General features: G+C 43.9%; 8 protein-coding genes and 1 long non-coding RNA gene across 18 annotated transcripts; 6 read left to right on the plus strand and 3 right to left on the minus strand.

Annotated features, from left to right (window-relative positions):
- Positions 1-277: 277 nt before the first annotated feature.
- Positions 278-10,664, plus strand: gusb (glucuronidase, beta). The gene is made up of 12 exons (XM_018731103.2): positions 278-539; positions 2,580-2,765; positions 4,167-4,348; positions 4,435-4,577; positions 4,947-5,134; positions 5,217-5,369; positions 5,572-5,750; positions 7,231-7,377; positions 8,107-8,191; positions 8,512-8,688; positions 9,186-9,321; positions 9,584-10,664. Exons 1-12 carry the CDS (start codon positions 321-323, stop codon positions 9,730-9,732), a joined length of 1,944 nt encoding a protein of 647 aa, XP_018586619.1. The 5' UTR covers positions 278-320; the 3' UTR covers positions 9,733-10,664.
- Positions 10,665-11,988: 1,324 nt separating this feature from the next.
- vkorc1l1 (vitamin K epoxide reductase complex, subunit 1-like 1) lies at positions 11,989-21,889 on the minus strand. Its single transcript, XM_018731105.2, has 3 exons — positions 21,458-21,889; positions 18,019-18,128; positions 11,989-14,751 (listed from the first exon to the last, which is right to left on the minus strand). Exons 1-3 carry the CDS (start codon positions 21,646-21,648, stop codon positions 14,525-14,527), a joined length of 528 nt encoding a protein of 175 aa, XP_018586621.1. The 5' UTR covers positions 21,649-21,889; the 3' UTR covers positions 11,989-14,524.
- A 3,092-nt stretch (positions 21,890-24,981) lies between these two features.
- znhit3 (zinc finger, HIT-type containing 3) lies at positions 24,982-26,705 on the plus strand. Of its 2 annotated transcripts, none has more exons than XM_018731356.2 (5): positions 24,982-25,188; positions 25,633-25,664; positions 25,797-25,859; positions 25,948-26,025; positions 26,391-26,705. In XM_018731356.2, exons 1-5 carry the CDS (start codon positions 25,121-25,123, stop codon positions 26,576-26,578), a joined length of 429 nt encoding a protein of 142 aa, XP_018586872.2. In that variant the 5' UTR covers positions 24,982-25,120; the 3' UTR covers positions 26,579-26,705. The 2 variants fall into 2 exon arrangements, with proteins under 2 accessions (XP_018586872.2, XP_018586873.2); XM_018731357.2 differs by having other exon boundaries at positions 25,951-26,025.
- Positions 26,706-26,743: 38 nt separating this feature from the next.
- Positions 26,744-44,342, minus strand: myo19 (myosin XIX). 2 transcript variants are annotated; one of them, XM_018731354.2, is made up of 24 exons: positions 44,056-44,342; positions 40,596-40,743; positions 39,829-39,977; positions 38,731-38,844; positions 38,268-38,400; positions 38,111-38,180; positions 37,850-37,952; positions 37,454-37,550; positions 36,956-37,032; positions 36,759-36,849; positions 36,143-36,311; positions 35,229-35,302; positions 34,989-35,110; positions 34,785-34,898; positions 34,480-34,656; positions 33,293-33,433; positions 33,062-33,169; positions 32,510-32,580; positions 32,259-32,338; positions 31,169-31,329; positions 30,942-31,071; positions 29,713-29,798; positions 29,291-29,611; positions 26,744-28,199 (listed from the first exon to the last, which is right to left on the minus strand). In XM_018731354.2, exons 1-24 carry the CDS (start codon positions 44,203-44,205, stop codon positions 28,086-28,088), a joined length of 3,000 nt encoding a protein of 999 aa, XP_018586870.2. In that variant the 5' UTR covers positions 44,206-44,342; the 3' UTR covers positions 26,744-28,085. The 2 variants fall into 2 exon arrangements, with proteins under 2 accessions (XP_018586870.2, XP_018586871.1); XM_018731355.2 differs by lacking the exons at positions 26,744-28,199; positions 29,291-29,611; positions 29,713-29,798; positions 30,942-31,071 and adding an exon at positions 31,890-31,946 and having other exon boundaries at positions 31,252-31,329.
- Positions 44,343-44,678: 336 nt separating this feature from the next.
- pigw (phosphatidylinositol glycan anchor biosynthesis, class W) lies at positions 44,679-46,972 on the plus strand. 2 transcript variants are annotated; one of them, XM_018731048.2, is made up of 3 exons: positions 44,679-44,910; positions 45,129-45,186; positions 45,383-46,972. In XM_018731048.2, exon 3 carries the CDS (start codon positions 45,390-45,392, stop codon positions 46,884-46,886), a length of 1,497 nt encoding a protein of 498 aa, XP_018586564.1. In that variant the 5' UTR covers positions 44,679-44,910; positions 45,129-45,186; positions 45,383-45,389; the 3' UTR covers positions 46,887-46,972. The 2 variants fall into 2 exon arrangements, with proteins under 2 accessions (XP_018586564.1, XP_018586565.1); XM_018731049.2 differs by lacking the exons at positions 44,679-44,910; positions 45,129-45,186 and adding an exon at positions 44,921-45,053.
- A 1,844-nt stretch (positions 46,973-48,816) lies between these two features.
- ggnbp2 (gametogenetin binding protein 2) lies at positions 48,817-62,863 on the plus strand. 6 transcript variants are annotated; one of them, XM_018731417.2, is made up of 14 exons: positions 48,817-49,177; positions 49,794-49,910; positions 51,592-51,672; positions 52,294-52,547; positions 52,918-53,016; positions 53,861-53,974; positions 54,121-54,330; positions 58,059-58,233; positions 58,962-59,150; positions 59,761-59,908; positions 60,540-60,665; positions 60,823-60,974; positions 61,063-61,314; positions 62,224-62,863. In XM_018731417.2, exons 2-14 carry the CDS (start codon positions 49,818-49,820, stop codon positions 62,428-62,430), a joined length of 2,100 nt encoding a protein of 699 aa, XP_018586933.1. In that variant the 5' UTR covers positions 48,817-49,177; positions 49,794-49,817; the 3' UTR covers positions 62,431-62,863. The 6 variants fall into 6 exon arrangements, with proteins under 6 accessions (XP_018586933.1, XP_018586935.1, XP_018586932.1 ...); XM_018731419.2 differs by having other exon boundaries at positions 49,797-49,910; XM_018731416.2 differs by having other exon boundaries at positions 48,817-49,077.
- A 919-nt stretch (positions 62,864-63,782) lies between these two features.
- Positions 63,783-92,303, plus strand: dhrs11a (dehydrogenase/reductase 11a). Of its 2 annotated transcripts, none has more exons than XM_018731342.2 (7): positions 63,783-64,069; positions 83,290-83,499; positions 86,724-86,818; positions 89,378-89,507; positions 90,463-90,555; positions 91,275-91,340; positions 91,490-92,303. In XM_018731342.2, exons 1-7 carry the CDS (start codon positions 63,938-63,940, stop codon positions 91,529-91,531), a joined length of 768 nt encoding a protein of 255 aa, XP_018586858.2. In that variant the 5' UTR covers positions 63,783-63,937; the 3' UTR covers positions 91,532-92,303. The 2 variants fall into 2 exon arrangements, with proteins under 2 accessions (XP_018586858.2, XP_018586859.2); XM_018731343.2 differs by lacking the exon at positions 63,783-64,069 and adding an exon at positions 81,227-81,396.
- Positions 92,304-93,388: 1,085 nt separating this feature from the next.
- On the minus strand, positions 93,389-99,411 carry LOC108921494 (sodium- and chloride-dependent GABA transporter ine). The gene is made up of 13 exons (XM_018730967.1): positions 99,285-99,411; positions 98,231-98,365; positions 97,919-98,123; positions 97,311-97,443; positions 97,093-97,227; positions 96,911-97,014; positions 95,823-95,947; positions 95,434-95,546; positions 94,623-94,763; positions 94,441-94,540; positions 94,226-94,326; positions 93,962-94,129; positions 93,389-93,852 (listed from the first exon to the last, which is right to left on the minus strand). The coding sequence occupies exons 1-13, from the start codon at positions 99,409-99,411 to the stop codon at positions 93,694-93,696; spliced, it is 1,746 nt and encodes a 581-aa protein (XP_018586483.1). The 3' UTR covers positions 93,389-93,693.
- A 782-nt stretch (positions 99,412-100,193) lies between these two features.
- Positions 100,194-100,916, plus strand: LOC108921598 (uncharacterized). Its single transcript, XR_001965063.1, has 3 exons — positions 100,194-100,410; positions 100,614-100,775; positions 100,861-100,916. It is a non-coding gene; the product is annotated as an uncharacterized LOC108921598 (long non-coding RNA).
- Positions 100,917-104,112: the final 3,196 nt, after the last annotated feature.

The following is a 104,112-nucleotide window of genomic DNA, read 5'->3' on the forward strand; positions in this document are numbered from 1 at the left end:
GCACTCACCCAGCCGCGCCGCTTTTCCCTCTTTTTTTGACACCAGTCAACGGTGACGCACAGTTTATTTCACTTTTTAAAAAAAAATGATAAGTGCGCAGGCGCACCACACTGTTTCACTACGTCAAAAAGGACTAAATTCACAGCCTGCATTCGATGTTCTCCGCACTCCGAACTATACCGGAAGCATCTGCGCGCTGTTTGGTCAGCTGAGCGATCACGTGACCGCCAGCCCCACCTCCCCTCCGGTCATGTGACCGGGTCATGTGACACGGCTTCATTGCCAGTTTCCGCGTGAGCTGTCAGAGCGATCGCGCCACCATGGCTGTCTGCGCTAAGTGGGCGTTAGCGGCCTTTCTGTGCGCTGCCGCCACAGTTCGGGGCGCCTGGGGCGCGCTGAGCGGCGGGATGCTGTATCCCAGGGAGTCCCCGTCGCGGGAAGTAAAGGACCTGAGTGGCTTGTGGAGCTTCAGGGCCGATTTCTCGCCCGGCAGGAACGCGGGCTTCGAGAAGTCGTGGTTCAGCGGGAGACTGTCGGAGGTACAGCTTGGACACATGATCATGATCGCTCATCCACACACACGCGCGCGCGCGTTACCGCAAGGTGTGTTAACTACGAATTAATTGCAAAAATGTGCACATGATATAGGAGCACCGTTTTGTAAAAATACCGCGGACAGCAGCAGGCGAGGTGACGTACTGGTTAGTAGCTTTGCAATCTGTAGATAGGATATTGGTTCGAATCCCCCTCGCACCCTTGATCAAAGACCTTACCTGGAAGGGCACCCCGCTGCTTTTTTTTTTGTGAAACTGATTGTGGAAACCCACTTTCAGACACCTTCCTTCCCATCTACCGTGCCGTGGCACAGCTGTCAGGGTAAGGGTCGCGACCCCACGGGGGACAAGATTGAACCGTACAAGTAGCAAATCGAGGGCCCACCAGGCAGTGTGCTGGTTACAGCTGTTAAGTCACGACCTAAAAGTTTTTTGGGTTGCGGCCCCACTCCTGTTGTCGGAACTGCGATCGAGGGTTTTACCTTTAATTCATACAGAAAGAATACCCTGCTGTATAAATAGATACATCAGTATAAAATTGATCATTTAACATTGCAAGTCACCTTGAACGAAGGTATCGGCTGAATGACGATTAATACTAGTAATTATAATAATAATTATAAAAACTAATCCTTTTTTCTGTAACTCTTTTGTGATGTGTAACTTTCAGAACGCTGATTTCAACATTACCTGCAAAGCACATACTGCCCGTTACACAGGGCCGTGGAGTCGGGACATAAAACCTTTGACTCTGAGTCCCGTAACCCAATAATTGCTTCTGACTCCATTGACCAAAAGTTGCATGTTATTTTGGGGGTATTTTGGGGCTTGACTTGTCTGGCGAGCTACTGCCTTTGGATCCAAAGGTTGCAGGTTTGATCCCCAATTCTGGCTGTAATACCCTTAAGCAAGGTACTTGCCCTAAATTGCTCCTCTAACACTACTCAGCAGTCTAAATGGGTACATAATTGTAAACTTAACAGTTTGTCACTTTAGAGAAAAAGTGAATAAATGTAAACCTATATTATACATTTAATTTCTGGGGGTCGACTTATACGCTGGCCTATACGGTATATTTAGTCGGTGTCGGTACATTTTTACTGACTCTTGACTCCAGTAACCGAATAATTGCTTCCGAATCCACAGCACTGCTGTTGCATAAGTATTTTCCCGTTGTTTTAAAAAATGGAAATAAAGTAAATAGAAATAACCGCAAATAATTAATAAGCGTACTAATAAGACAACACAATGCTTAGCAGTCAGTGGAACCAAAATAGAAAAAGCTTAATCATGCAAATTTCAGATCAGGACAGGAGCGCGCACACACACACACACACTGAAACCGCTCGTCCCAAGCAGGGTCGCGGTGAGCCGGAGCCTAACCCGGCAGCACAGGGCGCAAGGCCGGAGGGGGAGGGGACACACCCAGGACGGGACACCAGTCTCTTGCAAGGCACCCCAAGCGGGATTCGAACCCCAGACCCACTGGAGAGCAGCACCCGGCCAAACCCGCTGCCCCTCGAGAAGCCTGTACTGTTGGAGATTTGACATCTGAAGAAGGCTCAGAAATATGAAAAGTTCTGTTTCCTCAATTTTCTTGTATGGCTGTGAATCGTGGTCAGTTTATTTTTTAAAAAAAAAAAAAATATTTGAAACATGGTGCTATAGAAGGATGTGGGATAAATGGTACCAGAGAGAAAAGCGAGTACTGTACTGCGGTCGCGTTACGAGGACGTCGGCGAGTGACTCAATTTTGCCCCTGCTCTTGCGAGCCGAGATAGAAGTGAAAAGAGGAAGGGGGTGGAAGGCAAATGCAACACCTGGGCAGTTTCTAGCGGAAAGACTGCGGGGTTCGAGGGGACGCCTCTTTGCGGTATTTCAAACCGAGCAACGTGGAAGAAATGGATCGACGGCCTTTGCGCGGGAGACGGATCGATTGCAGCCCAAACGAAAGAAAAGCGCTGCCGTCCGTCCTGCGCGCAGCTGGCCTTCGTGTTCTCACTTGTTTGCGCGTCTTTTGCGCAGACCGGTCCTGTGATCGACATGCCCGTGCCGGCCAGTTTCAACGACATCACCCAGGAGGCGCAGCTGAGGGATTTCATCGGCTGGGTGTGGTACGACCGCGAGCTCTGGGTGCCGGGCCGCTGGCTGTCCGACGAGGGACTCCGGATAGTCCTGAGAGTGGGAAGTGCACACTACTACTCCATAGTTGTGAGTATCACGTTTGTGGGGGGCGGGGGGGTGAAGTTATACTTTTTATCATTATATTTTTACATTTACATTACACACACATTTTCAGAACCGCTTGCCCCATATGGGGTCGCGGGGAACCGGAGCCAACCCGGTAACACAGGGCATAAGGCCAGAGAGGGAGGGGACACACCCGGGACGGGACGCCAGTCCGTCGCAAGGCACCCCAAGCGGGACTCGAACCCCAGACCCACCGGAGAGCAGGACCCGGTCAAACCCACCGCGCCCCCCACATTTACGTTACGTTTATTCATTTAACAGACGTACATCTCAGCAAAAGTGCAATTGATGCATTACGTTACAAGAAAGAGACATAGCTGCAGACATGTGACTCAAGTAAACCTAGTTTATCTACCACTTGCTGCACCGAGGTTCATCGATCAAGTAGGTGCATAAAACACAGGATAGACAAATCCTGATGCCCGCCTACTGTTTTTTTTTTTTTTTTTTTAAATAATATTAAGATACACAAGCAGGCAAATACAATGCCAGAGTAGTGGCTGATTAAAGGCTTTATCTGGTGATGTGCATGAACATTTACACCGTACATGAGCTGGAGAGATCCTGGGCGAAATGGGTCTGGAAAAAGGTGAGTTTTCAGACCCTTTTTGAGACGTAATACCTCTGATAAGGGATGTTTACCTGTGGTCTAATAGAAAGTTGAGAACTGAGAGAGGGAGGGAGGGGGGGGGGGGGTCATGGGATGGCTCTGATGTCACTGACATTCTCTGTGTCCCTGTGTGTCACGAGGCGGCTCGGTTTTTGAATTTCATTGCATTTACTGTAAGTTCCTTGTAACCGTTCACTTTTGTAATTGCCTTTTCGCAAACTGCTTCTGCATATTTAATTTTAACACAAAGTTAATCGCAAGTTTTGGCAGTCACGCGGAGGTGTGGAAAAGTATTTTGCCCTTTTTCCCATTTTCTCTTGTGCAGTTCCCTGACGTTAAATTCGATCAGATCTTTGTTGTCACTCCTAGTAGCATATGCGTGGAGCCAGAAGGGAAAAATCGACGCCAGTATTGTCGTCATTCGTTCGGCGTAGAAGACGGTGAGATCGCGGGTGTGGAAAAAGTAATTTCCCCTTCGCGGTCGCTGACTGGTTGCGTCACCTTTAGCTGCAATGACTGCAACTAAACTCTTCTTATAGCCGTTCACCAGGGTCTCTCAGCGCTGTGGAGGATTTTTGGCCCGCTCCTCCAAGCCGAACTGCTTTATCTCAGCGACATTTGCAGGTTTTGGAGCATGAAGAGCTTCCCTCAGGTCTTGCCACAACGTCATAGTATAACACGATATATGTAAATTAGCTGTAATCCTTTTCCCTCCTGCCCCTTATTGACTTATCTCAAATCCTTCCTGCCAGTGGGTGAATGGTGCGAAGGTGATGGAGCACGAGGGCGGTCATCTTCCTTTCGAGGCGGACGTCGGCAACGTGCTGCGGAAGAACCCCAGCCAGCCCTGCCGGATCACCATCGCGGTGAACAACACCCTGACTCTCCAGACGCTGCCCCCTGGGAGCATCCAACACATGGACGACCCCACGATGTAAGCACAGCTAACGGAACCGCCTTACGCGATCTGTGTCAAAACGATTCTTAATTTTTACAAGAATTTCTGTTCCCCGTGAACAGGTATCCACCCGGATATTTTGTGCAGAATATAAACTTTGACTTCTTTAACTACGCCGGAATACATCGGCCTGTGCTGCTGTACACAACTCCTAACGTGTATATTGATGACATCGCGGTGCAGACGAGCTTTGCCGACAACATTGGTGAGCGTGTGGCCCTAACGCTTTATATTAAACGGCAAGGTCACGAGCCCTTCCATTCGTTCGTCTGTCTACTGCGTGTGATCTCCTGGCAGCGGTTTTCAAACGTTTCGGTCGCAGACCTCTCCCTTTTAAAACTGTAGTCTACCTGCCCCCGCAAATCCAATGAAATGAAAACCCAATCCATCAGTTGCCAAGCAATGAATGTACGTGATTTACTTTCTGATTGCTCGTTGAACTGTGTCGCGCCTACAGCCAAGTGTAACATTATCGCCTTTTAATGCTTTACGAATAACAAGAGACGTGGTGATCCGCTTGACAGGCGTTGCAGACCACACGTTGACAAGCGCGGATGTTGTTTTCCCGTTCCAGGGATAATAGTCTACCAGGTGTCCGTAGCGGGGAGTTCAGAGCCAGCGGTTCAGGTGACGCTGACGGACAAGGACGGCCGCTGCGCGGCTACTTCCGGCGGGTCTTCAGGAACTCTCCGGGTGACTGACGTCAACCTCTGGTGGCCCTATCTAATGCACGAAAACCCCGGATACTTGTACTCCCTGGAGGTACGTCCGCAGGCCGCGGCGTCTCGGCCCACGGCTCGCTTTGCCGGCGTAACGCCCACGACCGACCGCCTGCGCGTTCCAGGTGCACCTGACGGCAAAGAGCGGCGGAGAGCAGCTCGAGGACCTCTACGCGCTGCCCGTGGGCGTCCGCACCGTGCGGGTCACCGACACGCGGTTCTTCATCAACAACAAGCCCTTCTACTTCCACGGGGTGAACAAACACGAGGACTATGACGTAAGGTCCAACGGGGCACAACTCCGATCGCGAAATAAGTGCCGTCGTAGCAACGTGTCCCCAGTTCTTCTTCCTTCCCCCGCAAATGTGCATGCGATCGCTCCGTAAGCCCGTGTCCTATCGGTGTACTTTACGGGGGCGCTGAACTCGCCGCGGGTGAGCCCACGTCGCCATTTGTCACCTTTTGCGTTTCTCGGGACAGATCCGGGGGAAGGGCCTCGACTGGCCGCTCGTCGTCAAAGACTTTAACCTGTTGAAGTGGCTGGGTGCCAATTCGTTCCGGACGAGTCACTACCCGTACGCGGAGGAGATCCTGCAGATGTGCGACCGACACGGCATCGTCGTCATAGACGAGTGCCCCGGGGTGGGCATCAAGGACATGTAAGTGCCGCACTCGTCCGACGGACAGCGGCGGGTCTCCTCCTGCAGCTGTGATTGTAGGTTCCTCTGTAGGTACAGATTTGAATCAAATACAAGGAATTTACTACAGACTAAGGCTGGACAGAGATCTGTGAGCCAAAGATTGACAGCTCAAATCCCAGTATGGGCTCTACTATGGTACAACTGGGCAAGGCGAATAATTAGATTTCCCCCCCAGACCTTTAGTTTAAAAGCTTTGCAAAATTTGAATAAAAATAATAATAATAATAATGTATACACTGGTTCTCCTGCTGCAAATCACTGAATAAAATTTTGGAAGATTCATTCATTCATTCATTCATTCATTGACATCACTTCCAGTGTTTACAGCTCATAACTGGTTATTTGTGAATGCTGGTGATCAGTTACAAGATGACAATCACTGCACGTGTTTATGGAATAAATTGGTCAACAATGGGAATTAAATATGAATTTCTGTAGACATTTTTATTTGCAGTCATTTTAAATTTTGTGTTAATTTTAATATAGCACAAAGTTTGTTAAAATGGCTCTTACTGGGTGTTTCTTACTGAATATAACTGTATCCGAAACTATTAAAGAACTTAAGCCAGGAAATAAATTAAGGTACGTCTCTTATTATTATTATTATTATTATTATTATTATTATTATTATTATTATGCTTTTATTAATCGTATGGATAGCAGAGCAAACTGAAACAGCCGCATGCTAATGATTGTTTCGGGTTAATAAGAGACAAAATAAAAGTTGTGTGACAGACTGGTCTTCGATTCACAGCGGATCCGTGGATCGAACGTCCTGTGTTTCGTTATAGACTCTAGAACACAGTGACCCTGCGCAGGACCATCACTTGGTGAAAATGGAATGAATGAATGAATGAATGAATAAATAAATTAAAGCAAATTCTGAACTCATTACTGACCTACTGACTGTGGCAGCATCTGAGGTTTTTACAGATCCTGCCCTGAGGGATGTCCATATCATTGAGCTTTTAGTGATTACAATGGGGGGTGTGGTGGCGCAATGGGTTTTGCTGGGGCCTGCTCTCTGGTGGGTCTGGGGTTCTGGGGTTCAAGTCCCACTTGGGGTGCCCTGCGATGGACTGGTGTCCCATCTGGGGCGTGTCCCCTCTAGCCCTGTGCCCTGTGCTGCCGGGTTAGGCTCCGGCTCCGGCTCACCGCAACCCTGCTTGGGACAAGCGGTTGTAGCCGTCGTGCGTGTGGTTACAATGGAGGTGCTGGATGTACAATCGAACTGAGTTACAAACACGCTTTGGACCAGAGTAAAAATGAAAAGCAGTTGTCATCATGATCGTACAAGAGTGCTGGTACTAGGCCTCAGCGCAACAAGGGCTAGAGTTCCCCGCTGAGTTTGAGGGGAATCGTTATTTCAAGCCATTTAATATGTGCAAAAATGTATGTTGTTGGACCATGTTTTCCTCTGTGTGTGTGATTCCTATAGCCGCAGTTTTGGAAACGCTTCCCTTGCCCACCACCTGGTGGTAATGGAAGAGCTGGTGAGGAGGGACAAGAACCATCCCTCTGTGGTCATGTGGTCCGTAGCCAATGAGCCGGCTTCTGAGATGCCCCCCGCTGGCCGCTACTTCAAGTAAGAAAGTACAGTATCACCTTTACCGTTATCTATTTAGCAGATGCTTTTGTAAAAAGTGACTTCCAACTAAACTTTGGTTTAAAAAAAAAAAAAAAAAAAAAAAAAAACCCCTATTCACACAATAGGTCATTAATGTTTAATCCATTCTTTTTAAGTGGTTTTATTTAAAAAAAAAATTTAAAAAAATGTGAAGGTATTTTCGTCATGCGTCTGTTCGGTATTCGCGTTACACAGTACAATCTAGTCGCGTTAAGGAAGCGAAGTGCGCACGATTTTAAACGTTTCTCGTTTCGAAAGTGGCAGCCGTACAAGTGGCGACAAGTCGCCCCGCCCAACGCGCAGCGCCGGAGTGAGTCCACCAGTCCCGTAAAGCGTAGCAATCGCATGGTTCTGCTGTGCGATTCTCCGCTCTTTCCTCATAGGGGCACGCTGCTCTAGTAAATGCAGTGGAATTATGTTTACCTTACTGTACCGGTGTATTCGGTGTGGGTGCGTCCTTGGAGAAGGGCCGCTGGACCGCAGGTGCAGTACCAGGAAGGCGCGCTCGGAGTAAGTCCCGTACGATCAGCTCTGGTATCCAAACTGTACCTTGGTTTTACCCGCAAAATTCCTTCGCAACCCGGCGTCTCCGGGCCTCGGCCGCGTGACGAATGCATCCGCGAGTCTCCGGCGAGATGGGGCCCCGGAGGCGCGATGCCATTCCTTGTTTTCCTTTTTCTCTTTAAGGGAGCTCATATCCCACACGAAGGCTCTGGATCCTCACCGGCCCGTTACGTTCGTCTCGAACAGCAACTTCAACCGCGATCTGGGGGTGAGTGCGACCTCCGCTCGTTGGCGGCGAGTCTTCTCGGCTCCGCCGTGAGGGGGAACGCCTTTCGTGAGTCACCCTCCGCCGCGGCGGCCGGAACCAGTACGACCAAATGTCACCGAGCTGCGGGGAGGCGCGGGACTTCACACCTGTCCCACCTCTGCGAAAATGTCTGCGCTGCGGTGTTGCCGCCATGGAACAGTTAAAGTCGCTGTGTCCCTTCCCGAATCCCACGTTAATGTAACTTAGTGGTACAAGAGCGCGTTTTCGCAGGCAGTTTGATGAGACGAAACGGTGAATTTTCCTTCGCGTTTCTCCGCCAGGCTCCCTACGTAGACGTCATTTGCGTGAACAGCTACTTCTCCTGGTACCGCGACCCAGGACACGTGGAAGTCATTCCGATCCAGCTAAAGACCCAGTTTGAAAACTGGCACGGGAAGTACCAGAGGCCCATCATTCAGAGCGAGTACGGCGCCGACGTGGTGTCCGGCTTACACTCCGTGAGTGTTGCGCGTGCGGGAATGCGCTCGACGTCGCCTTTCTTTTCACGCAGCTTGGTGGCACAGCGGGAAGCGCTGGTGCCTCAGCACCTGGGCTGTGTTTTTTGGATGTGGGTTTGATACCTGTCCAGTCTGCGTGGAGTTTGCATGTTCTTCCCTTGTTCCTGTGGGTTTCCTCCAAGTGCTCTGGTTTCCTCCCACAATCCAAAGGCGTGTGTTTCAGGGTAATTGGTGACTCGTAAGTTGCCCCTGCCGTGTGTGAGCGAAGGAGTGTGTGTGATTGCCCTGCAATGGACCTGTACCCTGCCTCACACCTCTAGACCGTCTTCCAGAGGCTGCAGAAACTGTCCGACTTTTTGTCTCGTTGCTCAGCGAGTTAAAATTGGGTCGAAAACATCCGGTTCTTGGTTAGGACTGTCCACCGCTGCCTCGGTCCAGCTAATGGAGGATTCACGAAAGTGTCGTCCTTACCCACGAGCAACCCTTGGACCTTCCAGGACCCACCCATGATGTTCACGGAGGAGTACCAGGAGGTGGTCCTGCAGAACTACCACAAGGTGTTCGATCAGAAAAGGAAGGAGTACGTCGTCGGAGAACTCATCTGGAACTTCGCGGATTTCATGACGGCTCAAGGTAAGAGGAGCGACTTGTGTCCAGCAGCTGTGCGAACAGGATTAGCTGAAGTTCTCTCAGGATATTCAGCAGCCCGGTCTCACCTTTTCATCACTTCTTCATCGCTGCAGGATTTTTCTCCAACATAAATATTCCTTCCAGTACTTCTTCAACGTTCATGACGTGTGTACAGTATATTACATATATACACACTTGTATGTTTTCTCTCTGTCTGTGTGAGTGATGGAAGTACTACCAACAAGTCCAAATCTCAATTTTGCAGGTACGCTTCGAGTTGTGGGAAACAAGAAGGGCATCTTCACCCGCCAGCGGCAGCCCAAAAGTGGCGCCTTCATCCTCAGAGACAGGTACTGGAGGCTGGCCAACGAGACAGGCCGCCTGCCCCCCTGGACCAGATACCCCTGCCACTGAGCCAAGGGTTCGGCTCCCTGGGGGGGGGGGGTATATCACTGCTCTCGTAACCTTTGCACATTTAATCAGTTGTGCTGGAACTTCCAAATCATTCGTTTAGCTGCACCTTCTTTTTGGTCCCATAGTTTTCAGTCAAGAAATGAATCCAAGTGCCTTTGTAATGCAAATATGAGTGGGAAGAATTTTTTTAGGACTTTTCATAAGCGATCATGTGCGATAAGTACGTAACCAGGGTGCAGATCAGCCCGACTTCACGACCTCCTTCCCACGAGATGCCAACGGACTCCTAGCCTTGAAAGGTATTCATGTCCAAAGTGCTTTCCCTCCTCGTTTATTTTTCTTTCTCCGCAGGACCATCTTATCAGCTAGAACAAGAAATAAACCCATGTTCTCTCAGGGTCAGAATGTGTCTGGTTGATGTTTCTTAAGATCCCTCAAGTAGGTCAGATCCATGGAAACTGGCATTTAGTGTTTCAAAACATTTCGATATGCATTTTTACACCGAGCAAGGGAGTTTCCAATGTTTCGTAGCAACCTGAATTTAAAGTACTAGGTGTTCAGGTCCAGTGCATTGTTGAACTCTAGAGCAATCCACTGTATATCCAGGATGATCTGATGCAACGTAACGAAAACTGGTTATGGCTTTTTTTCTTATTTCTTTCTTGCTGCTTTGCATATGTGATGTGGACTACTGATGTCACTCAAGTTTTCCTTGCACTGCCCAGTAACGAAGAACATGTTGTCCAAGAAACTGATTCAGCTGCTTAGTCACACGGATATTTGTCATCAAACCCGTTTTTTAACCATTTACATGATGTATTATGGGAGTGTGAGACTTGAAATGATTTGTATTATGTAACAAGATTATGGATCCACTGCCATTTGTACAATAATTTCTATGCAAAATTTGGGCAATAAAAAATTTCCTTGAAGTTGTCCGAAGTACAGACCTGTTTCCTGGTACTGTTACAACATATAGTACCACTCACCTCTAAAAACTTAACTTTTAGCTTCAATAAGGAAAATTCAATGTAATTTTTTTTATATAATGCCACCTTACACAGTAATCACTTATAGTCTAACTTGTCTGAAATGACAGTGGTTAACACTGCTACCTTTGGCTCTGAAGGTCACAGGTTCCAATTACACCTACTGCTGCAGTACCCTCGAGCAAGGTACTTACCCTAATTACTTCAGCAAATATTACTCTGCTTTATGCATAGGTAAATCAGTGCAAGGAGGTTGCTTTGGAGCAAACTGAATAAATTCATCAGAGCTAAAGTCCATCTTTGAAATGAAATCTCGTCTTTTGCATCATCCAATCACGACAGAGAAGTAACTTGCGTGCCGTTTATCCTCTGGTCCATCTCCACAGTTTGTTGCGATGAAGAGAAGAGCTCTAGACTGAACAACAGAGCAGGAGCATCAGAGGGAATGTTTTAATGGTAGACCGTTTCCACACAATTACACGACTTCAAAATGTTCACCGTAGCATCCTCACACGCAACTGCTCCAGGTAATTCCCTGTCCTACCCTTCATGTAACACATACTCGTGTAAGAAAATACAGCATTTCAAACAAACTCGTATTTGGCAAATACAGAAGTATACCTAAGAAGTTCTCCACAAAACGAGAAAAATAAAAAAAAAAAAAAAAAAAAAAAAAAAAAAAAACACAGAAAAAGAACCAAAAACTTATGGTGGCACATGGAAACCTCCAGCCTCCAATCCATTCCATTTTGTACTAAAATAGCCTATAGTGTTAAGTCTATACAGTTACAGGGCATAACTTAAGCACACAGAGGCCCTCTGTAAAACATTAAGATAGAAAGGAAAACCGAACTAGTCAGACAAAATCAAAGCAGTTTCGACATTCATATTTGTGTCAGATAAAAACGAGAAGTGTTGTAACTCACAAAACACAGATAATGCAGTGGGGTAAACACAGCGAGGGGGCGGCCTGCGAAAGCAACCTCTTTACAGGACAAGGTTTTTCTTTGCTGTCCTTCCCACAAAATTATCTTTAAAAAGCAAATGAGGCCTTTCTTCTTCTTCTGTGGAACATGTGAGTATTTCAAAAGCAAACAGGTTCCAGGCTTCGCATCCTGGAAGGCATCTCTCTTTACACCGCTCGGGGCCCAGTGTTCAAACAGAAGGCACTTCTTTAGTGGCAATGTTAAGCAAGAAAACATGCGCCTTGGACCAGGCGTTGCAGAAAAACTGCCCTTTTTTGGATGGGATTTCAATGCTTGTTTAATTTTTATGAATTCCAATTGCAGGAAATCTTCATGCCACGGAGCTCTGACAAACAAACCTTTCCCGGTTTCTCCCGAATCTCCGGGTAATTATGTTTTGGTGTCCAAACAAATTTAACCAATTGTAAAACGATGCGATTCAACACATAAAATACGCACACCGCCTCTCACGACACCGCACCGCAAAATACCACGTGACAACAGTATGGTAATACATTTTACTTCCTGTATCACACCATAGTGGTTTTCATCCTTCCAAAAATTAAGACACACCACAAAAGTGTTGTTTTTTTTTTTGTTTTGTTCTTTAAAATATATAAAAAAAAAGGATTCCACTACTTCTGCCTTCATGAGAAACTGTTAATCTGCAACTAAAACAATGACAACTGGCATATGGATTCATGCAATGGCTTCCAGCCTGTTTGTGCACCACTCACAGGGACCATGGCATGTCAGTATTCTCCAATTTCTTTTTTGGCAGACATATGCTGAAATTATATTTCATTTTTAACAACCTACCGCATGAAAGTGCCACTGAATGTTAGATCCCATCAACAGCAAGCAATAAAGGTAATTTTTGTTCCCTTTTTTTTTTTTTTTTTAAAGTGGAAATTCTTCACAACATGTTAACGGCTGGTCGTTTTCCAAATTCGTTTACACCACAACGTACTGTAACTGACCGTATGCACACAATGTTTTCAATACTGAGTTTGTTTCCTTCACAGGTTCACAGGGAAAGGACAAGACGTACAGAACAATACAGACAGAAGACGAAAAGTGTTGCCTTAGTACACTGTACACACATCGAGCTTGGAATATTTTTAACGACAGATTGTGTTTATTCAATTATTTAACTACACCTAGAACAAAAGTCTAGCATTCCATAACTAGCATAGGAAAATTGTTTATAAGGTTGGTCTGCCGTATGGAAAACTAGCATCCTTTCTTAAAACAATCGGATTAGAGCTCAAGTTATCTTTGTTAGAATATTTACTCTGACAGTACCAGTGAAATAACATACACAAACACTTACTGGCCCTGCCGATGACGAGCGCAAACGCAGATACCAGAGAAATGTCCTTCAGCAAAAATTAAATTTAACTCAATCGCTCAGTTGCAACTCTTGAATACGTACACATCGCTTATGAATGTACGGACAGACGAGCATATAAGCTTGGCTTGCTGTGCGAGTAGGCAGTAGTCTGGAGTAGTGGCATAGGCACTGAATTCTGGGTCTGGGTCGCAGCAACGTTGTCATTATTGTCCACTTTTGAAAAGTTCTTTATTTTTCTGATACCAACTGCTCCAGTTTCGGTGGCTAATTAGGCTACAGAAAGCACTCTAACAGTTCGACTTGACTTGGTGCACACAAATAAAAGTCACTACGGTAAAGCAGTTCCAGCTCGGGCCTGTCGGACGTCCCACGAGCCTTTCGACTGACTACGGATTACACAGGACATCATCTTAAAACACTGCGAAGAAGCCTACTGGACTCCACTGTGAACATTACACTGGTTAAAAAGCATTTCACATGCCTGGACTTCAGCAGTAAAAACGACTACAATGATGTCGGTAAGAAGTCGGAACGTAACACGTACACCCTGCCCGACTAATTCTTAGGCACACAATCCTTTATTTGGATGTGTCATATAAATTAGACTTAGATGCATGTTTTTTTAAAGAATGGCGCCACTGTGGTGTTTCACCATCGTGAGCCAAAGGTTTCTCTAGAGATGGAGGGAGAACTAAACCGAGGTGTTTGAATTTCACCGTTTCTGATACTTATCTACCCCCAGTAAAGAGTAATTGTGCTGCTTTCTTGTCCAGGAGGGCACACAATTTCCTTTCCAGGAGGGCACGCTAATGCATTTCAATACTATTTATCCAAACGACAACTCAAAACTTTTTTTTTTTTTTTAAATTGGTCAATCTACGTTGGAATATTGCTCAGCTATTTACAGAACTGCAAGGAAAAAAAAATCACTTCGGATCAGCAGCCCTCAAAGTAGTATTGATTTACACGGTGCATTTCCTTTGTACTTCTGGTTATGAAACTGTATCTGTGAACTGTACAATTATATCAAGATCATGCAGTTATTTTAATTCCCAGAATTCACTTCCTGTGGGGTCAGAAACAGCTGAGACATTAAGGATTTTTTTCCCTATCCATTTCAAGTATACACCTTTGACATCCCATTTTCAGTCCTGTTTCTTTTGCTTGTTTTTCTTCCCAACATTGGGGGCCATCCACAGGCAACGTCGCACACTTTTGCTTGCTCCCATCTCTTATAGAACAGTCATACCGGGGAACCAAATGAAAAAAAGACAAAAAAGAAAAAGAATTTCCTTTTATCCCAAATTCTTCCTGTCATATGTTGTACACATGATCTCTGTCCTCAAAATAAGATTTTTTTGTTGTTTCCATTTTTTAGACTGCAAAATAAAATGTTTGGAAGCAGGATCTCCTGGTGGTGAGTCAGAAGTTCAGAGGTCACATTTTTTATACTTATTTTCTTCTTTTGCTTGTTTGCTTTGTTTTTAGTCCTGCTTGGCTTGGAGCTGCTGCTTCCAGGCCTCATTCAAGTAAACCAGTCGCTTGTAGTTGAGGACAAAGAGAATGAAGTTCAGCGCGTACGTGGTGACGCAGATGATGCAGAAGTCCTTCAAGACGAAGTACAGAATGTAGGCCAGATATAGTGACCCCATGACAGACGCAATTGACGTAGTCATTAGGATTAGGGCAGCCATGGCGCTCACGGTCATTCCTGCAAGACACAAAAAAAAAAAGTGAGGAGACCACAACCTACAACAAAGGGGGTTTCACAACTGCCATCAGCACACCTCATTCCTTGATCTGCGAACGTTCCAGTTATGGATTTTCACTTCGGCGACCCCAATGATTTCACAGCTTTTAAATCTTACAATCGGTAATCTGCAGGTGCAAGCATTTCCATTTTGGGGAGCTTTTCGGTCAGCGCCTTGTTTCGAACTGCCTCCTAGCAGTCTACATGTTCACATCTCTCTGATGCTGAGGATTGTGGGAAGGAATACCACATTAGTTTGAAAGTTCTTAAGCATTCTGTATGCAACTACCAGTGTGACGCATGCGGATTTAAACTGTGACATCAGACAAACTGACTGCACTTCGAGAATCGTTGGTCTGCCTTCTTGTCTCTCCATCTGTTGGTGAAATACACTCACCTTTTTGAACTTTGGACCAAAGCATCTGCTAAATGAATAAATGTAAATGTACAGCACTGTATTTTACTACAGAATTGTAATAACAGCTCCTCTGAATTTTGATAACTATCCTGTGGTGAGACAGGAATAATTTTATTAATTGTAATATTGCACACAATTAATCCATCAACAACTAGGAGCAAAGAGTTTCTGTACATTATATTTTCATTTTAGATCATTTCAGTTTTAATTTTAATGAAGCTCTGAGAGGGGACCGAACCCACGTCCTCTTGCACCACCCAGGCCCCGTGAGACACTTCCTTAGCAGCGCACTTACGTTCAAGAAAAGACGGCCAAACTCACCAGGCAGACATCCAAGTTACAATCACCCAGTAAGAGTTATCTAATAATTTTTATGTTATTGGTAGACTGCATTAAAGGGGGGAAGCACAATATTCTGAGAAAGAGGCAATATTGAGGCTTCATATATAAGAATCAATATGGATTTAGCACTTTTTTTTTTTTTTAAATTAAGTGCTTTCAAATTCATGACAAGGAACTGCTCAAACCATGTGTCCCAAGGGCTCCTCTGATTTTAAAGGGCTCGCCTTGCCCTACCACAGAGGCCACAACAGTCCATTTGCCACCCTCAGCAGGTCACGGCCGTTGGCTCCAATAGTCAGCTGCTGAATTTCACAACCGCATCCTCCCCATAAGGAGAAGTGCAACTTAGAAAAACAGGTGGCAGCTGGGGGTCCTTGGAGAAAACCCGGAGCAAATCACAGTTGGAGAAAAAAGGTTCAAGCTTAATTCACAGTGCTTAAAAATGAAAACATAGAAGAAATGCTTGGAGAAGGGAAAGGATCAAGCTTCCATGTTAACAACTCACTCCAATGCACGGTGGCGCAGCGAGTAGCGCTGCTGTCTCACAGCACCTGGGTGGTGTGAGAGAATATGGGTTTGATACCCACTCAGTCTGTGTGGAATTTATATGTTCTCCTGTGTGGGTTTCCTTTGAGTACTCTGGTTTCCTCCCACACTCCAAAGACATGCTGTTCAGATTCACCCAGAGTGTGTGAGTGACAGAGAGAGTGTGTTCCACTGATGTATGAATGAGTGACCCAGTGTAAGTAGTGTATCTAGCAGTGTAAGTCACCGCGGTGAATAAGGTGTGTGGGCTGATAACACTACATATAGTTTGCTGGAAGTCGTTTTGGAGAAAAGCATCTGCTAAATAAATGTAAGATGACAGAATCCCTCTTCAAAGGACAGTAAACTCCATCTTACACAATATTTAAAAGCAAGCCTGGATTCAGATAATTTGAAAGGTTGAACTGACCTATGCTCGAAAGCAGAGATACTAAGCATTATTTTATGGAATTACTGCATGATTCATACTAAGGGAGAGGCAAATAACATGATAATGCTGCAGCAGCAGGAATGTAAAATAAAAATTAAATGATTGCTGGCACACTTATAATGGCATTGTACCTCAACTGTATATATCCAATTAAGTTAATACTTAAGCTATTATGTAAATAGTTTGTGCCAACAGATCTGACTTGTGAAATCATACTCAGGACAGTTCATTATGAAAGTGTCACCAGTCCTGTTTGCCTGTTCCCTGTTCTGTACCAGTCCTGTTTTTCAGGTTTACCGAGGCAGATGTTTGCGAGAAACAGTTGTGTCTAAGGGCTGCGCACTGACCCAGCCACATGGAGGCAAGGGGAGGCCAGAGGACGCAATACTTTGAAGTCAGGAAAAAGCCGGGATCTTCTCCGGAAGATCCTGGAGCAGGAGTGTGTCTGTGACTAAGCCTTATCGGTCACTCCTGTTCACATCCCACATCACATGTCTTATCATAAAACTGCCAGTTATCTCCCCTGTACAGGCAAAGAGGCTCAATGAGTACATGTGCCGTGGGCAAGCTCTATATCATAAGGTGAAAAAGTCAACCTGCTCATAAGGATCACTTTATCCTCTTGATCACTATTCTTGTATCACAGCTTGTGGAAATTAAAGTTTGAAGAAAATTGCTGATGGCACTGATCTTTGCAGTCATGCCTCACCATGAGATGTGTGTCGCTGCCAAAGGTATAGGTGGCATGTCACAGGCTGAGTGTTGCTTCATTCAAAGGAGAAATGTAAGAGATTCTGATTTGGTCAAAACTTTCCCAATGGAAGAGAGGAAACACCTCTATTTATTCACAGTGGTGGATAAGAATTCAAATCATCGCATATCGGTGACAAATATGTCACAAAAAGTGTGTGAGTGACAGAGAGAGTGTGTTCCACTGATGTATGGATGAGTGACCCTTTGTAAGTAGTGTATCTAGCAGTGTAAGTCGCCACGGTGAATAAGGCGTGTGGGCTGATGACACTACATAGAGTTCATTGGAAGTGGCTTTGGAGAAAAGCGTCTGCTGAATAAATGTAATGTTATGTAAATAGATTCTCAATGTAGTTTTATATTGAAGTCCCATTTCACAGAGGACTAGCATAAAAGAAGTATCATGACTTTTTTTAATGTTTATTATACCCCGTTTTATTATTGTGCCCACTGCTCATTTTACTGTACAGTGTTAATATGAAAACCACTAATTCCTTTATTTTACACCTGTGTCTACAGTTATGGGAAATTTAATTTCAGACAATTACAGTGCTAAGCCTGCATAAACATGGAATTCTACAAGACAATCTCTGCATGGGTTAAAAGGTTTAAAACCTTTTCACTAACCAGCAGCCTGAAAAGTTTCAAAAGCGGAATACAAGATGAACTGGTTTGTTTTGCACTGAGCACACAAGCGTACCATTTCCCAAACGAGTGACACCGGGCCCAGATCAGCACCTACCCAGCAACAGCTGAAGCCCGTAGAACAACAGTCCATAGAGACTGTTTGGCTGGTTCATTGCACTGTCTTTACCAAAGATGGAACCCAACAGCCCAAATCCTCGACCCCATCTGCAAGAGCGAAAAGCACATTAGTGGGGCCCAGAAGTACAGATTCATACAGCTGTTATAATATCCCTCGCACGTTTTAACTTTTAAGGTTCAGTGAGATACAATCCACGAAAGCTGAAAATCACCACTGAAACAGGCATTACATAAATACAGAAAAATAAAAAAATTAAACAAGACAAGTAAGACGAATTATAGATATTTTAGCGTACATTTAAGTCCATATTTTCCTTTTCTTGATGTAAAACACATATTTACACTCTTACATGATTTGTATTAGTGCCACCTTGTATAGCCTAACAATATAAATGTTTGCCTTTACTGTCAAAGAAAACAGTTCAGGAGGGCTTTCATTTTCAGGGACACAATGTAAGAAATATACAGATTTTTGACAGCATGAAGATGGTTTGCATTTAAAAACAATACATCCAGATTTAAATAAAACAATACTACTACTAATTTACTTTTGAGGTAATAAATAGGGTGACTTGTCTGATCCCTTGTTAATTATTTTAATCTCAATAAAGACTGCAACTACCAAGACAACATGAGAATAGCCTATTAATAGACATAATGAGATTCGCCTATCTTTAAAATTTAAAGTTCATGAAATAATTGAGAAAGCAACCTTTGAAACCAAAGTTAGCTGTCCCAAATTAAGCATAAAACCCAGGTTAGGCATTCAAACAAATTCACCATGCCTTTGTTTGGACAAGTCTGGATTCCGATGGGCGGTAGATTTTTTGCATAACAAAGATGACTAACAACCGAAAAACTTTTGGGCCAGTTGAACAACTATGCTGTGTGTCACCCTCACCTGCCCTGCCAAACGCCAAAAACCGAGCTGAAGCCAGTCAAGCTCAAACTCCCACAAATCACCAACGGCAGACGAGGAAGAAGCAGTGAAGCATTTTAAAATGAATCACATCAGAAAACCACTCAGTGTCACTAACTAATGTTCTGACTTGCATGAATGACATCATCCAAATCATAACCCTAATTACACACGGTGACCTTCAAGATTAAACAAACCTTGTCATAATTCAATAACTTGCATTAATGAGAAAGGGGGAAAAAAAAGAATGAAGCCCTCAACCTTCGCAGAAACTGACTCAGAGCCCAGCTTTTGTTTTCCAACGAGAGCATGGGAGAAATTCTCAGACTCCAGTACAATCTGGATATTCAGTTAACTGCTGAACAAAAGCGCATTGACCAAGACGAAACACACAGATACTTAATGGGTGGGAGGGATGTGGCAGTTTAAGCAACGGTATAGCAATGACTCCGTCCTTGCGCTGACCATTAAATCAAACAAGACTGACATTCACGTGGCTTTTGCACTAAACCACTTTACCTGTCTTTCCAATTTATTACTTATACCATTATTTAACTACACATCTTGATAGTAATATGAAGGTTACTGGTTTAAACCTGAGGAACCACTCAAATGAAGAATCCAGACATTAACGAGTAATTTTGTAACTCGCACAGACTGTTTAAGCAAAATGCTGCAACTTACAATAACTCCAGCGAAACACATTTACATGTGCGATCTGTTTTAATCCAGATTAATGTTTCATAGTATGGCTTCTTCTTTCTATTAAAAGTCAGAGTCAAAACCAGACCAAAGCCTTGATTTTCACAAAGAGGACCATTTATTTTTATCTATGGTTCAACACAACCGACTCTACCAAGGATGACTGCGGTCCAAGAGTTCATCAGCAACGTGATTCCCGGAACCAAACCCACATTCAGACCACTTCCTTCCCATTCTCCATGGCACAGATGCCAGAGCTGCAAACCCCATCCATTGTTCCCCTCTTTGATCCTTTTGTATAAGATTTGAGAGAAGCCAGTTTCCATGTCCAGAGTTGAAAGGACACTGCAGGCTACATATCTGACCCAAAACCTAGGAAACCAAGGGCTAGCAGGTACTGGTTAGAGACTGCAATCTGAGGGTTTTGGGTTCCAGCCCCACTCCTGCTGCAGGACCCTTAATCAAAATTCTCACCCTTACTTGATACAAGAATCAAATCCGCCTGAATAAATGGTAAATCAGTGTAAAGTTGATCAAACTTTGTAAGTCACCAGTAACGAATGTGTCGGCTAAATAATGGCTAGTAACTATTGATCACTGGTGTATTAAGCGTGAGGCTGCCCCAGACACTTGACTTGTAATCTGTCACGTTGGGAGAATAAATGGATCCAATTAGACTGGAGTTACAGTGAACAACTCAAAAGGAAATTTTATATACAAGTCCACGTGTCCCTCTCGACCAACGCTGCGGGCGACTCGGACACGGGCATATTTGTCTGGCGACTTGAAAGTCAATACTATACAGATATGTGGGATAATTTGAACAAACCCTGGAAGCTGATGTCACATTTTTGGATCATACTTCATAATTACCGTGGCCCTTTGGCCGTGGGTTAGGGTTACACACCTCTCTCTATTTGCTGTTGTAGTTCCTACCATATTGATGATGTCTCTGCAGGGCCTGTCCCAGTTCCCTCCGTTTATAGCAATTCATGATGGAAATGTAAGGGGAGGACATGATTGATTCATTGTTGTAATCCCCGCTTTTGCCCCCTTTATTTCTCTGAGACCTTGCCTTGGGACACGCTGAGGATTAAAAAGCAATCAGTTCATTAGTGATAAAACACTGATTTTTCGGGTCCTGCCCTGCCGCCCGAGGAATGGCGTCTCCTTCCTTCCCTCCCTCCACAACACTGACGGTCCGAGGCCGAAAGCACACCGCAACTTGGGCTCCTCTCCATCTGTCCACGGTGTGAGTGTTACTCACTGGTGTGTAGAAAAGCGCTGTAAACACGCAGGTAAACAAGGTAAACGCGTCCACGGGCAACCAAAGTGCTGCTCCTCTTCTTCCTCACACAACACAAGTTCCTCAGAAGCGCGGCTAACAGAGAACCAGGCAGGCAGGCGCTCGTGAGAGGAGGCTTCATAATTAAATGTGCTCCGTCCGTTTCGCGAAAGAGGAAGGTTTCTGTGTGAGAGTGGAGCGGAGCCGTGTCGGAGCCGGGCCAGACCCTGGGGGACAACAGCTCGGACATCCACCACTTTTCGTCGCTCGCCGGCAAAACCGAACACACACGAGAACGAACGGCTAGCGCGCTAAGCGCAGCGGCTGAAGCGCAATGAAAGCCGGCAGGAAGTAACACTCCGCGGCCGGACGGCGAGCCTCGCGCTTCCTCCTCCTCCGCCGTCGCCCAGAACACTCGGAAAGGCGCTTTTGGCGCGGCCTGCGGCACGAGGAGGATGCGCTCGAGCCCGCCCGGCCGCCGCCCGCCTTCCTTCCTTCTGCTTCTCTCACCTGGAGGCGAACACTTTGGAGCAGCTGACGGAGCCGCTCACGTCGCACATGGCCCGGTAATTCGGGTCGCGCGCCTTCTCGCGCTCCACGTGGAAGGCGTAGAGCGACAGCAGGATGCCCAGCAGACACACGAGAACCCGGGCCGTTCGCTCCCATCGCGGGGTTGACACTCTCAGGACGGGCGCCGCCATCTTTCTCCGGCCTCGCTCGCAACACGCCGCCGCCTACTGTCTGCGCGAGGCTGCGAAAGCTGCGACGTGGACGACGCAGGGACGCGTCATCGCTTTGGGGGATCGGGACACTTCCGTCTTGTGCTGCCCGTAAGTGCCTCGCGGGGCGCCTTACTTCGTCTCTCTCCGCATTTATTTTTAATATGTTCGACCAGGTACTTAGAGGTGTGAAAGTGTGCTTGCGTTGAGCAGGTTGTTTCAGCTCGAGGAGCTGTTCTTACTCATGTATGTATAAATAAATAAATAAATAAATAAATAACATTACAGGAACAATTTTAAAGAAACGAAATGTTTGCTCTTTTTGGTGGGTCAAAAGATGACGCGTACAGTCTAAATCATTTCTGGCCCCACTCATGGTGGCGCCATCTAGTGTCTGTTCATTATCTTTATGTGTGTTAATGCCTCGAAAGCAAATCCCTGCACAAAGTATTGATTTTCAGATTTATTATTATTATAATTTATACGTTAATTATTTACTGTTGTGACTTCTGTTTATTATAACCTATGTGACTCAAAAGTTGTAAAAATGTGATTAGTGTTTTGTTCTTGTGATATTTTCTTCATTGCTCTTTCTTTTCAAATACTTTTACATTCCAACTTAAGAGAATTATCAACGCGAGGTGCCAGCAGCTAAACGAGACGTAGCCGCAGATATTCCTTATGAGAAATAAAAGATAAAATGAAATATTTCGGATTCCCCTAGCTATTGTGCGTTAAAAGTCGTCCTGTATATATTTATTGTGTTCATATAAATACAAGTTTTATGTTTCTCTTCGTAATTGCTCTTAGAACCTCCGTGGGTCTTACATTTATCTGCAGAGTAAAGTTGTTTCATCATTAGACGTGGTCGACGTGTGTGTAGAGCAGCGCATAACAGGTTAGGGTTTCTATAACGGTGACTATCTGTCCTACATTTAGAATTATGGCCAGGTTCGCCCTGGGCCTTTTTGGTCTGGGGCTGCTAAGCCAATCAAGGTTGAGCACATGTGATTGGATAGGGTGAAATAAACCATGTGTGACTGGCCAATCAGAGGACAAAATTTCAGAAAAACAAACACGTGACAAACACGTGACGCAGGCACCCACACGTAGAGAGTATTTGTTTATAAACACGGAGCACGCACTTCTTTTGCAGAAGCAGTTTGTCGGTTGTATTAACTTACTGAAAGGATGGCTGCGGATATCGACACTCTGGTTTCTTTCGAGGAGGAGCATTATGACCAGTATGAGTACTACAATCTGGTGGAGTACCCGTGTCACGCCGGAGGGAAAGGCAGAACCAAGAGGGAGATCGGACTCAACACGAACCGCCATTGTCCTGCGGGACACGAGCGCAAGATCGCGGAAAAATACCACAACAGCGAAGTGAAACGGAGGAGGACCAAGAGCTGTTCCTCTTAACGGTGCGTCTGGCTGCAGGTAACAACCGATCGAAGACGGCTGGTGTCCCAGCCAGGGGGACCCGCCCCACGAACAAACCTCGTCGCTGCGCTTAGGCTATCGCTATGTATGTTCATGTTGTGACATGTCTCCGGGATCCTGTCCAGCTGCCATCTTAACTGGCGCCGCGCAGGAGCGTTCAGAAGAGTCCGGATGCGCTCGCGCCCCTGCCCGTCAGCCCGCACGCGCCTGTGGCGCTCACACGTACGTGCTCGCGTGCTCCGGTGCGCGCGACCTAGTCTGAAGACGAGATCATTACACGAAGCCGTTGCGCTTTTTAATCGAAGCGAAGGCGCCTTTGGCTTTGTTTCCTGTACCAGGCACTTGACTTGACTTGGTTGGGTGGAGACTTTGCGCTGTGGTGTCAGTCCGGGTGTAAAAAATAAATAAATAATAAAATTGATTATTGAGGAGTTCTTGAGTAATTTGTGAAATCACACCAGCTCGTGCTATACTGGGCGTCCGGTATTGCTGTCTTAAAAGAAAAACCTGAACGTGGAGCTGACGGGAAGCACTAAAAATAGTACATGAGTTGCCTTTAAATTAATTACCGTTGCATTTTTGCTGGTACCTCCATAGAAACTGTCATTGCTTAAAAGTTAGAACAAGTGGGGGGGAAAAAGGGCCAAACACAGCAGTTGTTGGTATGTTGAGATTGAGATTTTTGTGGAGGTAACTGGAAATGTGAGCAGAATATGACCTTGCTTGGTGCCCAAATCAGCCAGAGTTCTGTTGTTGTTGTTGTTGTTGTTGTTGTTCATGAGAGCCTCTCCCTCCCTTCCTGCAGGGTTCCTGTTTTCCTGGCTGCTCCTGTGTGAGGAACACAAGAGGCTCCTGCAGTTTTTGCTCATCCCTCCCCCTGGAACGGGATGAACGTGTTTCTGCTTTTTTGTGAAACGGAACTGTGCCTTCGTGTCGATCCCGGTGTCCTCTCGACATCCTCCCGCTCTGACAAAGCCTCACGTGGATTGCAGTAATTGCAACAGCGTGCTATGGATTTAAAAAAGGGAAAAAAAAAAAAAAAAAAAAAAAAAAAAAAACTTTGTGTATTGTTGAGCAGTTCTAAAGTGTCTTTGTAGTCTTTACACAAATGCTTAAGATATAATACTAAATAATTAAAAAAAAAAGTTATGCAAATAAATGAATTGTCAGTTTTAAAAGCAATGGTTTGAAAGTTTGTGTCTTTATCTCCTACGGCACTTGCTTACACCACTGGAAACACAAGGTCCCTTTAAGTCCTTGTCTATAAGTATTGCGGAATAAAAATGTAAATGTGTTCGCTTCATCCTTTTGGTGAGCTGAGAGTGAACTTTGGAAAGATACACAAATGAGATTAAGCCCAAGTTAAATAGAGCACATTCACAGGTTTGTGTTTCTGCAGATGTCAAATATTTAAATATCAATTTTTCTACAGCAAACGAGTATGTCTATATACAGTATATGAAGTAGTATTGAATGACATTTTTATTTTTCTATCTGTACCAGAGCGATGCAACACATACATGTGTGCACACACAACTATCATCTCGCAGCTTTTACACATTTCTTACATTGTATAAATTTTTCAATACCCACAAATGCCCATAAGGGACAGTAGGTAGTGTAATGGTTAAGGCCACAGATTTCTAACCCCAACAGCCCTCCATGCTACTATTGTAATCCTTTTCATTAAGGTGTTCCATTCCAATACCCAGCTGTATAAATGGGTAAAAAAAAACTGTAAATTAACTGAAATAACTCAATTACTGGCACTACGTTTAATGGAAACGTCAACAGAACAGAAACGGAACGCGCATGCGCAAGACGGTCGCCTCAGGCCAATTCTGCGCAGGCGCAAAAGAAGGTCCAAACACCGGAAGCACATGGCGGCATTGTGAGAGCGTGGCGGTGTTCGTGGCGCGCTTTTGTTTTCCCCTATTTTCTGTTTTAGCCAAATGTAATTTTTTTTAATCCCCACCTCCCCAACAGAAGAAAGTGTTGTTGTCGCGTTGCCATGCAGGTGTGCGGTGTGTGCGCAGAGCAGGTTCCCAAATACCGCTGTCCGACCTGCAGAGTCAGATAGTAAGTCGCTCTGTCTCTGTGTCTCGTCGTGATGATAAATAATGATGATGTTCGCGAAATATGTGTGTGACGACTGTCTAGAGCTGAACTGTTTAAAACTCGTGTCTCAATCCGACCGCTGACACTTCTAGTGTGTCGGATACACTAAACAAGGTACTGTTTGTGTGTAAATCCACAGTATATGGCAGTTTCCGTCTCTAAGTTACTCTGACACACTGTGTTGTTGTTTAACTAAACATTTCTTGGCCTGTTGGCTAGTCTGAAGTTCCAGGTTCAATACTGTGGATTTACACACATAAAACAAGAGTGGGTTATTCAAAAGGCAGCTACTAGTAGTGTTAGTGGTCAGTACTGCTGCCTTTGCCAAAACAAAAGATCACAGGTTTGAATCCCAGCCAGGTACTTACCCTAAATTAGTTAACTGTTTCCATCCTTCCTTTTCAGCTGTTCGCTCCTTTGCTACAAGAAACACAAAGGTAGGAAGCCAAGATGGCTTTTATTATAACCGTTTCCATGATTTCTGTGTCATATCATACTGCTTCAGAAATGAAACTAGTCATCGGTTTGCGCATTTTTGGTAACTGCTGTTTTCGCACACTTGCGCTCAGACGGTTGCGTCCCAGAGCTGCCCGCTCCACCGTCAGCACCTCTCAGCTGGACACAAAATTCTGGTAAGTTACCTGTAAGAATGGGGAAATCTCTTGTTTCCCACCTTTTAAATGGGTAATGCAGTAGTTGTCATTTTTTTTTTGGTAATAGGAGACTGGGCTGTGGAGGATTTTCTGGATGAAGACAGTGAATCAGACAGAGTTCCTTTACAGAGACTGAAACAACTGGGTAATGTGTTGGAAGCTCGAAAAGATTGGCTTATTTCGGTGTCTAGTCTTTCGAGTGGAAGTCAGGTCATGTTGAAACTGGAAATGTTTATGCAAAACCGTAGTTGTGAAATTTTCCACTTGTTTGGCGAAACATTTTTTATTAAAACTGTGTGAAGTATTTACTCTGAATTTGTATAGTAAAATACTAAGGTATATAAAGGGGTCATATTATAAAGTCCCATTGGATCCCATTAGCTAAGCGAGCACAAGTACATAATTGTGTGTGATTTTTCAGCACTTAAGTATAATAAAAACCAAATTTCTATAATATAAATTTACTTATCAGTAGTTGAACTCCAGATTAATTTTGCTTTGACCTCACAGGTGAGTCGGAGGAGCTCAAAGCCCTGCTGCGTAACCCTCACCTTAGGCGGCTGCTGCTCACAGTGGACCGGGCAGAGAGCAAAGCGGACATCATGAAGACTGCAATGCAAGAACCCCTGTTTGTAGAGTTTGCAGACCAGTGCTTGAAAATTGTGGAGCCACTGGAGAATGAGGACACGATGGACTAGACAGACATCACCAGTGTGACTGGAGAACATCTTTATTTTACAGACTCCTGCATCCAGTGTAAATATTGAACTTTGTACCCTGTGTCTAATTTTTCAAAATTTAATATTTTTGGAAAATTACAACTTACACTTGCATCCTATTTTTCTTGAGTTCTGAGAGTTTAAAATGAACAAGGTGACAGGGTCCGAAGAAGATATGGTGATGACAGCTATAGTCTGACTGAATCTTGCGTTCTTCTGAAAATTTATTTTTTGCAATCACTAAGTATTCCAGTGTTTTGTGGTAAAGATGTGAAAGTGTTGTGTATGGTGCCATTGAACTGCACATATCTAGTAAGTTGTGAATGTTACAAAATAGGCTTAGTGTGATAGTGAAACTTGAAACAGAAAAACACTGCACACAAATGGTTAAAATTAATTTATCAATAGGAATAGCTCTGACAATTAATAGCAAAATACAATAACTAGCAATGGCAGCCCATAAGAGCATTTACATGTATTTAGTGTCCTTTATAGCAGCTTTATAAATCTGTCTTAGCAGCAGCTGTTTTTGGTGTAGCCAAACATTGGTATTTTTAGCACATTTAGTTTGGTTTTCAATAACAACACCCATTCAGAAAATGTCTTATTCTAGAAACAGGTTGAGAATTATGGGTAGGCTAACAAGAGTGCTCTAGAAGCATTACAAGTGACGAGTAATAATGCAGTTCTGCATTGTTGTAGTGGAAGCACATCCACTAAATGGTTGTCAGTTCATTTTACCTGAAATTTGCTTCCAGCGTGTTGCAGCAAGTTAGCATTCGAGAACATGAAATGGCACAAAGCTTTTCTTCCCCTATAAATCACAACTACGAGGACGATGTGCAGTTGTCCGTTACTTAAATTAACGTACTAGTTGCTTTATTCCTGTGGTATCATCTTTCCAGTCTTCAGCATTGCAGCAGCAAGGCAACAGCTGTCAAAGTTTGCCCCACAAAAGCACAGTACGTACCACCTGGAGCTATGAGTAGTAAAAACGCCCAGGGAGGTCTAAATCTTAAACTTCATATTCAAAATTAGTGTTTTAACCCCAAATATACATATGTAACTAATAACTATGATTGCACTAGATGTTTCTCCATTACCCAATAGTGCTTTCTGGTTTAAAACCACATTCATTTCTGTGTTGTTGATATTGCGCTTTCTTTAAAGTCCTTGATTGTACCAATTATGCATTGTAGTACAACGCAAAAGAAGAAGCAATTTACAGTTTAAAAAAATCCAACTAATCAACTAAAATACAGAAACGGGAGACGGGTATAAATAAGGCTTACGGTACTTGACGGATAAGTCCCAGAGACGAGGCACTGTAGTGTGGCGGTACGGGCAATCAGCCTGAGGACAACTGAGTAAATACTGATTTAAAGATAAAACATCGAAAGGCAGCTATAGAAGAAGAAAAAAATCTCCTGTGCACATTCATCTTTAAAAAGGTGCAAAGATTCAAGGAAAACATTGAAAGACAAGATTATGTTTTTTCCAGCAAGATCTGGTTGAAGCCAGTAATTCCTCCAGTTTTCCGCCCAGGATACATGTCAGCATACAGAAGCGGAGATCGCTGAAGATGGAGCTTAATAGACTCCTACAATGGAGAAGAGGGGGAGGAGAGTTATGTCATGAAATATCTGAAGAAAACAAAACTCACTCAAAAAGAGAGACCGATATCCAAAACCTATTCATTTACTACCACTTTTCTAATTTACAATTTCCAATATGGGCAGCAGACAGTCGAGCTGTCCCCCCCCCCCCAAAAAAAGACATATTATAATTTCCAACCCCATTTCAAATTAAATCCTGGCAGTACAGTAGTCATATCTTATTTAACCACATCACATTTAACTTAAAGGATGTTCGACTTACGTGGCAACCACTGAAAAATGTGGAAAAACAAGATTTTGATGTATGAATAACCCCTGAGAATGCACTTTACACTAGTTGAGTCAGCTACATGAACTCTGTACCACGTGACTATTCCGTATAATTTAGTTTTTGGTTATATTTTTACTCTTAACAGTAATTAGTGTATTTTATAATCATGTTTATAATTACATGCACTGTAATTATTCTGTGTATTATGGCATCCTATCGCATAAGGTTTATTTGGTGAAGCGCATACAGAATACTTTATACACATTTTTGTGGATTAGAAATGCATTTCAAGTAGTGACTCCATTTATGGCGCAGGTAATAAAGCCAAAAGTACTCTGAAGCTGAAGAACACTGGACAACAGTGTGACCGATCAGTAAACAGCAGTGAATGTTTTGATTTCAATGCATTTTTAAAGTAGCTTATAAAAAGTGTTACACTGCGATGTATGCTTCCAGGATACAGCAGAACACCGCAACCCTGCGCTGGACAAGTACTTATACATCATGGACAGAACAAATAGTGTTTATTGCAGCTTTGTTTAAAGTTTTTACAGAGACTATTCCATTATTAATCCCTGTTAAGCCACTTACAATTATTTATCCCTTTATACAGTTGGGTAATTTTACTAGAGCAATTTAGGGTAAGTACCTTGCTCAAGGATACTATAGCTGGAGGTGGGATTTGAACCAGCAATCTTTGAGTGCAGAGGCAGCGGCTCTAACCACAACACTACCTGTGGCCACTAAAGACTAAAACTCTATTATATAACATAACATAGTTCTGTGGGCACTGGGGTGTCTTACCTGGGGCTGAGCCCTGATCGAGGCCACTCCCTGGTCAAACTGGTTCGTCTCCACCTTGTAGTCGGTGCTCCTGAAGGACAGCTTCAGACAGGTCATCAGGGACACCACCTTCTGGAAGCCGCAAGCCGTCACAGCCACGGTGATGGTGGGGGCCGAGGCCAACGCCAGGCCTAGGGGCCACGACCGCACCATGACGGGCTCCTGGCATGTGGAGAGCTGCACGGAACCCCGCTCCCGAAGGGTGGGATCGTACACGGGTGTCTCCGCCTCGATGTTGGCGACATCGTCCAGTTCTGTCTCAGCCAAGGACTCCACGTGGGCCTGCTCAGGAAAAGTGACGTTAATATATGTATAGTAGCATGTGCACACACACACACATTTCCATAATTGACAGCAAACGGCGACTCAAGGATTTCACTCACTTTCCATTTGCGCCAGCATCTCTGGATGACAGTGGCAGCTCTGCGCCATCTCAGAACTTCTCTTCTGACCAACCACAATCGTACAGCTGAAATAAAAATATATATAGCAGCAGAGTGTAAGTGCACTCTTCTTTACTAGTAATAAAAATATAATGTGATCCTGTACAATGGAAAAAACACCACCACTGCTTATGAAAATATGGACTTTTTTCCAAACAGGCTTAATATTTAGTACAGCTGCATTCTTCTCCGAAGTAATGTAATTTTACATGTACATCAGGTATTTTATTTACTGCCTACAACGCATTTCACTCTCATGCGAACACTACACTTCTTCCAAAACAAAATTAACAGTTTTGAAAGTACGTACTTCCTGCTTCCTGTCACATGGACAGTCTCGACCAATCACAACACTGGTTATGGTAAACCCAACTCAGCTAACAAAAACTTATTTCATACAGACTTTTAGAAATAAACTAGATAAACATAGCAATAGGAACTCGGTTATTTAAACCATATAAACGTCTTGTAACGTGAATACTCTTGATAACTCAATGTTATCATTGCCATGTATAAAAATGACTTCTTATGGTTAATTTTTTTTAGACTACATTTTTAATTTAGCCAATTATTGTTCCCCATAATTAAGAAAAATAGCAATTTCACCCTCTAATCATTTGAACAAATTAGGAATGGGTTCACACTGAAAAAAATTAATGTTCCTCTTTACCCCAGTAAATTCCCACAGGAATCAGGTAAACACTGCATTCTTTACACTGTGGTAACAGTTCTCTAAAGTTCTCTGTCAGTGTTAGTCCCTTCCCTTTGGTCTGTCCTCCACACTTCTGTTCAAATCTGTAACATCACCCATCAGTCAGCTCTTTGAATTAGAATCATGAACTTTGGAAAGAGGTAAGAATGCATCCAGTATATAAAACCGGCCATGACATTTACATTTATTTATTTAGCGGACGCTTTTCTCCAAAGCGACTCCATTAAAAAGTTATAGAGAATATATGGAAGATGAGGACAATCATTGGGATTAACTGGCTGTCTAAGAAAGATATAGGCCCAGCAAGTATGTGAACAGAAGGCCTTTAAATAACATAACCTTCACCTGAACAGTGACAACCACACACTGGATTGAGGTGGACAGCTGATGTCCCTTAGCCAGAGAGACCACTGACCAAGCGTACGCCGCTGGACTTATGTCATCGAGACCAAATTACCAGCTTGGATGCGGGTCGCGGCGTGTATGCGAGCTTCTCGTTTCCTCCAGCAGTGCCGCCGCCAGCAGCACTGGATAGAGAAAGCCTTCGAGGAGCGCTCTCGGTCCCTTTGTCCTTCCAGGAGCTCCAGCTGCGGAGAGGGATGCGATCGATTCAGAGTCTCACATGGAGTCAGTGCGACGGGAGACCGATTCCGCCGCATCCCAGCCCTGTCATGGCGCACCAACCATGGAGTGCGTCATGAACACTTTGGTCCTTCCGCAGTGCACCATGGAGCTGCGCGTCCTTCCCCCGGCGTCGCCACAGGGATCCAGGGAGTGGCGCCGCAGCACCGCATTGAGAATGCGTGTGACCTCACGGAGCAGCGTGTCTTTGTCAACGTCCAGACCTATGGGGGGGACAACGAATGGGCGTTGCGCAACATTACATACCAACCTCGCCCTTCAACACCCAACAGTCCCATCATTAGATGTTTAAAGTAATAAAATTTAAAAAAAAAAAAAAACTTTTGATACGCAAAATATCTCCGCAAAATTATCAGCATAAAATGTTCAAATTAATTAAAATGCACATACTGTACAAATGCTACACAGTCATTCCATCTGATCTGCATCCTCTTCTATAATAACGGTGCCAGTTAAACCACTAGTAACACATTAGACTCATGCTTAAGGCACAACTGTACTGGGCACTACACCAGAAACGTCTATTTATGAAAGGCCACTGACAGAAGAAAGAAAAGAAATTAAGATTGAACGAAAAAAAAATCCAGATTATTGACATGTCTTAAAAACAAAGGCTGTAAAATGTCAATGTAACTGTGAAGACATCACTTGTTTTGGTCACTGGTTGAAGAAGAAAAAAAAAAATATCACCAAGCATGCTTCACATGTGGTATAAATAGCAGGAAATGTAAACATTTATGCGAATTCTGAGTTCAAAACCTACTTCTTCATAGCCATAGAGAGAAGGGGAGGAGCGGAAGACAGGAATGACAGGGCAAAACTGTAGTAAGGGGAGCAACAGGAAAAGAAAGAAAATCAGGAAAACGGAGAGCACTGCGCTTCAACAAACATACTTACTGACATTCGAGAAAGAATTCATAATTGGCGATGGCAACCGAGTTAGCATAAATTTTCCTCCTCAACTGCGGTGCAAATGTTCGCCTTATTATTTTATTGTTACTATTGTAATCGCACAGCTAAAACTTATTCGTACTGAAATATAGTTTGACTCTTTCATACAGTTGCATAATGTATTTGTGTTTATATCCAAAAAAGAAAAAAACTCAGTTAATGTGAGATAAACCACACCTACCATTTTCACCCCTTGACCGATGGAACATTTTGGAGTTAACGATGAGCCCATAACGTTGGAGGAAACATAGGTAAGGAATCCTAAAGAGGGTGTAGGTGGTAAAGAAAGGATTTATTCATAACATCAGTCCAAACCTGAAGAAATATTGAACAGCATCAGAATCATTATAATATAAACAAAACATAAGATGATGGTAAAGGATCCAGCGCTAGAGTCTATTCTTCGAGTCCCACACAGCTGTTGTGCTTTACCTTATAGGAAATCCTGCTGCACTGATATTGATGGTTTCCACAATACCGCAAGCTTCCAGCTGATTTATAACCTGAAGAATGCCAAGAAAAAAAAAAAAAAAAGCTCTTAGTGCCATTGGATGACGGCGCATCTGGGATATTCGGATTTTCTTTTTTGCAATTAAAAATAAATTGTTTCCATTTTATTTACCCATTTGTATATTTTCTACATGGCTTTACGCCATTGTTCTGGACTTCTACCATACTGACTGTCTTTTGCAGACCGTTGTCTTTCCATGCATTTCTAATGTATAAAAAGCACGACGTAAATGCATTATTATTATTATTATTATTATTACTACTACTACTATTATTACTCATAATACGAGGAGCAGCTAAACTGCTTTGGGCTTGTCGTGGCTACAGCAAACATGAATTACAATCAGACAATAGATAAAGAGGATATTTTTAAACTAATGAGGTGCACACCCTCCTAGCTAACATGAACCCTGGTTCGTGGGAGCCATCCAATCTGAGCATGTATTAAAAACAAAAGCCGCGTATGTCACGGACCTCCTCCTTCTTAAACGTCAGGGGTCGGCAGTCTGGGTTGGGCTTGATGCATCTGGTGTAGTGGGGGGTGGTGCTGTGCAAGATCTTCATCAAGCTCTCCAGCGAGTTCTGCGAAGAGACGGCGCAACGTCGTCGTCAAAAATCATCCGCTTAAGAGCCCCGGTTACTGAAAGACGTCAGATGCCGTACGCTCGGAGAGAGTCGATCAAGAACGCTAGAGGCAGTTCTCGCCTTAAATTTGGAGACGACGGTGACGACTTTGCTGGGGCCCCTGCCACTACTGTCCTCGGTGCTGTGCTCAGTAAAGAAGCTTTGAAGCAAGGAATCCTGGGACTGTTGAAGCAGGTGTACTAGCTCAGGGGGTACAGGGTCCTGGAGTGAAAGAAGACATAAGTGAAAGTCAGCAGGGACAGCTCAGCAACGCAGGGGACAGAGCTTTGTAGGAGAACTGATGGTGTCCCCCATGAAAAGGCCAAAAAGTACAGTCATCCCCCAAGACATGAGCACTCATTTCACAAGAACTCAAACTACGAAGAGTTTCCCTTAACACCCCAAATCTGCGAGACGTTTCTTCACATTCACGAGGACCAAATTTGGATTTTGCCCCAACACGCCGTCGTCTTCTCAGTTATCGCTCGTCTCGTGTTACACCGAGTTCTCGCCCTCCATCAGCCCTCGTGTGCCAGTGTCACCTCTTATAGCGTCAGCGATCGTGTCCCCCGTTTGGACTGTCCAAACCACGTCAACCTCTGCGCTTAGTGTCGCTTCATTTTCATCGTTTTCATCGGAGGTTCAATTAGTACATAAATAATGAGTATCGTATGTATGTGCCATTCATTTTAGGAGCATTAAGTTTATGGTAAATAAGAGGTATGAAAGAGCTGAACAAGTGCGGCTAAACAGCCATACAGAGTAAACAGAGTAATTAATCAGAATCTGATGTATTTGGCCAAGCATGCACACACATATAAGAAATTTGGTTTCGGTTCACAACGGCTCATAGTGTAGAGTAGACAAGACATATACATGCATACATACATACATACACACATACAGTACGTACATACAACCAGTGCAAAGATGCGTTGACGCAACCAGAGAATAAGAGAAAATAACGAGGAATGTAATAAATGAGTGAGGAAATAAGAAAGATGCATGGAAACGGCCTTGTTATGTTGTGTTATGATAACTAATGTCAACTTTTGCAGTAATTGTTCTCATTTTAATGGTGTTTTACTACAAATCAGTGTCAGTTTTGGGGCTTGGGAACGCTTGCAAATTTTTACTGCTGAAAAAAGGGTACTTATGTCTGCAATTTACGAGAATCCATAGAATCCTACGTCTTTTTTTTCAGGACAATATTATCCTTGGGGGAGACAGCAGGCGGCACAAGGAGCTGCGCCATCTTCCTATCCTACCTTATTTTTCTCCATCATGCCTTCGATCTGGTAGCTCACTTTGCCAGCATAGTGTAGTACGGTGAAGTCTGGTTGCCTGCTGAACTTGTCCCAACTCACACAGGCGTTGCTGGAGAGCTCCTTCTCGAGCCGCATGCGGAACTGCTTGGCGTCCGAGGGGCGGTTCAGCCGACATTCCTAAGGGGGGTAAAAAAAAAAAAAAAAAAAAAGACAAAGGATATAGAGCACAAGAAAAATATATGCGCCCTCTGCTAAGTTTGACGGCGTCAAACGGTGTAACCACATGGTGTGAGCCAACATCAAACCTCATTGAGGAGAGAGAAGACACCGGCAGGGCTGCCCTCGATCAGATCCAAGCAGCTCTGATTGTCCTGGTACTGGATGAAGGACCAGGCGAGGCCCTCTGACACATAATCCTCCTGCGGCGAAGACAACGGAAGTGGACGCGAAGGGTCAGGAGGGGTCAGGAAGCAGGCAAAGGCTCTGCACCCAGAGCGTTCGTCCCGTACCTGTTGTGCTTTCAAGTAATGAGCCACGAAGTGCTGCTGCAGCTTCTCATTGGCGTAGTTGATGCACAGCTGTTCCAAGTTGTTCGACGTGAAGCATTCAAAGCCGTAGACATCCAGAAGACCTGCCCAGAGGATCACCGAAAGAGGATTTAGGCACCAGGCCCGAGGGCGGGTCACGGGGCGCGACCTTCTCTTTAACGTGCTCGAGTACGAGTTTGTCTCTGGAGAGGGGTCCTTTACCTATGAAGTTGCACCAGCGGGACGTGTCTGCGCACATGCTTTTGTTGATGCAGGCCACCAGCCAGTCGAAAACGCTGCGCACACAGAGAACGAGAGAAAATTACAGACCATCGCAGCTTACATAACGACACGTTTTGCATCAGTGCGGGTGAAGAAATCCACCTCCTCCGTTAAGCGCGAGTGTCGGCGTTCCTCTTGTCTACCAGATGCCGTTTACTCTACATTCAGTTTACAAAACTGTATGTTCGTGTACTTAGAAATGGAAATGACACAAAGACCCCATTTAAAGGGTTATTTTGTTTATGCTGGGACAAGCGGTTTCAGTGTGTGTGTGGTTTCACCATGTAACACACAGACAGTATTTGTGGGGTGAGAATGAAAACCTTCTCCTCTTGCCTGAGTTCTACTGATTAAACCATTCATGTATGTGCAGCCTTCAAGACAATAAATAAAAATACAGAACACATGCAGTACAACTCGGCATTCACTTTTATACCCGAGTCCTTTTCACGTGTGTATTTGTGTTTCGTTCATTCATTCATTCATTCAAAGATTTATTTCATTTTATTTTTGTCTTCGTTTTTATTTAGTTGCTTATTGTTACTTTATGTTGTTTGGGATTTGGTTTGATACAAAACGAAGTAATATACCCTTATTTCCCTCTGTATCATTCATCATGTTTTATCCTCCATAAAATCTCAAAATAAAATTTAGATACTGGGTATATTTTTAAATAAATACATATAGTATATATTAATAAAGATAAATATACACACACACACTGTACATTCATACATATATAGAAACATATGTATATGGTTTGGGGGTTTGAAGTGTTTCATTGTAATACTTTAATGAGAACACATTGAGCAAAGGGTTGATTTTGGGTTGGGCTGATGTTCTAAAGACTCAACTGAGCATAGATGAGCTTAGCCAGGCAGTCTCTGCGAACGCTGCACTCGGCCTGCGAGCAGGGCTTCAGCACCACGCTCTGTTTACCGGCCCGAAGGCTCCGCAGCCTCAGGCAGGCCTCCAGCTCCTCCGACGGGACCCCGAGCAGGTCTGCAGTGTTCTGCAGGAAACCTGTTTGGGGGAACACGTGCAAGGTCACCAACCTCGGAAGAATCACGTTTTCCATTTCAGAAAAATCACAACTTCCCATATGAAAATTAAGGAAACGTGACTTGAGCTGCAACTGGACTCAAGTCACCCACCACACTGGCTGACACATCTAGAAAGGTGCTGGGGAGAGAAAAAAAAACCACAATTTTAAAAACAATGATCAGGAGTTCCTTGGATCACCTTTCTGACCTCTGAGAAAAAGGAAACTTTAATATAAAAAACCCAAGTGGGTTACTGCAAAGGACTGATATAACAAACCTGGACAGCCTAGCACGTTGCATCACGCATCTCTCACACACACACACACACACACACACACACACACACAGTGTATTACCCCCTCTGCATAAGTACATGGCGTCAATGCAGTGAACACGTAAGGGCCAGGAGGAGATTACACAGGCTTACCTCTGGATTGTTCCTTGAGTTTACAAGGCTGGGACTCGTCATCCGACGGGCAAAAGATTACGTTCCCCAGATTAAGCAGACCTGCTAATATCTGGTCATGACCAGAGGCAAGGAAGAGAAACACAATAACTTACAGTACGTGTTAAAGATCGCTTGTTTTTTAATGACACATATCGAAAACGCCATATTCGGTTTACCCGGAATATCTGACCCTGTACATCCACATCAATGCCCAGGTGCTCCAAGGCATGTTTTGTTTCTTGAAAACAGTCCTCTGTAAAACAGAAAAAAATAAAAATAAAAATGTTATATATGTATATGCGCGCGCGCACACACACACACACACACACACACACACACACACACAGAATGAAATACCAGATGACAGCAGAGTGGGTAGGACTACATGTGGCTTTCCACTCTAAAAGGTCCTGCTTCACACCCTCCTCCTGCTATAAAATCCTTGAATCACTACAGTAAAACAGCTGTATAAATGTGTAAATCACAGAAGTTTATCTTACCCTGTAAGTCACCTTGGAAAAAGATGTGAGCTAAATTAAGGTTAATGACATGGCGTTGGCAATAAAAGAAAGACTCGGTATCGGACACAATGGCTCCTTTATGCATCTGCAACTGAAAGTGAGACTCCTGCTGACTTTATAATCAACTTCTTTCATAGCATAACTATGTCAAACCTTCAAGGGTTTTGTCAGCATTTGGCAACCAGTTGAACTGCCGGTCGCATTGCATCTTCCACTCCAGTCTTTGTTCCTCTGTGGCGCCCTTCATCATCTAAACACAGAACAAGAGAGAAAAACAGAGAACACTAAATTCACAGAGATACCTACCCAGGAGTGCCTTCAGGCTCAATATGGCCAGCAGGTGGCGTAGTGCTTAGAGCTGCCAACTTTGGTTTGCGCCCCAATTTCAGCAGCAGTACCCTTAAGCAAAGTACTTTGAACTGATACAGTAGCAACTGGCCAAAAGAAGTAAATCACTGTAAGTGGATTAACAAGGGAAACAGCTTTGGAGAAAAGTGTGAGATAAATTAATACATGTATAAGTGTTCTGCATGTGAGCCATTTGCTTGCCTGGTAAAATATGTGGAAATTCCTTTCATTAGCAGCCTGGAAAGCCACTCTGGTTTTCTCCAAGAGATACGTTTGAACGGATGCTCCAACCAACAGCTGTGACCTGAACAACAAACAGCAATGAATGAATGGATGGATGGATAAAGAAACACAAATGAATGAATGAACAAACAAGCCAACAAAACACGTGTCATCGTCAATAAAATTATTTCGAAGAGCACCACCACTGAATTTTCACTGAGTAACATGAATGGGACACACCTGTCCAACTGGAGCTGGATGTATTTTCCAAACCGGCTGCTGTTGTTATTCCTTAAGGTGGAGGCATTACCTGTAAGGAGAGCACAGGGTGAGCTGGCACCTGTAGCAGAACCTGCACACGAGACGGACGGACACTTGACCATTTCCGATTCCTCACCAAAAGCCTCCATGATGGGATTCGAGTCCAACACCCTCCGCTCTATCCTCTCCACTGTGTCCTGGCACTTCTGGGAGGATGATGGTGCTGCGATCGTTGCGTAGTACTTCATCAGACAACGGGACGTCCATGTCTGGGGGTAGGGGGGGCGGGCAAAGTTTTTTCGGTATTTTTTTTTTTTTTTAAACACATCTCTCACATTAACTTCACCCTGGTAAAATGTAAGCCACAAGGCATGGAAGAATGATGGATGCTAAATTTCTGTCTCATCTTGCGAAACACACAATTCTGACCTTTTTTCTCCCCGATACTGATATAAAGTGATCAAGGATGATCAAACCCTCTCTCGGGAGAGTCAATTAAGTGAAGGAGTAAAGAGGGAGGGGGAAAAAAAAAAAAAAAAAGACATGTCCACCTCTCTGTTAAACCATAAGAGTTGGTATCATGGTAAAATGTGAGATACCTTTCCAGCACCACTCTCCCCGCTGACCACCAGAGACTGGTTTGTTGGCTCCACTTGACCCTGGACATTTCTGTATGCCTCCTCAGCCACAATGAAGATGTGGGGCTTGAACTCCTAGGCAAGAAACAGAAGAGCCACTCAGTGACGATACATGAACAGTCAAATCACATCAAATCAGAGCTTCAGGTGTATGAAACAAGATGTATGTCAGCGTTGGTCATTTCTTATATCAGTTTTTATGAAAAATAAATCAGATTTATTATTCAGATTACACTTTTTTTAAAAAGAAAAATCTTGATCATTGCCTGTAACTGTTTATTTTAATAGCAATGTTGCCAAAGTATGTCTTCTTTCTGAAAAATTTTTAAATTGTTTAAAATGATTAAATTTCAATTGTTAAAAGGGATGTCATTGATGAAGAATCCGTGGCTGCTGCCAACCAGCTTCTTTCTGCCACTGCATCCTCTTCAGTCGTACAGGGCGTCTTTAGCGCATATGGACTTGTCCAGCCTAAGCTTAGGAAGAGGCTTGGCACAGAAAATGTGGCCAAACGTGCATTTCTTTTCAAGGCCCAAAAAAAGAACAATGAGCTGGGTGAGCCGTCAGTAACCCGCACTACTCTAGTTAAACTGTTGGTATCTGCGAATGAAGGACTATAATATAATCGTTATACAAAAGTTGTAGTGTAATTTCATTTTTTGACATGTTATAAGCTGACTTGTGCATTAAACACTGCGCTTTAGTTATCACAGAATCCTCGTTAATTCCCAAGAAACTCATAAAATTAACGGATTAAATGACATTCAAGTACTTTGTTCTGATCCTTTCCTGTAATTTATAGCTGTTTTCAAGTGCTTCTAGATATGCTGCCAAATAAACCTTTTAAGATTTGACATATTGGAAAAAAGAGTGGGGAGGAAAAAGAAGAAAAAAAAAAAAAGAAGACAATTTAAATCAATGATTTGTTTTTAAAGAAAAAAAATCATGTGATTTAAATGATGATTTAAACCGGCTTGATGTAAATCGACTAATCCTGCCGTAGGTTATGTCATCACGAGCACCACTGATACTGCTGCCTTGAGCACAGGAGCATCGTACCTGCGGCTGCGGGGCGCAGTGGTATTCCTTCATCACGTCCAGGGAGTACAGGTGAGGAATGGGCTGGAAGGGGTTCAGGGCCACCAGCGTGCAGCCGGCATGGGTGTAAAACACCTTTGCAGAATACCTCGCTTGCAAGCATTTCAAAACTGCGCCATGAGAACATGGGGAAAATTAGATTTGCCAAACAATGACTCTGCCAGGTGCCTCTTTGCAGGACGTCCTCTCCTATCTGTTATGCATTCATGACTTCTGAGTCAACAGCTACTTTTCAGAAGTAGGCGTAGCACAGCATTGACCTCCCTTTCACTTGGCATGAGACTCCAGAGTGAGGAGGGATCGATTTGTAAACTCAAACAGAAGTGGTTCACTAAACAGGGTGGCACAACGAGCAGCACTGCGTTCTCACAGGGCCTGGGTGGCGTAAGAGAACGTGGGCTCGATCCCTGCTCAGCCTATGTTCTCCCCGTGTCTGCTCTGGTTTCCTCCCACAGTCCAAAGACATGCTGTTCAGGTTCCACCATAGTGTGTGAGTGACAGAGAGAGTGTGTGTGTGTTCCACTGATGTATGGATGAGTGACCCAGTGTAAGTAGTGTATCTAGCAGTGTAAGTCACCGCGGTGAATAAGGTGTGTGGGCTGGTAACACTACATAGAGTTCATTGGAAGCCACTTTGGAGAAACGGCCTCAATAAATGTCCTTCTCCATAAATGGATTAACTGAATCTCTTTTTCATCTGGTAGTCAAATCGTTAAAGAAATTTTTACCTGTACTAGGGGTCACAGGGCTGACTTTGGTTAAATCGTCGTAGGTGTGCAGCTCGTCTTCGTTGATGAGGAACGCTTTGACCTCTTCCTCCAGCGAGGCGTCGAGAGACTGGCACGAAGACTGTGCCGTCTGCTGTGCTCCGTTCGCCTGTACGGCACATCGCAGGTTCAGAACAATAAGTTAACAGGAACCGGGTGACTTTGGAGAAGATGCAAAACCATCCGTTGCCATTTAGGTTTCAGTTCTAAAAGACTTTGTGTTATTAGGGCACTGAACATTGTACAATTTGGACTTTGTCGGTTCCGTACGGGTCAACAGGCACCTCAATGGATTATGTATCTGGGACAGAGCTGTGCTGTTGTACCGTTAAGAATCCAAAGTTCTCCATCAGAACTGCCGAGGCAAAATACAGCTTTACTCCTTCATACAAGTAGGCCATTTAAAAAAAATAAATAAATAAAAAACAAAACTGTTGGCCAAGCAATTTAAACAGTTACATTTATCTCACACTTTTGCCCTAAAGTGACATACGGGGTCGAGCTACTTAAAATGATTTATGCGTATACAGGTGGCCCCCGATTTATGACGGGGTTACGTTCCCCGAAACCCATCAAAAGTCGAAAATATGAAAAGTTGAAGATGCATCTAATACACACCTCTGCGTGACAGGCTGGGAGATGCGGATCGCTGCCGCTGCCCAGAATCGGCAAATTGGAGCAATTTATGGCTAGTACCTTGATCAAGAGGTTCGGACCTGTGGCCTTAAGATACAAGCTTAACTACTATGCTGCCTGCTGCATTATGGCAAAATGGATCAAATAAATCCAAAGTCATTTATTCATCCAGCTTATGATTTTTATGAACTTTACAAGGATTCACCCATTTATACAGCAGGGTGTGAACTCCGGATTAAAAGTTTGGTCTAGGGCACCACATTGGATTTGGTCAGGAATCATTCCGACTGCAAGTCGGGAGCCGTAAACACAAAGCTAGCGTTTGCCTTTTTAACATTACAAACATTTAAGAGAGTTATTCGTGTTTACGCCGGCGCACCGATGTTTCCGGCACGCGTCGGAGCACGGTAACAGGTTCCGCCTGACTCCACGGAAAAACTTTTATCTCCTGCGTGACACAGCTCACCTTGACCTAAGCTTATGCGTTTCAGATTATTGCTCAGCTGCAGAGAGCAACCTGGATACAGAGGAGCTTTTCTAAACACCAGCAATGCGGAAACATGTTTTAGGTTAAAATGCAGTAAGGCCGGGGGCGCGGGGGCGCGGTGGCGCAGTGGGTTGGACGGGTCCTGCTCTCTGGTGGGTCTGGGGTTCGAGTCCCACTTGGGGTGCCTTGCGAGAGACTGGCATCCCGTCCTGGGTGTCCCCCCCTTTCCTCCAGCCTTGTACCCTGTGTTGCCGGGTTAGGCTCCAGCTCCTCGCAACCCCATATGGGACAAGCGGTTCAGACAGTGTGTGTGTGTTAAGGCCAAAGTTGGCACCATTTAACATCTAGAGAAGCGTAGCCTCCTTATTCCAGACAAGACTCACATCCACGTTGATGGTCTAGGTATGTAAAGTTAACGTGGCATTCGCAAAAAACGAGATAAACTAGGAAAATTTTTATCGATAACAATTTTCCTAGATAATTCTACAATATGCTGCTCTAGGGTGTTTCGATAAGTGCAAAGAGCTCTTTGTCCCGACAGGAGCGCAGGCTGCTGGAACACGTCACGCAGGCAGTGGGAGAGCCAGGAAACTGGCTATTTTTGTACTCCATCTGCTGAGTGTGCAACACACTGTCTATTACCATCCAAAAAAAAAAAAATAAAAAAAAAATTAAAAAAAATAAAAAGCAACACCCCATTCATGAATTTACACACAACGATATGTATTTTTTTTTTCGGCCTCACGTGTAAAGTCACTGAGAGTAACAGATTCATTTTTTTCATAACTTGTTTTATAAAGAAAATGTTTCCCTGCAATTATCTGCTTTGTTCCAAAAACATGAGCGCAAAGGAGCCATTATTTCCTTAACTACCAGTTTGGGTAAAATCAAACGGTGAAGAGCTTTGGCATTCTTTTCTCAATATTTCCAGTCTTTTTTATTAAATTGAAGCAGACCCCCCATTATGGGTCTCTATGGCATATGTAAAGCAATTAAAAAAATTTTTTTTAAAATCCACCTATTCGGTAAATGAGGGTCCACGTACATAATGTTCATTCAAACGGCACAATAACCAACCGTACATTCAGCATATCATAGATGCTTTTGAAATCAAAACATTACTCATGTGCCTACACTACAGTTATTCTTAGATGTTTTCTTTAGGAAGGCTATAAATTTACAAATCCAGGATTACTCTCATTCGGACAACAGCAATGACCTGAAAACCCATATGGTTTTGTGATGTCTGGAACTTAATTAGCTTACCAAATGTCAAATGTTGGTTCCATAAGTAAGGTAATCAAGGAAAAATAAATCCTGGCAACATTGTCAATATGGTTATGTTAATATGTCAAACACTTTGCTTTAGACAAGTCAAGACATTTAACAAAAGGTGCATGAAGTCAAACCCATAATGCTTTACTCATACTCTATGGAGTGAACCAAAGCCATGAAACGACAGCACCCTCTGTGACATGAATGCTTCATTATGGATGTGTGAAGAAATGCGCAACTTGGAGTCCCTAGCAGGTAAAGGAAGAGGACCTGGAGAATAATCTCTGGGCAGATTATGATGTACATTCAGGCGACTGCTGTCTGTGACAAGCGGATTAACAGTGACTGATAATGAGATGGACATGTGGACTAATGGATGGACGGATGGATGGATGGATGGATGGATGGGTGGATGGATGGGTGGATGACAGCTGGATGAAAGATGGAAGCAGGCAAGAGTAGACAGGTGGAGGATGTGTGTGTGAATGTCATACGGACTGAGAAACAAACAGATGAATAAGTATTAAGGATGGATGGATGGATGGATGGATGGATGGATGATTGATGAGCAGAGGAACAGACAGATAGCTGGACTGATAGGGCAGATGGGCTGAATGAATGAATGAATGAATGAATGAACTGATAGGGCAGATGGACTGACTGACTGAATGAACATTGATTGATGGATGGATGGATGGATGGATGGATGGATGGATGGACAGGTACATTGCCTTTGCTGCATTACTTCCCCCCTCTGGTTCTTGACACGTGTTTCAATGTCCTCAGTTACACTGGTGTTTACCATAAACAAAGCAAATGACAGTAACATCACTGAAACTGATCATGATGTGATGCATTTTTCGAGCTTTTAGAAAAAACAAGGACTCAGGACAGGTCAGGGGCGAGGTTACACCCCGTTTAAAATTTTAGCCGCTACACAAAGAAAGCAAATAAAGTTATAACTAACTGTAAAGTGTAAACTGACAAAGATATTTTATGGATAAAAATAAAAGGAAGCGGTACCTTTACGACGACGTCGTGTTGCTTCGCAGGCTGTCGCTGTCGTCCTTCCTTCGCCGCCGAGCTCGAGGAGACCCGCTCCCTGTCCCGAACACATGATGATGCCCCGACCACGGCGCCCTTGTCCCGGAGCTCCTTCTTCACACCGGCCATCTCACTGTGTAGAGCAGAGCTAAACACCCATATCTGTTCCTCGTCGGAAGAAATAAAGTCCTTCTTCTGAAGGACGGAAAATAACCTCCCCGCACCGCACACTATTCCCGGCTGCTGGAATACATGTGAAATACGAGACCGCTTACCGCGGTGACAAATCGACACGCCCACGTTGTGACGTCACTCCCAAACGCCCCTGTTTTCAATTTGACAAATCAGAACACGCCGAGCTTTAACGTCACTTAGACACGCCCACATATTCAGAAGTACTATTCGGACCCTCCTACTGTGTGACTGTATTTAAAAACGCCCTTGTCAGTTTTGCAAATCAGGTGCCTTCTTCTATTCGTAACATCGCTCGGAAACGCCCCTTATCAGAATGTGACAAATCAGGACTGTCTACTTTACGTCACCAAAAACTGGGCCAATCGTGTACGATCTATTTCTTACGTCATTCGGAAACGCCACTGTTTTAACGCGGAAGAGCGCTTGAAAAATTTGCTAGGATTAGCGTGCGGTTTCTTTTTTTTTGTGTGAGAAATATAAAACAACTGATGAAATTGTTATTTGAAATAAAAGTGCAGCTGTGCACTTCTGAATGTAGATAATTTGTATTAATGTCATAATAGCAACATTTTTACAGGGGACAGAACTAGCCTTAATGTCGCAAAATTCAGCGTCTTCCTGCTGCAAATTACACTTACGGTAAATTGACTTGTGAAAATTGTATTTGTTTCTGTGTAGAACTCAGATTATAATTTTGTTACTATTGTTAACTGAGAAGGTTTGAATGTGTACTTAAATCGCAAGTCACCTAACGTTTTCTTTACAAGACGCTTTAGTAATAGGTAGGTTGACTTTTATTCACATGATAAAGCGTTTGAATCATCATGCTTTTTTTTTTTTTTTTTGTTAAATTCCAGGCTTCCCTTTCCGGCTTCCGTCCTGAGGTTTCTGGGTAACTAGGACCAAGTTACCTAGGTACTTTTATATAGCCATACTTTGGATAGTTTTTTTTGGTTATTCTTTACATTTTCTTATTGTTTATTTATTAAATGGTTTCAAATGGTAACCTCTGTTGTACCTTATTAGTTATGACTGACTTGAAGTAAATTTTGCCAGTGCCAGTTGTCTTTTTTACTGTAGAAAATTCATTCCTTTTTTATTCTCTCGTCAGGAACGAAATGTCTCAGAGGGAACTTAAAGAGGCATTTGTCAGCAACCTGAATGGGACCAGCCTGGCTGAGATCTCACTGGGATCTGTGCTTGCTCCACTGTGTCTCATCAGCAGAGGACTGCTTTTGATTGTGTATCACCTCAACAAAGGGGTTCTTCCGCTTTCTGGGAATCTGCACCTTCTTATGGACTTTGCCGTTCTGATTCTGCCCCTTGTCCTGTCGTGCACAATACTGAGTGATGTCCTCCTCCTCGTCATTATGAGCCTGGCAGCAATTAATGCCAGTTTAGTGTTCTATGTTTACTACAACAAAAAGCAGAATGCTCGCACACCCTTCTGTGATGTCATGAAGAATTTCTTGCAAGTCAAGTTGAAGGCCCATCCCATCCCTTTTGTGACTTCCTTCCGAGTTCTCGTCAATGTGAAAACTGCTATTAGTATTCTTGCGGTGGACTTCAGCGTGTTTCCCAGACGTTACGCAAAAACCGAAACCTACGGCACAGGGGTCATGGATTTTGGCGTGGGAGCCTACATTTTTGCAAATTCTCTGGTTTGTCCAGAAGCACGGGGAAAGGATGCACGGACGTCTAATTTCGGCTACGTGTTCAAGCAAGCGTCATCTGTTTGGCCTTTGTTTTTGCTTGGAATGGCAAGGTTGATCAGTGTCAAAGCAACAGGTTACCATGAGCATGTCTCAGAGTATGGAGTGCACTGGAATTTCTTTTTTACACTGGCTATAGTCCGAGTGGTCGCCTCTGTGTTTCTGGCTATATTCCCAGTAAACAAGTCATGGATCTTGGCAGTTATTATTGGCGGACTTTATCAGTTCACTCTTGAAACAACTGAACTGAAGTCATTCATTATTCAAGAAAGTGACAGAACTGTTGGATTCTTACATGCCAACAAAGAGGGTGTATTTTCAGTTATAGGTTACATAGCTATTTATATGGCTGGAGTTCAGGTGGGCCTTTATGTGATGCAAATAAGAACAGTGGTTAGAGACTGGATCGGAGTGACATGTAACCTTCTTCTAGCAAGTTTTATTTTATTTGCAACGCTGTATGTTTGTCAAACCTTTGTAGAACCGGTCTCTCGCAGGATGGCGAATCTTTCATTCTGTGTTTGGACCATAGCCCAGTCTCTGTTTTTCCTTTCCTGTATGAGCATTGCTGATCTTACAGTTGCTTTTTCCAAAAAGGTATCAAATTGTGCGCTGGTACCCTCCTCGTGGAACCCAGAGATCTCTGCCAATTCTCAAAACTTAGCCAATGACAGAAAAGTGAAGAAGGAAACTGGGGGACTTTGTCTCATTCAAGCTGTGAACAGAAATCAGCTATTATTTTTCATGTTGGCAAATGTTGTGACGGGTGTGACCAATGTACTAGTAAATACAGTCAGTAGCAGTGATTTAGTGTCAGTTTGTGTACTTATTTTATACATGTTTGTAAATTGTTGTATCATATATATTTTACACCGTAGAGAAATTTCTGTGAAGTTCTGGTAACACTATAATAATGCAATGAGAAGTGTGCAAATGATGTGAGTCTAAATAATTTTCAACCGCATGGGTCATGTAATAAACAATTCTGTTTCCAGTGTACTGTGTTCATTATTTTTAATGAAACTTTGAGTTCAGTTGTCTGGTGTATTGGTTGACACCAGCTTCTCAAATTACAAACCTAATTGGGACCAGAAGTCTGTTCTGAACTTGATTTACTGAAAATAAAAAAAGTAATTTTCACAATGTCCTAATCAATCCCAACAATTGTTTCATCTCATAAGCATGTGTAATGTTTTTCAGTTTAAACTTTATCATCTGCACATAATTCAGATTAAATTGATTGATTTAGGGATTAGGTTTTGTAAAAGTCCCAGACAATGCTATAATATATAAAAATACTTCCAAGATTTTACTTAAACATTATTTAACTCAAGTTGCATTCAAACTAGTTGCATTCAGACAACTGAACTGAAGACTTTGTCATTGTACTGCTGTGCAATACAATGATTTCTTCAAATTTAATAGACTAAGATGGCTCAAAATAAAAATGTCTTGCCTTTACAAGCTCATCAAATGCAGATTGTTGAGAATTTTCTCCCTTAAATATGGGACACAACAGGAGCTCGAACGATGGATGTGAGTTGACTCATCAGTCCCAAACTTCTGTTCTGTGGACATTTTGTAAAACATATAAGAAAATACAGTAAAAAATGCATCTGAATAATATGAATATTTGTAATAGGGATACACTTGTGTTCAACATTTTATTGAATATGGAAAAAGCTAAACAGGGGTTCAATACAAGGAACTGCAATAAAATGCCTGTTTAAGGAAGGTGCTTCACCTGACTTTTTCTGGTAATACATCAAGTTAAAATTGTATTTTACTTTTGATAAAACAGTCATGTGAGTAAGAAAATCATTAATTGTCTTCTCTTGTTGAAATCTGTTCTTTTCTCTCTCACGGTCTTGGCTCCAGCAGGAACATTTCTTTCGATAGAAGTATCAGCAAAGTAATACAATAATTACAAAAAGCATTTTCATTGGAAAAAATAATAATGACAAATTCAACACCTTTAGACAAAACGAAAAAAAGTATTTATAGCCTGATGGAAGTATATATATAGAAAAGCGTATGCTAAGTGAATAAATGCAATATAGTTTATACAAATATGTAATACATAATTTTATGTAACAATCATAAGGAACCTAGGCTTTGTGTTTAAAAAAAAAACTATTTTTGAAACAGCAACGTCAAAAAAAAAAACTAAATTAAGTATGAAATCAGCACTTAAGACAATCATCTTACTTAAAAAAAATCTCACACTTAATTTTTATGGGTTTGACAGCAGTTTAACAAATTGTAAAAAAATGTAACAGTAAATATTTGCTCAGTATTTATACATTAGCATAGACTACAGCTTTTATAACACTTTTTAAATATCACTTGCCGTAAAGGTGTGTTTAATTTCTTAAAAATCTGAAAATATCGAATGCTGGGATTTAAGCGTATTCTTGCTTATTATCCAGTGTTATTCATATCCCAGAGCGGAAGTAAAGCGCAGTAAATCACTGTACGGCCTAATGAGTGAAAAGCAGCCGCCAGCCCTGTCGCACGCGCCCGTTTGAATTTCCCACCCTTCGCACGCACACACACACACACACATTTTCAGAACCGCTTGTCCCTTACGGGGTCACGGGGAACCGGAGCCTACCCGGCAACACAGGGCGTAAGGCCAGAGGGGGAAGGGGACACACCCAGGACGGGACGCCAGTCCGTCACAAGGCACCCCAAGCGGGACTCGAACCCCAGACCCACCGGAGAGTAGGACTGCGGTCCAACCCACTGCGCCACCGCACCCCCATCGCACGCATCCACTTTTATTCCACGTTCACGGAGCCGGATCTACTTTTTCCTGAAACGTCTCTGCGGTGAAAGGTCATGCGGAAATCCCTCCACCTTGGCTGCTGGCAGATCCTGATTGTCATTTGTTTCATGTAAAAGGCGACAGTCTAAATTTGCAGTGCTTCGCTTGCTTTGAATTATAACACCACGATTTTTCATTAACCGACCTTCGTTTTTTCCGTCGGGTTAAAAACAATAAACCTTGTTTGATCGGATAATCGGTGAGCTGCGTGCTTCGGCGAGTTCGTCGCGGCGGAACACGGAGAGTTGTCACCGTCCATACTTGAAGGTTCGGTTTCTTCTTCTCGTTTCTGAAACTCCGCGAGAAAAAAAAACAAAACGTCGGGCCGAACTCGGACCATTGCTGTTATTTTTGCTTTCAGTCTAAGGTAGTGCTTTTAATAACTTCTCACTGTCATTTGCATCCACAGTAGGTAAACCCGAGCTCTGTCATGAAGCGAAGGAGGAGCCGGGAGACGGTTGAGCTAATTCGGTGTTTCTCTGTGTGTTCTGTGGCTTAACTTAAGTTGTGTCGAGTGAGTGTGACTTGAGTTGACAAGTCAGTCGTGTGTGGAGGAGTCCGCGTTCTCTGTTCTCCGAGCGATAATTCCTTTGAGTTTTCCATCCATGCGTTGACGAAAAGTGGCAATGAATGCGATGTGAGCGCACTTCCAGGGCTGCGGGCTCTGTCGTGTGCGTGTGCGCGCGCGCCCTGCATCTCTGCCTCCTAAGTGGCCCCTGCCTGGCACTTGCAGCTCTGCGGGGCTGCTTTTCTGACTTTCATTTCTGTCACGGAGAACTGCCGTAAAAAGTGTTGTGCAAGCCGCTGCTAACGCGCTAGCTACGTACGCGGCGAGGTGTCCCGTAGCAGGAGCCGCGCGGGCATCACTGGAAGTTAGTTGTTCTTCCAGTCGCGTTAGCGCTCGGTTGAACAATGACAATGTCGCGCGAACACTGACACTCTCCTGGGGGGCCGACTTGTCGTCCTCTCCGTTCGTTGTCCAGCAGGTACTCGGTTGAGGGAGCACCATGGCCCGCCTGGTCGCTGTGTGCCGGGACGGGGACGAGGATTTCCCCTTCCTCTCCAGGCAGATCCCGCTGTACATCGACGACGCGCTTACGGTGAGTCGCGGGGGACGTGCGCCGGGAAGCCGGGTAGGGGCCGCCGAACCCGGGCCGGGGAAGCGCAGTAGGCCGCGGAGCCGCTAGGCTAGCCGCTGTGACAGCTGAGTAGGCTAGGCCGGATCATGGCGACGCGTGCGAGAACGCCGGTGTCCAGGAGAAGGAACTAAGTCTTAGTTTACGGAGAGTCGAGACCCCGCAGACAAGCTGTGTGTATGTGCTGATACCGCAGTGACCGCGATCCTCCACCGCGGAGCCTCGTCATCCGGCAGACACACACACAGGGCGGTGGTTAGCAGCCAGCGCTAACACACCGTGTGCGCCGCCGTCTTGCCGGCCCTCAGCGGCTCCTCCGAATGCTAGTAGCTGCACTTAGCTGCGGCCCCCCAACACTGGTGCTGCAGACCACCCAAAATAATGCTTTTTTTCTTTTTCTGTGTTTGGTGGCTTGCAGGCCTGAGCAGTATTCCTGATGACCCTCTCTGACATTCATGTGCACATCATCATGTCATGTCATTCATTGTCATCATGATGTAGATGGAGAAACTGCTGCTTCTGCTGCATGATATCATGATGTTCTTTGAAAATAGCAATATAATTAATCCTTGTGAAAGGAGCTGGTTCCTCTACTGTTACATTGATTCTAATTGTGTAACCTTGCAGCGACTGAAGCATCTGTCATTAGGGGTAGCAGGTAGTGTGGTGTTAATCTGAGGGCTCCAATGCCACCTCCTGCTGCAGTACCCTTGATCAAGGTATTTACCCTGAATAGGCACAGTAAGAGTATCTTGCCGTGTGGGTGACTGCTTTGTGGTTTGCTGTGTCACAAAGTTTCAGATTTATTTACAGTGTTGAATCTTTGACATAATGTGCAAGATTATTAATTCTAGCAGGTAAATGTGTTTGGAGAATTACTTGGCATAGAAAGGTATGTAGGTATTTAAAATATAAATTGATGTTTGAAAACTCATGAAGGTTCATCAGTCATTTAAATGAGAAGTGTTAGCAGTTCTTTTTCCAAAGAAACAAGGGTGCAGAATCACTGACTTGTAACCATCTACTGGAAGCATTAAGGAAGCATTCCTCCTTTGTACCTTGAGAACTAGATAAGTTTCAAGGTTGAACTAGTGTGAATGGTGTAGTACAATATTGTATATGTTACATGAACAATAGCTGTCTTGCCTTACCATGCCTGTGAGACACGTACTAAATAAACAATATTACGTGCACTCTAAGTAATCGAGTCTTATTACATCTAAGTTTTCCATTACGACTTGCATATCGTCATTGTTGCTGCTGCTTTTGAGTTATGACTTCAGTTGTCAGCTAAGATGCTGTGTTTGTTTTGTTGCTAAGCCAAAAACGTTGACATGACTCTAGTTTAGCTCATTGACACAGCAAGACTGTTTGGAAGCAATGCTACATGTATTTATACAGTATTATGTACAGTATCACGTTTAAGTGCTTCCTGCAGGACCTCTGTGGAGACGTGAAGCAGAAGCATTCATGTTACAGGCAATGTTCTTAATCACTCCATAACCTGTGCTTGTTGAATTAACTGGACCATGATGATTTACACCATTCAGGTTTGCACAGTGTGTGACAATTTTGTTTCCTTGTGCAATAAACATATACTGATGTCGAAACAATTGTTTTCACAGTATACATTTATCCTTTTCAGATGGTGATGGAATTTTCTGATAACATGCTGAACCTTGAAAGTCATCAGATAAACAGTTTGCAGATGAAGCAATTCATTCAGGTAAGTATGAATTTGCATTTTGCAAACATTTATTGGGCAGTTTGCATTCATTTGTCACATGTTCCATATTCAGTTGTTTCAGATTTTATTGCTGATATGTCCTGTGTTGAGATGTTAAATTTTTTCTTTGAGTGAATGAGGAAAATGGTGTCTAGGTGTAAAAACAGATTGGATTATTTTTCTGTGATGTGTAAACATTTGTAAGTAAATTTCAAAAAGTAATTGCTGCACCAATATAACAGTTGTGTTTATTCCACTTGGGATAACCGTACTGTTTAATTAAGACAGGATCACATAAGGCAGGGTACACCCTGAACGGAATAACAGTCCATCTCAGTGCAATCACGCACACTTATTCACTCATATATGCACGCAATAGACAACATAGGGTTACCAGTTTGTTTGAAACATATGAGAAACACCCAAAGAAACTTTTGGAAATAAAAACCTATATTTTAACTTCTTGCTGAAGTACCTGTGATTTGGAGCACAAACTTTCAGTGGTATGAACTTTCAAATAGGACAGCGCAAGATCCCCAGTTGTTAAATTTCCATGTACTAATCTTATACATTAGACACAGCAAAAGTAATGTGGGAAACCCATGATGTCTTTTCTGCTAGGACCATGGCATGCTGAAACAGCACGACCTCAACATTGCCATGATGGTGACTTCACGGGAGGTGTTCAGCGCACTGTCACAGATGGTGCCATGCGTGGGCTGCCGACGAAGTGTTGAGCGTCTCTTCTCCCAGCTTGTGGAGTCAGGAAACCCAGCTCTGGAGCCACTGGTTGTTGGCTCATCTGGAGAGCTGTCAGTCACAAGGACCTGCATGGCAGATGCCAAGAAGCTCTACACACTCTTCTATGTCCATGGGTCAGAACTTGTTCTTGTTCACAGCTGTACACACATTATGAAGTTGGTCATACAATAATCCTGGGATAAACTTGGCTAAGGGTGCTCAGGACCAACTCTGGGTAATGCAGAATCTCAGCTTTAGTTTTACCATAGAAATTATTTGGGTAATCGGTTACTTCTTGTGGTTCATGTGTACTATATGCAACATAAAATCCTGCTCAGTCTCGGTCCTTAAAGACCAGGGTTAATCATACTGGTTGTAGACCTACTGGTCTGGATATGTATTATGTCTCATTATGTAATATTTTGTGCTATTCATTGTACTTGGAGGCCTCTGTTTTCATGGATCAAATGTTATGTTTTGTTCTATACTGTTTTCAATTTGTAGCTCGAAGTTGAATGACATGATTGATGCCATTCCGAAAAGTAAAAAGAATAAACGCTGCCAGTTGCACTCCTTAGATACGCACAAACCTAAGCCGCTGGGGTGAGTTGTTTGTAATTTGACCTTTTTAAAAGAGCTAAAAAATAAATTGTGCTTTAATGTGCTTTGACAGTAGATTTGTTGGGTTTATAATGCATCATACTGAGTTATGGATGTAATATATTGATGCCGGTGAGTCTGACATTTGCAGTAATTACAATTTGAGGTAAGATTAGATTCTGACAGCAATACTGGAAATGTACATCTTTTAATATGTTAATAAAAATTACGTGTAAATTATATGGTTTAGGCGGTTATGCTATGAGTTGCATATGGCTAAAGTTATTTTTGAAATTTTCTATGAATGTAAGAGAAGGAATGCTGAGACTTGTAGAAAAAGACAGTGATGGAGGCAGCAGAGGAGAAGTCAGATGTAATGTCCTTTTTCGCTGTGGACTGTTTCAGGCCCCAAACAGGTAGGCCACTGACAGCTAATTCAGTGCAGTGCATTTCAGGATTAAAAAGTCAACAATTTCATAAATTTCAGTATGAAGTTTATTGTACCAGGGTGATGAGGGACCCAGGTGATGCACAGAGCTGGAAGAATAAGGGATGCCATTCTGTCATTAGGGTTTCAGAGTTGACTCCTGTTTACATTGGTTACAAGAAGCGAGTGAGTAGCATGCCACTCCTCTGGATAGCAGTAGCCTCCTGCCCGTGTGATTGGTAGTTGTAGAGGAAGAGTATATGTCTCAGGAGCATCATGTCATCCATATAGCTCTGTTTGGTGTTACAGAGAAGGAAACCTGCTGCAGAAGGGGAAATTGTAAAGCTGGGTGAAAAGTAAGGAGTGTAGGATGGTGAAATGGGATATGTTCTTTTTTTAATGTAAAGTTTCTCATTACAGGGGTAGCTGGATGGATGTATGGGAACTCATGTCTCAGGAATGCAGAGATGAAGTTGTTTTAATTGACAGCGCCTGTCTTTTAGAAACTCTAGAAACATACTTGCGCAAGCATCGGTAAGGACCTGTGCAAAGGCTATAATCCCACCTGTTTTTCTGAACAGTCTAGTTCGGTTGTATCAGTTCCAGAGATTCGTAACATTATGATCACTGTCATTCAATGTTCCCACATACGAACTTGAATATTTGTAAACACCCTTCAGGTTTTGCACTGACTGCAAGAACAAGGTACTGAGGGCGTACAACATTCTGGTGGGCGAGTTGGACTGCAGCAAGGAGAAGGGATACTGCGCGGCGCTGTACGAGGGCCTGCGGTGCTGCCCCCATGAGCGCCACATCCACGTGTGCTGCGAGACAGACTTCATAGCCCATCTCCTTGGCCGTGCTGAGCCCGAGTTTGCTGGAGGGTATGAGTATGTAATTTGCTAGAATGGGCTATCTAGCGCTTTATTGGCTTCCTCCTCACCCACACCCGTTTGCCTCATTTTGTTTTGGCAGATTCTGCTTTTGTTGGTTTTAGATTTAATGAAGTATACCTATTTTAACTGAATTTTTGGGTCATGTTGAAAGCTATGCATGAAATGTAACTGCTTAAAAATAAGATTGCCCCTTGGATCCAGAATGTAGTTTTAGTCAACCATTTATCAGAACAGGTCGATCCGTATTCCTTTTTCTAAGTTTCAAAGTAGAGAGAATAAATCCTCATTGTAACATAAGGAGAAAGTATTAGAGGAGGTGCTGAATCCTTCCAAAATAGATAGAATGAAGTGTTAGTGAAACAGTCACAGATGTTTTTTGTAATATAACTTTATATATATATATATATCTCAACGTAAACCTGGCCATTTCCACAATATGTTTAGGATATACATGGGAGTGAAATAGCATTTCTCCTAGACCACGGTTTGAACATAAGACAATATATACACGTGGTCCGTGATTTATGATGGAGTTACGTTCCGCGAAACCCATCATAAGTTGAAAATATTGTAAGTCAAAAATTCATTTACTACACTTAATACACGCCTTTGTGTGGCAGACTGGGAGATGCGGTTCAGTGCCACTACCCAGCATTGCAAGAGAGTATCGCTCCGCATATTGCCTGCTTGGGGGGGGTGAATCAGTTTGGAGTATGGTTTCTACTGAGTGTATCTCTAGCTCACCATCATAAAGTGGGGAAAAAAAATTGTAAATTGGGGACTGCCTGTACTATTACTACTACAAAAATTTACAATAACAAGCTACAAAACTAAAAATACTCTGGGATGAAGTGCAGTGTTCAGTTCAATAAATAGAAATGTAAACAGATTTTACAGGGGATAGTGCAAAAAAGTAATGATTTTGTGCAATAATTGTGGAAATGAATGGTAGTGTGCCTAATGTAGGTTGGTATACAGTGTATTTAAGAAATACAGCAGCTGTACTTGGTATGGACACTGATTTAAACAAGGTTTATATGGATGCTTTTTGCCCAAAGAGGTGCACAGTATATGGAACAATCAAACCATTGAACAACAAACTTCATATGTCAAGATGCATGACTGAACAGAGCAACTGTACAATATGAGCAGCAGGGCTTTAAAATAATGCCAAAACAACACATGAGATGAGGAAATGACTTACATGTGACATAAGTCGATTAACACTTTCTACAGCATTGGTGTGTAGCACAAACATGGAGCAATTTTAATTTATACCCTAAGGGGATACTGCATTCATTGTATGAATGTGACAAGCTTAGTTTTGAAGGCCTATTCTATCCCTGTCATCACTTCTGTGTGATGAATGATATGGACACCCATGAACTGTACAGAACACATGTGTCCCAGTTGTTGAAGTGTTCTACAGAGGTATTTATGCAGGTGATTCTACCTTTGTCTTTGAGGGTCTCTTGTTATAATCTCTCTACCTTTTAAGGTATCAGATTCTTAGTGTGGATTTTTTTTTTTTGTAATTAACATATTACTTCTTACCCACCAATACCTTGACATATTAACCAACTACTGATGTTGTATGTGAAGTTATTTATGTGATTTCTGTTGCACTGGTGCTATTTTGCCACCCCACTGTGCAAGTTGTACTGTTGGCCTGTCATGTGTTTTGAGATAGATAGATAGATATATATATATATATATATATATATATATATATATATATATAATTCCTGTTCATTTGTGTTCCTTGATATGTCACATTGTTTGTTCTCTATATATTTTGATGTTTCTACACATTTGCATTTATTCATTTAGCAGAGGATTTTCTCAAAGGTGGAGCTATATACTGCACAATGATTACTGTATAGCATTTAGCTGACACCTTATTCAAGGTTACTTGCAATGCTAGATATACTGCAGTAAATGCTACAGTTATTCCCTCATATGAACAGGAGAGCAGCGTAACACACACTATGGGCACTTGAATCACCAAAATCTCCTGAAACGTGTCTTTCGACCGTGTGAGGAAAATACAGGGCTAGGAGGGAACCCACCCACCCAAATATACAAAGAACTTAGCTTTATGCAGATGGAGGAGGTTCAAACCCACATCCAGTTGCACAGCCTGAACTCTGAGATATCAGCACACTGTTGCACCACCCTGCCACCCACGTTCCATAGGTTTGGTGAAAATGCTGTTTTGCAAGAACTATGGCGTTAACTGTGAGTGGTGTCTCAGTTTTTTTTTTTTAAATTTAAATATGCATTACAAAATGTAAGACTGCACCATTGAAAATGTTATGAACTTTAAAATGCTTGAAAACAGTAATGTCATTTTTAGACATTTAAGGATGTATCAGTTACTCTTTTGACTTTGTAGCAATGAACTCTAGCCTTCTTAATGACATTTCATGAACAAGAAATCTTTTTTTTATTTTTTATTTTTTATAATAGACACTGCTGTAGAAGGTGTATAGTAGGAAAATGACATTTTAACCCATAGCAAGTTTTAAGCTAATTATGGGCTTTTTTTAGAAAATTCCAGAGAAACCTGTTTTGCTTATGTTACTCTGAAATGCATAGAGGTGGGGTGGTGATGCAGCAGTAAGTGCTGCTTTGTGTCACAAGCTGGGCTGTTCTGACTTGGAGTGCTCTGGTTTCCTCACACATTCCAAAGATGTGTTTCAGGGGGATTAATGCCTTTGAATTGCCGATTGTGTGTGTGTGTGTGTGTGTGTGTGTGTGTGTGTGTGTGAGAGAGTGAGTGAGTCAGAGTGAGCGAGCGAGTGCCCTGTGATGGACTGGTGTCCGATTCAGGGTGTACCTTGAGTAGCCTAGTACCCTGACTTTCTGGGGCATTCTCTGGACTGCTGTGACCCTGACTTGGAAAGTGGTTTAGCAATACTGAGAGACAGGCGTGTGGTGGATGTAACAACATGTGTGAGAGTTAATCGTTTACACAAGTTGACTCATGTAAAAGCTGACATATTGTGGTGAGAAAGGTGTAACAATCAGACACTTTGAATGGAGTTTATTTGCTGGTATGGCTGATGTGCTTGTATGTGACATGATGTGAAAGTAGTAAAAATTGCTAATGTTTTCTGAGAGTGTCTTGAACTTGAAACCAGCTTGGGAAAAGAATAAGGTAGAACTCAAGCAGTGTTTAGAAAAGACATAATTAAAATTTGGGTTAAGAGGCTAACTTTTTTCCCATATTATTGGAATAGCAGTGGAAGATAAACTTTGGGCAGAATTTAAAAAACAAAAAATTTATTAATTTAGTTGATACTTTTTCCCAAAGTGACTTACACTGAGGCTTGTATATGAAGCTCATTATTTACCCATTTATACAGCTGGATAATTTTCACTTGAGTAATTCAGGTTAACTGTCTTGCTAGAGTATTACAGCAAGAGTAAGCATTCGAACCAGGGTCCTTTGAGTGCAAGATGGTTGCGCTAACCATCATGCTAGCTGTCATCCATTTACTTTGAAATTTCTTGTCCAGTATATGCAGTTTTGGAAGAGATGTGTAGAAATTGAGTACAGCAGGTATTCTGTTAAATGTGAAATCTTTGCAAAGAATAATTTGAGAATCACCCAAAATTATTGGCTTAGCTGATATGTTCTTGGTTATTGGTTGACTACTTGGGCGACTGTTGGACACATACTTGGGGTCAAAGACTGTATATTCTGTCCTGTTTCCTAGGCGCAGAGAAAGGCATGCCAAAACTATAGATATTGCTCAAGAAGAGGTCCTCACCTGTTTGGGAATCCACCTATATGAGCGTCTGCACAGAATCTGGCAGAAACTAAGGGCAGAAGAACAGACCTGGCATATGCTCTTCTACCTGGGAGTTGATGCGTTACGCAAAAGCTTTGAGGTACAAGTGGAAATTCCTGTGTAAACGTATGTTTAATTTCCTGTTTTTCATGTAGGTTTGTGACTCTGTGAGGTGTGTATGCATTTTTCATTCAGTGAAGTGTTATGTTTGCTGTTTTCTCTGACACTTTACGAGTGACTCTTTGGGAGCCGCCAGAGTATGTCTAAAAGAAGATGTATGTCCAGCCCTAGCAGTACTGCTCCATATGTTGACGAGACATTCATTAGCATGTGGCATATTTGAGCTGTTCAGGTATCTCTTGTGAATTAGAGGGAAAGAAAGCTTTTTAATTTGACACATTTTGAGTCTAAATATTTGCAGATACCTTCAATATCTAGAAACAACATTAGAGAATCAACTTGTAACCAACTGCAGCTGTCATTGTTCTAGTAGCTGTTGTAAGAAAATATCATATAACATTCCAAGTTTTCGGCCTTCTTTACTCAATTATTGAGTTCTGCACCAGGAACAGGGTAACTAAAGATGTCTGTATTGTAGGCCTTGATATCTGCAGTTGGCTACAAATTGATTCCGTAATCTTTTTTCCTTTCCAAAAAGAGCACAGTCCTGTGCCAGTTCAACATCTTTGCCCATGACCTTTTCCAAAGCTCTGGAACATCTACATCTACTTTCTACAATGGTGTGGGAAACAAAGAATTGTTTCTGGAAAAGGGTCTTTTACATCTCCTCATATTGTGTTCATCCTTACAATATTCCGGTTTGGTCAGATGGCAGTAGAGAAAGTGCAGGGGATCAGTCGCCTGGAGCAACTGTGTGAAGAGCTCTCTGAGGAGGAGCGAGTGCGGGAGATGAAGCAAGAGAAGAAGAGACAGAAGCGTAAGAACAGACGCAAAAACAAGTGTGGCTTCGACATGCCCAGGCAGGAGGCCGAGGGCAAGGAAAGGAGCCTGGATGAGGTAAGCCTAAACCCATAAGCCAGAGCGGGGGGGTGCTCGCCTGTGAATTGGTCGATCAGGAGGAATGTGTTTTTCCTCACTGCTGTGAAATTTCCCGGTTGCCTTTCTGCTGTGTTGTAGCTCTTCTGGATTGCATCATCTGTTGAGCTGTGGATCATGTGGCCTTTTACATAGGTTTCTTTGAAAATTTTACTGGCAGCCCTGTGTATTGTCTCATTTTGGAACTCTGTGTAAACAGCTGAGCAACCCTTATATTTGAGAAAGACTGTAAGTAATACCAATTTAAATTACAAAATCAGTCTGGTTAAGTCAAGCATTTAGTTATGCAGGTAGAAGAAAACCCACATGTGCACAAGCCCATTCAAGATCACATTCGAGGAACCCTGCTCTACTGCACCAACTCTGTACATTTTTTTTTTTTTGTGACCGATTATGTGAGGCTGTGGTTTCCTTCCAGTGTTAACTGCCTGTTTGATGTGGATGGTGGTCCTTACACATACTTATTTATGCTGACCACCTAGCATAAAGATGGGTTCTTTGGCCCAGCATGTTGTGTGCAAAGTGTTCAGTCTCCCTGCTTTTGACCTACTTGGCTTTCTTTGTGCGCCAGAGTTCGTTAGAGGCAGTGGAGGGCGGCTGTACGGCCTGCGGTGGTGCAGAAGAGTCAAGTGGTTGTGTGCAAGTCATTGTTGCCAACGATGCCACATCCTGCAGCTGCCCTGACAGTGCCATACTGAGCTCCCCTAAGGCCAAGAAAGGTACAGTTGTTACATTCAGAATTAGTGTTTGTTTCAGCAATACTGTATGTGTTGTGTACACAAAATTAACAGTACAGTGTTGGTTGTTTGCTTATTTTAAAATCAATCCCGTGTGATATGTTGTGCATGTGGGAAAATATTTGATGACTTAATGCACTGAAATAAACATGGATATGTTGTGGTGACTAATTGACCTGTTTTGTTGGATAGGGTCATGGAGAAACTTTACATCACAATGTCTTTTCTTAATTTTCCCACAACTTATTTGACTTTTAACTTTGCTTATTTTTAAGATGCATTTGGAATTGTATGTACCTTTGAAATAAATGTACTGTCCTTTTAAATACCATTTCTATAATTAATCTCATAATCTGACAATAATGACCATGTCACTCAAGTGTATAGGATGTCAAACTCAGGTGATTTTCCACAAAAGTGTAAGCAATATGTAGCCTATCAAAATTAATGGGAGAAAGTGTAAAATGGTTTTAGATTTGCTTTTAAGTGTCCATAAATTTAATTATTGTTCACTTTGGGTATTTGTAATGATAATTTACATGTTGTGAGCTCAGTAGACACATGGACATTAATTGAAGCATCCTGGTGAATTGACACCCTGTGCTTCTGGCAGACCTGTCTCCGCTTAGCAATGGCAGTGACTGTGGATACTCCTCCAGCATGGAAGGCAGCGAGTCAGGCTCCCGGGAAGGTTCAGATGTGGCGTGCACTGAGGGCATCTGTAACCATGACGAAGCAGGTCTGTCCCACATTTAAGGTTGCGTTTTAACATTTTTGTTTCCCTGATCATGCCTTTGTCCATGGAGATTTTGGACTTCAGATTTCTGTAGTTTTCACCAATTGGCCCTGAGTGCTGTGATGCTGACTGAACTTCTGGGCCCCCTGTCCCCTTGTAGAAGGAGACTACTCCTGTGGGCACCGCTGCAGAGAGGACAAGGAAGAGGACACAGCAGATAGCTGTGTGGAGTGTTGGGCCAACTCTGAAGAGAATACAAAAGGCAAAAACAAAAAAAAGAAGAAGAAGAACAAAGGCCTCGGTAATGAGCAGGCAAGTTAACTTCGTAACTACTTAATGTCTGCAGCCTCTGTTCATACGGCCTCCCTCACTGTTAACGTTCTGTGTTTTGCTCGGTCAGGATCATAAGACGGGTGTAGGCTGCATAGGGGATGTGAACTGCCGAGGGAGCGCGGAAGATGGCCACTCTGCATTGCTCACCTGCCGGACCAAAGAAAGGTGTGCCAAACTGTGCTGCCAGACCTTTGCAAGCATTGCACTTCAGTTGCCCTGGGCAGAACATCGGAAAACGCGGAACTACTTTTCTGGACCACCAGAAGTAAACTCCTACACACGCTGGGACAGCAGCACAAAGAGTCTCATGGAACTTCTTGTAAGTATTTTCATTATACACCATTGTGGCTGCTTGTCTATGATGTATAAGCTGGATAATGAAGTGATGCATATGTGTTAATAAAATTTCTAATGTAAACAGCCAAAACAAACTGTAGTTTGCTCATGCTTTCACTTTTACGACAAATTCATATTTTAAGTGCCTTCAGATTGGAAACACAAAAAAATTTGAGTTTGCTACTTGGCACTGCCAGCCAAAAATCCAGAATATTTTAAGTATCACTGACTAGTTCTGCAGTACCTTTCTGATGCTAAGTTACTTTGCGTATTTTAATATCCATTGTTTTCTTCTTTCATTGGGTAATTTGTTGCTAGTTAACAATTTCAGTTAACTGAACATTTCATGGGAGTTATTAGAAGTAAATTAATGGAAAATTAACTGAAGGTCTGGTCCACTATGGAACCCTTGCTACGTAGTATATGAAAAGTAGTAGAAGTTAAAGGCACTATACAAAGAAGATGATCTGTCTCTCAATCCAGAATCATATGGGAAGCACAACCCATCACAACAGTGCTGTAAGGCAGTCAACGTAATATCTCGGTTTAATTTTTTAAGTAAGGTAGACAATAACCAATGGCCTTTTTATGAGAGACATTGATATGGGTGAAACTGTTCAGTGTTGCAAAAAAGTAGTTCCAATAAGAATTCAGTCCATAAATTAATTGCTTCCATCTAGTGTCAGAGCGGAGAATAACAAGACATTCGGTAAGACTGTAATTGGATATTGATGTAGAGAACTGATGGGATATCTTTAAAATTTGTCACACATGGTGAAAGTATAAATTACAGGAGATATGTTCAGAACAGGTTGAAGTTTTTGTACAATTCGTCAGTTAAATTGAATAAATTTCAAATGTCAGCAGTCTGGTTTCTTGCCTTCTTCAACAGGATGAGTGTGAAATAACTTCAGATGAAGAGAACTGTCTAACACAGGATGAAATCCAGTCTTTTCTTGAAAACAACAAGTCCTTCTACAGCAACCGGGATCAGTACCGACAGCACCTGAAAGATAAGTTCACAAAGTACTGCCACTCAAATGAGAGCAAGGAGCCTGTTTGTCCTGCGGAGTGGCTGACTATGACCAGCCTGAACTAAGTGATCTCAGTCCACAGCAGTCCTTCCTGTCTTTCTGAGGAAAATGGCTTACGAAGACCACTGCACCGCCTTTAAAATTTCTACAGTTCATTACACTGTCTTGTTAATTTTTTTTGTCAGAAGTAAAGGTGTTTTTTTTTGTATTTTTTCCTTTGGCCATTTTGTTCCTCATGGAACACTTATTTCTGGCATCTTCCTTAGGACTGGTGGTGGACAGCACACAGTTAATTTTTCAGGCTTGCAAGCTGTGACATTAGGGTAGGTGTGGTAGTTCTGTCTTGTTTCTTGTTTCCACACTCATTTTGTTTCTCTGTGACACTTAAAATTTAGGTGGCAATGTTGTACCAATAAATGTGTACAGAAATGATCTGAATATAAAGATTTTACAAAAAGGCATTCATTTATAAAGAGGTTTAGATGTAATGTTGAGTGCAAAATTTACAAAATAAAGAATATTTATTAATATGCAAACTTTGGTATTTAATTTCTAATGCTTTACTATGGATTCATAAATGGGTTTGAAAGTTGTTTGGTGACATCGTCCAATAAGCCATTTAACATTGGAAGATGCTGCTGAGTTATGCATTGTAATGTTTATGTAGGTGAAAATTTATGCTGTTGCTGAATAAGCAGTTTATAGTGGAATACTAGGAATATTCAGCTCAGTTTCACAGATGTTTCAAGCTATAGAAGTGACCCTAAGGGACCGCTTACAGTACATGGCACATTAAGGGTTGCCACCAGGTAGCAAAGAGATGCTACTCTGAAAATATTGCCCAGTGCTCAGGATCACTAAATATAAAACCAAATCACTCTAATTTCAGGTTTATTAAATCACTGGGATTGGGATGTAACAAAACATATTGCTGTGGGGCACCAGGTGGCGTGGTTTTTAGATCTATCAATTTGTCTGAACATTCCTCTTTTGAATCCCACTTTTGTTGTACTTTGGTCAGAGTACTTACCCTGAATTATTGCAGCAAAAATTACCCAGCTGTATAAATGGGTAAATATTTGTAAAACTGATTAACACTATCACTTTGCATAAGGGTCGGATACAGACAATGATATAATAATCTTCTTAAATTTGGCAGAATTCCTTATATTGCTCTAATTTGCTTCAGTTTCTCATTTGAAACTGAAGAGGGAAAAATGAAAGTCCATGAAAGTGCTCCAGGAACATTAACATTTGTAAAAAAAACGTCTGCTAAATAAATGTAAATACTGTAGTGAGAACAATTGAGACCCGGCGTCACCGGTGGGCTCAAAGAGGGGGCGGAGCGTCGAGATCCTCTTCTTTAGCGTTAAGCGTGACGTATTCTGTTTAATATGCAATGTGGAGCACAGGGAGGGCGGAGTCTCTCCTCCTGGATGGTGCGGAGCGCCTCGAGGACGGACCGGCGTGGAGGGAAGTGCGGCACCGAACCTGTCTATCTCTTACACGCACGGACACAGACAGTGAGGAGGTGAAGTGTGAAGAGTGTGTGCGTGGCCGCCCGCCGTGGACATGGAGCGCTGGACCGGCAGGGTGGCTCTGGTCACCGGAGCTTCGGTGGGCATCGGCGCGGCCGTGGCGCGCGCTCTCGTCCAGCACGGCATGAAAGTGGTGGGCTGCGCTCGGAGTGTGGACAAGATAGAGGTGTGTGTGTGTGTTTCGCTATCTGTATCATGTATGTGCGCGCCTTTCCCGTTTATAGACGGAGTAGTTAGAAAGAAAAATAAAGAGGGAAGGAAGTGTGCAGCCGTTTCTCTCCGATTACCTCAGAAGTGTCTTGGGAAACCGCGGCTGTCCTCCTCCTTCTGCGACACCGAATAACTTCCATTTTCTGACAGTAACACATGTCATGTGTATGTTCCTCAGTCTCAGAAAGTGTGTTAAAATATCTACTTTTGGAGGTTATTCTCTTCCGTACACGCGCGACAGCGTGGCCGCGAGCGATCCCAAGAGCATCTTTCCAGCAGCCCGACCCGTCAGGTTGCTAGAGCCCCTGGGAGCCCGGAAGAGCGCGCGGACTCCAAGTGTCGCGCTCGCGCACCGGGCTGCGCGGCGTGCGTCTTTTTCCGCGCGCTTCATGTGGCGCACGTTTCGTGTACGATTGTTTTGCCAGTCTTGTGGACAGTAGCTTTTCATGGTTTATAATTCATTCATTCATTCATTCATTCATAATCCTGGAAGTCCTTATCATTTTAACTTCCATTTATTTTTGTGTGCTAAATGGCTAATTGTCACATGCGTTCTGTACTTTCAACTTTGACATATTTTTCAATCTCCAAATTATAAATATTGAAATCTGTACCTTTATATATATGTGTTCATAACGGACCACTTTCAGAAAGTGGTGAAAGCTAAGTACCAAACCTCTCTGAAGATCATTACCTTCCCACAGTGCTGTCATAGACAGTAATAGCATGGTAATATTTTTTACTTTAGTTTTCACTGTTAAAATACACATTGCACAGTGGGGGAAGTGTGTTCCACTGATGTATGGATCAGTGACCCAGTGTAAGTAGTGTATCTAGTAGTGTAAATCACCCTGGTGAATAAGGTGTGTGAGCTGTTAACACCACATAGTGTTCACTGGAAGTTGCTTTGGAGAAAAGCATCTGTTAAATGAAGTATGTAAACATGACTTTTTATTTAGACTTATTTGTAAAGCAAGACCATGTTTTGCAGACCCCCTGAAGCCCATCTACAGACCAGCATGGATGCCAGGTCCAGAACTCCTTGTCTGTCACTTTATCTAACACTTACTGTCACTTTTCCACACGCTGGCAGTTTTGATAGAAATCTGTTCGTAACTCAGTTTGTTCGTACCTTCAGACTAATTTTTACCACTAAATCTGAATCAATAAAAGCTGCATAATACAGTTGTCCCTCTATTTATTGATGTTTTAATCTCTGCAAATACTTCATATTAAGCTATAAAGAATCTTTAAATCCTCCGTAACACATTAGTTCTTCCATATTTTGTCAATGGCCGCTTGTCCATGGCAGGGTTGTGGTGGTCCGGAGCCTATCCCAGGAATAGCAGACCGTAGATAAGGCACCACTCCGTTGCAAGTTAATATTTTACCAACTGTGACCTACATTAAAACTCAGTTAGCTGACACTTCTCTCCCAAGCAACTTATAAGGTTATACTTCTTACAATTATTTATCTACTTATAGAGCTGGGTAAATTTACTGGAGTAATTTTGGGTAAGTACTTTGCTCAAGGGTACTGCAGCTGGAGGTGGGATTCAACCCTGCAACCCTTGGGTCCAAAGGCAGGCACACTAGCCACTACCATACAAACTGTCTCTGTAAATGTCTTAAAATAAAAAGTGCTCATTTCAACCTCCTATTCAGTCCTGATTGCTGACCAATTAACTGTATCGTCATCTGCTGTGTTGGTCGTTTTCTGGCCACCTTATTGTCTGCACAGTGAATGAAACCTTAATATTATTTATGCGTCAAGATCTGTAAAAATCTCAGCTATAGCTAAAAAAGATTAATAGTTTGTGAATTTTCATTTCAACATTTCTATTAACTGAGCTTCATTAAAATAGTAAAACTAGATTAAAGTGACAAAGTAAAAATGTCTCCACAAAGTCTTCTTCAGTGTCAACTATTTACTGGTTTGTCTCATAAATATGTGTAATGTTTGGCATCTTTCTGTTGATTGCCGATGCTAGGGCACCTTACATGAGCTGTAAACACGGTACCAGTGACTTGAGTGAAGCATGTTTCTCATTCTATTATAGGGCAGTTGTGTAGCAGTGCTCCTTGGGACATGAAGGTTGCAAGTTCTAATCCCACTTGGTGCTGTAGTACCCTTGGGCAATGTACTTACCCTAAATTGCTCCAGTAAAATTGTCCAGCTCTTTAATTGGGTAAATAATTGCAAGTTGCTTTGAAGACAAGTGTCAGTTAAATGAATGAAAATAATTCCTTGTTGCTGTTGTCTCCTGCCAGCTAACATCTGTTACTTTTGCTCAGCAGAGAGGAATTTCAGAAAATAGACTGGTTAAAAAATGCAATTGAACGAACAGACTGGGGAAAGTGCAAATCTGAACATGTAGAAAACATGTATAACTGGAACATATGAGGAGCCACATGTATAGAGGCTGTTGCTGAAACATGCCAGAGTACGTCTTCCGACTGCTCATGTTTTTGAAGATTTCATGTGTTACACTAAACGTGCAGGTATTAATTAATGACAATTAATGGCCAATGAAAATGTGTCAGCTCCAAGGAAAAGAAGTTATTTCAGTATGCATATAGCATGACCAAGGACTGCTTTTTACACACAAAGCTGGCATCGTACCCGTGCGCCCACATCACAGCTCCCGATGCGATTAAGGCGAAATAAATGCTCTGCAAGATGCCGTCTCTCTGAGCTCCTTCACACAGTAGGTGTCCAAAGGCATCCCGTTGTTCCCGGCGTCTCTATTATTTACTGGGTGTGTCAGAGAGGTTGGCGCGTGCTGCGTTCCGCAGGAGACCGGCAGCAACCGCGGTGGAACCGGACACTCGGTGACAATTAGCCGCAATCTCAGAAATCCAATTTTACATCCCAGTTGCTGCATTTTTTTTCACACACCTCCGTCTTTGAGCTCTGTAATAGAATAAAAACGGATACAGGGATTTTGTCGCGGGTGCCATGCCGATGCGTGGTGTCAGTACTTGTTCGTCGGGAACTTCAGGTTCATGCTAATGGTGCTTTTGGTGCTTGACTCTGTGTTGGCCCACATGTGAAGGTATGCAGCTGTTCTTGGCTCATACAACAGACTTTGGAAATCTGGAATCCTCCCTCTCTCCGTTGCATCTTGCACCCGGCAGATTCGGGATAGGGCCCGTTAGTCGTTGGAAAAGTAGGTGAATCGGATAAATAAACACTTTCTACCAACTTAGATTTGTCTGACACTTTTTAACCCCAGAGTGACTTACAGTCTTAATCTATTTACAATTATTTATCCATTTATATAGCTGGGTAATTTAAGTTGGAGCAATTTAGGATAAGTACCTTGCTCAAGGGTGCTACAGCTGGGGGTTAGCTTCAAACCTGTAAACTTTAGGTTTAAAGGCAGCACCTCTAACCACTACAAAATCCTTTAAAGTTAGAATGGGGTCTTCTCCATAGTTGTGTTGTTTTTCTGTGGCCTTATTTTCTGTTTTCTTTTCTGGGAGTTTGTTGTATCTAAAGGAGATCACAGGGTTGAAGGTCAGGACCCAGGGAAATTCACAGTGTGTGACATGACGAAAAGGACATGTGATCCACAAGTGTTTATAGCACAATGCCGGTGAAACTCACTTGACAATTATCAAAATGTATTATTATTGTTATTATAGTATCCTGTCTTTATCAATATCATGTGGGGGCACTTTGAGTCACCATCAAGCTAATAATGATATTATCATACATCATAGTTATTCATGTCTGAGAATCATTAATTTATTTGATAGTGTTCGTATTATATTTGTTATACCTATTATTCTGGAATATAAAGTTTTTTTGTAACTTGAGGGTGTGGGTGGTGCAGCGAGTTTGACTGTGGTGGGTCTGGGGTTCGAGTCCTGCTTGGGGTGCTCTGCGGTGGACTGGTGTCTTGTCCTGGGTGTGTCCTTTGCGCCCTATGTTGCTGGGTTAGACTCCGGTTCTCCGCAACCCTGCTCATGGCAAGAGGCTTTAGACAATTTGTGTGTCTTCTGTAAATTTGTGTTCTTTGGCGTTATCTTTTGAATCACTTTTTTTTTTTAAATGTTTTCAGAATAGAGTACTATGTAAGAATAAATATTGTGTACAATATAATATTGTTTAATATTTTTCCCATGAGAACTGACTGGTGGTGATTTTGGACAATAAATTCAGTGGCTTTGTGTTTCTGGGACTTTGTTCTAGAGCAGAACAGTTTTTGTGGGCGTGGCCTTCTGGAGCTTTGGCCACGCCCACTCCCCGGATTATCAGGCACCTGTTTAAGAGACAAAGGTCAGGCGCAGCCGCAGTGTGTGTACGGGCTGTCGGGGGACGTGAGCGAGTGTTGGTGCGGCTGCAGAGGAATGCTCCCTGTTTGAGTGCATTTGTTTGCACTGTTTATGTTTGCAGTAAAAACTTCCTTAAATCTGCCCTGTACCACATCACGCCTGATCAGTCCCCGAACGCGGCACCCCCTGATGTGCCACAATCGGTTTCACAAGAAAAAATAAAACACGGTCCTTTTAAACCATATCATATTTAAGCCTTGCTTATTCAGGTGATGCTTGATGATAAAGTGTTTTCATGTTGTGTATCTGAAAAAATTGAATTTTTTTAGGAATGTTTGTATTAATGCCTTTATACATCAAAAAAGCATGGCCTCGGGCTACATCTGGTGGCTCAGATGTTTTCAAATGGAAAGAGACCCTGTTGTGTGGTACTCTATGATTGCTCTTTTAACACTGAACCAGTCCTGGGGGGTGGTATTCTATCCTGTCCTATCTATTCTGTCCTGTGTGTATTTGGTTCAAACAGTTCCTAGGAAATGCACAGCATTGAGGTCAAAAAGGGATCTTGGCGGAGACTTTGATATTCACTCTTGAAGTTCCATATCCCCATATGGACTTAATGAGGAAACGCCACTGCTGTGTTTTAAAGTGGTTTTACGAAGCTCATTTGTTTAGTTCCATCCCCTTTTCCGTATTAATACCCTAATAGTTAATGTCATTTATTCATTTAGCTGATGCTTTTCTCCAAAGCAACTTACAATGTTAATCTATTTACAGTCATTTACCCATTTATACAGCTGCAGCAGTTTAGGGTAAGTACCTTACTCAGGTGTACTATAGCCAAAGGTGAGATTCAAACCTATAACCTTTGGGGCCAAAGGCAGCAGCTCTAACCACTGCATTACCAACTGTCCTGTCTTTTTTACTTTTTGCTTTTGACAGACCCACCCTGTCCTGCCACCAGCCACAGGGGATAATATGATAACCTTAACCACTTTTCAGACTAAGGATCACATGGTGAAGAACAAGCAAATCATTCTCAGCCTCTACATGATGCCTTTCTCCAAAGTTACTTACAAGGTTAAGCTGCAGTACTGTTCTATGGTGTTTACCCATTTATACAGTTAGGTGATTTTTACTGGAACAGTTGGGGGTAAATATCCTGAGCAAGGCTACTACAGCCCGAGGTAGGATTCAAACCTGTGTCTTCCAGGTTCACTGCTAGTGGCTCTAAGCTCTACGCCAACTGTACTTTGGAAGATGCTTCTATAATGAAACATAATTTCTCTTTGAAAAATGAACAAACTATTAAAAAAAGGGAACCGGAGGCTTAATAACACCTTAGTGGTTCTAGAATTTTCTGGTATAGACCGCATATACTGTACCCCCATTGTATTAGCAGCAGACTTCTGTACTGCTGCTCTGCCACAAGTACTAAAATAAAACTGTGTAGAGGTCAGGATTTAATGCCGTTCAGGTAACATTTTTATAAACGTTTTAGCTTCTAGGGATAGCTGGTAGCACAGTGATTAGTACAATTGGTGTTGTACCCAAAGGTTGCAGGCTTGAATCCCACCTACTGCTGGAGTATCCTTCAGCAAGATACTTACCTTAAAATGTTCCAGGAAAAATTACCCAGCTGTATAAATGGGTAAATAATTGGAGATAGGTTTCACTGGAGAAAAGAATCACACACACACACATTTTCAGAACCGCTTGTCCCATACGGGGTCGCGGGGAACCGGAGCCTAACCCGGCAACACAGGGCGTAAGGCCAGAGGGGGAGGGGACACACCCAGGACGGGAGAAAAGAATCAGCTAAATGTAAATATGTTGCCCATCATATACAGTATATCTATCAGTTATGTGGACGAAGTACATTGTAAGACCTTCTCCGTATTTTTAGATACCAGCTGCACTGTATTTATGAGGCTGTGGAAGAAATCCTTCATTGCTGTCCCTGTCCATCTTGCTTCTACGATGTTCCATTTGTGTCATACATGTGATTTGCTGTTGTCTCCCACTCTGGCCTTTGTACCGAGCAAATTCTATTAGCCCCCCCCCCCCGCATGTATCCTTGAAAGTTCCCAGTGATGTGAAAGGACCCTTCCTGATTTAAAACAGTCAATGACAATTATTTAAAACACTGCATTCTGAGAAAGGGACACAGCCGGCTGATTAAACTTAATTTGTACCGAGCCAAAAAAAGGCACTTTTGAACATTTAGCACCGCTTGTTTTTTATAGTGCAAGTAATCCCCTAATTGACGCTCATAGACAGCATAACTAGTTGATTCTGATTTTTGAGCTTCGTTGCACAGTCGCCAGCATTAGTGACCACAATTCAACACAATATTTCTGGAATGAGGATATTGCTAGGCATTGCACATTTTAGCAGAATCACAACTCATGACTTTTGTAGCAAAGAATGATTCCTCACCGAGCAGCTTTCTCCACCAGGAGAATGTCCCCTTGTTCAAATTGTGTTCAAGTGGTCCTCGAGTTACGACATATCCGACTGCACTTCCCTCTTACCGTCCCTCTCAATAACTTTACTGTATTATTTTTTGAGTCTCAACGTTTGATCGTAACGCCTAACAATAATTGCTCCATCTGATGTATAATAACATTGGAAATCTGTTGTTATTGGGATCTCAGCTTTTGGGTTTATAACAATTTCTTTCCGTTTAAAATGGTGAGAAAGTGAAAAGTGTGTTCTGGTGGTGCTGAAAAGAAAGAGCAAAGGAAAATAGATTTAGAAAGAAAAGTGAAGTAATAATCCATCATGAAAATATAACACTGTGCTGTATTTATGTTGATGTTATTCTGTATTCGTTTGACATAAATAATTTGTGAAGTTAGCGAAAAAACAACAGAACCCTATGGTGTTACGTAGCCTTCATGTGTGATAATTGTTTGTACATGTTATGTATCATACCTAGGGGTATCTGGTAGCATAGTGGTTAGAGCTGCTCCCTTCAGACCAAAAGGTTACCAGCTTGAATCCCACCTCTGGCTGTGGTACCCTGAACAAAGTACTACCCCTGAATTGCTCCAGCAAAAATGACCCGGATGTGTAAGTGTGTAAGTTGCTTTGGCAGAAAGTGTCCGGTAAGTGTTGTGATGTACAGTACATGGGTATTACTGAGTTATGGCATTATCGGAATCATAAATGAAGGAGTGCCTGTCATTTAAATGGAAAGGGTGGCCAGACACGTAGGGTTTCAGTCCACCACCATGTGGCTCTCTGAAGATCCTTCCTTTTCACAAATTCAGTTTTCCGGGTAAAAGGGCGTGCTGGCGAAGGGCCTTCCCGCGGTGCCGCTTAATGCGCCTCAGCGAGACGATACCCGTGGTACCAGTGAAGTGACCGGGTCCATCTCTTTCACAGCGAGTCTGGGCTCAGAGCCAGTCGTGGTTTGTTTAGTGGGAGCCATTTCAGGTCTTTGGGGTGGGCCAAGCCCAGAACAAGTGAGTGCGCCTGAACTACTGAATGGCTGTACAGTCACATCCAATTAAAATAAATATCAAGGGTGCAGTTAGCGTTTTTATACTAATCTGACATTTGTATGAGAGTATTGTTTGTTCCCATCGTCCTCCGTCACGTGTTTGTTCTGCGGGATAGGCTGTTCTTGAGCCGCGTTGTTCGTTTAGGGCGTTTTGAAATTCTGTTCTTGACCACGGCACATTCAGTTTATTGGCGCTGCGGTTGTATTTCGCATGAGTTTCATAAACACGCAGGCAAAATGCATTTTCAACCGCTCCCGTGACCATGTTTATGCGGTTATCATTCGTTAACTCCTGTCTGTATCTTTTTTCGCCTTCATCACCGCAGTACTTAATTTCACACGTTTGTTTATCACAAGAGTAATTTTTTTTTTTAAAAAAAATGTGTTAAATGTACATTCAGCAGGATTTTGTCTAATGTGTCTCTCAGCAAAGTCCTTTTCCGTCACGCCATGCAAAGGATCATTTGTTTTAACTGCAACTCTGCCACCTCGAACACTGCAGAAGCGAGGGAACAATTGTTTCGTTTGTTCAGTAACAATAGCCATGCAAATATTCATATGGAGGGGTGATGCGGCACTGTAAATCACGGGTTAGTCAGCAGGCCTTAATCGTTCCCGCTGCTTCTGGCAAAAGAGAGCGAATCCTTAAACGCCCTCGGCATGAACTATATTTACGAGTGCAGTCCCTGGGATTTGACCTGCTTGTCGGCACACTCTGGATGTCTCCGTTGGCAGCATAGCCAGGCTAGGAGCTGATCTCTCAGTGCGGGACACCAGCGGTACACAGATTACGATATTACCCATTTCTGTCTATGTGTGTATGTGCGTGTTCTCGGTGACGCTGGAGTCATATTGCAGTAGCTTGTGCAATATGTGTCCGCGATGCTCAGTCTCCAAACAGGAGCGCTGATCCTTAAATCTGGTTGCACCTGTTTGTTAACGAAATGTATAATTCACTGTTATATTATTGTCACGTCATATTAAATCACTTATAGCGTATCTATTCTTTTTCTGATATTCTGGCTACCGTGGGTTAATCAGTCCGTATGATTAGTTTGTCTCGATGAACGTTTATGAATAAACAATATAGACATTCTTCACTTTAAAAAAGCACCATTCATCAAATGACATACTGAAACCCAAGGAATGAATGGATATTATTGGGAATAACTTCAACGGATTACTCATCTTGGGCTATGAAAATATATACCGTGTGCTGAAGAGACGACAGCGTAAAAAGTAAATTTGTTCCTTAGTGGCTTTCTTTAGGTCATAGATCAGAACATCTGAATGTGTTTGGCTTCACGGAGAACTGAATTTAGAAAAAAAAAATCATTTTACGATGCAACCATTTTCAGAGTTTCACTGACAGTAGATGAAGTTGAAATTTTCATCCTGCATGCTAAGTCTGTCTGGTAAGTCTCTTGTTGGCTCACCAGCGCTCATCCCAAAATGGGCCAAGCTCGGCCTCAAAGTTGGTCGCCTCGACCGTAAGTTAAAAAGAACGGTGTAGCTGCGTATTGTCGAGCACCCTAGATTTGTGCAAAAAATGATTACATTTCTGTTCACCGCTGCTGATTGGCCACTTTCGTTACCAGAGCAACAGGGGTCGTGTTCCCTCGTGCTGATTGGCCACGTTTGTTACCACAGCGACAGGGGATGTGTTCCCATCCCCTAACTGGCCACTTTCAGTACCCGAGCAGCAGGGGATGTGTTCCCAACAGCTCATTGGCCTTATTTGTTTTGAGAGCGACACACGATGCGTTTCCTGCTGCTGATTGGCAGTGACAGGAGCCTCCACAGCCGGTCATGCCCTCTCCTGCATTGCTGTCAGATCTGTGCCTGTCATCACTTTAAAGCTCTGCTCTGAACTGCACTTCTCAGCGGGCACGCGGAGGTTCATGGGGTAACACCAGGCAAACACATAAGAGCGCTGCTCTGAGTGTGTCTGGAGGCATTCGGCTGCAACCCTCCATCATCAAGTTCGTGAGGCGGACTCGTTTTAACGCCCTGAGAGGAGCAGAAGTGGAGGATTAAAGATCACCTGGGCTTTCAGCTCCTCATCTTGTGGTTTGGGAAGGAGGTCATGCCCAAGAGTCGTCATAAATGTCCCAAGAGTGCCCAAAAGTCCAGAGGCTAAGAGTCATAAAAGAGCATGAGCTGGAAAAAAGGGCAGGGAACTGGCACCATCGTGGTGCTCAGCCAACCAGTTTAGACAGTAATGAAATCTTACACAACTCTTGACTTTACGGTCTGCATGGATAAGTGGTCAGTTGTTTGAGATATATAAAAAAATATTCCCGAAAGTCTTCTATAGTAAGCCAAAATAATAAACTTTATAAGAGGAAGCAGTGTAATTTATTGCCTTAAAATACATGTAATGGGAATATGTTGTCATCGCTATTATTAAAACCCCAGGTGTGCTATTTTGAAATGTTTGAGCGTCCGACAGTCACAGCTATGTTACCTAGAGACAGATGCCATCTCTAGCTTTGAAAGCTGAAAAGAACGCCACGCAGATTCCAAACGTAAGTCGTTGACATTTGGCCGAAGGCACTGCAGGGGGTGGGCCGGGGGTGATCTCCAGTTCATTCTCCCAAGCCAGTCTCCATCGATTTGTGCTCACTCCAGTGCGAGTGGCCAGTGTGGCGTGAGTGGAGCGTTTCTGGCATGAGGTTAAAGTTCACAGGGGGAGTACGTGCAGCCACGCGTGACTGCCGCTGCCGTCCCGATGCCCCGCGGTGCCAGACGGAAATGATGAACTGGCGAAAGCTCCTTCTCCCAGCTAACTTGCTGTGGTTCGGGTTGGACGTCCTGTAACTAGGGGGTCTTCTGATGACAACTTGCAAACTTCACAAGACCGTGTGCTTACGTACTGTCGGGATATTGCGTTATGGACCTGCTATTGCAATATTGCGTTGCGGACCTCGTGTGTGTCTGTTCTTCTTAGTTCTACGGGACGTGGTCACTGAATTAATTATCAGTGGCAAAACACCCCCTGACTGAGTCCCATCTGTTTTACGTATTACAAAAAATGAACAGGAATCCTTGGAGGTTCAGCTGGATCGGCAGCTGAGAAAACAAGTGATTTACCAGAGTGTCTCTAGTGTAAGATTGCAAATAGTGTAGCGGTTAGAACTACTGCCTCTTCTCTGAGATGTTGCAGGTTTGAGTCCCACTTCCTGCTGTGGCATCCTTGAGTAAAGTGTTCACCTTAAAACTGCTACCGAAGAAGTCATCATCCAGCTGTGTAAATGGGTAAAGTCAGTGTAAGTATTTAAGACAATAAGTTAATGAGGAGAAAAGCATAATGTGAATGAATGAATGAATGAATGAATGTACAGTAAATCCATACTAGGTACTGGCTGTCATTCTGTCAGAATAACTTGGCTACGTTACTACAGACACGCTGTCTGAAACTGCCTGTCCTGAGCGGGGGCTGCAGTTCCGACAACACGGCACAAGGCAGGAGGGGGAGGGGACACACCCAGGACGGGATGCCAGTCCGTCGCAAGGCACCCCAAGCGGGACTCGAACAACTGGACCCACCAGAGAGCGGGACCCGGCCAAGCTCGCCGCACCGCCACGCCCCTCTCGGCTAATTTACTAGACTTCGTAAAATTAGCTGTTGTTTTCTGGCAACTTGGAGGTTTTTTTTTGTTTTTTTTTTTGTTTTGTCGCGGTGAAGGTGCCGTTCCACAGGTTTACAGGTAAAACATGAGGTAGCAGCCTCAGGTCGGAAGTGCAGTGCTTTGAGGTCTTCTGTTTCGCTGGAAAACAGCACAGCAGTGATGTTTTCTTAGATAAGTTCCAGTTTTACGAGTTGGACAAGGGAAGGAGGTTAAGGTCAAAAGCACTCCGTGAAGGTAACTTGAACCGGAACAGCGGCCGCTGGACAAGTTCGGCTGTAGTTTGACATATCTCCCCTCGCAAACCTCTGTAATGTTTCATACACATTCCTTTTTGTCAATTCGGGCGCAACGCGCAGGGCCTGGGCGGCGCCGGAGAACATTCGGGTTCCATCGCCGCTCAGTTTGTGGAGTTTGCGTGTTCTCCCTGTGTCTTCGTGAGTTTCTGCCAGGTGCTCTGGTTTCCTCTCACAATCCAAAGACATGGAGTTCAGGTGAATTGATGACTCTGGATTGCAGATAGTGTGCGAATAGGTGAGCGAATGCGTCCGAGTGTCTGTAGCTAACTTGTAATAGACTTTTGTCCCATCCAGGGTGTACGCTCCGTCAGCCTTGTGTCCAGTGATTCCACGATAGACTCTGCATCACCGCAACCCTGCTCAGGACAGGTGGTAATTGAACTTGGATGGATGGATGGATGGATGGATGGATGGATGGATGGATGGATGGATGGCATCCCTAATGATGAGTTACTCTTCTGCTGAAATGTGTTTTGTTCACAGATTATAAGCAGCTGAACTTTTTAGAAGTCAAAGTGTCACCGTTTGGGTCATCTGCAGGTTTTCACAGAACCCATGCTTCACTGTCCACTCTCCACCTGCTGCATCATATCAAATGCAGCTGCGAAGCGTTTGCCAAAAAATGGGGAATGGGCTTATTGTGCATACGGCGCATTGCCAGCAAAATCATCCCATCCGGAAAGCGTTTGCTCTTACGTACAGGCTGCTCGCTAAACCCAATGCTTTCCGTTGTGTAATTGCGTCTGTGCAAAGTGGTGCAGCGCAGTGCAGTGATTACTGGAACTGCAGTAGCTGAAAAGTTCCCCCGGGAGAATCGTTTTACATTCTTCCCGCTAACATGACGTGCACATTTTCAGAGTGTAACTCAAAAGCCGATAAATTATTCTCATTTAACTACTCCGAAAGGAGGAGTTTATAGGCTTAACTTAATTTACATTATATCACAAATCATATGTTTCTTGTTTTAATTATGTTTTTTATTATTGGTTAATTTCTTTGGTACCTTTCTCCCGGTGTCTCAATGTTAGGTTTGTATGCAAAGCTACTTTCAGTACATTATCTTTGGTACGCAAAATGTCAACGTTTTGCATTTTGATGCGTTTAGGGAAAATGGACAAGAGCCTCCATGCGCTTACTGAGAGGTGAGAATAAAGAAGTTTCTGGATAAGGTTTTTACCCGTGGGCTCTGCACAGTACAGCAGGGTCGGTTTTATTGTGGTCCAGCCCCCCCCCCCCCCCCCCCCCCCATATATACACGCACGTTTCTAGTCAAACATGGAAAAAATACCGTTCCATGTTATGTTTCTCATGTAAACAGAGTGAGTGTAGGAGCAATTTCCAGCCTTGGGCTGCTCCATTAGCACAGCTGAGAATCCCTGTTTGGACAGGTTTGAAAATGTTTTGACCGAAGGGTTGGTGGGGAGGGGGGGCTTCAGGTCATGAAGCAGCGCCTTGCTGGTAGAATGAACTTGTTGTCCTTCAGCGGAGATGAAGCGCTCCTCTCTGATCCCAGCAGGATCCTGTGCTGACTTCCATTATTCAAACTCCGCCCATTTCTCCCTTTTTTTTTTTCTTTTTTTCAATAAGAGCCCTTATAATGAGGACATAAATTCAATGTGACAAGCAGAACTGCATTGTGTTACAGGTGCTGGGAAGAGAAGAAGGAGGCTACTCTTTTCGGTACCACTTCCTAAAATAGATTTCTTTCATGAAGATGCATTTTAGACGCGCCGCTCCATCATATTACTTAGCCATTTACGGTGCGCTCTCAGACAGCAGGGAAGAAATCGAAGAGCAGTTATTAGCACATAATGTAATTGTCCTGTAGACCTGAACCTTTTGAGGGGTGGCGACGTCCATCTCTTGTTTGAAAATGGAATTGATCGAAACCCTTCCTCCGTGATTTTACATGTATCAGATGCTTTTCTCCAAAGTGACTTCCAACAAGCTCTATGTAGTGTTATGAGCCCACACACCTTATTCACCACGGTGACTTACACTGCTAGATACACTACTTCCACTGGGTCACTCATCCATCCATCAGTGGAACACACACACACTCTCTCTGTCACTCACACACTATGGGGGAACCTGAAGAGCATGTCTTTGGATGGTGGGAGGAAACCAGAGCACCTGGAGGAAACCCACATAGACACCGGGAGAACTTGCAAACTCCACACGGACTGAGCGGGGCTCAAACCCATGTCCTCTCGCACCACCCATGCGCTGTGAGACAGCAGCGCTACTCGCCGTGCCATCCACGATAATATGCTGTTTTCCTCTAGCATAGATTCATCTTTCGTCGACACTGGAAGCCCTAATAATCAAATACTGGTCAATACTGGTTCCTCATCCGTTCGACGGCTCTGTCGGAGGGCCGTGAGAAAGTGAGGTTCGTTTACTTTATCACGAGAACAAAAAGCAGCTGAATGGGTGGTGTGTCACGCTAGTGGTAACATCACCGTGGTAAAAGTACAGACGCATTACAATAGCTACTGATGGGTACAGTGCCGTTGTGGGGAACACGGTGGGAACGACATGGGACTTAAACAGGGTAAATAGCGCTGATTAGAGGTTTAAGCCCTAAACTGCTGAATTAGCTGAGCCGAGTGAGGTCATATATTGCCGTAGCTCTCAGGTTGTTAGTTCGTGTTTATCTGCACGTGGTTCGTCTGGGGGTTGATTTTAATTGCTATTTACCGTAGTTTTGCGCTGCGGTAAACATAGGGGACGAGCTCTTGAGTTGTGCAAAGGCCTACAGAAGATGTCTGTGCTTTAATGAGGCTAAATACTAAAATTACTGCTCAGATTCTTTTACAGTTATAGTTTGTGCTGTTGTTTAACCCAGTGACCACCAGTAATATGGTGTGCGGGGGGTGGTGTAGCGGTCAGAGCTGGTATCCTTGATCGAGGTACTTACCCTGCGCTAACATAGTAAAATTTGCTATTAAGTAGCTTGACATTGTGTATCGCGTTAGAGGAAAGCATCAGCTGAGTGTGTGCGTGTGCCTGTACAGTTTGGTTTAACAGGATCCTGCTTGCAGCCTTCACACCTGAGGATGAGCAGATTCCTGGTCGAATGCGAGGTGTCTGTGGAGCGCCACACTGACGTCTTCCACCTCAGATGAGGTCGAACCCCGGAGAACGGCACCGACGGTCTGACAGGCCAGCTCTCGCACGCGCTTTAGGGACCGCGTGAAAGGCGCCCGCTGACCGCAGAAGGTAATCTGATGTCGTATACCCACATCCTTTCTACCTGTTCCTCTCCAACTGCTGGAGGGACACAGCTGGCGAATCGGAGCTATTTTCCAGCCGCGGGTCCCGATCCGAGTGTTTTCCGAGGAGAGGAACGGCTATCGTTGCCGCACGGCCTATTATTAGTTTTCCTTGCCCGCGGTGCCCAGTGAGAAGGGGCTCAATAACGGTGTTGCCTCATGTGGAGACACCTGCAGGGCACCAGGCAGATGCGAAATAAGATTCAACAGCCCTGCATGCATTTAATTTTTAGAACAGTGCATTGCTTTATTTAGAGCTCAGGGGTACTTTTTCATTATTGTGCGTATGGGTGTGTGTGTGTGTGCACAGCCCGAAAGGGAAAGTGCACCGTGAACTTTTGCGACTCACATTCTTGTCGCTGAGCAGTCCGACCGGAGCTGTTCAAAGGAACTCTTTCAAAGCGCAGCCCGTGTGCAAGACGTGCGGAGAAATTCTCCAACAGCAATTGGCGTCTTTTCCCGGATTTAAATCTATGAAGTTCTTCCGCGTTGTTCTTTACCGATGCTCAGAAGTGTTTCTATGTGCGTGCCGAGCCCTCAGCTTACGAACACGACCGAGACCAGAAATCTGTCCGTCTACTTCGATTTACCACGTTACAGTGACAGCTGAATTTAATAATACTTACATACATATACTTTTTAATGGTTTGGTTTTGTAACAAAAAAACACTCTCAGAAAGCTGTAATGAATAGAACATATTTTGTGCACTATATCTAAGTTTGGTAACTCCTTGTCCACTGCTGGGTTGCTTTATTCCGTATCCCAGAAGTGTACAGTGTGAGACATGGTACACAAGACCGCTGTATTGCAATGCAACACTTATTTATTTCATTTGTTCATTTGGTTGATGCTTTTCTCCAATGCAGCTTACAATGTTAAGGTACTTATAATTTTAGACCCATTTATATTGCTGGGTAATTTTACTAGAGTAGTTTAGGGTAAGTACCTTGTTCTGGGGTGCTACAGCTGGAGGTGGGAATTGAACCTGCAACCTATTGTGTCCAAAGGCAGCAGCTCTAAGCATTACATTACCGTCTGTTCCATTTTTACTGTTTATTAACTTAAAACTACATTAAAACTGACACTCATTTAACACTACTGCAAATAAAAAGTACATTATCTGCAAAACCCCCAGTTCATTCCCATCTTCCCGCACGGCATCGTGATCATGAGTCATTTTTCTCTTGAGTGGTCGGTTAATCGAAAAATGAAAAACACGTTTTAGAAAAATCGCAGTTTAAATATTTAAAGTGATTTCCGAGCATAACTCCCAATACGCTGCACTGAGTATTTTGGTAAAAATAGAACTGGAATGAATCGTCACATTCTTCGCATCAGCCTCCTCCCTCCTCTTAAGATCATCGGTAATTTGTCTCCCTGGCGGTAGGACATTGCTCGGAATAAAACAGTTTGTTTAGAAAATTCTGTATTTCTATTGATGTGCAAGCATACCACTCTAAATAGAAGAGAAAAAAAAATATTTTAAGATGTGTTTAAAATTTGCTCAGTAGAACTTTGCAGTTGCACATAGCAAAATTACCATCATATCAACATGATCAAAGAGAAGGACAAATATGATGCACTGGGACTGTCACACGAGCAGACCCCCTTAGCCCACCCCATGAGAACAGTGAGGTGAGGAAGTACCTTCCTAACACCCTGTGCCCCACATAGTGTGTGTGTGTGTGTGTTGGATATTGAGAAAAGAAACTGACCAAAAGACACAGTTGATAGTGAGGGTTTTAGTCCTGTGATTGTTTTTTTCCAGGATCCTCTCTGTGGGAATATGTGTCATCATGCGTGTGTCTGTGGGTGGGCCGCCTGGCCCCCGTCGGCTCTGTCCCGAATATCACGGCGACGCACTGCGCCACGCGCCCCCTTGGCGAGCTCTGATGCGCCCCCGCCCCCCATCGGTACCGCTGACGGCGGGAGCGTCTCCGGTCAGAGCGCAGCCCAGACCCAAACCCAGACATCACGTGAGCGCGGGCTGCCATCAGACTCAGAGTCCCGCGCCGGGTCACGGCCGGACCTGGAGGGCTCTCCTCCATCTGCGCGGAGGCGCGTGGGAATCACCGAACGTCTGACGGCTCCGGTCGCATTGTAATCGTAGGTCCGGGTGCTGTTTCGAAGGCTGTGTGCTGGACGGAGGCGGTCGTTGCTTATACTTGCACACGACTTGCGTTGTTCCTTTAAGCTATGAGACGCATGAGTTTCTCTCAGGCCGCGCATTAGCGGTATTTGTCCTGAGAGCTCTGGAATCGGTGTGAATTGACCAGACCGTTTGATGGAGGTAAAAGGGCGGTCGAACGTGCGTAATTTAATCACGATTTCTTTCAGGGCGCTTGGAACTTATCCTAGCGAAGGAGGACTGCGCGTGAGCGCTCGGACACTTTGGCGGCGCACAGGGAGGCGCAGGCGCCCCGTGGCACGCGGGCCGCGCGATCGGAAATGGGCTGGGTCTCCGTTTACGCTCTACGACGTTTGCACGAGTTTCCTCCGGGCACCCTGGTTTCAAGTGAATTGCCGACTCCACATTGCCCGTAGGTTGTCGGTGCGCGTCACGAACGTGTGTGTGAGCGCTGCGCGATTCAATGGACTGGCGTCCCATCCGGGGTGTCCGCTTCCTCACGCCCTGTGCCTCCAGGATGGACTCTAGACCGTTGTTACCCTGCACTAGACAATCGGTTATCGATCGTGAGTGAGCGTCACGTCGTTTCAGGTGTGTTTTGCGCATCCCCTTTCTTCTATGACCTTCAGCCTCTTGCCTTTCAAGTCCACATCCGTTTACGTGCCTTTTTCGAAACGCGTAAGCGCAGTTCTGAGGGTGACAGGCTGCCGCTACTCAAAATGAGGCAGCGAAATCATGCGCGTCCTCTGATTTCCCCAAGGCTTCATCATCTCTCCAGTTCTGACTGAGGGAGGCGAGGTCACCGTGCATCGAGGCATCATTTGTGAGTGGCAGCCGTCAGATCGGACCCCCGCCCAAGCCTTCAGTGCCTCTGCTTGCCCGGCGGGGGCTGGTATAGAAGGAGAATCAAACTCCCGAACCACAGTCTTCCCTTCCTGCATCCTGCTTAATATGTACAGTACATGTGTCCCCTTTACATTTATTCGTTTTGCTCCAAAGCAACTTACAGCATTAACCTGCTTAGAATTTGTCACGCATTCGCACAGCGCGGTAATTTTTGCTACAGCAATTCAGAGCGAGTGCCTTGCCAAGGGTACTACAAGAGGAGGTGGCATTCGAACCTGGGTACTTTGAGTCCAAAGGTGCAGCAGGGCTCCAAACCAGCATTCGGGTTTTATATCGCGGTGTGCGTTGGCTGGTTCCACCGGGCCAACAACGCTAAATACCCTCAGTAACCTCCGCGAGCCGTCTGTTCAGATATTTATCCTCATTTCCCTGTCGACGAAATGGCCTGCACCTGAAAAGGTCATTTTCAGTTATTTCATGCAGGATTGCACCGTACTTAAAATACGTGAAGTAAAGCCTTAATCTCTGCATCATCACCATCCCATCAGTTTTGGGACCATTTGGTTTTCTTTGGAAAAAAGTGTGTGTGTGTGTGTGTTTTTTTTTTTTTTTTCTTTTTGAATGTCTGTATAATCATTGTGGATGCAAGTCCAGTAATGAATTTGGGAAATATGAAGAATTAAAAATTAGAAAAGTATTCCAAGATTGTTAAAATTCAAAGGCTTGCTTTTGCCTTTTTATTATAAATGTCACAGTTATTGTTCCTTTTTTATTGACCTAAAAGATACGTTTAGGGTCATTTAGATTTATTCCCCCCCATCAGCATACATTTTTGTTAGTATTCTTATCAAAGCCATGATGAACACATATAGAAAGGAAAAAAGAGAAAAAAAATAGTTTTTACTTTGCAGGATTGGAATATTTGTTAATTGTCGGATCTATAACTGAATAAATTGAATTTTTTTCATTGATTGAAGTTGGCTATTTATCGACCTACTTAGACATGTCTGGTTTTATCTTTCTGCCAGTTCTTTGGAGCTAAGAGATGAAGGGAAGTTTGTTTTATGTAATATCCATCCCCCCATCCAGTGTCTCCACACGCTTAATTTAACACCAAAGGCGATGAACTTTCTTTTACAGCCCTTTCCTAATGATACCGTACCGGTTCTGGCGAGCTCACAGCTTCTGCTGATCCCTCCTGGCTTTTAGAAGCTGGCGGCGGAGTGTCAGAGTGCCGGCTACAGCGGCACGCTCATCCCGTACAAGTGCGACCTGTCCAACGAGGACGAGATCCTGTCCATGTTCTCCGCCATCAAGACCCTGCACCGTGGCGTGGACGTGTGCATCAACAACGCTGGCCTGGCCCACGCCGAGCCTCTGCTGAGCGGCAGGACCGACGGCTGGAGGAACATGCTTGACGTAAGCACCGCCGCACCCCACCCCACCCCACCCTCCTCTCATGCTTCCGGAATCTCGCGTGCAGAAGGTCTCCTGGAAGACACCTCTTGACTCGGTGTCCGGCTCAGAGACACGCGACGTGAACGAGTTAAGCCTTTTTGGCGGTGTTCAACAGCCTGAGAGTTCCTGTGTGGTCCAGTAAGAGAGCAATGGGATGATGGGACTCTGTGTTAAGGGCTTCGCCACCTTTGCCCTGAGCACGGTTGTCCCCACTGTGTCACGGTCCTTCGGGAATCTCCGGCCGCAGAGGTGCGAGGCCTCTCTCCCGTGGCCGCATCAGCCCGGCGCTTTGTGCCCGTTTGCTCTGAGCTGGGAACTATTTATGGGAATAAAAGAGCCTTTATGGTGGATGAAGGTGTGAGACAAGTGGATAGGGTGGAGATGATAGCTAGCACCTTCCAGATGAAGGGCCCAGGTTGGAATTTTCACCCTGCCGTTGCACCCTCAAGCAAGGTACTTTCCCTGAGTTGCTAGAGTAAAAATTGCTCAGATGCATAAAATTAATTGTAAATAACTGTAAGAAGCTTAGAGTACCGTCCTAACATCATAAGTTGCCTTGAACAAAGAAATATTATTTTTAATATTAATAGTAACAATAACAACAATAATAATAATAATGATGCATATATCTTGGAAGGTAAGATGTTAATAGTATTTCACACACATTTATGTCTGCTGTAAGCAGCATTTTAGGCAGAGTGTTGGTGATGTTTTATGTTCCATACACACGGTATTTCAGCACGTGGGTATTTATTAGAAATTTTTTCCTATTTTGCACTTGGAATCATTGACCCGTATCTCAGCCGTCTCAGTTCCTCTATTACACATTACGCATTCCTGAGCCCGTAAAACCGCGCTGATGCTCGTCTCAAGAGGGTAATTCACTCTTCGTCGCCTGTGCCCTGGAGTCCAGGGTTCGTGGCGTCGACAGCGAGATGCTGTCGACTTCAGCGCCATTATCAGCGGAGCACTCGGTCCTGCAGGGACCCGTTGGCACCGAACTGTGAAGATCTTCTCTGATCTCGACTAATGAGCAAACTAAGGGCTCTTAGCATTCTCACGTGATCTTCCCTTCTTCTCTTAACTCCTCGCATTCGATATTTATTAGCATAAGAGTGATTACAGCACACATTAAGTACATTTGCACTTAAAATTTAAATCACACCCCTATAAATTATGGAGATTAATACAGAAGCGCGACCTTCTCTTCCGGCCACGTTGACTCCAGAAAATCTCCTGGCATCAGTGTGTAAATTAAACCTCCGTTAGGCTGGTGCCGCTTTCCAGGTGAAGAAAAACAGCCGCTTCATGGTGCGAGATTGGGTTCGAGTCCCCAGGGAATGAGTGGGTTCCACTCGTTGGGGTTCGTTCTGCCCCTGTTTTTGCACAGCAGCGCATGCGGTTCGTTAAGTTCGTGCCACTCAGGTTCCCGAAGGCACTTCGCTTCGGCCGTCCCTTTCTTCCAGCCGCTCGGCCGTTGCCATGGTGTCCGAGGCGAGCACGTACCAGAGTATTTTTAGCATGTCTAATCTGCATATTGACCTTCTTTTTTCCTTCTGCGGTAGGAGGGTTTAGCTTTAACCTGACGTCTCGTGACACAGGTCACACATCGCCTTTGGCTCGGCAAGCACCGCTGTCCCCCCCCTCAAGCCTCCCTTATTCTTAATGGCTGTGTTGCGCAACAGTTGGGGAGTTTGTCAGCTTTTCGTCCATTCATATCACGCTTTCGGTTTTTTTTTTTTTGCGCTGGCTCGACAAGGAATTTCACCCCATGACGTCCGCGTTTTGGTCCTCGCAAACTGAAAGTATTAGCAAACGGACATCATAGAGCCAGAACACACTAAGCCGTTCATCAGGGAGCACGATGTAGAGCATCACTAAAATGCTCCCACCCAGAATGAACTGTTCTATAAGCGGCAGTATAAAGCACTACTTCTTGGTATCGCCAACATTATGTGACGGTGGTGGAGCAATAAATCGGTGAACTTCACCGATCACGGGGTCTCATCTGGGTCTCTTGACAATGTCTGCTAGGCCCTGTTGGGGCGGCAGGTGGCGTAGTCTTTACAATCACTGCTTTCGGACTCAAGGGCGCGGGGTTTGAGTCCCACGTCCCGCCGTACTGCGCTTGATGGAGGCAGCTACCCTGAACTCGTGGTGAAATTTCTCAGCTGTACGATGGGAAAACAATTGTACGTCGCTTTGGAAAAAAAAGCGAAATGAATTAACATGAACTCTGAAGGGTTTTAGAAAAGCTGGTATATGTTATAGAATTCTTGGAGGGGAGGTGCAGTGTTTGTGATGGACCTGGATTTATACCCCCTGCCTGTAGCCTCGGCTCTTCATGCATGCCTTTTGCCTTTGCTCTGTGCTTCCCTCCTGCCTTGCCCATTGTTGCATCCAGCTGTCGACACACTTCGTGAGCCAGCGCTGCGAGTCGCCGCAGGGTGGACGCCGGGTCGGGCAGCGCCGTGCGAGCCGTCGTCCGCACGGGGAGGCTCTCGGAAGGAAAAGGAGGCCAGCGGGGAGCTAATCTTGTTGCATTTGGCAGAATAGGAGCCGTCTTGTGTCGGACAATGAGGCTTCGGTTACGCTTTATGAAAAAGACGGCCCCGTGCGCTTGAGATGAAATGATCTGAATCTTACTAACGGTGTTCATTATTCGTGGTTTAATGTCTTCGCCCGTTTCTTAAGCCTGTGGATATGTGTTTGTGACGGAAGCTGTACGTAAAGCGCTTCCTGTCGGGTGCCGCCACGTCAGACAGGGCGCCGAAACTCTGGACTCCGTGTCATTTTGAAGCGATCAGTTTGACGTTAACAAATAGACAAGTCGGAGAGAGAGAGTGCATGACGTCCGGAGAAGGGTGATCCTAAAGATCATCTTTTGCGTCTTGTTATGCCAACGTGTCACAATCAAAGGTCTCGAAACTGAAGCTGGAGGTTTCAAGTCTGGATTGAGAGGTCAGTAATTGTGGAACGCAGGGGGGCGCCGGGTTTGCGGTGTCACCATGCGTGGAATGATGGCTTGTGGATTTGCATGACTGTATATTCCTCCCCCCCGACTCTCTTAAGTGCCTGTACGTGGAGTGTGGAGGGAGGGAGAATTCTGTTTGAAGCATACAGTGGAGGGGGAGCGCGTTTCCGTCTCACCTGTCCAAGATCCTTCAATTCCATGTGCTCATCAGGTGAACGTCCTGGCCCTGTCCATCTGCACGCGCGAGGCCTACCGCTCACTCAAGGAGAGAAACGTGGACGATGGCCATATCATCAACATAAACAGGTACGCCCGGATCCCCGCCCATCCGCCCTTCCCATGAGTCACCGGCGGGGTTCGGCTCTGCCGTCCGCCTTCCATTTCCAGTTTATTTTGGTGTTTCCCAAAAGAGGCGCGCCTTGTTCTGGAATCAAGAGACCGATGACCTTTCACACTAGGGATATTGACGACAGGAAAAACCAGATCGACAGTTCACGTTCACGTAGCCGGGCACAGATAGGCGATCGGCCAGCTGAGATTAGAGCCGTGTCGACTCTACGCAGGCAGGTCGAAGCTGCGATGTGCAAACACAATCGGCCTTTCATCGCAGGCTCCCTTTCGTCTTCCTGACGTTGGTCCTGCCAGGATTCAGAGGGTCAGGTTTATTACGTTTGTACACACTGGGGATTTCGCCAGTCATCTGAATTCTGTATTAAGGGTCAATGAAAGATGCGGAGAAGATGAATTTTGCGTGTTGCTGAGGTCTCACCCCCCGAAACTGATCTGTTTGATGCAGCGAGTTTCCTTCTATTGGTGTTAAATCTGCTGTCCGTCAGGTCACTCGGTGTCTCATCTTCTACCATCAGCGCTATCACTAATATTCTGTAGTCCGTCCATCACTAAAAAAAGCCCTTTTAATGGTCTCAATGCTGACGGTTACCCCGTCGTGCCAAGAGTTTCTCTGTTTTTATATTACTCTCTTAGGTTTGACTTGTACCAACAGCACACCTGTCGCTTTGGTAACAGGATAATAACAGTGTGGTTACAATGAATTTTAATGGCTTTTTTCCCCTTAAGATAGTTATGTTTATTCAGACACGTGCATGCACGAAAAGACAAATGTGTCACAAAAATAGCAGCATACCAGAGAACTCCTTTGTACGGAGCATTTGGAGAAAACTGTAACTGTGATGCGAGTGCGTACTATAGATTTAATGAGTAAAAAAGCATCATGTGTGACAATGTGATGTGTCCTTAGTGCATACAAGTGACGGACTTGAGTGACCATCACAGATCACGCGTGAAATTTGGCTTTTATCTCTTTCGAATCGCGCTGTGTATGACGGCAAACACCATAAATCAGTGGAAATAATTAGCCTGTGACTTTTTAGATGCAATAAGTTTTGCTCATTTAGTTTTGAAATGCCAGACCTGTCATTGAGCCCCATTTATTACAGAGTCAATACTGAGTTGCAGTCAGCATAGGAAATAATTACATCCTTCATGTTCTTGCGTGTTTCCCCTGCAGAGCTCTATGGTATTGGTAAAAAAAAAATAGCTTATGATCTATGTGCATAATTTTCTACATCAGGTGTAGAATAAAAATAAACAGAAAATCTCAGTGTTATTTATATATAATTACACTGCTCTTGAGCTGGGATTACACACAAGCTAAAAAGTGAACAATTACTCTGTTCTCACAACTGAATGCACGGACATGAATATAATATTAATAACAACACACGGCAAGCTGATTTAATCTCAGCAAAGTGGAATGCCTTAAAAGAACTGAATAAACAACACACACACACACCTTTGAAGAATTTTTAGAACTTATTTCGCCATGACTATGGGGGTGCGGTGGCGCAGTGGGTTGGACCGCAGTCCTGCTCTCCAGTGGGTCTGGGGTTCGAGTCCCGCTTGGGGTGCCTTGCGATGGACTGGCGTCCCGTCCTGGGTGTGTCCCCTCCCCCTCTGGCCTTACGCCCTGTGTTACCGGGTTGGCTCCGGTTCCCCGTGACCCCGTAAGGGACAAGCGGTTCTGAAAATGTGTGTGTGTGTGTGTGTATTTCGCCATGTAAACATCAGAAGGAATTTAATCTTGAGTCTATTAAAATCTGTAAATAATATTAATAAATACAAAGTCTACATTGAGGGAAGTCTAAGAGGAGAATAATGGTGTAACAGAAAGCGTGATTCCGGGCTGGTCTGTCGTCCTTCTCCTCTGTGGTCATAGTCACCTTCCTACGGTGTGTCTAGTGTGTGTGTGGTTAAAATTTGAGATGAATGGAAGAAGCAGATTTTGTCTGGGAAATGGATGTGCTGATCCTGATATTAGATATTATCAGAGATCTGTACCCAACTGTCCTGCAGACGTGCAAAGAATCAATATGTCAAGGAACAATAGGCATCGTAAATGCAGGGCTGAGCCCAGCCGCTCCCCCGCCGAGCATTGCGCAAAAGAGATGCTTATCTTTTGCCACGACTCTCTTCCCCCAGAAAGGACAGCGCGCCGTACCTGGCGCACCCATCGGTCACGCCTCTTGTCGCACCAGTTCCACCCATCCTTCGGGAAAGCCATTACTTACCACTTTATTGTACGCAATCTTGTAAACAAACCAGAAACACAAAGGGCGACTGATTGGGAGACGTTGAACTTTGGAAACGTCGCCATAAATATGCAGAACGGTTGGTTCATTATGAATTATTAACTATTGCTTAATTGTTGCTTTGACTCTACTGTACACATGCTGGGAATCGTACTGTATGGGCGCTTGATGTCCGGAGCTGCGCCCTTTGTCCTGGCAGCGTGTGGGTTTGGAGCTCACCCGTAGGCCTCTCTCCCTCTCCCCCCGCTCTCTGCAGCATGGGGGGCCACAGGATAGTGCCGAGCGCCGATGAGCACTTTTACTGCGCCACCAAGTACGCTGTGACGGCGCTCACTGAGGGGCTGCGGCAGGAGCTTCGGGAGGCCAAGACGCACATACGAGTCACGGTGGGCGATCACCGATTCCCACCCGACTACAGCTCCCCTTCCTCCGGGCCCATGGTGGGACCAGTGTTAACCACAGGGGTCTTCCTGGCCTTTGCCTGCACTGCGAGCACAACACGACAGGAAAGCAGAGCTTAAAAACCTCCTGCCGCCTTGCTTTTGGGCACCTTGCTTTGTCATTAAGTCGAAAATCGTCAAGTCCTCAGTTTTGGCTCCCATGTGGCGGAACGAGCCTCTGTCCCTCAGAGCTGCTGAATCCCTGTAATATTCAAGGAGGGTCTCAGAATGGACACCCGCTTCTCTCCTGATCTCCTGTCTGCTCCACAAGCTTAACACCATCTTTTGCGATCACCTTTCCGATCAATTGTATGTACAGCTCCTCATTTAGTGTGAGCTGATATTGCACAAACTGTGCCTATAATCATTTGTCTGCTGATGAAATTACTTCTGTGCATTATTTCTGCTACAGGAATGAATGCAAATATAATGCAAACTAATCTGCATAAGACAAAGATGAACTCCCGGGGGGGGTGCAAATGCAGTACTCTTGGGCCAGGGACTCAGCCTAAAATGGCCCAGTAATACATCCACACACACATTTTCAGAACCGCTTGTCCCATACGGGGTCGCGGGGAACCGGAGCCTAACCCGGCAACACAGGGCGTAAGGCCAGAGGGGGAGGGGATACACCCAGGATGGGACGCTAGTCCGTCGCAAGGCACCCCAAGCGGGACTCGGACTCGAACCCCAGACCCACCGGAGAGGAGGACTGTGGTCCAACCCACTGCGCCACTAGTAATACATCCAGCTCTTTTCAATGTTTTACCTGTCGCTCACAAAATGACATAAGTAGTAATAACCAATATTCTGTCAGTTTTTCTTCGTGCATGGTTTCTTTGCAGTTTTCTCAGCAGAACTAATGTCTCATCACAAGGTGTGTCCTTGGTTTCTCCCACAGTGTATATCCCCTGGCATCGTGGAGACAGAGTTCGCCTTTCGCCACCACAACAGCGACCCTGAGAAAGCCGCTGCTACCTATGAGAGCATTAAGGTGAGCAAACACACACACACACACACACACGCACACACACACACACATACACATACATGTTTACCACGCATTGCAGTTTTCATTCATTCATTCATTCAATTATTTTTATTTAGCATTACTTACATTTTTTTGTTCTGTATTTTGATTGTATGCTTGCAAATCGGACGAATGTTGAAATAAAGTTTTTTTTGAGCAAATTTCTACTCATTTTGCCCAGTATACAACCTCTGGAGAGGAACATTGACCGATGCTCTTAATGAGAGGGAGGAGACTCTTGCTAAAAAAAAAGTATGAGATTGCTACCGGTTTTGTATGTGAAAAAAATATCTTGAGGTGTTTGCCGGAAAATCACTTTAAATATGTGACGTAATTTTTAAATGGTTTTAGTTTCATTTCACCAATTAATGGACCAATTTTTTTGCAGTTTTTGAAAATTCTGGAAAGCGTATAAAGTAAAAACTATTGCAGTGCAGTGAACAGTCGGAGGTGCGGTCACGGGCAGGCGAATTGCATGTTGTTATCCTGTGCGGACCACTTCAACCAGTCGCTCAGGTTGGATTTTGCTAGTAGGGTAAAGGCAACTGGAAAACGTTCACATGCTGCATTCTTCCGCGTTATCAGCTGCTGTTTATTTGCCTTAAACAATATCGTGCTCTCCTCGTTCAGCAGGGTTGAACTGCAGGTTATACACGTGACGTTGCCATGTTTGGTTTTTGCAGTGTTTGAAGGCGGAGGACATAGCGACTGCGGTTGTGTACGTACTTGGTGCACCTCCCCATGTGCAGGTAACCTAAAAACAAAAAAAAAAATAAAGAAAAAGGTTCGTTACACAGATTCAAAGACGGAAATGGGAATTTTCTGGAATCTCCACAACGCATTTTCCGACGGTCTTTGAAACCCTGTGTTTTTATTTTTCAATTTTCCCCGTTTACAGGTTGGAGACCTGCAGATGCGGCCGGTGGAGCAGGTGTCGTAGCAACCGGAGGGGAAGCGACTGGACCGATCACGAGGAACGTGGTGGATCGGCACTGACCTCTGCTGGAGCAGGGAATAGTTTTTAAACTGGAAGTTAAGGGTCGGGTTTGGAGATGGCAGGACAAAACATTCATGCCATCCCTTTGAGTGCCACGTTTGTTTATTTGCTAAAGTACAAAGTAAATGATAGCCCCCCATTAACAGAACATAGTCGACTTTTTGTTTTCCTCTGAATCGCTGTCCTGATTTTGTGGTTCAATGCAGTTGCTACAGAGAGGAAACCACCATTATTTGCTCTTTTTTTTTTTCAAAAAATTCCATGTATCTGTTTAAAAAGAAAAAAGTTATAATTGTTCAAAGTAAGGTTTGGATCTCTGTTATTTTATTTTTCTTTTGTTTCATGATTTTGATTGTAGAGGTAGTTAAGGCCCATACTGTAACTATGGGTGATCAGTCTATTTTTTTATTGTACTGTTGTTGAGATCTGGCGAGTTCCATGCCTGTGTGCTCTGTAAAGTATCGGCTTGCTCTGGCAATGGTGAGAGATGGAATAATGATGAGTAAAGTCCTACCTTTTAGCATACCTGTCTGTCCCACTCCATGCAGTGACATGTGTAATGGCACTTTTGAATTATTCTGGTGTGAGCAAAACACCATTTTCTTGTTTAGGCAAAGTTTCCAACTCAGAAATGGGCACAAATATGATTAAAGGATTATTCTTGTTCCAGTGTGTACAGTGACTAGTTATTCTCAATAAACTTTTTATTGTTATACCTCTGCCAGGGACTTCTTAAATTCCTTTGTGGCATCAGAGATTACTAAGGGGATTTGGGATGAAGTTTGCATTGGTGGCATTTCAAACAAATGTTGGAAATTTGTCAAAACACCACTCTGGCCTCCCAGTCAAGGCCAACTGGTGGTTGGCGGAAATCACACGCACATCACGCACACACACGTTATCATCTGAAACCGCTTGTCCCATACAGGGTCACGGGGACCCGGAGCCTAACCTGGCAGGAAATCAATAGCTGTAAATTTTAAATTAAATATGTAATGTTTTGCAAGGGGAGTTTTTTTTTAATGGTTAACCCTGAAGTGACTGTGCCACAGTGACATTTCCACAAAGAGTTACCCAACAGTGTAACTCTGTGCTTTGTCTCTTTTCAGCCCTACTGGAGAAAAGTGTGAGCTAAATGAATAGATGTCAATATATGAAATGTTATCAGGTCATCATAGAAGGGGGTGCTAACAAGCTTATAGAGGGAAAAGGGGTCAGGCCAGGTCATTGACCTGACAGGGCGAGAAATATATTTATGTACCTAAACTTCTGTAAAATATTAATATTTCTGTAGAAATACCGTGACCGAAGTTTAGGAAACTCTTATTTTTATGTGCTGTGGCCTGTACACATTAAGAGATGATGAGCGTGTCAGCAGCACCTTCAAAAAGATGTACCATGCCTGAAGTGCTCGATTTTTTTCCCAACTAATGGAGAAGTTATTTTTGGAAAAATTTACAACAGATTAAATCAATACACAGCTAAATATGACCACAGGTACACACACACACACACATTTTCTGAACCGCTTGTCCCATACGGGGTCACGGGGAACCAGAGCCTACCCGGCAACACAGGGTGTAAGGCCAGAGAGGGAAGGGGACACACCCAGGACAGGACACCAGTCCATCGCAAGGCACCCCAAGCGGGACTTGAACCCCAGACCCACTGGAGAGCAGGACCCAGTCCAACCCACTGCGCCACCGCACACCCTCTGACCACAGGTAGTTCACACAAAATTGAATAACGGGAGACATCAGCCAAGGTGAGAAAAAAGCCTGAATTGCACTGCTCTTTCAAGACACAAAAAATAAATCTGAGCACTATTCGTAAAGTTGTACTCTAGACAATGATCCATGCAGATTGTGACGGCGTCAAAGGGGGTGTGATTTTCTTCATGTTCTTCATGTCCTGCACGCAGAGCTTTTGCACGGCCTTTGTTTTTTCGTCATGATCCCAACAATTCAGTGAATATTCCCACCCACATGCAGTTTTTCCATCCACAGCCGTTAGAATGACATGATGACCGGAGGGATCAGGTCTGTAGCTCCTCCTCCATCCTCCAGGAGGAGGCCAAAAGCTCACCAGTTCAGAAGGTGATAAGCTCAAAACCTGGTCTGGCTCGTAGTTTGTGCTGGTAGTGAAGTGACGGGAGTCATGACTGCATTCAAGGGGCATTTCATGTTTGGGAACACCTCTCCTTGACTCTCAAGAAAGGCACTCTTTTCATCCAGGCCACAAGGAGTGATGGACTTCCACAGTCTCTGCAAAGTGAAAGAAGATGAGCTTTTGAAATAAACGCTTCCTTGTGCTTACCTTCAGCCTGTTCTTAAGCAAGGCATCCTGGAGCGAATGGCTGGAGAGTGAAGGCACCTGTGTGAAGGTACCAGGTAGGACCCACAGGGTGTGCAGAGCACACAGAGGGATCCAGATGACGGAGGCCATGGCGATGACCCAGCCGATGCCTTGACACCACGCTGGATACTGGTAAGTCTCATAGCGGGCCGGTTTGAACTGAATCACCGAGAACACCAGAAGAACCTGTAAAGAGAGCACGGAGTGTGAGAGTAACACCTCCCTTAAGATCGTGGAGGAAACAGCAACAAGTTCGGTGTTTTAGAAGGAATGAGGACTCACTGCAACCAGAACAGGACAAATGACAGCCCAGCACACAGTGAAGAATGTACCGGGTTTCTTTCCCGTCATCTCCTCTACGTTCTCAGAAAGACGTTTTACTCCTATGGGTTAGTGAGATGCATCAGTAACGAACGAAAATAAACGTAAATAATATATCCTGTGGCATTCATCAGTTCATGGAGAGACTGTCTTAAAACGCCTGTGGATGCTCTCACCATACAGCCAGCAGATGGCAAGCACTTCAAAAAATGCGAGGAACATGATGGATATGATGGCGGTGTAGTGGTCCATCAGCTGAAACACGTAGATGCCGACCTGGACGTGAATTTATAAGTTACTCCATGGTCTTATGTTTTGCCACACGTACTGGGGTACACTGGCCAGAAAAGTACTGTACCTGCATCACGTGAGGAATTCCCAGCAAAAAAGCAGAGCAGCAGACAATGAGGATCAAGATCTCTTTGTTCTTGAGGTACTTCAGTAGAGAAGCACTATAGGCATCAACGAGGCTGGTCACCATTACTTCCACCATCGCAAACTGGAAAAGAACGGGGAAGCATCCTGGATAAGGACGTGGACTTTAACTTGATGGATACGGCCTCAAGGTATTTATTGAACCTGACATGCTTCAGTTGAATAGCAAGGTTTAGGAACACGTTGCACTGTGCCTGGATTTGGATGAAAAGAGCAGAGCAGCCTTGGAAAAAAATAAACTACAATAACTTGTTTGTCAGCGCTGTCTGGCCGTGCCAGTTTTCCGCACTGCCGTGCCTCATTTGTTGCCAAGTGCCAAGCTGTGTTTATTTTATGTTCTGAAGGTTCGAGTGTGGAAGCGCAGTGTGGCTTCTAAGGCTGTGGTCCGGAGAGGCGTCCAAGAGCGGCAAGATCGATGAATTATTTGTAAATCAACGATTTCTTGTGAATTATCAATGAAGTGAACAATTTTGGCAGATAATGCCACATGTCCCTGAGCAACGAATGTCGTATTGTAACACTACAAAAAAATCTAGGAAAATAAATAAGAAATGAGACTCGTCGTGGAAATGGAACACTTTGTGTCTTCTAATCTAGAGTTAGGGTTTAACATGGAACCACAGCAGAGCACTTAACCGGAAAGGGAAAATAAACTGTTCAGATATTAACGTATGATGAGGCACATTGCTTGAATGTGAACCCTGTGGAAGGGGTGCCTTTGCAGGATGTTCTACCTGACTGTCAAGTCCCAGACAGAGCAGCATGAAGAAGAACAAGACAGCCCAGAGGGGGGCAACGGACATCGTTGGGAAGGCTTGTGGGTAAACTACAAACACGAGGCCTGGGCCTGAACACGTTCAAAGAACACATTGCCATGAGTTAAAACCTGACAAGCAATCAATACAAAACTCATACAAGTGGAAACTGTGTGAAGTGAAATGAAGGAGTTTATTGTGTGTGTTGCGAAATAGACGAGACCCAAAGTACACTTGGAACTAAAGGTGCGGCGCACATCGAAATACTGTAAATGACTAACAGAACAATCGGACCCGACCGAGGAGGGCAAATGAAAAAGTGAACAATGGCACTAGAACCCAGAGCTGGACAGGTGTCTTCGACTCACCGTCCACAGCGATGTCACTCACGGCTATGCTCTGCAGGTGTGACATGTATCCAATTGCCGAGAAGATGACAAATCCAGCTAGGATGCTGGTGAAGGAGTTGGTGATGGAGACCACTAGCGTGTCCCTGTGTTAGAGAAGCCAGATGATATGGAAAACAAGCCGATACTGTGGAACAGCAAGCTTTTTCCAGCAACATTTGCAATAAACATGTTACGACAGACTTGTAAGCCAGAGAAAAGCAGAGAAACTGTGTGCATGCAGCTGCAGCATATAATGATTCATTTCTTTGGAAAAAGCTATTAACTGATCCTAACTATGGATGAAAATCATCAGAATATAAAAAAATCGGATTAAAATTTTTTTTTCATTTACATTTACATGTATTCATTTAGCAGATGCTTTTGTCCAAAGCAACGTACATCTCAGCAAAAGTACAATTTATGCATTACATTGAGAGAAGGAGACATATCTGTAGACATGAAAGTCTCAAGCAAACCTAGTTTGTTCCCTACCACTTGCTGCGCCGAGGTTCATCGTTCAAGTGCATAAGACACAGGATAGACAAATCCTGACACCCACACCAATTTTTTTAAAAAATATTAGAAGATAACAAATGAGCAATACAATACCAGAGTAATGGCTGAATTAAGGTTGTATTTCACTATTAATTAGTTTGTTCCAACCAGATCCCAACATAACCCCAAAAGTTGTATATCAGACCGCAGCTGAGAACACAAGTACCGTTTTCCCACAATGCACTGCGTCTCACAGTCTCTACCATACACCAACTTGGAATAACTTTCCAAGACAGTCTCAGTTGATCGTCCCAGACCAAATGTATACGACCCGGACTGGGTGTCACAGACTGGATGAATGAAAATTTGAGCTAATTAATAATGAGCGGTGTTAATAATTGCTGACCATATACATAAAAACCAGATTTCAGGACACTGGACATTGGGGGATGATTGTACTATATTTCACAGTGATTTAATACAAGTCATTGATAATTTCCCTGGACAATCTGTTATTGATCAGTGACTAGAGGTGATGTGCACGGAGGAAAAGGAGTCAAATGGAAACTTACTTCAAGATGCTGTTGTGGAAGTCATTGTAACTGGCCATCGCCATGAGGGAGCCAAAGCCAATGCCAAGAGAGTTGAAGATCTGGGCCGCAGCATTAACCCACACCTGGAAGATACAGATGATGAAGGAATCTCAGCTCTGCCACCCCAGCCAGAGAAAATGCTTGCCCACTCACACATCTACCTCCAGAGACTTCAGCTTGTCCCATTCAGGGATGATGTAAAACTCGATCCCCTTCATAGCACCAGGAAGCTGTACGTTGTTTATCAGCAAGGCCACCAGGATAACATAAGGGAAGAGTGCGGTGAAGTAGACCACCTGGGCCAAGACACACAAGACCAGTTCAGTGGCTGTCAAGAGTCCCCCGTTGTGACTCACGCAACTTGAACCATAGCTCTTACTTTTCCAGTTGACTTCACTCCTTTGAAGATGGAGAGGTAGACGAGGATCCAGGCAACCAACAGAAGCAGGATGAGCTCCCAGCGAATGGTCCCAGGGTCCCCCACTCCAGCGGTCCGCTCCAGAACCTTGTAGCTGAACAAAGAGTGGTGGTCCACATCACCTGAATTCCCACAATGAGCTACACGGTGATCATTACACACAACACTCTCCATTATGTGGCCATTTCTTCAAGTCAAACAGAAAGTACCAACAGAAAGTGAGTTAATCTTTCTCTATATCTAATCTATAAAACAGGCCTGCTGTGATTGTTGGTGTTTTGTGAGCTGGTAGTAAACAATGATAAACCCAAAAGTGAGGAATCGTTCACTAAGAATCCATGGCATATGGTAACATCTTATCATACTTTTATCTCACATGAAGCTTGATACCACAAACTGGTAGAGATGTGTAACTTCAGTCAAACACTCACTTCAGCCCTAACTAGTGACTTAATGTAATAAAATGCAACGTTCAGGGTACGAGTGCATGCCCGGAATCGCAACGATTCCTGCAGCCCTGACAGGCCAGGCGAAGCTCCCTCAGCTGTACTCTAATAAGAGGTACCAACTTGAAGAACTGCTGGCTCGCTGTGCTGGAGAAGGAGCTGTTGGTAGTGCTGCTGGTGCAGTTGGGCCTGTTCCAGGTATTATTGCAGTTCTCCCAGGGTAAGGGGCTCTGGAATGAGCTGAACAGGTAGTACAAAGCCCACGTGATGATGACGTTGTAGTACGTACACATAATGAAGGAAATGGCCACGGTTGCTAGGCCAACCCCTGCCGAGAAACCACAAGGCATCGATGAACTGGCTTCTCTGGTTAAACACTAGATGTTTTAAACGATTTTACTCTGCCATACTGGAGAAATAATGGACAATGTGGACCTTTTAGCAGCGGACAGACTTTGGCCATGGCATGTACTGGACCTCTTCTCACATATTGTCCCACGGAAAGTTCCACATAGAGTAGTGGGATTCCCAGGAGCACCAGCATGAGAAGGTAGGGAACCAGAAAGGCACCTTAGTAAAGTAAAGGCAGGGTAAAACCAGAGCAGTGGCATTAAAAAGACACACAGATTGACACAAAGACCGTGGCGGTTTGCAGATCTGCCAGTGGAAACACGGATGCTGGACAGGTGTACATACTGAGAACGCTCTTTGCATGTTCGGTCACGACGGCGCAGTTTTGGTCTCATATCATTTTTCCTAACGCAGCCTGCCCCATGTCCTCCTCCATCATTTTTAAAATTATCCATTCGTACACAGAGTTTACTGGCAATAGGGGCAACTGGAAGTGTGGAGATTAGAGCTGCTGCTTTTGGATGTAAAGGTCAACGGTTTGAATATCACCTACTGCGGTAATACCCTTGAGTAGGGTACTTTATATTTTTCCAGTGGAATGGCTCAGCTGTATGAATGGGTAAATAACTGTATGTAGTTTAACAGTGTAAGCTGCTTTGAGGAAAAGTGTCAGCTAAATGTAAATGACAAACTCATTATGTAATCACAGAGGATTCATTCCCTTCACTGTGTCTTTACCGTCACTCAAACCCACATACCTGCCTAGGCATCCAGGCATCAATGTACGGTCAGTCTCATAAAGGTAGCTTTCGGGCTCAATTTTACTCATATAAGCATTTAAAGAAATTCATAAACATTTAGTGACAACATTTAACTTATAATGCAATTTGGGTAGTTAAGCAAAGTACGATCAAAATGACCAAAAATATTTATTTTTATGCATGAACGTATTTCATTTATTTTAGTTTCACTTTACGTTGTTTGTAAGACTATACGTATTGCGACGTACACACATTTGACGTAACTAACATGATTGCTGCCAGAAAAGGAAAATATGAATGAAATGCACAATTTTGAGAAAGACCACCCAAAAACAACAGAGCAAAAGGTGAAACAGTATTAAGGGTCTTGGTCTTACCTCCACCACTCCTGTAGCACAAATAAGGGAACCTCCACACATTTCCCAACCCGACTGCACAGCCGATTGCAGCTAAAGTAAATTCTATTTGTTTATTCCATGTTGGTCTCTTTGTTTCCGCCTCCATGTTCACAGAAGCCTGAGTCACCGTGGGTAAGCAGCCCAGTCTTCTCCACAAAGTGCTTAGTCAAGGCAGCACCAGGGAATATAAACTGAGCAAATGTAGCACATTGTTTTTATGGCCATTAATAATTAGCTAAGACTGGTAAAGCTGAACTTGAAAAAGTTAATACTTCTTACGGCATTTACATTCAAGATACACAGGACATGATGACACATGTTGTGTGAATACGGTGCCTTGGAAAGGACCTTTAGTCTGGGAAAATAATGTGCCATTGGTCAAATGAGCTTTCTGAACTCTTAAACTCTGTGTGAATACACACACACACGCTTGCTGAAGCCACTGGTCCCAAGCCGAAGCCTAACCCGGCAACACAGGGCATAAGCCCGGAGAGGGAGGGGACACACCCAGGACGGGACGCCAGTCCATCACAAGGCACCCCAAGCAGGACTCGAACCCCAGACGCACCAGAGAGCACCACCGCACCCCCTGTGTGAATACAAATACTGTATATTTCTATATAGCTTCAATCTATTCAGCCCTGCACATTTCTAGAAACGCCACATCTAGAAACAGTGATTTAATACACTGTCAAGGGAAATCTCAGAGTTTCTTTCAAATCTGTAATGAACTTCCAGCTGAAGAAGTTGTTTCACAATGCTTATTTCTTACATTCATCCGTGGCCCATCTAGGTCATTTGAGCCATGTCCTCAGAACTATGAAATGACCACTGGATGGCGGGAGAGTACAAGCAAGGTAAACCATAAAGCAAGGGTAAGAAGAAAAGTAAAGAGGTAAAATGCAAAACAAAGTGGTAAAAGTCCATCTATTGTCACCAACCGCTTGTCCCGGAGCCTCAGGCAGCAACATGCGGCGCAAGGGCGAAGGAAACGCCCAGGACGGGACACCAGTCTGTTGCAAGGGACCTCAAGGAGGGCTCAAACCCAACATCTGCCACACGGCAGGCACCGGCTGAACCCACCAAGCCACCACATCCCTGCAAGGTAGGAAGTGAAAAAAGCAAATAAGTTTTCATTTATACTAGTTTATAATTTGTTTTATCAATTTGCAGATTATCTTCTGAATCATTTCATTGGTTTATAGCTTCACGTATTGTTTGATGTATTGTCTTTTCAGATTAGTTTTGTTCCATTGGTTTCATGATTAATGGGTTACATGGCTCTCCACATCCTTCATATTGCTAAAGAAAAGACAGGTCAAAAGAGGTGACTTGGCCAAGCGAAGAAGGCGAACGGGACCCCAATTTGAATGGGGTGGAGAAGGGATGTCATAAGCAGCCGTGAAAGGGATAGCAGTGTGTTACATTAAAGATACGCAGGACATGATGTAACACCCCAACATACTGTATGTAAGGGCAAAGTTCAAACTTACCATTAATTCAAATTCAATAAAGTATTGCATGTTACAGTATTTTTCCCTTTGGTTTTTTCAAGTCATCCCACCTCTGACTTGACTGGACAGGAGACCTGCCCATCATCATTGACCCCAGGAAGATGAATGTGATTGGCTGGAGAACCAGAGAGGCGGGTCTTGTCTGCATGTTAAAAGCACTTCCTGTGGCACAGTAGATGTTTTGTTCAGTTCTGTCATGTTGAAGTCCCCTTTCCCCTTCCTTTCCCCTTCCTTTCCCCTTCCTTTCCCCTTCCTTTCCCCTTCCTTTCCCCTTCCTTTCCCCTTCCTTTCCCCTTCCTTTCCCCTTCCTTTCCCCTTCCTTTCCCCTTCCTTTCCCCTTCCTTTCCCCCTGGCTGTCATTATTGTTTGTGCTGTAATACTTTGCCTCTATATGTTTAATACTGCTTCTTTTTCTTTTGTTTAGATACTGCAAGTGTGGAGTAGTTTGTGGAAGCCTGTACTTTTGGTCTTCACATTCTTTCTTTTTTTTTTTTTTTTTTTTTTTTTTGTTTCTGGGCTTCAGCTGGAGTTGACCAGTTGAATAGTTGGGCTACTTTTCCTGTTTTTCTTCACACTTGAACGCTCTTACGTACCCCATTTAAATGCTTTCTGCACCAGAACAGTAAGCACACTTCTGTTCTTCACTTTAGTTTGCACACTATGTGTGATCCTGTGTTTTCACTACAAGTGACCTTGTATGAACTTTGTTCCACCCCGGTATGTTCCTGGGATGCTGGTTGCGACCACACGTTCGGCAGAGGGGAACTAATGGGGTGAAAGGCCACGACAGCTGCATTTGCAGAGGGGAAAAGGCCAGTTGTGGTGGAGTTAGGAGAAGCCATGGAAAACAACTTTTTCAGATTTCATTCAAAAGGTCTTGGTAAACTAGCAGGGAAGAGGGGAAAATACTCATCTTCAAGGAGTATTTCTGGAATTCCTGAGTAGGAAGATGGATGGATGAATCACACATCTATGTTTAAAAACTGGCTAAAATAAAAGTATGTGGAAAAAGTCTTGTCTGAGGTTTGAGAAATGTTTGTGTGGGTGTTGTAGGAGAAGGAATAATCCTATGCGAGCATGTTCGTTCTTGTACCTGGTATAACTGGATGCTTCCAGTTGAAGGCTGCCCAGGCATGGGAAACCTCAGTGTGTTAGGCTGGAAACAACTGCCAGGTGTGACTCCGCTGGCTGCCTCCTACTCGGGTTATTTCAATCTGTCTCCATGTTTGGATGTGTTTATCCCACATGTAGAGTGGGATAGAAATCAAAACTTTTGCTATGATAGTTTAATTTCAGCTGAGTCAGCAAGGAGTGACAGGAGGACCCACTCTGTTTGGTATTCAGCTTTTGAAGACCAGTCGCCTCTGTGAATAGGGAACAGAGAAAACACCATCATGCAGGGCAAAATACCCCCTATTGCATGAATACATTTGTGGTTGGGTTTTAGGCCTTTTTTTAATGTTACCATTGTTCATAATATCTTTTTATGTGTATATTTTCTTTTAATAAATAAGTTAGCAGAAGGGTGGCTGGGAGTGTCACCTTTTGGATTTGGTTGGGTTTGTTGGGTTTGGATGGGTTGGACTGCGGAACGAGGGAGGTTTGAGAATGTGCGGCGGGGGGTTGTTGTCTGCGGTGAAATTCCGCAACTGGGAAGAAGTGTCTTTTGTAGCCAAGTGCTCTCTCAGAGACTGTGTGTGTGTGCAAAATATTAAACAAACTTGAATGTTCACTTTTCCATTGTTTTTTGGCATTTTACCTTTCACTTCTTTTATTCTTTAGTTTCAGTCATGATCGTTTCCCTTTTCTTGGATGCATCACCATCACTTGCATCCTATTTATGCTTTGGTGCCATGGTTAGGAGGGTAAAAACAAAAAAAAAAATTAAAGTCAACTACACTAACAGGATGGAAGTCTGTCCTACCTAGGGCTCATGTGTCCTGCCCAAGAGCCGACAAACTGCTGTAGGCGCAGAATGTTTTGATGCAAAGTAGTGGTGGTTTACTAGTTTGAACCATTGTATGTGCAGTAACTAGAATTTTTTATATAATAGGCTTAACTATGAAGTTTTCATTTGATTACTTAAGGGTGACAAATCAATTTCCGCTCAGTAAGGAGGTGATTCATAAGTACGGGTTGTACGTAAGTCAGACGTTTGCAACTCGGGGACTGCCTGTATTTCAAGCCAGACTTGTACTGACCTCTTTTTGAGTCCAAGTCCAACATCCTAACCTCTCTCTTAGCTACTGCCCTCACCTAACTAGGTCTTAATGATGTGTTTTTCCCTGAAATTTGTGTGTCTTGATTTTGAGGAAACTGAAGCACTTCTTCTGGCTTTCTGGGGCCAGGATTGGGAACTCAAGTTGCAGCAATCTGGAAAAATGCTGACTTTGATCTTGAGGTCAGAACTGCAGGGAAGTGGGGAGAAAACAGCTCTGATGCAGGTACTACTTCAGCTCTTAAATCCCCCAAGGCTCAGCAGCTGTCCATGAGAGACAATCATACATGCACCTCCAGCAGGAAAGAGAAGAGAGAACTGAGCTCCTCAGCTGCAAAGAGTGTGTTCAGGTGGTAATTTAACCATCTAGTTTCATATTTTCTAAAAAAGTGAAATTACACTCAACTACACTCAGACATCGGGTCTGTTTCGGCAATGGATTTACTTTATTTGTCCAAGATGACAAAAATAGCTTTTTATTACCTAGAGTTTTGAAGAAGGTGCCATTTGGCTGATCCTGTGCCATTGTAGATCAGGAACTTGACACGAAACTCGATTTGAAATTTGACTCAGACATGGCACCAAGGTCCACAAATAGATTCATTGTTCCTGTTCGTTTCCACACGTAACAAACAGAGACTTGCCCAAAGTTGCAGCCTAAAGGTACAACAGAGCATTGATCCAAAGCGCCTGCATCGTCTAGGTTTTCACTTGAAATACATCCCAGGACAATTACTCAAGCAGTCTTACAAGCTTGTTTCCACATGTCCCTTTTTATATTCTTCATCTAGCACAGGTCTAAAATCTTCTCCATGTAGTTGTTTGTGGAACAGACAACACAAGGTGGAGGGAAAAGTCCTACAAACAGTTCTGGTAACAGTCTTCCTAATGGCAAAATTACCAGTTATCTTATTCATGTCTCAATTACCAACAGCTGGCCTTGTAATCACTGTTTGTTTCTCCACATTAGGAGCACAGAGAAACTGGCCTGATTATGGGTGGGGAAGGAGCACAGATGAGGATCTGGCGATAACACCCTGTGATGAGTACTACTCCTGATTGGCTTCTCTTTTAT

The sequence above is a fragment of the Scleropages formosus genome, chromosome 25 (assembly GCF_900964775.1).
Source record: "Scleropages formosus chromosome 25, fSclFor1.1, whole genome shotgun sequence".
Classification (NCBI taxonomy): Eukaryota; Metazoa; Chordata; class Actinopteri; order Osteoglossiformes; family Osteoglossidae; genus Scleropages; species Scleropages formosus.

Excerpts from the sequence above, each read along its gene's own strand:
- gusb (XM_018731103.2), top strand. The coding sequence starts at position 321 with ATGGCTGTCTGCGCTAAGTGGGCGTTAGCGGCCTTTCTGTGCGCTGCC. Across the intron at positions 2,766-4,166 it reads CACACTACTACTCCATAGTT|TGGGTGAATGGTGCGAAGGT; the intron begins GTGAGTATCACG and ends CCTTCCTGCCAG. Across the intron at positions 5,751-7,230 it reads GGGGTGGGCATCAAGGACAT|CCGCAGTTTTGGAAACGCTT; the intron begins GTAAGTGCCGCA and ends TGATTCCTATAG.
- vkorc1l1 (XM_018731105.2), bottom strand. The coding sequence starts at position 21,648 with ATGGCGGCGCCCGTCCTGAGAGTGTCAACCCCGCGATGGGAGCGAACG. Across the intron at positions 18,129-21,457 it reads TCCAAAGTGTTCGCCTCCAG|ATGGGGTCGAGGATTTGGGC; the intron begins GTGAGAGAAGCA and ends TCGCTCTTGCAG. Across the intron at positions 14,752-18,018 it reads CGGGCTTCAGCTGTTGCTGG|GAATGACCGTGAGCGCCATG; the intron begins GTAGGTGCTGAT and ends TGTGTCTTGCAG.
- znhit3 (XM_018731356.2), top strand. The coding sequence starts at position 25,121 with ATGCAGGTGTGCGGTGTGTGCGCAGAGCAGGTTCCCAAATACCGCTGT. Across the intron at positions 25,860-25,947 it reads CAGCTGGACACAAAATTCTG|GAGACTGGGCTGTGGAGGAT; the intron begins GTAAGTTACCTG and ends TTTTGGTAATAG. Across the intron at positions 26,026-26,390 it reads ACAGAGACTGAAACAACTGG|GTGAGTCGGAGGAGCTCAAA; the intron begins GTAATGTGTTGG and ends TTGACCTCACAG.
- myo19 (XM_018731354.2), bottom strand. The coding sequence starts at position 44,205 with ATGGCCGGTGTGAAGAAGGAGCTCCGGGACAAGGGCGCCGTGGTCGGG. Across the intron at positions 33,170-33,292 it reads CCGTCGTCTCCAAATTTAAG|AACTCGCTGGAGAGCTTGAT; the intron begins GCGAGAACTGCC and ends GTCTCTTCGCAG. Across the intron at positions 32,581-33,061 it reads TGACGTTTAAGAAGGAGGAG|GTTATAAATCAGCTGGAAGC; the intron begins GTCCGTGACATA and ends GGCATTCTTCAG.
- pigw (XM_018731048.2), top strand. The coding sequence starts at position 45,390 with ATGTCTCAGAGGGAACTTAAAGAGGCATTTGTCAGCAACCTGAATGGG.
- ggnbp2 (XM_018731417.2), top strand. The coding sequence starts at position 49,818 with ATGGCCCGCCTGGTCGCTGTGTGCCGGGACGGGGACGAGGATTTCCCC. Across the intron at positions 59,909-60,539 it reads CTCCCCTAAGGCCAAGAAAG|ACCTGTCTCCGCTTAGCAAT; the intron begins GTACAGTTGTTA and ends TGCTTCTGGCAG. Across the intron at positions 60,666-60,822 it reads CTGTAACCATGACGAAGCAG|AAGGAGACTACTCCTGTGGG; the intron begins GTCTGTCCCACA and ends GTCCCCTTGTAG.
- dhrs11a (XM_018731342.2), top strand. The coding sequence starts at position 63,938 with ATGGAGCGCTGGACCGGCAGGGTGGCTCTGGTCACCGGAGCTTCGGTG. Across the intron at positions 83,500-86,723 it reads GCTGGAGGAACATGCTTGAC|GTGAACGTCCTGGCCCTGTC; the intron begins GTAAGCACCGCC and ends TGTGCTCATCAG. Across the intron at positions 86,819-89,377 it reads CATATCATCAACATAAACAG|CATGGGGGGCCACAGGATAG; the intron begins GTACGCCCGGAT and ends CGCTCTCTGCAG.
- LOC108921494 (XM_018730967.1), bottom strand. The coding sequence starts at position 99,411 with ATGGAGGCGGAAACAAAGAGACCAACATGGAATAAACAAATAGAATTT. Across the intron at positions 97,015-97,092 it reads ACAAGCTGAAGTCTCTGGAG|GTGTGGGTTAATGCTGCGGC; the intron begins GTAGATGTGTGA and ends TGTATCTTCCAG. Across the intron at positions 94,327-94,440 it reads TGCCATCTGCTGGCTGTATG|GAGTAAAACGTCTTTCTGAG; the intron begins GTGAGAGCATCC and ends ACTAACCCATAG.